The sequence below is a fragment of the Sciurus vulgaris genome, assembly GCF_902686455.1.
Source record: "Sciurus vulgaris genome assembly, chromosome: 1".
Taxonomy (NCBI): Eukaryota; Metazoa; Chordata; class Mammalia; order Rodentia; family Sciuridae; genus Sciurus; species Sciurus vulgaris.
The window spans coordinates 8,048,059-8,167,495 of record NC_136461.1 but is presented as its reverse complement, the minus strand read 5'-3'; the positions used below and the strand labels follow the sequence as shown (position 1 = coordinate 8,167,495).

At 58.6% G+C, this 119,437-nt stretch overlaps 7 protein-coding genes and 1 long non-coding RNA gene across 12 annotated transcripts; 3 read left to right on the top strand and 5 right to left on the bottom strand.

Moving 5' to 3' along the window:
• Window positions 1-1,274: 1,274 nt before the first annotated feature.
• LOC306654549 (uncharacterized protein C1orf167) lies at window positions 1,275-13,178 on the bottom strand (the record flags this gene model as incomplete). Its single annotated transcript, XM_079128306.1, has 11 exons — window positions 1,275-2,399; window positions 2,478-2,664; window positions 4,751-4,919; window positions 5,343-5,518; window positions 7,176-7,350; window positions 7,764-7,891; window positions 8,482-8,603; window positions 9,674-9,881; window positions 10,312-10,355; window positions 10,472-11,650; window positions 13,071-13,178. 11 exons carry the CDS (start codon window positions 13,176-13,178, stop codon window positions 2,241-2,243), a joined length of 2,655 nt encoding a protein of 884 aa, XP_078984432.1. The 3' UTR covers window positions 1,275-2,240.
• An 8,063-nt stretch (window positions 13,179-21,241) lies between these two features.
• On the bottom strand, window positions 21,242-31,494 carry AGTRAP (angiotensin II receptor associated protein). Its single transcript, XM_079106467.1, has 5 exons — window positions 31,366-31,494; window positions 25,131-25,165; window positions 23,877-23,982; window positions 22,597-22,789; window positions 21,242-21,467 (listed from the first exon to the last, which is right to left on the bottom strand). Exons 1-5 carry the CDS (start codon window positions 31,390-31,392, stop codon window positions 21,352-21,354), a joined length of 477 nt encoding a protein of 158 aa, XP_078962593.1. The 5' UTR covers window positions 31,393-31,494; the 3' UTR covers window positions 21,242-21,351.
• An 8,882-nt stretch (window positions 31,495-40,376) lies between these two features.
• On the bottom strand, window positions 40,377-54,465 carry DRAXIN (dorsal inhibitory axon guidance protein). Its single transcript, XM_079152803.1, has 6 exons — window positions 54,002-54,465; window positions 51,771-51,955; window positions 49,712-49,823; window positions 49,268-49,354; window positions 47,774-47,863; window positions 40,377-44,888 (listed from the first exon to the last, which is right to left on the bottom strand). The coding sequence occupies exons 1-6, from the start codon at window positions 54,444-54,446 to the stop codon at window positions 44,776-44,778; spliced, it is 1,032 nt and encodes a 343-aa protein (XP_079008929.1). The 5' UTR covers window positions 54,447-54,465; the 3' UTR covers window positions 40,377-44,775.
• On the top strand, window positions 45,065-50,809 carry LOC306669038. Its single transcript, XR_013766003.1, has 3 exons — window positions 45,065-45,220; window positions 47,117-47,207; window positions 50,107-50,809. It is a non-coding gene; the product is annotated as an uncharacterized lncRNA (long non-coding RNA).
• A 17,839-nt stretch (window positions 54,466-72,304) lies between the features above and the next one.
• Window positions 72,305-77,776, top strand: MAD2L2 (mitotic arrest deficient 2 like 2). Of its 2 annotated transcripts, XM_079143372.1 has the most exons (9): window positions 72,305-72,438; window positions 72,680-72,730; window positions 72,814-72,932; window positions 74,212-74,283; window positions 74,825-74,925; window positions 75,595-75,689; window positions 75,954-76,027; window positions 77,188-77,280; window positions 77,451-77,776. In XM_079143372.1, exons 2-9 carry the CDS (start codon window positions 72,691-72,693, stop codon window positions 77,490-77,492), a joined length of 636 nt encoding a protein of 211 aa, XP_078999498.1. In that variant the 5' UTR covers window positions 72,305-72,438; window positions 72,680-72,690; the 3' UTR covers window positions 77,493-77,776. The 2 variants fall into 2 exon arrangements, with proteins under 2 accessions (XP_078999498.1, XP_078999499.1); XM_079143373.1 differs by having other exon boundaries at window positions 72,337-72,730.
• Window positions 77,777-77,893: 117 nt separating this feature from the next.
• Window positions 77,894-84,410, bottom strand: FBXO6 (F-box protein 6). Of its 2 annotated transcripts, none has more exons than XM_079143211.1 (6): window positions 84,091-84,410; window positions 81,633-81,910; window positions 79,909-80,065; window positions 79,309-79,404; window positions 78,450-78,585; window positions 77,894-78,317 (listed from the first exon to the last, which is right to left on the bottom strand). In XM_079143211.1, the coding sequence occupies exons 1-6, from the start codon at window positions 84,279-84,281 to the stop codon at window positions 78,114-78,116; spliced, it is 1,062 nt and encodes a 353-aa protein (XP_078999337.1). In that variant the 5' UTR covers window positions 84,282-84,410; the 3' UTR covers window positions 77,894-78,113. The 2 variants fall into 2 exon arrangements, with proteins under 2 accessions (XP_078999337.1, XP_078999338.1); XM_079143212.1 differs by having other exon boundaries at window positions 79,909-80,035.
• A 9-nt stretch (window positions 84,411-84,419) lies between these two features.
• On the bottom strand, window positions 84,420-89,968 carry FBXO44 (F-box protein 44). 3 transcript variants are annotated; one of them, XM_079143337.1, is made up of 6 exons: window positions 89,839-89,968; window positions 88,177-88,464; window positions 86,727-86,853; window positions 86,516-86,611; window positions 86,274-86,409; window positions 84,420-85,456 (listed from the first exon to the last, which is right to left on the bottom strand). In XM_079143337.1, exons 2-6 carry the CDS (start codon window positions 88,439-88,441, stop codon window positions 85,313-85,315), a joined length of 768 nt encoding a protein of 255 aa, XP_078999463.1. In that variant the 5' UTR covers window positions 88,442-88,464; window positions 89,839-89,968; the 3' UTR covers window positions 84,420-85,312. The 3 variants fall into 3 exon arrangements, with proteins under 3 accessions (XP_078999463.1, XP_078999462.1, XP_078999464.1); XM_079143336.1 differs by lacking the exon at window positions 89,839-89,968 and adding an exon at window positions 89,372-89,482; XM_079143338.1 differs by lacking the exons at window positions 86,516-86,611; window positions 89,839-89,968 and adding an exon at window positions 89,372-89,482 and having other exon boundaries at window positions 86,756-86,853.
• On the top strand, window positions 89,943-94,989 carry FBXO2 (F-box protein 2). The gene is made up of 6 exons (XM_079143323.1): window positions 89,943-90,084; window positions 92,824-93,180; window positions 93,549-93,678; window positions 93,745-93,840; window positions 94,229-94,367; window positions 94,559-94,989. The coding sequence occupies exons 1-6, from the start codon at window positions 90,063-90,065 to the stop codon at window positions 94,691-94,693; spliced, it is 879 nt and encodes a 292-aa protein (XP_078999449.1). The 5' UTR covers window positions 89,943-90,062; the 3' UTR covers window positions 94,694-94,989.
• Window positions 94,990-119,437: the final 24,448 nt, after the last annotated feature.

Here is a 119,437-nt window from a genome sequence, read left to right as displayed (position 1 = left end):
AGGTGGCCCTGCACCCACCTCTGGTGCTTTTCCTGCAGGAACCGCTTCCCTGGGACAGAGAAGGCTGAGGTGCCACTCGGTTCGTCCTGGCTGCTCCCGGCCCTGCTCGGCCAGCCCCTTGCCCTACCCACGAGGAGCGGAGGTGGCCCCCGGGCTGTCTGGGTTAGTACGCTTCTGCGACAGCTGGCCGTCTGCTGGTCACCAGACCAGCCAGACCCAGGGAGTCCTTGGGTGGTTTTGGTCTTATTTCCAGTACTGGGAATGGAAGCCAGGTGGCCTCATGCCAAGCGCACACTCTGCCCCCGAGCGGCCCTCCCAGCCCCTGGCTTTCCAAAACCAGTTTTGACAATGTTCAGATAGTGGGAGAATTCAGATTTTAAAAACGGAGAGTTCTAGTTTCTCTTCAGTGAGGAGGTCCTGCAAACGCTGGGTTGGCCTTCCTGATGCAGGAATTGGGCGGAGAAGCCACTGTCTCCAGAGGACAGGCTGCGAGCTGCCCTGATCACCTCCTGCCCTCCGGCCTATACGACATGTCACTGTAGCGGGCGACCCCAGGATGGGTCCCAGGATCCCTCCTGGTGTCCACGTCCTGTGTAATGCCCCCACACACCTGAAGTGCAGGCTGGACTGACTGGCCTGCTTCCAGCCAACAGAGTCCAGCAGAGGTGAAGGGACGCTGATTAGGTTATGCCGGCCTGGCTTCCGGCTGGGCACTCTCACTTCCTCTTGGATCACTCACCTGTAGGCCGTGGGGTGGGGGTGGGGGCGGCTGCCACTCATGTGGGGACCCTGCTGAGAGGCCCATGTGGCAAGGTCAGGCTACAGGGGTGTGGGCTTGGATGTACACCCCTGCCTTCGGATGGCTCTGCAGCCGTGGGTGGCCTGGACTCAGCGCATGGACGCTGAGACACTAAGTGTCTGGGGCGCAGCCGCGGCAGAGCACTTGCCTGGCCCGAGCGAGGCCCTGTGCTCCATCCCCACCACTGAATAAATAACACACCAGTGTTGGGGCCAGTTGTCACACAGCAGTGGCTCAGAGGCCCCTGGAGCTGTGGCAGTGACTTGGCTGGGTTCAACAGTGCCGAGGGCAGAGCCAGGACCTGGGAAGTCTGTCTCGGGCCACGCCGCTCCCTGCCCGGGCACACTTCCTTCTAAGGAGTTCACAGCCTCGGCCGACTCAGCAAGCCCACTCCTTCCCACCCACTGCCCTGGCCTCTGCAGACCCCGCCTCACTGCCCTCTCCGCGGTGGAGCCGCCCTCCCCACCAGGCCAGGGACCCTCCCAACACCCCTGCTGGGCTCTAGGGCACCGTGATTCTGCCCACCTCTCCCCACCTGAGAGCTCCGACCAGTGACTCCGGGAGGCCAGGTGAGAGGGTCAGGAGGGGAAGGTGGTCACAGTGGTGCTGGGTAGGAACTGGGTTGTGGGCCAAGCTGTGCGGACTGTCCCATAGGTGCCCACAATCACCCCACGTGCTGGGTCCTGCGTTTGTACCCATTTTACAGATGGCTGAGCTGAGGCCCAGAGGCCCAGCAGCTTGGTTAAGTCCCGGCCAGCCCAGGGAGGAAGGGCAGGGCCCGCCCCCACCCTGCTCTGCCGCCTGTCCCGCAGGTGCCCTGCCAGGCTCCGTCCACAGACTCCGCTGCAGATTGGAACCCTGGGTCTCACTGGTGGACCCAGGCCCGCCCGGACTCACTCTGCCAGCAGGAGTGCCAGCAGCACAGGGCCTTCCTCGCCAGTCCCCGGTCCCGCTCCTGGGCCCGCTGCTCTGCCTCCTGCCGCTGCGCCAGCCGCCGCCGCCACAGACCCAGTGTAGCCCTGCAGCTCCGGTCCCAGGCCCAGCGGGCAGCTGACTCTCTCCGGGCCCCTTGGGCTGTTGTCCAGTGGCTCCAGCTGAGGAGGACGCTGGGAAGGGGAGTGTCCACCCCGGGGATAGTCACTGGTCACTGCCACCCTGGGCCAGGCCAGTCCCCTTTCTCCTCCCTTCAGCAGCAGGAAGGGCTTGGGTGACTGTTTCCATCAAGGGGTGGGTGGCCTCCTGGGGCCAGGAGAGGGTCATTTGGCAGGTGATAGGGATAGGAATCGCCAAGTCCCATGCTGAGTCGCAATCATAAACAGGTATAAGAGGGGTCCCCTGGGGGGATGTGGCTGTGGAGGCCAAGGGCAGGTGGGAGAAGGGGCCAGGGAACAGCACGTCCCCAGCGTGGCGGGCAGCACAGCCCGCTGACGGGGCAAGGTCCCTACCGCCTCTGCAGGCTGCGCTGGCACCACCACACTGCACCCCGTGTCTGCCTCGCCTGTGCCACCCAGAGCAGAAGGCTCTGCCTCTGCCGTCGCTGCTTGGCTGCCCCCTGGAAGCTCACCTGGAGGGGCTCCGGGAGGATGGGGGTCCTGGGAGCCTGGGGAGGGATGCAGGAGCCCTGGGTCCCCCACCTGTCCCCCCTCCTTCCCCTGCCCATCTCCCACCCCACCCTCACCTGCTCCAGGGAAGCTGGGGGGCTGCTGCGGCCCAGCCAGGCCTCCCCTCTCGGGCCACTGCCCAGTGGCTCCAGGGCCAAGGTGGTCTTGCTGCTGCCGGACAGGGTGTCTGGACGGCACGCCCTCAGGCGCCACCAGCTCAGGATGCACCTCAGGGTCCACTCACGCAGGCCCTGGGAGCAGGAGCTGAGGAGAGGCGGCTGGGTCAGTGAGCCCGGCCTCCCCCTCCTGCCAGGGCAGGGCCGCCAAGCTGAGTGGCGTCCTGGCTGCTGTGAGGGCCAGCAGGAAGGGGCCCGAGCCCTGCCCCTGTCTCCATGGCTGCATGCTAGGGTCATGGGGGCTTCAGGAAACAGCAGCCCCAGGGGGGTCCCACCCCAGACGTGGACCTGTGGTCAGGGGTGCAGGCTTTTCCACATCTCCCCCGCACCCTGGTCTGCCTCATGCTCTGCTGCCTCTCCTGGGGGAGCCTCACCCACTCCCAGGGCAGGCTGGGACCCTGACGCTGGGCAGGGCCAAGCGAGGCCTGGGCCCAGGGACCCCACTCCAGAGCCCACACTCAACCGCAGGACTTCTGCCCTGCCAGGTTGGGGAGCCAGTAAGACTGAGGCCTGAGAGGCTCATTCCACAGCCTGCAGGAGCAGCAGCCCTGGCCGCAGGGCAGCGCCGGAGCCTGAAGGCCCAGGATGGGTGGGCACGGAGGGCGGCATCTGAAGGATGGTGGGAACTGAGCTCCAGGGAGGCCCTGAGCGACTGGGGCCCACAGAGCCAGGGCCAGCGTGTCCCCAACACCACACACACCGCAAGAGCCGGCTGCAATGAACACTGGTTGATTCGATGGAACCGCACATCAAGGAATTGGGTTACGATCCCACCCTTCCTCCTCCCCTGTCCGTCCCCTCGCCGGGGACTTCATCTCTGTCTTCCACATGCACACAGATGGGGTTCCCTTGGGTACTTTTCCTGTGAATTCGGCATGCTTTTGTTGCTTCCCCTCCTGGGCTCCCTTCTACTCTCCTCTGATCTTCCCTGTGTCTTTATGACGCCGATCCCTCCCCCACCGCCTTCTTCCCTTTGTTTTGCTCTAGTTTCCACAGCAGAGAAAACGTTCCATCCTTGATTTTCTGAGTCCGACTTATTTCACTTAGCAAGATTTCCCCATGTCCACGTCACCCCTGGCACCACAGAAAATAACTTTTTTTTTGAGGTGCAGGGGATTGAACCCAGGGCCTTGTGCTTATGAGGCAAGCACTCTACCAACTGAGCTGTATCCCCAGCCCACAAAAAATATTTTTTTAAAAAATTAAATTAAAAGGAGGCTGAGGGTCCAAATGGGCCAAGTATGGGGGAAGATGATTGATACCAGGTATGTGGCTTTCAAAGGCAGATTTTTCTTTTCTTTTTTTTTTTTTTTGAGATGGGGGTCTCTCTAAAGCTGCCCAGGTTCACGATCCTTGGCCTTGACTTCCTGAATAGCTGGGATCACGGGCAGGTGCCGCTGGGGCCAGTTAAGGCCGTGTGGTGCGGGGACAGACCTAGAGCCCTGCACAGGCTAGGTAATGGATATGGAGAATGAGAAATTCCCCAAATAATGAAACCTGGGGACAGGAAAAGGGAGTAAAACTGAAGGCCGGGCATTGACAGCTTTCATCTCCCAAGACAAATGTTCCCCAGAGGGCGGCTGCAGGCTGCAGAGATGTTTTATCATCCTCAAGAGACAGTCTCTAGGAGGCGTTATCTCCCCAAAGCAAAGTCCTTTCAGGCTGTGCACTGACCTTGACCGAAAGGCCCACGTTCCTGGCGGTCTTAGCAAAACTGACACGCTCACTAGACCGCCCCTCACAGTGACCTGTGTGACTCAGTCCTTTCCTTTGTTCGGTGGCTCATCATCCCCCTGAATAAAGAGCTGAGATGATGAGTTTGCATCCTGCCCGGGCTTTTCGGGCCGACACCAGGCAGGCTCTCCCTCTGAGCCGACTCCGTCCCCGGTTTATGTTCCTTCTGACATGCCCGTGGGCATGAGTCCCTCCTGACCACCTGCCCCTCTTTCAACTGTCAGTCTGGGATCTGACCCCTGCCTCCCGCTGTGCTGGGAAGGTCTCTCCAGGGCCCCAGCAGCTCCCTGCTGTGTCGCTTGGCCACCTCTGGGGCCTGGGACCGTGGGGCCACGCGGAGGAGCGTGCACTTCCCGAGGGTGCACAGGGAGGAGGGATACTGCCCTCCTGTGCCCACCCTGTGCCCAGGCCAACCGTAGGCCTCACTGCTGGACACCTACGCGGCTTGCTGGTGCTGACATAGCCGCGTCCTCCAGAGCCGCAGCACCCAGGACAGGGTGAGTCTCCGGCGGGCCTCCTGGAGGGAGCTCTGGCCTGGCTCCCGGGCCACTGTCTCCAGGCCATGGGCGGTGGTGGCTCCAGAGGTGGAGCCGTGGAGGGTCATGTCACCTGCGAGGCAGGGGAGCCGAGTGAGCCCCCTCCCCGTGGACCTCCTCCTCTGCCCGCAGGGACACGCCCCTCCCGCTGCCGCCAAACCCTCCCCTGCAGCGTCCCTCAAAGACCAGGGGCTCCCTGACACCCGGGATCGCATCCCTTCCAGGAGGGACGTGGGACAACCCAGCACCAAGTGAGCTTGTGGGGAGAAAGTGGAAGAAAGTCCCTCTCACGTCAGCCTAGCTCATGATGGGGACGTGGGTGTGACCCACGCTGGGGACGCCCACCCAGAGCGCCCCCGGGCCCAGCAGGGCACCCCCAGAAGCCCGCGCTTCTATCCTGTTCCACCGTGAGAGTTCACACTCCCCCTGGCCCCACCGAAGAGGGAGGCGGAGTGACAGTGGCTGGGGACCCTGCTCCCATCTGCCACTGGCTCACCTGCCTTCTTCAGACAGAGGGACAGCCGGGCCGCCACCGTGGCCTCCAAGGCTCGCAGTTGCTTCATCCGCACCCACCGTCCTAGGCACATCCTCAGGGTCCCCACCCTGTGGTCAGCCAGGTGGCTCCGGTACTGGGCTCCTCTTTGCGCCAGCTGTCGCCAGGCCCCAAAGCACCTAGGACAGCCATGACAGTGGTCCAGCCCGCCCCGTGCCTGGGGGGCGGACGGCGAGCCCCTCGCCCTCCTGAGCTTCCATTTTCTCACCCGAAGGAAACGGGAACGGTGAAACCCTGTGTCCCTGAAAGCCCCCTCTGTTCCCCAAACCCCCAGCCACATCGAGGGAGCAGCGAGGGCTGGCCAGGGCCGGGAAGTCCAGACGAGATCCGCCTGCGACACTGGCTCCTCCCAGGCCCTGGGAGCAGGGCGATCCGGTGCCACCACTGAGAGCAGCTTCCTCGCTCGGACTCGGGGACAGCGCTCCTTGGGGCGCTGGCCAGACAAGCGAGCAAGCTAACGCTTCTGCCGCCTAAAGTCCAAACCCCTCTTGGGACAGGCGTGGACCTGAGCGCTGGACAGGCGTGGGGAGGGCGAGGAGCCGCTGCTCAGGGAAGCTGGAGTGCTGTCCGTCGGCCCGTCGGTCGGCCCGTGGCCACAGAACCCTGGGAGCAGCTGGGGATCTCCTGCGAGCTCTCCCTCCACTCACGGCTCCCGGGCTGGCTCCTGGCCGCCTGCCCCCATCTGGGCATGACCGAGCTGTGCACCTGCTAAGGCTGCCCAGGACCTGAGCCTGCCCAGCTCAGCCAGCCCACGGTCGCCTCTGGGATCCTGGGTGGCTGCTTCTGCCGCTCTAGTCAGTTCTCCCATCTCAAACGGCACTGTCTCACGCTCCTGCTAATCCCTCCGTGGGCGCCACCTTGCTCTTAGGATAAAATGTCACTTCTTCCTGTGGCCGAGAGGACCTGGGTGATCTGGCCCCAGACGCCTTCCCATCCCCACACCTTGCGGCCCAGCCACGCAGCGAGGCCCGCTGGACGCTGCTCCTTGAGGTCTGTGCGTCTCTCTGAGGCTCTGCACACTTTGTCCCCTGGCCTGGCAAAGGCCCTGTTCTCTCTCTCCATTCCGCTGGTCACTGGCCAGCCACCCTCACACCCTGCTGGACCTGGGTGTAGGTCACCTCCTGTGTTTAAAGATGGGAGGGGAATCTACACCGGGGATCACACAGCAAAAGCGGCCTGCTTCCTTCCACAAGGGAACTGGGAGGAAACGAACGGAAGGCGAGAAGGCGCAGATTAGAAGGCCTTAGCCACGTCCCAGCTCCAAGGCACACACTGTGTGCGTCCTTGCAAATCGAGTGCACATTTGAATACCCATCAGGTTCCTGTTGGGATGATTTTTTGTTGGTAATCGGAATCATTGCTCAACTTTTTAGGTGGGAGAATAGAATTGTAAGATGCCCCACAGGCTGGGTGTGGTGGCCCCAGCTACTGAGGAGGCTGAGGCAGGAGGACCGCTTGAGGCCAGGAGTTCAAGACCAGCCCGGGCAACAAAGCGAGAGGGTCAAAAAAGAGCTCCATAATAAAATGTTACCCCCGAGGGAAAAAAGAAGCCCAAAGCTCTGTGACCCTCTCCTCAGCTGGGTGGTGCTCACGTATGCCTGGTGACGGCTCCTTCCCCACCTGCCCCAGCAGCCACGGTGCTGCTGGGGTATCTCGGGCTGCTGGTCAGTGGCGGCTGTTTTAATGTCTGATTTGCTTCCAATCTCTCGGCACTTGAAGGCGTCAAGAGCTGAGTAGAGGCAAGTGTCCCCACTCCCCCTCCTCCACGTCCCCTACCTGCACAGCCAGGCTCTCTGCGGCTGGGGGGCCTCTGGGGCACCTGCAGGATGCGGGTGCCAGGCCTGTGGGGGGCTGGCCATCCTCCCAGTCCTCTGGGGGGTCTGAGGTGCCTCCTCCAGGACCTCCCTGCCCTGCCTGGCCCTGTCCTTCTGGTGGCACTGCAGGAGGAAGACTGGAGAGAAGCAAGAGAGAGTGAGTGGAGGGAGGCTAGGGCCGGGAGGGAGGCTCCTCCTCTCTGAGCTGGCTCCACGCTCTGGGCCTCCCCGGCTCTGACCACCAGTGAGTAACAATCCCGTGTTCAGGCCTCCAGACTTAGCCCGCATCCGCACCAGAAGCACAAAACTGTAGTTTGTGCCTCTCATGCTGTGTGCCCTCAGACTGATTACTTCACTTCTCTGGGCCTCAGTTCTCCTTGAGTACAAGAGGCACATAAATGCCCCGAGGGAGCTCACTGTGAGAACCAAATGAGATCACACCAGAGAAGGTGCCTAAGCAAACAACCAACATTCACAGCCAGGACCCACGGGCCTCAGGCCTGCTGGGTGGCCTGTCCCCCACCCCCCTTTCCGCACCGGCCCATCTCACCTGCCCGTGGCTGCAGGGCCTGCAGGAGTCGCACCTGCCTCTCTCTATCGTCTGCCCTCTGCACCGGCGGCAGGGGACTTGGTCCGGCTGGCTCCTCCTGCCTCGGCCTCCCTGGGCTGAGAGTGGAGCTGGAGAAACAGAGGGGCCCGTGGGGGAGGCCGCCCGTTCCCGGCCTCCCCAGCGGGAGACAGCAGCTGCTGCCTCTGGAGCAGAGGCTCGCCACCAGCCCTCCTGACTGTGGAGGCTCTGCGGGAGGCCGTCCTGCCTTCGCTTTATTCTGCACTGTGAGCCCGTCCCCCGGGGCGGGCGGACATGGAAGCCGGGCCTGGCCTGAGAGGCGCGCGCTCCACACTGAGCTGCTGTCCCAGCCCTGGACTTCCTTTAATCAAGCACGCGTGACCGTCACGGTCAGAGATAACACCGACGAAGACACCGGCAGGAAGAAATAAGGGAAAGAGGAGGAGGGACGGCTTTAAAGTCCTCGTGAGCGTCCCGCCAGGCAATGGCCCCACTGTGCCCGCCCCAGGCAGGGAGGCCGGATGCGCTTGCCCACGGCCTCCGAGTCTGCACGACCACCAGCGGTGCGCAATGACGGCTTTGTGTGCGATTCTCTGTCCACATCTGCTGGTTCACCCTCCTCATGTTGGGGTGGGGAGGACTAGGGGACAGCAGGAGGCAGGGGTGGAGCCACCCGGACCGACCCCGGGCTCCAGCCTACCTGCTCCTGCAGGCTGGGTCCACCACTGCCACTCTCCCCAAGGAGGGGCCGTGGCAAGGGAGTCTGGGCTCAGACTGGACGTGGGGTGGCTCCTGCTCCCGCCGCAGAGCCAGGCATCTCCACTGGATCAAGAGAGAAGGGACAGAGGGTGTCAGCCGAGGCCTTGAAGGCACCTCCCAAGGAGCTCTCTCCTACCAGACTCCAAAGCCTCTGGTCTTAACCACTAGGCTTCCCAGCCTCCTGGGAATAAATAAATGAACGAGTAAAGGAATGGAGAGCTGGGTCCAGCTCCCTTGGAAGGGGCATACTGTCCTCCCTTGCTTTTATCTTCCTTGGGAGAAGACACCTGGGACTGGCTTCCCAGAGCAGCCCTTTCCCAAGGAGGGAAGGACTCAGGTACCCCACAATCCTGGCTAGTGACCCACTGCTGAAAAACAGCTACTACGTGTATGAGCTCAGCAGGGATCCGAGTCCTCTGTATTTATTAATTTCATCTCTTGGCAACCCTGAGAGGCATAGATTGTTACCATTCCACCTTAGAGATCAAGAGATCAAGGCCCAGAAAGGGTGACTTGCCCAAGGTCACAGAGTTAGAAAGTGGAAGACAGAACTGGAACTCGGGCAGGGCTGGTTCTTGTGTCTGGACTCTCAACTCCTGGCTCCACGCCCATCAGGCATGAGGAGCAACCTGGGCCCAGAGAGCACCCACTCAGGAGAGGGGGTCTCTTCCTCCTCGCTATGGTTTAGATACGAGGTGTCCCCCAGAAGCTCATGTGTGAGACAAGGCAAGTCAGCTGAGGTGACATGACTGGTTGAGGGCCTTCCCCTGGTCAGGGCACCGGTCCTCTGATAGGGACTGGCTGGGTAGCGAGGCGGGCGGGGGAGGAGCCGGGTCACGCAGGGCGTGCCTTTGGGGTTTCTATTTTTTCTGTGTAAGGGGTTCTCTCTCTCTCTCTCCCTCCCTCTCCCTCTTTCTCGGCCATGTCCTGAGCCACTTGCCTCTACCACCCTCTTCCGCCATCATGTTCTGCCTCATCTTGGGTTCAGAGCAATGGAGCCGGCTGTCCCTGGACTGAGACCTCTGAAACCATCAGCCCCAAATAAACCCTCCTCTAAAACTGTTCTTTTAACTAAACCACGCAGACACACCCAGGCTTCCTCACCTCCCCGGCCCAACTCGGAGACCCCTGACCTCTTGGAAGCTCCGGGCTAGCAGGGCCTTGGTGTGTCGCCCCCAGGCAGCCTCCAGCTGTGCCTCCCGGAGCCACAGGGCCCAGCGCAATGCCCGGAGGCCCTTGCGCAACAGGCGCCTGCGGCTCAGAGCCACCGCCGTGGTCATGGCCCCGTGCCTCCACGCCAAGCGCCTCCAGGCTCTGAAACATCTGGACAGCAGCTGCCAGCTGAGGACAGACCAGGGCTGGCTGGGGAAGGACCTGGCCCTCCTCCCCCAGGCAGCAGTGGGCAGCTGGGGCCTTTCCGTGTGGCCTTTCCAGCAGTCGCGTGCGAGGGGGTCATCCTGGCTGCGGCAGGAGAACCTCCCTCTTGCTGAGAGCTGGACAGGAAGTCCCAGCAAGGGAGCTCTGGGGACAGAGAACAGTGCACGTGACTCTGCGGGTCCTCGCAGCCCAGGATGTCTGCATTCCCCGTGACCCAAACCAGGAGCAGCAGTGCCCACGCTCTCGTCCCTGGGGACCAGGAGCCACCCCACTCCCCAGCAGGAACAGTGTGGCAGGCAGTCCTCCGTAAGTCCCTCCACCGAGCTCTTATCTCCAGGGAGAGGAACGTCCCTGAGCGTGTCCCTGCCCCACCCACACATAGCCAAGGCCTCACCGGGCTGCCTGGGGCTCCGGGCTCACCACCTTCTGGGCCTTGCTCTGGGGGAAGCAAGAGGACAGACACCACACAGCGCTCAGGCAAGGGGCAGGAGGGGCACTGGCTGCCAAGCCTGCCTGCTGGGAGCCTGGCCCACCCAGCCTCCTCCAGCCTCCACCTGCCGGGTGTGCCTCCTCGTGGGGCTGGCCTCTGGTGAATGGGAAGCCTTTCTCTCTGTCCCCTCCTCCTTCCTGTGGGCCTGCTCCTGCAGGGCCTGTTTTCCTCCTTCCTGCCCAGGTAGGGCGTCCCCAGCTGCGATGGTGAAGGCTGCAGAAGCGAGTCTGGCCTCCGTGCTGCCTGTCCCTTGAGGGAGACTGGGGATCTCCCTGGCCTCCCTGCTGTACGCAGGCTCTGGGGGCTGGGCAGGAAGAACCCCCTGCTCAGAGTCAAGGAAACTCCCAGTAAACATCCCCAAAGTGGTCGGGAAGGACTCCAGCTTGCCCTGTGCTCCAGGTTCTGAGAGGCCAGCCTGGAGCCCCCGAGTCTCTAGGAGGCCTGGGGGGTGTCTCCTCTCATCCCAGGAAGCAAGCGCAGGCTGGCTGGGCTGGGGACGGGCAGGGAATGCCTGGCCGCTGCTGGTGCGGGGGCCCCACCACGCACTGCCAGGGGGCTCCCGGGACATCCTGCACCTGAGGCCAGCTGCCTCCTGCTCCAGGCGCTTCAGGGAGGCCAGCAGCAGGTGGGTGGCAGTGTGGGGCGGGGCCCAAGCCTGGCTCTGGGCAGGGACAGCCAAGTCCTCCAGGGTGAGGGGCTCCCCCACAAGCCTGGCAGTCCGGGTCCTCAGGTGACACCAGGCTCTGGGGCCTCGCCGTGGGCGTCCATCAAGGGGAGCGAAGCCTGTGTCAGGCCTGAAGTTGGGGCAGGGGCCCGCTGCGGCCCGGGGCACCTGCCTCGTGCAGAGGGGCAGGGGAGCCAGGCGCCTGTGGCTTTCCCGGAGTGGGGTGCTGGCGGCCCCACCCAGACGCAGGTTCTGCTGCTGCACAGCAGACTCCTGGGCCTTCCCCTGGGGCCTCCGAGCCGGGGACCACAAGTTGCTCTGTTGCTGGAAGCCTGAAGTGACCAGTCGGCCAGTTGTGTCCTTCGGGGCCAGGCCCAGGCGGGGATGAGGGCTGGCCAGGTTGGTCTGGACTCGGCAGGGCTCCTGGGGCAGTGCTGTCCCTGGAGAAGGTATGGCAGCTGGCCCTCCCCTTGTGACCTGGCATGCAGGCACCGACTGGCCATGTCCACGGCCCAGGCCAACTCCTGGGCTCCTCAGAAATCTCTGCTGCTCTACAGAGAAGAGACAGTCATGGGAGAACTCAGGTGGTCAGTGGCCAGGTGGCCAAGCCTCAGCAGGGGCGGGGCAAGGCCTTAGCAGGGGCGGGGCAGGGCCCCAGGTGGGAGGGAGCTCTGTGTCCCTGGGTGGACAGTGGGGTCTTAGAGCCAAGAAGTGACATGGTCTGACATGAAGCCTGATTGCATGGAGCATGGACAGGGGAGGGGACAGAGGGACACAGGCAGACACGGAGGTGGCTGGGACCAGGGACTGGTACAGGGAAGAATCAGATACCCTGTGGAGGTGGAGCTTAGAAGAGGGGCAAAGAAAGAAAATGGAGGGTCCCCTCAGCGTCCAGCTCAAACGGAAGCAATGGGTGCCACAGCAGGAGTCACAGGCTGAGGGACAGTGGCTGAAGGCGAGCTGCTGGGGGCATATGACTGCGGGTTTGGGCCCCTCCCCAGCCCCCAAGGCCCCTCCTCAGCATGCAGAGCATCCCGGCTTTCGCACAGCCCCCAAGCCAGGTCCCCTGCCCCACCCTGGTGTGACTGACCCACGGAGCCTGTCTCACCAGGGCACCAGCCAGTCACACTCCTGGTCCTGCCAGACGCCTCCCCCAGGCCCCAGGCCGGGGAGACTCTGTCACAGGCCCAGCCAACCCTGGGAAGTCGACCTCTAGGGTGAGGGAGCCCTGGGCAGGCCGCCTGGAGAAACCCAGAGTCCGTGTCTAGCAGGGACCCTGCCCAGGCCCACCACAGCCTCTTGCCTGGCCTCCAGTGGGTCGCAGGCCCTGGGGGCACATTCTCCTTATGGCCGGTGACTTGTCTGGGCTCCATGGGCTGTGGGGACAGCTCTGTGTCCTCAGTTCACACCACAATGGACGTCTGGTTTGTTCAATGAGATGGGACGGGCTGGGGGGGACGCTCAGTGGTACAGACTTGCCGGGTGCGCACAGGCCCTGGTTCCCCAGCACCCCAACAGGCACAGACGAATCGATGGGCAAACCCCTAGGGACGGAACAAGGTGCGGTGGCATGTGTGAGCTCTGGCCCTGCTTCACCCCGCGGCAGCTCTCCCTGCCCGTCACCTTCTCCAGCTCGCACCTGTCTGAGTTCCTGGCAATGTCACCATCCACCCAGAGTCCCTGACCTTTTCCTCTCCCACCATCCTGTCCTTCACCTGATCTGTCACCTGCCCCCAGATCCCCCAGCCTTTCCCATCTTTCCAGCCCACTCCCTCCAGCATCCCAATCCCAACAGTCCTTCCGGCCATGAGACCCAACCCTCTGACCCCACCGCCCTCCCTGGGACATTCCCTTGTCCCTTTGCTGTCTTTCTTTCCCTCCCAGCGAGTGATCCAGCATATAATTCCCCTCCAGCCCCTCCCTCCTACTGCCCCTGTCTTTTGGCAGAATTTTGAGACTGAGTAAAGCTGCCCTCCCATCCCCCCGGCCCTGGCTGCACCTGAGCAGGTGAAAGTGAACAAAGACTGATGGCATCGCTCAGGGTCCCGGCCTCCAGCCTCCAGCCTTGTTTGGGATCCAACACCTGCTGGACGATCAGACTGTTCATCCAGGACCCTGGTCCTCACTCCTCGTCCCCAGCCCTCCCATCAGCACACAGTCCCAGCCTCTGTCCTGCAAGCAAGGACCAGCCAGCTCCAGGTCTTCCTGTCTCATCCACCCAGGGCAGCACCCCGCCTCCAGGGGCCCCACTGAGTCAGGAAAAGCACCCCAGGGCACCCATGGGCCCCGGCAGACTCAGCCCAGCACCAGGGCACAGAGCTCAGGGGCAGGGGGTAGGGCTGGAGCCAGGCTGCCCACCCTCCTGCACTTGCCCCTTCCTTACTGAGTCATTTCTATCAGCATACACGGACGGTTACCTCTATCTCACAAAAAAAAAAAAAAAAAAAAAAAAAAAAAAAAAAACTAAAATAGTGCAAGGCCCTGGGTTCAAGCCCCCGCACCAATAAAGAAACAAATACAAATAAGTAAATAAAGCACATACACAAACACCCCTGTAGCGCCTCCGGGTCCTGGGCCATCTCTCGCCTTCCCATCACACCCAAATCCCCTCGCTCACTGACCTCCTTTCCATCTGGCCTCCCCTCACCTCCCTGACCAAGCTGGGTTCCGCCAGGTGACCACCAAGACCTCAGCTCTCAGCCCTTGTTTCTTGAGGCCTCAGGGGCATGGGGCAGGGTGGGCACATGGTCCTTTCTGGAGCCCTCCCCATGCTGACCCCAGGACGCCTCCTCTCTGGTTCCCCTCCCTCGTCCCTGCAGGCTCTTCCCAGGCTCCTCTGCTGGTGCTTCCTCTTCTCCAGTTCCTGGTGGTGGTGGAGACCAGGGCCCAGTCCTTGGGCACCACCCTGGCTCAGCTTTTTTTTTGCTAGATGGCTCTGTGGTCTCAGCTTCAGTGCTCAGGTGGCCTCTCCTGGCCCTAGGCTTCTCCGCTGGCCAGCAGACCAAACCAGTGCAGAACCAGCACCTCCTCCACTGCTCCACCTGATATTGAGTGGGTATCTCCAAATCAGGAGGTCCACAACCCAATTCCTGGATGCCCCCAAACAAGCTCTTGCCTGGAGCCACCTGGCTCCCCTCTCCCTCATGCCCTGAGATAATCCAATGCATTCCACTTTCTGGAACCATCCAGAACCTGAGCCTGGGCATGGCCTCCACCTGCACTTCCCTGGGTTAAGCCACCAGCATCTCTTGCCTCCCAACTGGTCTCCCTGCCTCAGCCCCTGCTTTCTCCCCACACAGCAGCCAGAGGGATCCTGGAACTTGCAGATCAGATCTACCCTGCCTCAACTCAACAGCCCCACGGCTCCCAGCCCACTCCATGCACTGCCAAGGCCTTGAGATCCCGTGGCAGAAGCTGGCAAACCAGAGCGTGACTTGTATTACAAATAAAGTTACACTGCAACAAAGCCATGTCCATTTGCTTATGGATGGTCAGCTTTTGGGCTGGAATGGCAGAGTTGAATAGTCGCCACAGAAACTTTAAGGCCCACAAAGACTTAAAACATTTCCTCTCTTAGCTGGGTGCATGCCTGTGATCCCAGCAGCTCCGGAGGCTGAGGTAGGAGGATCGCAAGTTTAAAGCCAGCCTCAGCAACTTAGTGAGGCCCTAAACAACTTAGCAAGACCCTGTTTCAAAATAAAAATAAAAAGGGCTGGGATGTAGCTCAGTGGGTAAGCGCCCCTGGGTTCAATCAATGGTACCAAAAACCCCCCAAACAAAACAAAACAAAACAACTTACTGTCTGACATTTAAGAAGCCTGCTGGCCCCTGCTGGGCTGACTCTTACCTTCCCCCCCTCAGCCCTGCTCCTCTCTCCTGCTCACTCTGCTCCGACACACGGCTCCTGACTATTTCTCCAAGATGCCACATGTGCTCCCACACAGGGACTCTGCACATGCTGTTCCCTCTTTCTGGAACTCTCTTTCCCTCACCTTTTCAAGCCCTTCCTCCACGGCTCTCTCCCCAGCCGCAGCACGGGAGCCCCTCCTACCCTCTTTACCTGGCCTTATCTTCCTCCAAGGCAGGTACCACTGCCCACAGGACTGAACAAATGATTGCTTTTCTCCTTCCAGTGCCCGGAGCCACACGAGAACAGCCATGTGTCTTTCTGCCTGCTGGATCTGCAGCACCAACGATGGGCTGGCTCGTGGGTTAAGCGAATGAACCATGCTGAGCACGCACACCTTCTGCGGGCACTGAAGCCCAAAGACTTAGGTTCCGGGCTTTAGAAATGACCACACTGAACTCCGAAGGCCTGCCTGCCCTGCACAAGGCCCTCCAGCTAGCTGGTCAGCCCTGCAGAAGGGCCAGACCAGGGCTGACCTCTAACCATCCCTGCCGCTTGCCAAAGCTGACTGGAGACAACTCAAACCGCAGGATCCCTTCTTCCCGTCCGCTGGCCTGGGTCCACCTGCCATCTCTGCTCCCCCTCACCACGCCCTCTCCACTTAAGGGCACTCGAAGCCTCCTCTTCACACCAAACGACAGCAGCCAGTTTCCTGCCCTTCTGGACCTTCCCTCACGTGCAGCGATCCTCCTCGTGTCCTTGGCCCAGTAGGGTTTGAACCCGAAGCCGGCCTCGCACCGGACCGCTAACGACCGACTGGACAGGTGTTGCGTGCAGGAGAACTCGGACCACGGGTCGCCCGGCCCCGCCCCCGCCTCGCTCCGCCCTCGCTCCGCCCCACACCGGTCTCCCCGCCTCACTCCTCCTCGCTCCGCCCCCACTCCGCCCCGCACCCGCCCTCGCCCCGCCCTCGCTCTGCCCCGTGCCGCCACCGCCCCTGCTCGCCCCGCCCCCACCGAGCTCCTCCCCTGCTCGCCCCGCCCCCGCCGAGTTCTGCCCTCGCCCCGCCCTCGCCACGCCCCGCGCTGGCCCTGCCCACAGGGATCCTCGGTTCCACGGAGGATCCGGGCGCGGGCTTGGCCGCTGGCGTCAGGGGGCGCGTGGGTCCGGGTTCGGGAGGGCAAGGCATCTGCTCACCTCGCAGTCCTGGCACCAGGCTCTGCGCGTCCCGTTGCGAGGCACGTGACTCGGAACAATTCTTGCTCTCTGCCTGAGATCCCTCCAAAACGGGCCGGGATCCCCCCAGTCCCCACCTCCTCGTGTGGTGAGCGTGGCGCAGTCCCACTCCTCTCAGGCCTCCACACCTTCCTCCCCTTTTCCACCTGCCAAGCCTCTGCCCACGCTGTTGCCCACCGCGCCCTCCTTCCGTGCAGATTGTATGCTTTCTCCCTTAAAACACCGCGGGGAGAGTAAAGAACACTGGGACCGGAGTCTAAAGACTTGCGCAGCAGAGTCTTGGGCTGCTGGGTGGATTTAGGCAAGTCCCTAAACCTCTCTGAACCCAAGGGTCCTCCTCTGTAAAAAGGCGGTGGTAATACCTACCTCACCAGCCTCCTCGGTATCATCTGGGAGTCAGATGCTTAGCAAATAAATGTCAAAGAACTTTTACACTCCAAGGCAAGTTTGGAAGGAAGTATAATTATTTTTCTTCTTTTAAACTTCTTTTTGGCACTGGGGATTGAACCCAGGGACTTGCACAAGCTGGACAGGGACTGGTTTACATCCTCATCCCTTTTTATTTGGAGACAGGGTCTCACTAAATTGCCCAGGCCAGCCTCCCAACTTGTGATCCTCCTGCCTCAGCCTACTGAGTCACCTGGATTACAGGTGTGGATAGACCAGTGCGCCTGGCCACAGCTTCCTTGTTAAGTCTTTGTGTCTAACCTCTCTTCCTAAACCTGGTGAGTGGGACCTTTTGTTATTTAGGTTTTGTCCTTCTTGTACCTCTACAATACTTTTTGCCTTAAAGTTTGATGTTATTTTAGCTACACCAGCTCTGTTTGGGTCTTCATTTGCCTGGTATAACTTTTCATACTTTTTGGCCTTCCTGCGTTCATATATTATAGAGGTGTCCGTTATAAGTGCAATATATCTGGAATTTTTAAAAAAAAATATGTTGACAATAGTATATTTTAAGCAGAAGGTTTAACTCACAAATGTATGATTAGAACTTATTAATTTATCTGGTACTGGGGGTTGAACCTAAGGGGCGCTTTACCACCTAAGTCATGTCTCCAGACCTTTTTATTATTTCGAGCCAGGGCCTCGCTAAGTTGCTGAGGCTGGCCTTGAACCTGCAATCCTCCCGCCTTAGATTCCTGGGTCACTAGGATTACAGGTGTGCACCGTTCACCCGGACACATATAGTTTAACTGTCTTGTTTTGTGGTTGCTAATATCAAATTTCTTTTTCCTTTTCTTTCTTTTTTCTTTTTTTTTTTTCTTTTTTTTTTGCATTTTAAAGAATTTAAAGGTTTTCTTTCTTGTTTCCTCATCCCCACCCCCACTGGGCTTGGAAACTGCAAGTGAGAGAAAACCTGAGTAAACCCTCTAGACGTCACCTGCTCCTAGTTACTTGGTTCGAGTCAACTCTAGCTGTGTGGGTCAGGATGGTAACAGTTGGTCCCCAAGTGACCCCTCTGGCCTGCTTTACCTGCTCTTAGTGCTTCAGCCCAAGATTCCAGACCCCAGCCTTGGGCAGCCAGACGAAGAGCCGGCTGCCGTCTGCATGCTGGGCTGCCTCCTGAGCTTGCTCTTCTGCAAGGCTCCTTGATTTAGTGATTGGCATCCTGCATGGTGGGCCAAGTGAGCCTGGTTTGGCACCAACTGCACGTCCCACAGTCCTTCATCCCACAGCTTTTACGAGGCATTTCCTGAGCCCTTTACCCCTCTGTTGACGTTATAGCAGGGGAGGAACGAGGTCCACTATGAGCAGTGTCCCATTGTGGTGGCTGTAAATGTGGACTTTTCATTCTTTGGAAACCGTTCGGCTCCCTGATCCCGAGGTTTGCTGTCTCCACTTCGGAAATCTTCTGTCATTGTCTCGTAATGCTGCTCTCTCCAGCCGTCCCTCCCTCCAGCCTGGCTCTGGGCCTCCCTCTCGTAGGTTCTGAGTCTGTGCTGCATCTGAGTGGTTCCTTCACATCTTCCGGGCCACCGAGTCTCTCCTCAGGTGTATCTATGAATGAACCTGTGTCTGATTTCAACCAGTTTTTCATTTTTAGAAGTTCTGGTCCCTTCTTTTTAAATTCCACCTGGCTTTCCAAGCTCCATATCACCACATTCCAGCTCTGAGAGCAAAGCTGCTCTTCCTGGGCCCGTCCCCAGCAAGGACCTGGGAGATGGGTTTTCTCGGTGTGAGCTGGGAGCCTAGGTCCCCTGGTAGCGAGGAGGGTGCTGTCAGACGGGCTGCTTTTACTTTCTGGATAATAGGTATCCTTTTGAACAAAGTGTAAAATAAAAAAATTAAAAAAAAAAAATCACTGATCTCGGGAGCGCTAAGCTCTCTTCAAACTCAAACCCGTGATTCTGAGTTTGGAGCTGAGATTCTGCAGACAGCCTCTGGGCTTCCAGCTGCGCACACAGCACCCGAGCGCCTGGAGACCTGTCCTCAGCTCTGCAGCTGCCAGTGAGGATAACCTGTGTTACTTCCTCAAAATGTCCCTACCTTCTGGGAGCTTGTGGAAAGCACTCAGCAGATGTTTGTAATTCATAAATGATGTTTGGATAAGCAGACGGACTGGGCGCCCCTTCCTCAGGTTGAATCATTACATGGCGACACAGGCGATGAGCTCTGACATTTATTGAACATCTGTACTACACCATTCCCAAGCCTCCCAAATCCCTGAGTTAGGCACATTATCCCCATTTTGTTTTCAACCAGGAAACTAAGGCACAGTGAGGTTCAGACTGTCATCTCTTACATAGCTGGCCCCGGGGACATTTGGGATTGCACTCCAGGCTGTGAGTTGGGATTTCTGAGCCATTCTCCAGAGGCTCAGGACAGCCTGTGGTGAGGCTTGGTCCGGTTCTGTCCAGCAGGAACAGGCAGTGACCTCCTCTGAGGCAACTTCTTTGGCTTCGTCCAGTGGAAGCTCAGCTTTATGAAAGCAGGATCTGCAAACTGGACAAAGGGCTTCGGCTCTCCAGGAGTGTGTCATCTCTGCATTGCTGTGACCAAAATGCCCGATAGGTACAGCCTAGAGGAGGAAGTTTAGTTTGTGCCCATGGAGTTAGAGGTGCAGGCCTTGGTCAGCTGACTCCACTGCTCTGGGCCCAAGGTGATGCAGAACCTCACGGGGAAGAGTGTGGCAGAGCAAATGGCTCAGCTCCACAGCTGGGAAGCAAAGGGAGGGAGAGGAGGCGCCAGGGACACCCTTGTGACTGCTTCCTGCTGCCATGCCTCCCTGCCTGCAGTTGCCACCAAGTGTCCATCCTGTTAATCCATCACACACTACCCACCTCGCCTCCCAGCAAGCCTGCACGCAAGTGCTTCCAGGAGACCCTGATGTCTGAACCCTAAGACCAGGGCTGAGGTGGGGTGGTCAGAGGCAGGAGGGTTTGCTATGGTGGACACGGGGCTGGGGCTGGGGCTCAGGGGGAGAGTGCTTGCCTAGCATGCGGAAAGCCCTGGGTTCAACCCCCAGCACCTAAACAAACCAAAAAAGAACGCCAGTTACCCTCCCCACCCGGGGCAAGCCTTGGCATGACCGAGAAGGTCCAGCTCCTGGCTCTTGCAGTCTGCTTCTGGGGAGCCCTCCTGGGACAGGAGTCCTCAGGCCCCTTCCTCCAAGCCTGGGGGACTGAGACAAGGAGCCAAGGCCTGACAGCATGGTCACTGCAGGCCCTCCTTGTGCCAGGGACCCAGAAGACAAGAGGCATGGCCAGGCCTTCTAGTCCTAGTCCCCTTGGGTCACAGGCGTCCTCCTCGAGGCCATTGCAGCCATGAACCCGACCTGATTTCTCGCTCGTGTTTTACACATTTCCTGTGCACGTGCCCAAGAGCAGGGGCACACGAGTGCTCTCCTTTGCACACGCCTTCTGCAGCCTGTCACACCTGGGGGCAGGCTCGTTGGCTGTACCTGCTGGGCACAATCCCACACAGTGAATGGACGCGGCTTCCCTGTTCCCTTCCGACAGGCTCTTCCTGCCCGCAGCCATGCACGGTCGGCACCGTCTGCCAGGGGCCCCTCTTCCAGGGCTCCTGCCTCAGTCGGCATCCTCCTGATGAAGACTGTGCATCTCCTTCCCCGGAGAGCAGGCGCCCAGGGCCCCAGGGTGGCCCCAAGCCCTTGCCAGGACCCTGGCAGCTACTGAGCCTCTTTTGATTGGCAGAGGGCGACAGGCTGGCAGGGAAGCCCAGGCACCTGGGCCCAGGAGACAGGAGAGCAAGCTGCGATGGCCAGTCAGTGAGAAGGGCCTGGGCCCTGGCCCTGGTCCAAGGACCTCTTGGACATGTGTCAGCTCTGGGGTCAGGACACAGGGGCTGCAGGACAGGCCACCCTTGCCTCCTGACCCAACATCACCAGCTCGAGGAGCAAGTCCACTGGGAACAGCGCTGCTGTCACAGGCGCCCTGCCTGGGCCTCACTTCACACTGAACTTCACGGCTGGCACTGGGCAGGCATTATCGACCCTTCCCTGGAAGACGCTGAAGGTGCTAAGTTACTAAGTGGCACAGGATTCAGGCCCACATCAGGTCCTCTGGTCCAGAGAACCGATGGCCCTGAGCACTGCCCAGTGCCTCCTCTGCTGTGGCCTTGCTAGGCCAGAGCCGGCTCCATCTGGGTTCAAGGGAGAAACTGCCCAGCTGGGCCAGGAGACTAAGCAGACCACAGCCTGGTGACTACGGAATTCCTCAAGTTTCCACACTGGCTGGGAGCAGGCAGTGGGGCTGGGCGGGTGCTGGGCGCTGCAGACACTTGCCTCCAGACCGGGGGGCCCAGGCACCAATGACTGAGCAGAGGGACTCAGCCCTGTGCCAGATGAAGTCTGGAGCTGAGCGTGACCTGAAGTGCTCAGCAGGCTGCAGAAGAGCAACACAGACTCGGGGAGGCCTGGGGAGGCCACCATCCCTGGTCCTGAGGGGCCTGACCGGCCACACCCACAGTCCGCATGGTACAGTTGAGGGTGGGAGGTAAAGACAGCCATCATTCCAGCCTGGGACCAGGGGAGCCTTGGAGGTTAGGACAAGCGTGTTCATGGGCGGGAAGCCACAGGGCTCCTGGCCTCTCGGGGCACTTGATTCCAGCAGCCTGGGACAGAATGGGGGAGACACACTCCACGTTAGTCCAAGGGAGGGAGGTGGGAAGCGCCCTAGGAGGATGCCCGGGCACCAGGAGAGCAACGTGGCGGGGCTGGTGCAGGTGGCTGGCTTCAGTACCCTCGGGCAGCTTGACCTCTGCCCTCTGGGACCGCAAAGGGGTCTGCAGGTGGCTCCGAGGAGTCGATCGTCTGGTAGGCGCTATGTTCCTGAGAAGGTCCGAGGAAATCTGGTGGGGGGGCAGCAAAGAAAAAAATGAGGGTGAACAATTGGGTTCTGTTGAGCTCAGACCGAGGTCCAGCCCCATCCAAGGCCAGTGCTGGGCGTCCTGAGGCCAAGGGCAGTGGGCAGTGGCAGAACCCGGAGCCCCCGGTTCGCTGCAGTCCAGTCATTCCTCCCACATGCCCACAGAGCAGGCAAACCCCTCTCCTTGCCAAGGAGCTGAGAGTCAAAGAGGCCACCCGACTGGCCCCAGGGGGTACAGCCTGAAGCCCAGACGCTGGCCTCGGTCTCAGCAGCACGGCCCGGGCCAGTGCTCAGGACCCGAGGGACTCCCAGCCCTGGGCCTGCGGACTTCTTCCCAGTTCCCGGCCCGGACACAGGGACACCACAGCACTGTACCCAAAGGCCCTGGAGCTGGTCAGTTGCTGCACCCAGGGCTGGGCCCAGGCAGGGCAGCCTCCAGAGCCCGCACACCTCACTCGCCCGCTGCACCTTTGTCCTAAAGGCTGTGGGCCCCAGTCTCCTTGTCTGCCCAACGGGATGGCTCCTGGCTCCCCTCTCCCTAGGGCAGGTCTGGGTAGTGCAGAGGTCAGCCAGGGCGGTCGCCACAGGCCACTCCAGCTTGCCTAGTGCCCCCAGGCCACCTGCACCTTCTTCTCTAAGCAAAGGACAGAAGCCTCGCCTGCCTCCACCAGCTCAGAGGGCAGAGAAGAGTGTAGAGGGGACAGGAAGGGCTCGGCCCCCATGGAGTCAAGGGGTGCAGGATTTCTGGAGCTGTGGGGCTGGGCGGGAGGTGAAAGGGCTGCTCATGGGAAGCGCCTGCCATCTGGGGCTGCTTCCCTGAGGCCCCCAGGCCAAGCACCTGGAGCTCTCCCTGGAGACTAGCGCTGTGTCTGCCCAGAAGAGTCCCGCGTGGCAGGAGCAGAGCGGAGAAGCCTCAGGCTGCTGCCCCGAGCCTGTGTTCAGCCCGATAGCGGGGAGAGACCACCCCAGACTAGGACAGCGGGGCCACAGCTCTGGCAGCAGTGACCAGGAGCGTGCTCACCCAGCCTGGTGGGGAGGCCATGCCACGCTCCTATGTCTGGGGCCCCAGGTCCACCGGGCAGAGGGTTGGGCTGGCCAGAGGGCAGGCTCACCGTGGGACAGGAGGTCACCCCCGCGCTCCCGGTACATGTGGTAGACCAGGAAGCAGGAGAGGGGCTTGAGCAGCAGGCTGAGGATGGCCATACCAGCGCCGAAGCGGCTTGTGTCTGAGGTGGCAGCCACAGGGTAGAAGATGCTGATGTAGATGATGTCCAGGAGGACGGTGGCCAGCAAGCCCCCCAGAAACTGCAAGACACACGCCACAGGTTTGTGGGCACTCTGGCTCCTCCTCCGCAGACACCAGCCCAGAAGCGTGGCTTCTGCCCTGCTGGGTCCTTATGGTTTGCTAGCAGAGTGGTCGAGCCGGCAGGCAGGACCTGGAGGACGGGCTGAGGCTCCTAGTGAAGCTACGAAAGGGACCCTGGGGCCTGGGCCCAGCCTGCAGGGTCCACCTGTGCCACCCCCACCTCCCAAGGTCATGACAGGGTCCGCTTGGTTCTAGAATCTCCAAGGTGGAAGATCCCATGGAGTCCATCGGACACGTGCATCTCCACCACCAAGGAAACCGCTCCTCAATCACTGAGAGGCTGCAGCCGGGCGGGAAGAGCTGGGCTGGGAAGCCCCCTGGGCAGCATCAATTGGGACTTCAGTAAAGGAGTGGAGCGCCCTACCGTCCAGGTCTCCCAGCCACCTGCCCCCAACTCCCCGAATAAGAGATCCCCCAGGGAGGGTGTTATGGAGTACATGTGAGGTGTCCCCCAAAGCCCGCATGAGACAGCGCAAGAAGGCTTAGGTGAAACGGCTGGGTTACGAGAGCCTCAAGCAGTCGGTGCGTGAACCCCTGATGGTACTAACTCAGCGGTCACTGGCTGGAGGAGCAGGGTGCTGGGGGCGTGCCTTTGGGGCATACGTTTTGTCCCTGGTGAGTGAAGTCTGTCTCTGCTTCCTGGTGTGATGCCCTGAGCGGCTTCCCTCCACCACACCCTCCTGCCATCAAGTCTCGCCTCACCTCCAGCCCCAGGGGTGGAGCTGGCTGTCTGCGGACTGAGACGGCACAAACCATGAGCCTCCAGACAAGCTCTTCCTCCTCAACTGTTCTTGTCAGGTGTCTTGATCACAGCGCTGAAAGGCTGACTTAAACAGAGGGCCAGACGCACTGGGGGAGTGGCCTGCTGGGTCCCACCCAGGACCGTCTCGGGAAAAACAGCAGGGAGCAGGATGGCTGGTTAGGAGACCTTGGAGGACTGAAAATGGGGGTACAGGGGAGAGAGACGGCTGGGCAGGTGAGAGGACGGCAGAGCGCGATGCCCACCCCACGGCTCTCCGTACTCACCATGCTGATGGCATCCACAGAGTCCCGCTGAGCCACGGCCCACACGCCCAAGGCCAGGATGGTGAAGTTGGCCCAGGCATAGGGGCCAGAGAACGCGATGCAGCCCCTGTGGGAGAGACACCTCCATCTCTCAGATGGCCACCCCCTGCAGTGCCTGCCCTCCTGCTCCAGAGTCCCAGGCCCCCTCCGAGAACAGGCCCCAGTCTGCAAGGCCAGCTGGCTGCCCTCGGAAATGTCGGCAAGACACCTCCCCGCTTCCTGGGCCCCACTCCTGCCCCCTGCAGGCTGTTCTCGGAAACACAGAAAGCATGTGAACCAGATGGTCACTCTGCTAAAACACTCCAACAGCTTTCTATGCCATTTGAAATAAAACAGACCCTTTACCAGGCCTGCAGGGTGGGGCAAGCGCCCCAGGGCATTCAGCCAGCACCACCACCCTTCCCGAGGCCAGGCTGCGCGGCTCCCTGGACACTGCCCTGGTCATCTTTTCACTGAGGCCCCTCCCTCACTGCCAGTGGTGAGTACCCTTCCCTGACAGGACATCGCTTTATTCTTTAGGGAACTGCTGCTGACGCTGGGTATGTACTGGTTTGCTTGTTGATCCAGGGGAAACCTGCTAACGCTGGTACCCTGAGCGGTTGCAGGCTCCCTCAGTCCCCACACTGGGTCTTGACAGCCCAGCAAGCTGTGAGGTGCGTCATAGACTTAGATGATATCGAGTGTAACACGCAGAAGACCCGTGCAGAGCCTGGGGCCGCCGTGGCCTAAACCACCGCATCCCAGGGCATCAGGGGAGCGAGTGCCGGGCCTCTGCCCAGGCTCGCTGCTCAGAATCCCCGGAGACGGACAGGGATCTGCACCAGCCCCTCGTGTCTGTGACTCACAGCTGCTGGCATGTGCAATGTGCTTCAAAGTTGGCAAGGTGTGCACGTGAGATCCGGTTTCCGTCTTGGATTGGCAGAGATCTCCCCAGAAGCTCCACAGATACAACAGAGGTGTCAACCAGTGCCAAGGCTGCCCCACGGCAGCCTGGCGTCCCTGCAAGCCCTGGGGTGCCTGAGGAGCTGCGTTCTGCTCCTGTGGGGCACTGTCCTTACCCCTCTGTGTAGGTGGAAAGCAGGCTCCGTGAGCACCCTGACTTGCCCCAGGTGGCCTGGCTAAGAGACAGCAGAACAGAACCCGACCAGGCTGACGCGGACTTGGGGACAAGGACATAGCCTCTAGGACGCGTTGGCACACACTGCAGTCACTCACCAGGTTGTCAGCAGCCAGTGAACCAGGAGAATCACCTGTGGCACAAGAGGGGCAGGGAGCAGGTCTGAGAACGTGATGTCACCACCACAGGGGCAAGGAAGCTTCTGAAGCCGGAACAGGAGTCCCCGCCCGGCACCCGCGAGGGCTCGTGACTGTCTCAAGGAACAGCAGGAGCCAGGTGGGAGGCCGCGGTGGACACCCAGACCTGCCACTTCGAAGGGAATCGGCTCTGGAACCAGAAGAGCTCCCAGGCACAGTGGGGACCACAGAGGACTCAGGAGGGCAACCTCTCGGGACACAGGGTTGGGGTACTGTGGAGGACAGAGGGGAGGCCACTACGGTGACCAGGAGAAAGAACAAGAGGGGAGGAGACTGGAGTTCAAGCCCAGGGCAGGGAGACATCATGGCGTGACATCTGACAAAGTAAACAAAATCCCTGTGTTTTTCCTGGATTTCTGCACAGCACTGGGGACTAAACCCAGCGTGCTCTACCACTGAGCTACCGCCCAGCCCTCTGGAGTTATCTTTTTGAGACAAGGTCTTGCTAAGCTGCCCAGGCTGGCCGTGAACTTGCGATCCTCCTGCTCCTGCCTCCTGAGTCACTGGGATTATAGGCCTGCGCCCCTGCACCCAGAAATCCCACCTTCTCACCGCCCTCTGCGTCCCACCACACTGGCCTCTACTCCTTCATCCGTAGGCCCTTCCTGGACAGAGTGCAGAAAGGAGGGGCGGTGTCATGGGAGGGTGGGGGCGGCTGAGTGCTGGAGGGGTCCCGACTGTGGGGACGGTGTGGCCACATTGGGGACAACGTGGCACAGGACTTCAGGAGGACGGAAGCCCTGAGCTGGGAGCTTCAGGGGCGCTCAGTGGGGGCACAGGTCAGGCTGTGAGGGAGAGATGCCCGCCTGGGACCAGCCTGCTGGAGGCACGGCAGGAAGAGTTCCTCCTTACTACACACCTACTACGTGCCAGGCCCTGTGCTGGGCACCTCACATGCCTTATCTGGGCCTCCTCCCGACAGCCTCTGGAACACGTACTATCATTATTCCTTTACAGACTAGAGCTAGGCCCAGAGGTGAATTAAGCTGATAGAGATCCCACAGATACTGAGGCGCAAAACCAGAATTCAGTTCAAATCTGGCTCCTGGACCAACCAGCGCTGCCTTTGGTCAAGAGGGCTGTCTGGGCTTTTGAGCCATGTGGACGTCCTCCACCCAGGGCACAGGTGACATCCGGAGCAGAGGCTGGGACACTTCGCCTTCACCTCCAAGGCCCAGTGCAGGGTGAACCCAAGGGGTCCTGGCTCCATCCCAACAGAAACTCCTCCCAGTTACAGACCAGGAAGACGACTCTGGAAGGATCAGCGGCCCACATCATGGAGGTGGCAGGTCTGAACCACGGGATGGGGTATCACAGCGGGGCTCTAGGAGGAATCCCCCCATGTCTCTAAGCGCTGTCAGCACAGGAGCGCCCTGGAGCCCGAGCCTCCCCGGAGGCACTAACATCCCCATTTTACAGTGGAAAAACTGAGGCTCCGCCATGCTGGCCAGCGCAGAACCAGTGCCACTCCAGGCTGCGCTGCCCGCCCGCCTGCCCACATGGCCTCTCCCATCACGAAGCTGGGAAACAGCGGGGCAGGCTGAGCTCTGGTGGCGTCTCTTCCCAGGGGCTTTAGAAAAGCGACCACATGGTGCTGCTCTTCCTCAGCATCTGCCGTTTGCCTTGGCACCACTGGTACCTGCTGTGTCTACCTGGGGTGGAAGGCACAAGGACGTGAGCTGCTGGACGAGGACCGACGTCCAGCAAAGCCCATGCGTAAGTAGTAATGGGCCCTCAGTGTGTGGGGTCCACTGGGACCCCTGCTCTGCGAAACAAGGAACCTCACTGGACCACAGCTGGGGGTGATAGGGAGCAGGGGTGGTCACAGGAGGCTTCTCCAAGGAAGTGACGTTTAAGCCAAATGAAGGCAGTGATGGGTGGCTAGCCAGGGCAGAGAGCAAAGAACACGTGGACAGGTCAGCTCCTGCAGAGGGCAAGGCAGAAGGGAGCATGGAACCTTCTGGAAACTATTTCTGGAAAACCTTGCCGGAGTAGAAGTCCAGAGGAGAGTGGAAGAGGGCGGGTCAGGGGCTGGGGGCAGGGAGGATTCCAATCCTTATCTTAAGAGCTAACATGGTCCCTTGCATCCCACAGGAATCCCCATCCAAAGAGGGAAGGCCCTGCCCAAGGCCACATGGAGGCCTTATGGTTGGGCTTTGGACTGTGAGGAGACACTGAGGGAGGAGGCCCGGTGAAGGCAGGTCACACCACCACTGTCCTCCCCTACCCCACCTGACCCTCTCACTCTGGTTCTGAGAACTGACTTGTTCCCAAGGCTCTCCTCCCGGGCCAGACTGCACACCGGGAGGTCTGGCAAAGCAGTGCTTCTTGGCCCTGCAAATCTTGCTGGGGAGGGAGCCTGTGGCCTCACACGTGCCAAGCACACAATCGGCCACCAGGCTCTACCTGCGGCCGGCAAGTCCTGGCTTAGTATGGAGAGTGGCGATGGGACCAGAGGCTGAGGCTGGACAGCTGCCAGGCTGCAAGGGCCGCAGGCAGGTCACTGAACAATTGTGGGAGACTCTGCCTCCAGCTGAGGGCTGTGGGCAGGAGCGCCGGCTAAAGCCAAGCCCCTGCAGAGGAGGATGAGAACAAACTGAAGACCGAGGACCCTCAAATGGCATAGGCCCCCCTCGGGCATGGCTGTTGTTCCCAAGTATTGAAGGAACTCAGTGCTATCTGTCACTCCTCTTAAGCCCCCAGGAACAGAAGCCCATGAAGACTAAGCCTCTGCTGCCCGGCTTCTCCATCTCCGTAACGGGAGGGCACCCCAACCCACTGCACAGAGACCTAGCATCCAGGAATGCTCCGGGGAAACCCAGCCAAGCCAGCCCTGCCCTTCCTGGCACCCTGCAGCAGGAGGAGCCAGTGACTCACTGTGGACACGGAAGAACTGTCCACTGGCTGGCTCTGGGGGCAGCTTCTGAAAAAGAAGCAGGAAGCGTGGGAGGGATCTGAGCTATGTGGGACCAGGGCTGGGATGCGAGGTCAGCAGGACCTTTCCTGGAAAAAGGGAGAAGGCAGGGCCTGAGCCCTGAACCCTCACTACAGTGCTCAGCCAGGGGGCTCTTCCCTGGACGGAGGCCAATGGACCAGGGCAATGAGGGTCGCAGGATGCTGGAGGGACAGGAGATAGGGTGTGGGTTCAGGAGCCGCACCTGAGGTATGGTGGGGGCAGCCTGTGTTGTGGTAGGACCCATCTGTCCCAAGGGCTGCCTCAACTACCAGGGAAACAGCCCTACCCATTTAGCACCCATAGGTCCCTGCATGGCCCAGTGTCCTGGAATAGCAGCAAGCAGGGGACTCCCGCTACTGACCAGCACCTTCCTGCTGAGGTGCTCTGCGTCCACACTGCCCAGGTCAGTGTGGACGCTACCTGCATGGGGCAGAACTGAGGTTAAGGAACTGTCCCAGTGGTAGAGATCACGAATGGCAGAGCCAAAGGCACATCTCGGAACCGGACCTCGGCCAGAGTTCGACCTAATGCTGTGCCACTCCTGGACCGTAGGATCTTCCTTGTCTCACCCTAGAAGGTAGGATCTATTTTTATCCTTTTAGAGGAAATGGATATTCAGAGAGGTCAAGAAACCCACTTGAAGACATACGGCTAACAAGTGGCAAGACCTGGCCTTGAACTCTCTCTGTCCACAGGCCGGTGCCCCAGCCACTGTGCCACAATGTCAGAGAAGGCTGGCTGGGTAGAAAGGAGGAAGTCTGACCCACAGAAGGGAAGGCCAAGAAGCCAAGGGGCCATGTGGACCAAGACCTAAACCTCTGCCACCAGAGGACCCAAGGGAGGAGGCAGGTGGGACTTCCCAGGCAGACCTCAGATGAGCGTGCAGCTCAGAACCCCGAACGCATTCCTGTATGTCCTGTGCAAACACTTGTTGGCCTGTCTCCTACGACAGTGAGCGCTCTCTCCCAGGGTGGCTGAGGCTAAGGGACACGTCAGGGCTGCCCTGGAGGGGAGGCGAGGTCATGCAGTGGCTAACTGCTGGGTTCCTGGAGTTTGAGATGTGGATGTGATCCTGGCTGCATGTCCTAAGAGGCGATGTGGCCTTGGAAAGTCGCCTAACCGCCCAGAACTGCTGCCTGCTCTTCTGTCACTCCCATTTCACAGTGCTGTTGTGGGATCTAGAGGGCAGGGGAGGGCAGCACATGGAGGTACTCCTTCTGAGAGGAAGTGGGCTTCCCTGGGCTACATCACCTTCTGGGCCACTAGTCCTCCTCCCAAGACCTCAGGTTCAGTTCTTTCTAAGCAGGTCACAATGCCATTCCTCCAACTCAGGGCTTGCTTCAGGAAGGCATGCATGGGACTCAGTTAGGGACTTATGCAAAGGGCCTGGGGCAGCCAGTCTCACCTGGCCCCAGACCACACCAGCGAATTGCACACAGGCAGGCACTTAACTTGCGTCCAAGGGAGGGAGGGTTTGGGGTGGGGGTGCAGGCCCAAGGTACAGTCCCCAGCTCCAAGGGATATCCCACCTAAGTGCTTAAGAGCAAGGAGTCAACGCCACCCTCCATAGGGTAGCTAGATGTGGCAAACAAAACCACAGAACACCCACTTAATTCTGAATTTCACATCATGAATAATTTAATATGTCACCAATACTGCCTAAGACATACTCATAATAAAACCTGTTGTTCTGAAACCCAAATTCAACTGGATGTCTTGTAAGTTACCTGGCAACCTGGCCCCTCAGTCCTCTGGCACTCACTGGTCTCTGTAGCAGTTAAGACCCTGGGAGACATCGGTTCTTGCTGCCCAGGCAAGGAAAGGACCAGCCTTTTCATTCTGAGCACCAGAGCATAGCTCACACCTGTGGATGCTCTTGACCTGTCAGGCCCATAAAACTGGCATAAGCAGTCAAGGCCAAGGTCAGCCTTAACTAAAGTGGTACCCAGGAAAAGCCACAGCTCTAGAGTCTGTTCTGTGGGTTCAAATCCTGAGTCTGCCATTCACTCCCTGACGATTTGCTGCCTTGATCTGAGCTGAAGTCCACTCCTTTGTAAAAAGATGGCCTGTTTCTCAGAAGGAGGCTGTGATCAAGTTGACAACCTGGCCTGCAAAAAAGTCCCCCACACTAGAGTTCCCTTCCCTTCCAATTTCTGCAACTCTGTCGCTCACCTGGTCCTCTCTTAGCTACCATCTTAGGCAAATCTCGAGTAGCAGAAAAGGCATTTGTCCTTAACCCCACGGGCCTGAAGTATTGATACCAACCTCAGTTTACCCTCATGTAAACTTCTCCTCATGTAAAATTCCCTTATTTCAGCCTTCTCCCCAGGCTGTTGACTGGAAGCTTCAGGAAGGCTGGCAGTAGCAAGCGCTGTGGGATGAAGAAGGGAAACCTGCCCCGGCCAAGTCACAGCCCAGACCGTGTGTAATGATCCAAAGACGGATCACACTGTGGCTTTGTAGCCCTCTCTTAGATTCCTTTAGTCCCAGACACCAACGGGGTGCTAAATGCTTTGTCACTCGGGAGTAAGGGGGATAGAGTCTCAAGGAAACCGCACCAAGACCCAAAATGGCCGGTTTAGTCCAAGGTCCACACCTCGCTGCCCAAAGCTAAGTCGCGGACCTCTTGCAAACGGAGCTCAGGCGCCAGACGGCTGCGGGTGGGCGGAGAGAAAAGGAAGAGCGCCGGCCCAGGAAATGAAGACACCCCGGGAGGCCCCGCACGTTGGCCCGAGGGCCCGGAGTCGGGGTTTTCTGCTTGGAAGTAACTTCTGCAGCTTGTGCTTCTTACTTATGCAATAAGGCCGCCGGGTTTGGGGAACCTCTGACTTTCCTCATCTGACTGCACCAGGGCCGCACGGGGGCTCGGGGAAGGGTCGGGCCCCTCTCGGGCCCTCCCCGTGCTCCAGGGGCATGCTGGGCGCGAAGGCCAGCGCCGTCCTGGGGACCCGGCGCCGCCACCGGAGGGTCTGGCTCCGCGGAGGGGCGGCCCTCTCCCGCCCGGCGGCCCGGGCCTTCCCCGCTGGCCCCGCCGCGGCCCGCGCACCTCCTCACCTCGGGGCTGAGCGATGCCCGCGACCCTGCTACTCCTCTTTCCCGACTCGGTCCCCCCACCCTGCTTCGAAACCCGGCTGCCAGCACCCTCCCGCACAGGAGTCCCGCCCGCCCCGCCGCGGCCACCTTCAGGTTCACGACCGGCAGCTCCATCCCGGCCCAGGCGGTGGGCACCTGCGCGACGGCCGCGGGGGCTCCTGGGCCCCGAACTCCAACAAACTTCTCCGGCCCCGCCCGCCCGCTGCGCCCGAGCCAACCCCGGCTCGCTTCCCGGTCACGTGAGGCAGTCGGGGGCGGGGCGTAGGGCCGCTGCGCGGTTGCCGGGAGACGGCGTCCTGCCGCTCGCGCCTCCCGCGAGGCTGCAGAGGCTGCGGGGCTGAGAACCTGGAAGCTGGGCCGGGGGGGACCACCTGCAGCCACGGTGCGAGCTCCCGACGTGGCAGCAGTGGGCGTCTCCCCGAGGGCGCTCCCTCTCCTTCCCCATGAAAATAGGTTATTTACAGTACCCACCTCCTTGGAGCCTTGGGAGGATCGAGTGGTTAATTTATGTCGTTGAAGAAAAATTTATTTCAGCACTTGTTACAACAGGAGGCCGTTCAAAAATAGAACTGCAATAGGGAGGGAGATGGCGCTCTGCTCCAAACAAGGGTGAGTGGGGACTTTCGCCACAAACCATTGAGGGGCCAGTGGATGGAAAATTGATGAGGGGACACCAAGAGCAGAATGATTCTTGTATAATCAGGTCTTGCAGGCAGGGCCAGTACAGGAAGACAGAAGGCCGAGGTCATTCCTAGCTCTGGAGCCAGCACCATTTCTGGAGTCTGAGGCAGGAGGATTCCCTGCACCCTGGAGTTCAAAACCAGCCTAGGCAGCCTTGTCTCAAAAAACAAACAAACAAAAAACAAACAAAAACAGACTGGGCATGGAGCTCAGTGGTAGAGTCCATTTGCACACACGCAAAGAAAAAAAAAAAATCAAAAACAAAACCCAGGGCTCAGTAGAGCCCAGCTAAAGCTTAGTCAAGAAGAGAGTGCCTGGCACCTAGTAAATGGGCAACACACATAAGCTATTGTTACCATCAACACACAAGGAACCAACTGGTTGGAACCCATTTAAGTCAACATATCAAAAGTTTTAGAAAGCTCTAGCTCGAGAACCAGCAGAAATTCTTCCCTGCATAAACCCTCAATTGTACTGGGAGGAAATGAGGAGAAAGCAGTTGTCTCCCTGTGATCTTAGGTGTGGACCCTCTTGGGGTATATCAGAGTGCTTGCTCTTGTTTCCAGGAGGTTAAAAAACAAGTGGGAATCCACAAAACTGCCTGAGTAGGTCCTGAGACAATGTCCAGACCCACAGTCTCCCCACATACAAAGAAAGGATTCTCTGATAGGTGAAAAGAGTTTTGCAGCCTGGGAGGCAGAGTCTCTCTGACCTTCTCCTGCCCTCCTGTCTCCTTCCCCTCCCTCTCCCCAGAAGTGAGTCCTAGAAACCCTCACAGAAACCCACATTCCTTTCTCCCAGATGGGTCCTAGAAACTAGGATTCCTCCCTACAAAGCAAGCGGTAAAATCTAGAAAGTTCTTTCCCTTTTTCCTTCTCCCTTGAGGACGCTCATTCCAGAGGGCATCCTAAAAAATCTACCCTAATTTTAAGGGTTGAGGATGTAGCTCAGTGGTAGACCGTTTGCCTACTATGTGCAAGGCTGTGGATTTCATCCCCAGTATAGGGAGGATATAAAGTACCGGAAGAGTCCTGCCCCATAGAGGAGGAGGAAAGATACACAGGCTAAGAAGAATCTGAACAGACAGGCCTTGCTGGTCCTACCCGCTTTCTGTCACCCTCAGATCATCCCATTTCTGCCGTTTTTTTTTTTTTTTTTTTTTTTTTAATTGCATCTAAGCATAAAAACAGCCAGTTTTCCTTAAGATTTGGGTCTTCCTTGCTGAAGGCTCCCTTGTCGCATAGAACCTCAATGAAATAAATCTGCTATGATTTTCTCATGCTAAACTCTCTTTTGTTATAGGAGTATTGACTGCCCCCTTAGGGAAGGGAAGGAAAGGAATAACCATGGTCACTTTGTAAGAAGAAGGTGCGGGATTAGAAGGGACAATACGTGCTTCTTTTGTGGCAGACATAAACAACCCAAGGGCAGGTGCAGTTCTTACCCCTGTTCACAAGTTAGGAGAAGTTAAGCTGCTGGCTCAAAGACCCACCGCACCCCGGAGGTCTGGCTGCAGGACCCTGGCATCTAACCACTGAGCTCCACAGCCTATGGAGCAGGCGATACAGGCTGGGCTGGGATGAAGAGGACGGAGCCAGGCGAGGAGGGCCTGCAGAAGCACAAGGCAGGTCTGTGGAGTGTCCCTGCCACTTACACACTGATGCTGTGTTCATCCCCGCCAGCTGGCGTGGGAGGCGGGGGAGAGTGCACAGGAAGATCCAGCTGGCGGGTAGGCCTGGGGGAGGCATCGAAGGCACAGAGGAACAAAGGAGCACAAAATAGTTTTCTCCGAGGAGCCAGAGCCCTTGCCATGACCCACGTGGGCTGTAGAAGGACAAATGACCTCGGCATTCCACAGGGCTTCCGTGTCACACCTTCAGTGAGTACACTTCTGGAATAGGAGGAATTTGTAATGCCCCTCACCGCCTGTGTGTCTCTGATTTCTGTATCTTCAACAAGAAATCGACAGGATTGAACCCAGGGGCCCTTGACCAAGGCGCTCCATCCCCAGTCCTTTTTTAATTTCTTATTTTGAGAAAGGGTCTTGCTAAGGTGCTACGGCTGGCCTTGAGCTTTCCATCCTCCCGCCTCAGCCTCCTGGGTCTCTGGGATGGTAGGTGTGCCTCACCGCGCCCGGCGTGCACACCTTCTTGGGTAAATGCCTGGAAGTGAAAGGGCCGATCCTACGGCAGGCGTGTGTTTAACTTTTTAAGAAACCGTAAGACGGTTCTCCTAGACAGTTGTACCATCCTATCTTATATCAGAAAGGATTGCCTGATCTATTTGTACCCACCACCACCTAGACTGTAAGCCCCGGGAGGGTCTCGCGTCCTGAGTGCCTCGTCCTGTGCCTGGCACATAGTAGGTGCTCAGGGAATTAACTGATCTACACCAACTGACCAGATACACGTGTGCTGCTTCCTCCGATCAGGAGCACCTGCCGCCCAACTTGCTGTTTGTCCTCAAGTTGCTTCTCAGTCTAGGCTCTGCCCAGGAAGACTCCCCATCAGTGCGGCCAGTTAAGCCAGTAGCTGATAAAAATGACTACAGCCATTTCTTTCTCATGGTTTCTCGTCTCTTTCAGATAAAGTGTTTTTTGGACTCCTGCCTGGCCTCCTCTTGTGAGAGTGATCTTGGGCAAGTTATGTAGCCACTTTGAGCCTCAGGATGTGGTGGGGATGACGTGGAGGTAGGATAGGAGAAGCAAAAGACAGGCAGAAAGGAGACAAAAGGGAGGAAGAGAGACTGTGGCTTTAACCGAAAGCCTCGTGCTGCAGTTCCTTATACCTTCGCTCCTGGGCCAGTCATTCCTCCCAGGCTGCACCCTCGGCTCCCTGGGAAATCTACGGATCTTCATGCACAGTCTCACAGACCCTGGGAGTTCACCTGCTTCTGGAAGTCGCCCTGCGCACTTTTAATTAGCCCACGGCTATGGCTGCGTGTATTTTAGAATAGCCTGAGCAAAGAGCAATTCAAAACCTATAACACAGGGACTTTTCCATATGATCTATCGATCAGATAATGGAGGAGACGTCAACCTGAGAATACAGAGCCACCAGACCACCACACACCATCTGGGGATGGTGGGTCTGTTGTCATGCCTGCACGCCTTCCCAGGCCCTCCCCTCATAAATTTTCTTCTAAAAGAAGAGTCCAAGGTCTGGCACAGTGACACACATCTGTAATCCGGGCAGCTACGGAGGCTGAGGCAGAAGGATCATGAGTTCAAAGCCAGCCTCAGCAAAAGTGAGGTGCTAAGCAACTCAGTGAGACCCTGTCTTGAAATAAAATACAAAATAGGGCTGGGGATGTGGCTCATTGGGTGAGTGCCCACGAGTTCAATCCCAGGTACCCCCAAAAAAGAAGAACCCAAGACCCCCAAAGCATCTCTCACCCTTGAGATGGCCCACATTCTCCCTTGAATGTGTGCTCCTGGATTTCTTGGTATCTCTGATGGTGCCTCTATCTGACATTTCTTGACATTCTTTTTTAATGACATTTGTCAAGGTTGCCATTGTCCTGAGATGAGTCCTCTCTGGGACCTCTTCAGATCCCCCTCCAGGGATGATGTGGGGTCATTTGCATAGGATGCCCGGCACCGCTCCTGGCACCTGGGTGGCACTTGATAAGCAGGGCCCCTTTTGCTGCTGCATTAAAAACACTGTGCCTCAGCATCTCTTGGCATCTTCTGACCTTCAGGCACGCTGTGAACTGAAGTGGCAGGGAAAGCCCTGTTGGATGGAGGGGTGAGGCACAGACATTTTCCTACTAGCAAAGTCCGGGAGATAGACCTCAGTGTACTGTGGAGAAGCTAGGAATTTAAGGCCAGGATTCCTGCTGAACTTCCCAGCATTCTGCTGCTGGGTACCTGTGGCCTTGAATATGTCACTGAGTCTGAATTTTTTTCTGCATCCAGAAAATGGGGCAGTGAGGCATTGATTAAGCCAAGACTTTGAACCAATTTTCCAACTGTTCCTTGACCTTCGAGGTAGTGGACACCAATTCTGATGCAGATTCCAGCCACTTCCTTTCCAAAGTGGGCAAATAAAACTGGAAGAAACAGAACAGAGAAAATAAACCCAAACCCTTTCTGACAGTCACACTGGCCTGTGAGAAAGCAGGACCTGTCACAAAATGCGCAGGGAGAAGGGCCTGGCAGGGAGTCCTGGTCCCTTTGTGGGTGGGGCTTTTCCTGGGGTTCCCTCTGGAGCCCTTTCCTGGGATGTTCATGAGCACGCTGGCTCCGTGTTTCTTGGCCTGAGGTCTGGCAGGCCTAGGGACGGTCAGAGCCACCTTGAAGCAGAGGTCAGCTACCCTGAGCAGCAAGGCAGTGGAAGATGGGGCAGGAGAAGGTGAAAGAACCCACGGGAACCACAGAGGATTGTGGGCGTGGCTGGGCTCCCGGGCCTCACTCTCTGTCCTTCTGCCCAGTCCTCCGCCCCTACCATTAGACTCGGCAGTGGACACTACGGCTCACAGCCAGGAAGATGGCTTCCTATGTGGTGGCACCTCCACTTTCCTCTTCCAGTGCTTTCTGGAGGATCCTGACATCGTGTGCCAGGGGCTGAGAGTCACCTCGGGGAGGAACTTTTGTTTTTGTGACTTATCAAAAGCAAGGGGAGGGGTGTGATTCTGAAATATTTGTCCCAAAGGCCCAGAATTCAAACTTGCAGTCGCTTCCATGGCTGACTTTATAGACCCAGCCGGGCTCTATGAATGTTCCGGCAGAGCTGTGAAGTCCAGGAAATTACTCCTAATGTCCCTGCTGCTTCACTGCCTCACCCAGGTCCTATGAAATGACTGCTAGGTGAGGGTCGTCCTGGCAAAGCCTCCCCACTTAGACATGTCGCCCTGTCCCTCCAGAGACCCGTGTGCTCATGTCAGGCATCAGAGAGCCCATCAAGATGCCCCAGGGAGCCCTTGGTGCTCACAGAAAAGGCAGAAAGGAAATCACCTGTGCCCTGCTGTATTCCAGGAACCCAGCTGCAGAGAGGGCACAACAGTGTATTGCCCCAGAGGAAGCCAGGCTGCTAGCCTCTAGTTCTCTGCTCTACGGCATTTTTCAAACACTTATCCACGTATAATGACCCTCGTTATTTCATTGTGTGTGCATGTATGAGCACGTGTGAACATCTCCGCATGTGACGACATACGTGTGCATGTATGAGCACGTGAATGTCTCTGCATGTGAATACATGCGTGTGTGCACAGGCTCCTGCTGACTCTGAGCGTGTCATTAGGAGCTTCTCTGCAGCCCCCGGACCTGGTCCAGCCTGGAGCTGGCCTTCCCCAAGTGCGCGCTGCTCCTGCCGCCTCCATGGCCTGTCCAGGTTCTGCTCCTTCCCCGTCAGGCCTCCCGTCTTTCCACGTGGACGGTGCTGGCGTTTCAGGGCAGGCATCTGAGGGCTCAGATGCACACACACGTGCAGCTGTGGCTGCGGCCCTGTGCCCCATGCCTATCTGTGTGGGCTTATCTGGGGATTGCTTTCACTGCTGACGGCTTTCATGTCCGACTCGGGCAGGCCCTGGGAGGCCTCGCTTTCCTTGCAGGAGGGCGGCCATGGAGCCTGAGACTGTGCCTGTGTAGCCAGCCAGGAGATAAGAGAAGAATGAGGACATGGATATGGTGGCAGGGGCCTCCTCAGGCTCTGCCAGTTAGAAGCGCCCCTGGGAGGAATCCCTACCACTCCTCCCTGAGAGGCAGCCTGAGGTGAAGGTTCTGGTAGCACCTCTGGCCCTGACAGCAGCCTTGGTGTGCTGGGTGAGCTGCATAGCTCCTGGGGACTGGGAAGCGGGGCAGGGGCATCAGGGACCCAGTAGGTGCTCAGTAAATGTGTGCCATGGGGTCATGGACATATATTCAGGTTTGGGAGCTGGACAGACTTTGGCAGGGCCTCTAGCTCTGCCATCAACTAGCCTCACACCACTGGACAAGTGGCCTTACTTTCTCTGTGCCTTCCTTTTCCTTCTCTGCAAAAGTGGGCCTAACAATTTCCATTTTGTAAGTGGATGGAAGCCTCATGCAGTCCTCAGAGGCCAGGGCTGGATGTGCGGGGACATTTTCTCTCTCTAAACATGTGCTGCTCTGAGGCAGCCACTGATCCAAGGTCAAGGTCGAGGATGCAGAGTTGGTTCAGGACCACGGTACACAAAGCTGCACTGACCAGTCACCAGGATGGAAGGAGCCGGGTTTCTAGCTTCTGGTCTCCTGGGCACACACCTGGGTATTTCGGGACATGCCAAAGTGCGTGGAGTCTCCTGGCATATCCTGGGGGTGGGTGTGAAGAAGGGTGAGGGGAACCGCTGTTTAGTCATCTGCTTACCCACTCACCCTCCTCATCCCCATCCCACCCCAACCCCGGTCTCGTGTCTTGACACTGGCTGGACGTTTGCCTGGGCACCCCAGGCACAGGAAGTTGGTGCAGGTCATGCTGTCACCTGAAGTTCAAGATGACCAACCAATGGAACTTCCCTCCAGAATTTCACAGCCCATAAAGACAATTCCGCTTCCTGCCCTGGCACTGTGATCCAGGGCTTGGAAACTGAGCTCCTGAAGCCTCCATGATGGTCCATTTTCTGTGTTGAAGGCCTTAAGAACAAAAATGGCACCCGTCATCCCAGCAGCTTGGGAGGCTGAGGCAGGAAAATCAGGAGGTCAAAGGTAGCCTCAGCAACTTAGCAAGGCCCTAAGCAACTTAGTGAGATCCTGTCTCTAAAGAAAATACAAAAAAAGGCTGGGGATGTGGCTCAGTGGTTAAACGCCCCTGGGCCAAAAAAGAACAGTACCAAATCCCCAGAACCAAAAAAGAACAAGAACAGAGGTGAAATCTGGCCTCAAGACTGCAACATCAGCTCTGCCTGAGTTTCTGGCCTGCCAGCCTGCTCTACAGATTGCATACAGACTTGCTAGCCCCTACAATCATGGAACCAGTCCTTTAAAATAAATCTACCACATATGTATATACGTCATACATTAACAGATTTATATGTATGTGCATATATATACAGTTATTTTAAGATATATAAATATAAATATCCGATTGGCTGTGTTCCTCTGACTAATCGCCCCAGTGCAGCCATCTGACCCCCTGAAGGCTGCACTCAGGCTGCCAGCACAGAGAGCCAGCTTCCCTGTGGCCTTGCATTTGAAGGACTTGACCCTTGATTTCAGCACTGTTCTGACCTGTATGAGTAGAAATGGGTTCAAGTTGACATCCCAGGACAGAAGAGGCTTTCAGAGCCCAGTGCCTTTCTGCAGCCATTGACCCGAGGTCAGCAGAATAGGTTAGGGGTCAGCAAACTACAACCAAAGGGCCAAATCCAGCCTGCTGTCCTTTTGTGTAAATAAAGTTTTATTAGCCTGTGGCTGTGCTCATTCCTTTGTAGTCCTGCATTTCTGTTACCTCCTTACTGAGCCGAGTAGTTGGACGGGAAGGGTATGATTTAGAAGACCTACAGGAAGGAGAAATTCTGGCCTGGATTCTCAAAAGCATCCTTGGCAGTGGTTCATCAGGCCACCTGGGGCCTGAGCAGCCACCTGGGGACAGTGAGTTCTCAGGAAGGACTGGGGTGGCAGTTCTCAGCCTGGGGTTACCCAACAGGCAGAGTCCTGAGTCCACACTTGGAGCTGCTGAGTTGGAGGTCCAAGTGGGGCTTAGAAACCTGGGTTTGCTCCCCAGATTATTCTCATGCTGGCTGTCTGAGGCCCCATCTTTTAGGAAACCCTGGTTTGGGGAGACCTGCTTCCCTCATCTAGGCAGGGCAGGGAGATCTCTGTAGGCACAACAGGCCCCTAAGCTGAGGGTCCCCGTCCGGAGTTAACCCAGCCATCAGTGTGTCTGGGTCCAGGCAGGCTGGGCTTGGGGATGCAGGGACACAGTGCCACTGGGAGTGGTCACACAGCTTGCTCTGGTGAGCTAGGGACAGCCTGGTCTGCAGAATGTCCTCCCTGGCACCAAGCCTGGCCTCTCCCTGGCCAGTTCACATGCTTCCCCCAGATGGCACCTGAGCCCACCCAGGCCTGGCCTTGTTACTGTGGGATCTTCCTCCTCCTGCTGAAGATGGCGCCTGCTCTTGTCTCCACTGGCCACCCAGGCCCGGAACGAAGCCTCTGGAGGCCAGGCTGCAGTGACCAGCCTTGTAAACTGAGACCTCAGCTGCCCCAACCCTAAAATGGGCAGGAAAATAAAAACATGAGAATCTGGCCCAAGAGGTCGGGCTCAGGGACCACAAGGAAGTCTAGGGGAAGGCAGGGACCCGCCTGCCTTGCTGCCTGGCTCAGAGCCGATGCTCAGTGCGATGTGTGGGAAGTGGCAGGGGAAACACTGGGCGTCGGGTCCCCTCCAAGGGCCCTGGCGATGCTCTGCCAGCAGAGACAGACCATCAGCTGGGGAAACAGAAGGAAGCGAGGCAGCGCAGCGACCACCATCTCTTTATTTACAGCTCGCGGCACACATGCAACGGGACGTCATAGGGCTGTAAGGGTGCAGCCCACCTGCTGCTCCCAGGCTTTAAACAGGAGCCACGCCCCCCCAAGGAACTTCCTAAATCAGAAAACCCCATGACTGAGGGTCCTAGGCCCAGTGCCCCATTTCCTTTCCTCTAACAGAGGGCCAGTGCCAGCCCAGGAGGCAGCGCCAGAGCCTGCAAGTCTGAGTGGCACAGCGAAGCGGATCTCGGATTTGCCAACACACATTTGAATGCAAATGCCCTGAACTACCCCAGTGTCCCCAACCATCCCACATCCCTGTTTTCCACTCTGCATCCCAGACCTGGGATTCTCAAACTTCATGGTGCAAAAGGATGACCTGGAGAACTTGCCAAAAGCCAGGTGGCTGGGTCGCCCCCCGACACACACCAAGATTCGGGTTCAGTAGGTATGGGGTGGAGGCTAAGGTTCTGTGCTGCTACCAGGCTCCCGGGCGATGCTGCAGGCCTGGGCCACACTGAGGGGTGAGGACCAGACAGCCTCTCGCAGCCAGAAGTGTCCCCCAGGGATCCTGCATCAGACCACCTGTTCTGCCTTAGAATCCAGAAAACATTCTCCCTGAAATATAAACCCCTGGTTCTGCAACTGCCCACCCCTGCCCACAGCCCCCGGGCACACACACACACACACACACACACACACACACACACACACACTGGCTAGTGCCTGTGAGCATCACGTGATCTTGGAGGGACGGAGCCCAACCCAGCCCTGTGAAGCTCTCAGCGGCTCCCTTCCTGGGCCGCTCCAGTCTCTCCCAGGTTTCCTGGCTGTCCTGTTGCTTCTAAACATGTTCTTTGCAGGTTACGTAAATGTCTACTGTATCCAGCTGCAAAGTTGAACCTCATGGTAAGGTCATGGCCCCGCTGTCTCCAGGGCTTATTCTAAAGATCCACCTTGCAGCGTCTCAGTGGTACATGTGGGTTGTGGCTTTGGGATTTGACTTGCCCTCAGTCACTTTTCGAGGATCAAATTAAGCCGTCATTTTTCCCAGGAGATTTGTCTCTCATGTCATCAGACCCTCAGCTCATTACCAGCAGACATAGAAACCACCCTTGGAGTCACCAGTCCAAGCACCGAAAGGCAGCCCCTTGGTCACGGTGGGGATCGCTGGGAATGGCAGCGAGGTTTCAGCTGGAGGATCCACAGGTGGGCTCGGTGACCATCCCAGCAGCTGCTGGTTTCCTCTTGGACCCAGCTCAGCTCTCCCTGTGGCACATTCTTACACTTGGGGAAAGTCACTTGCTCCTCCAGCTCTGCAGCAGTGCCTGGAATCTACACCTGCTGCTCAGGGGGGTGTCCAGAACAATCTTCCACACTCCACAGAACCCCACCCCTTTTTCCTGATGGAGCATCTCATGGCCCAGCATTGGAAGAACATACTGTGAAGTCTGCGTGGTGACAGAAGTCGTCTCTAAGTACGTGATGAGTCACTGAGACCAGAAGGCCTACTAAGACTCTCCCAGAATGATTGATTAGGTGGCACCGCGGGTTTGTCATGTGTCTGTGCTGTTCCAAACACCTCTTAAGGATTAGGCATTTCTTCTTCACAACACCTCTATGAAGGAAGAGGCATTATCCCTGTTTTATTTCATTTCTATTTTCTGTAATGCCGGGGATTGAACCCAGGGCCTCACACATGCTAGGCAAACGTTCTACCATGAGACATACCTGTAGCCCCAGGCCCCATTTTACAGGTGAAAAACCGGAGCACAGAGACCTTAAGTAACTTTCCAAAGGTCAGCAAGGTGGTGAGAGGTAGAACCTGCTATTTTCATCACAGGCTGGACTGCAAGAGATGGGAGGCCAGAGGAGAGGTTCTCTAGAGCCACCTGGGAAATATGAAGCCTGGACCACAACTCAGACCAAGCAGGATGTAGCTCCGTGGTACAGCAGCTACCCAGCCTGTGCAAGGCCCTGGGTTCGAACCCTAGCATTGCAAAAAACAAAACAAGTCAAAGTCTATATCAAAACCGTCTTGGCGCCTGGACTGCAGGCCTTTGGAAGTTCCTGGATTATTCAATGTTTGCTAAGAACGAACAGATTGGGGCAAGGGCTGACGGAATATGGACAAATCTGACCCACTGCCTGTTTGGGGGTAGCCTGCAAGGTAAGCATGGTTTTACATTTTAAGTGGTTTTTAGAAAATCAAAAGAAGAAGAATATTTTGTGACCTGGGAAAATCATACGAATCTCAAACCTGTCCATGAGTGTTTCCTGGGTACATAGCCAAGAGGCTTCATTTCTACCTTGTCCATGGCTGCTTTGAGTTATGGCTGTCGTGTAGTTTGGCACGAGAGTATATGGTCTGCAAAGTCTAAAATATTTATTTGGCCCTTCATGGTAAAAGTTTGCTGAACTCTGGATTAGAGGAAATCAGCTTCTGTGCCAGCAAAAGAAATTTAAGATAGACTCAAGGAAGAACCTCCTGGCAGGGAGGTGGATGGAACACTTGAGGGGCTTTGGAATCCCCAACTCTGAAGTTAAATGGATTCCACCTTCCCACCCACTCCCCCACCAATGCAAAATGGAGGTATTTAGGGCAGAGACGTGTCCTGGGATTTCCACTGTGGTAGGCAGTGATAATTCTGCAGCCTTTCAAGCTTTGCTCTCCACTGCTGATGTCCTGGGCCTTCCTAACTGCGGGTCCCAGCCTTAGCAAGGCTGGATTCTCTGCCCGGAGGCACCCTTGAGGATTCTCCCCCACAGAGCCAGCACAATCCAGAATCCTCCACGCCATGGGAGGCTCTCGGCATGCGGCTTGTCTGGTCTTAGACACAAAACTGCTGGCAGATTCACTTTCCAACCAGCTGGCTTTGATCTGTTTCAGTTCTCCTGCCCTCCCTTCTGCCCCCAAGATTCCTGTGCCAATCAAACTTGAAGAGGGAGGGAAGAACAGGCATAATGGATTTCTTCTAGATCTACCTGCTTTCCTTGGTGCCTGACCCTTGACCTCAACTGATTTGCCCAAAGCTGTAAACAGTCCTGGCATCCCAGGGCTGTGGTCCAGGCCAGTGAGGGGTTCGCATAAGGAAAACTTTTGTCATTTGCAGCCTGGTTTGCCCTGAACCAGACAGTGGCCAGGAGTGACATGCCACGTGAGAGGATTTAAATGGTTGTCCCAACCCTGGAGCCAGATCTGCTGGTGGGTATCACGGGTCTTGCTCTCTGAAGCACCCCAATCTCAGAGGTACCTCCACTTTCCAATGGGGTCTGCTGCAGAAGTATAGGTGGGGTCCAGGGATGGTCTCCAGGGGGACCTGGGAATCACTAAACAGTGTGCAGAGTGGGTATACACAGGTGACCAGTGTCCGTGTGTCTCTATGCTCGTGTCAGAACTGCTGGGGTAGGCACTCTCAGGACACCTCGGAAGTGCATGTTTCCAGGCTGGTGAGTAAGACCACAGGAACATCCGGAGCAGGGTAATTGCTCCCCACCCCCACAACACTTCACGTCTCAGAACATGGACACCAGAGGACAGGGACTAATTTGTCCAGATCAGTCCTTGCACACACACAGATGCTTACTGTCCATGCTGTCTTATTTTTAAAGATAATCCACCTATGTCCAGGGAAGGTGGAGAACAGACAAGTTATTCCAGCCAAAAGGAACTGCATCTCTCTTGCAGAAAGCCGTGGAGAACCTGGAATAAGTTCTGGCTGTGAAGGGCAAGAACTTGGTCCTTGGTGCTTCAGAGTCCTGGCCCAGGCTCAGATCCTCCCCTCCCATTGCCATCTGCTGAGCTGGAATCTGCATGTCAACTAGACCCCGGGGGATTCTTACCTATGTTAAGATTGAGGATCTGATCCGAGACCCTGGACAAGCCACGCAACCAAGCGAGCCTCAGTGTCCTCACCTGCAGAACGGTGCCGGTGCCGGCTAGAAGAGGTCATTATGAAAATCCCAAGAGATAACGCATTCCACGCTCTGAGCGCGGCGCCTGGTACACAAGAGAGTTCCAGATTCGTCCTGGGGGCCACCAGCTTTGTTTCACGCTCCAAAACGGCGTTATGAACGTGAAGCGGCTGCAGTGCTGCTGCCGGACAGTAGAGGGCGCTCTCGCCGTGGCCATCGCGGAGAGCTGGACACGCGGGCTGCGGGCTGCACGGGTCCGCCGGGCAGGTGCAGGTGGGCTGCGGTGTGTCTCCTGGGAGGGGGCGGCTCGGCTGCCCAGCGGGCCCGCTCTGGGGCTGAGTGTCCTGAGTCTGCAATGGCAGCCTAAGCCATCGGTCCCTACTGATGTCCCACTGCTAGTTACAAATCGCCCGGCTTCTCCAAACCTCCGGCCTCGGTCCCGGGGCCACTGGGGAGGCGCCTCCCTTGGGTCGCTAGACGTTGATGAAGGATCCCTGGTCGCCGTTGGCCGTCTCGGGCTCCACGCAGCGCCCCTTCCTCCGCGTGACCCTGCGGTTCCGGTGGAACTTGGCGTAGCAGCGCAGCCCTGGGCCGAGGGAGGCAAGGGTCAGGCCTGCGACCCCTGTCCCCTCCCCTGCCGGGCCCTGCTCCCCTGCTGCCTTCCTCCCCATTCTGCCCTGCAGCCCGCACAGCGCCTGCGTGAGCTCGGGGCTGAGGTGTAGCTCAGCCGCAGAGGCCGCCCGGGTGCCATCCCCTGAGTGCGGGCTGGGCGCTAGCGGGTGGAGCACAGGGGACTTTTAGGGCGGCGAAAATATTCGGTGTCATACCGTGATGGTGGGTGCGTGTCACGCTCAGGGCAAAGCCCACAGAATGGACAGCACACGGGGCCTCGAGTCAACTACGGACGCTAAAACTAAGGTGGGTCTCCGCGGAACAAATGCCCCCGGTCGGTGCAGACGGCTGTTAGGGAAGACTTGCAAGGGAGGAAGGGAGTAGAACCCCGCCCTGCGCGTTTCCTCTGAAAATAAAGCTGGCGATTTAAAAATTGGAAGGAAAATTATATAGATAGATATAGATATAATTTATATATACATAAATTTTTCTCCCAATTTTTAAATATATATATATATTTATTTTTTCCTAATGTATTGAACCCAGGATCCCTCACATACTAAGTAGGCACTGTACCTCCAAACTACACCATCTCCTAAAACTTTTTAAAAAAATGACTCAAATTCTGCCCTTCCCTATAAATTCTCCCATGGCTTCCGTCATACTTAAAATGAAATCTAGACTTCATATGTTTGCTTACAAGGCCGTTCAGGACCTGGACCTGTCCACCTGTCCGATGTGGTTACCTCCCACCCTCCTGGCTAGGTGCCAGGAGGTACTATAATCTACATCTGTAATCCCAGTGGCTCGGAGGCTGAGGCAGGAGGATTGCAAGTTCACAGCCAGCCTCAACAACTTAGCAAGGCCCTAAGCAACTCAGTGAGACCCTGTTTCTAAATGAAAAATAAAAAGGGCTGAGGACATGGCTCAGCGGTTGAGTGTCCCTGGGTTCAATCCCTGGTACCAATAACGAAAACAACAACAACAAAAAAACCAAACCCACCTCCCACCCTCCTAACTGCAGCCACACTCTGTGCCTCAAGGCCGGAGCCCTGGCTGGATCCCAGGGCATCATAACCCTTGGTCTCTGGTCCAGCCCAGCCCTGGTGAGGGGGCTGCAGGTGCTCAGAGTGGTTTCAAACTCGGAGGTCAGACCAGCATACTCCCCTGCTTAAAACCTGCCCCCAACTTCCAAATTACAATCAAAACAAGATCCAAACAAGGCCGAGACCTGTGCCATCCTTCTGGAAGCTTCTCTCACCTCCCCTGTCCCACCTTCGCCATGGGTCACCACACCAGGCCCTACACCCTGTCCCTCGCCCCCCCCACCTTCGGGTAGCTGGCTGTACCAGCTGAAGTGATGTGCTTTCTCTGGTCTCACTGGCGGGTAATCCAACGGGTGCAGAATCTGCAGGTCCTTTTCCCTGCTGGATCTCCCGTGTCCAGTACTTACCAGTACCCCACACCCAGTAGGCACTCAAATGTGTTTCTTACCTGACTAGATGAATGGTCGGAAACAAGTACCTTTACTGCCTCCCCAGAAGATGATTTTTGAAGATAATGTGAGCACCATTGGACTCAGGTAACTCAGGTTCATAGAGGGACTGGGTCCGAATTCTCCCACTCAGGAGAGGGCAATGCAGATTGGGTATCAGATGGTACTGGGTAATTATTGTTCAGTTGTGGTATCTTGGTTATAAGAGGGTACTTATCTCCTGCCCCTGCCCTCTGGTACAGGGGATTGAACCCAGGGATGCTTTCCCACTGAGTTACGTCCCCAGCTCATAATTTATTTACTTATTTTTGAGATGGGGTTTCCCTAAGTTGCTTAGGTCTCCATAAGTTGCTGAGACTGGCCTCAAACTTGCAATCCTCCTTCCTCAGCCTCCCAAGTCACAGGTATTACAGGTGTGAACAAGAAGGTACTTATTCCTTAGAGATATGTGCTAAAATATTTCTGAAATATCTGTATACTCTCAGGAGTTGCTTAAAAATCATATTGGAACGAGGGAAGTGGGTGTGGGGGAGACAGCGAGATTGCTATAAACTGGTAATTATTGAACTGGTAATTATTAATTATAAACTGGTAATTATTGATGGGAAATGGAGGTTCATCATAATATTCTGGCTACTTTAGTATATATTTGAAAATTTCCAGAGCATCCAATTGGAAATATTCTTTTCTTTCCTTCTTTCTTTCAGCTGTGCTGGGGATGGAACCCAGGGCCTCACACATGCTGGGCAAGTGCTCTACCACTGAGCTGCACCCGGCCTCCCCTCCCCCTGGAAACGTGTAAGTTTGGACAAGTGCCAGTTTTGTGAGTGGGGACCCTACTAGCTGCTCCCTTCTAGGGCTGGCTGTGAGGACCTCAGGAGATGAAGCGCAGAGCCTGGGACTTCTGGGTGCGTGTCTCTATAAGTTGCTGAGGCTGGCCCCAAATTTGCAATCCTCCTGCCTCAGCCTCCCGAGTCGTCACACAGCTAAGGTGGGAGCTGGAGGGGCTAACCCCGCATCCTCCCGCCTCCCTACCACGGGTGCGGGGAAACCCCCCAACCTGCTAGCGCACTGGGAGGCCTCCCCTGGGGGAGAATGTTGGAGCTCATTTAAAGAGGCTGCTCCTTCCCCTACTGCCACCTCCTGATGTGGGACGGCAGCCGGCTTGTGTTTCAAGAGATGGGAAAAGCGAGTGGGAGAAGGCACGCCAGGAGCAAGCCGCTGCGACCCAGATCTGCAGCGCCCCTGGGATTCTCCCACCCGCTCCTGCCCACCGGCCCTCCCCCCGTGGGCCAGGACGTCTTGTCATCCACTCGTCGCATGACCAGCCTGAGAAGCAGGCTGTGCCCGCGGGCGGGACTCACCTTCCACGCACATGCAGTCGTCGAAGCATTTGTTGTTGAGGCCGCGGTTGTGGGGGGTGCAGAGATGCTCCCGCAGGTCGCAGCAGGTCCCTGCCCACACGGCGAGAGCAGGCGGTCAGCCAGGTGGGGCAGCCCTCCCCGCCACCCAGCTCCCATCCCCCGAGAGGACATCCATCATCCCGCGGCAGCGCGGACCATCTGGTGTGCAAGCCTCCCTGGCCGGAACCACCCATGGATGTCAAGGCTGAGACCCCTGGGGGCGGGTGGCAGAGGCCCCCACCTGCCCCCCGGTGACTGATGGATTAGGGGCAGAGGGAAGGTGGTGTGGGGTCACCTCCCTGGGAGGTGGGTGAACAGCTGGGGGCTGCCAGGTGTGGAGTCAGCTCGGAGCAGGGAGGGGCCTCAGGGGTCAGCGACAGCAATGCCTCTTCCGACAGATGGGGAACCCCAGGCAGGCCCAGGCATGGCTCTCCACGCTGCCCGCTCTCAAGGACCGTCCAGTTGACAGGCACAAGCTGGACCTTCCCTTTGTGCCCAGGGCGCACCCAGGGGCTGGGGAGGAAACGGCCTGTGGGAGGGTGGGTGGCCTGACGCAGTGCCCAGCAGCTGGTTTGGTTCCAGTCTTGCAGAATGTTCTGGCCACCGGTGCAACTGTCCAGAGGTGCACGGCTCAGCGCTCTCCCCAGGCACTTAGGTTCAGTGGCAATTAGCCGATGGCCTCCAGCTGTCGGCAGCTTCAGGGGCCACCTGGCCCATGACAGGTGGCTCCTCAGCAGCCCCAGGCCTTGAGAGCAGGCCAGGGCTGGGGACAGGGCCTGTGGGCTCCACCCGGCGTTCGCTGGGGCCCCTGCACAGCTCGAGACTTTGCATCCGTCTGAGGGTTTTTCTGTCCACCTTGGCCTCCTCTCATGTCACAGACCCCTCCCTCCATAAGCCTCCTGCTCCTCCCACCCCCCCAGTGTCTGCGTCTGGAAGGCCTGTCCGACTCCACCGGATCAGTAGTTCGGGGCATTACTCAAAACATTAGGCCCTTGTTTTACTCCATCTTGGTGGGGACAGATGCTAATGGGCGAGGATGTCATCCTGGGAAAGGCTGGCAGTGTCTTGATGGGACAAGGACAGAATCAAAACCTGCTGGATGCTCGGAGGAAGAGGTAGGAGAGGATCTCCCGACCCGGGGCAGTGTGGGCTTGGAACCAGGTTGACCCAGGTTCGAGTCACCGCCTGGCCGTGTGACCTTGGGCCGGAGCCGGCCTCTCTGAGGCCCAGCTGCCTGCCTGAGGGTGACAGTGACCCTCTCTCTGGGTGGTGAGAGTCACGCAGCGAGTGAAGTGAGTACGACAGACACTCTCAGGAAATGGGTGGCTGCCGTCGACATTAGTCATTGTCCGCAGGGGACATGGAGCCTGAGGTCTTGCTCGTGTGCCTGGGACCCCTTCCCACCCTGACCCGGCTTCCTCCCAGCCTGGGCCCAGAGCGTGGACGCCGGCGAACCTGGCAGGCAGTCCTGGTGATGGTCGCACGGCTCCCCTTCGGCTGGCGATGTCTCGTTGCTGTCTCTGAACTGAGCCCAGGGCTTCTCTGGAACGAGAAGACACGGTGTCAGAGCTGAGGCCCCGCAGAGCAGAGAGCAGGGTGTCACCCTGGCTGGGCCGTCGCTGCCACCGCGTGACTTGGACAAGGTGCTGTCCTCTGAGCCTCAGCTTTTTTTTCTCTAAAATGGGTCAGCAGCAGCGCGGCCCCACAGCGTTCCTGCCCTGGGCTGAGGCACGGCAGCGCTGGGCCTGACTAACGCCCACTGGGATGCTCCGTGTTCAGTCAGCTCTGCTTCAGACTCACGCACCCAGCCCACCTCGCGCAGGCAGATCCGGCTGGGCTCACTGCCCCCGGCGGGCGGTGGGGAGCCGGGCCTGGCGGAGGGTGGGGAGGCCACGGTACCTTTCTTCTTTGTAGAGGGCCAGACTTCGGGTTTTAAATCTTCATAATCCGTCCAGTCGAACAAGGCCATGTCCAGCGTGGGCATCACCTCAGCGTCAGACCTGGGCTGCGACTACAGAAGAGGAACGGGGGGGGGGGGGGGGGGACCCTGAAGCTTCCCACAAGTCAGGGAGAAACATGGGGCAAACGAGAGGCTGGCAGAGGTCACCTTGATCTCCACCGGGTAGTCTGAATCCCAGTCGAGGACATCGGGGGAGCTGCCCACAGGACCCTCTGAGCAGAGCGGACACCACCCCTGGGCTGAGGGAGCTCTTGCTTGCTCAGGGTCTCGAAGCCCAGGAGGAGGGACTGGAAGAAGTGCAGCCGCTGACTTCTCTGTCCTCTCCTCTCCTCAGCTCTCCGAGGCACGGTGGAGGCCGGGGACGAGGGCTCTGTCCACTCAAAGCTCCCACCAATGGCCTCAAAACTGCTGAAGACCAGAGCCATGGCTGGAACTGCACGTGGTCACTGTGCACAGTAGGACACAGCTATAACTACTCCCAGAGCTGGGTTCTCAACTGGTGGCCTTCAGGGGACCTCCAGTGACACAGCTAACCATGGACTCCCCAGCTTTCATCCAGAATCTCAAAAGGGTACAGGACCCAAAAAGAGGACAAGCAGTGTCCCCCTTCACTCATGGCGGACACGTTCCAGGACCGCCGTGGGTGCTTGAAGCGTGGGCGATGCTGAGCCTGATTCGCTGGGTTCTCCCTACACACACAGGCCTGCGAGGGAGCGCAGTGTCTACACTAGGCTCAGCTGGACGTAAACAACAGTGACTAATAATAAGACAATCAGCAACATGCTAGAATAAAATTCTGTGAATATGGTTTTTCTCTCTCTCTGCACGGCAATCTCTGAGACAATACATAAAAGAAGCACCTTACGGCCCGTATTCATCATCTCCGAGACGCCAGCAGCCCTGTTCTTGTGCTTTGGGGCCGTTATTAAGTAAAATAAGGGTTTCTGGAACACAGCACAGCTGTGCCACACAACCAATTTGATTCAACTAGTAGAGCTGCTAAGAGACTAAGGGGCAGGTAGCATGCACAGCATGGACACGGTGTATCTGATCATGTCCTGGGTGAGACGGAGTGGGGTTCCTTCTATTGCTACTCCAAACAGCAAAACCTATGAAGTGAGTTGGGCACAGTGGCGCACACCTGTAATCCCAGAGACTCAGGAGGCTGAGGCGGGAGGATCGAAAGTTTGAGAACAGCCTCAGCAACTTAGCGAGATCCTCAGCAAATTACTGAGACTGTCTCAAAAAAAAAAAAAGCACCCTTGGGTTCAATCCCCAGTGCATCCCCCCCCCAAAAAAAACTCCTATGAATTTTTTATTTCTGGAATTTTCAATTAATGTTTTGGGACTCTAATGGATTGAAATTGTAGAAAGTAGATTATGGATAAGGGGGACTACTATACTGACAAAATATCTATCTTTATTTACTATTTCTTATACAATATGTCAGATGAATCATGTGTCTTATGGATCCTTTTTATTTTTAAAAAGATCTCGAAGCCACGGCGGAGGGCCAGAGTGGCTGGGTCACTCCTACACGCCCTCCTGGAACTGCCCGTGGGTGGCGCTTTCCTGCACTCCCTGGCTTGGTCTCTCTTGGGTCTGTCTCGAGAATCAGGAAGAGTGGGTCACCTGCTCACTGATGCTAGATAATTCCGGGTCACGAGGACGTGGTGTTCACGCCGCTGTGACCAACCTCCATCCTCTTCTGGACTCTAAAGCTCTTTCCTAAGGGCCTTACCACTGCACAGAGGCCAGTGCGCCAAGCCGTGCTGCTTCCTCGGCCGTCCCCAGAGGGAGCCCCAGGCCACCTTCTCCTGGGCAGTGGTGCCGGTCCCCAGGAGGAGGGCAGCTGGGCCCAACTGCACTGGCCTCAGGAGGCTGGGTGTCCACCCGGGCCTGTGACCCCCACCAGCACCCTCCTGCCAGGCCTCGGTCCCCCTTAGTGTTTGTGTGACATGGTTTGAAGTTCCACCTGGATGGTTTGGGGCGCCTTACCTGAGGCCGCAGAGAGGTGACAGGCAGGATTAGGGACTCTTCGGTGACAGGGGCGGCCTCCAGAGTGGTCAGGGAGAGCATGGCGGGTGCCAGGCTGGTGGAGGGCTCCTCCGTGGCGGCCGCCAGTGTCCGGGTTTCGGGGTGCTCCACCTTCTTCCTCAGGGAGCTGGGGACCAAGGCGCGGCCTGGGGGCCAGGGCAGGAGGCAGGGTCTTGACTCACTGCCACCGGGTCACCTGCAGCACTACCTACCTCTTCCGCAGCAGGGACCCGGGACAGCCCTTGGCTCAGCCGCCGTCCCTGCGACCTGCCCCCGGGAGGGTGCACAGTGCCGCTGGGGAGACGACCCAGGCTCCTCCCTGCGAGGCCGCATCTGGCAGTCCATGTCAGGGCTGGCTGGGGGCGGGCGGGGACTCGGCGTGACAAGTGGGAACTGGTGGACTGACTGTGGAGGGCTTCCTGGAGCAGATGAAGTTGGACAGGGGAGCGTCCTGGTGGGGCTGAGGGACGGGGCAGGGTGAGAGGTCTCTGAGGAGGCTGGGAGTGAGTGCCACAGCTTGCCACACACCGTGGCGGTGCTTCCTCTGTGGCGATAACTAGTCACCGCCTGACTTATTGAGCACCTGCTCTCCTGGGTCCCAGAGGAGCCGCTTCACAAGCATTAGTCCATCTGACCACTGCAGCAGCTCTGGGAAGTGGGCACTCCTACAGCCTCATTTATAGGGGAGGAAACTGAAGCACAGAGATGCTAGGTAACTTGCCTAAGGACACACAGCTCATTAGTAGCCTTGGGCCCAGGTTCATCTGAGGGCAAGCCAGTGCATTTAACCACTGGTGTCACCTGCCAAGACACACGGATGTAGGGGGGTATGAGTGTGAGGGGAAGAGCGCGCAGGGCCATGAGGGGGTCATGGACGATGGGACTGGAGAGGGGCCAGGGGGCCACGGTTTGTCCTTGCCTCTTTTGCTGAGGCAAGACCTGGCTGGAAGCTCGGCTGGGCCCGCTGGGGTCACCCTGCCCTGCAGAAGTGAATCTCAGAGTCGACGGGGTCTTGGGAACCATTCATTTTTGCAGACAAGGAAACCAAGGCCCCGTCAGCTTCGGAGCTGGCGGTCAGCAGAGCTGGGCCCGGCGGCAGACCTTTGTCCCCGCCCTCTGCCCACTGTGCCAGCCCTCCTAGGAGTCCCCTGCTCCTCTGAAGCTGGGGAGCTGCAGTGGAGCTGGGAGGAGGCCCACGTGCGCCTCCTGTCGTCCTCCAGGGCACCAGGAGCCCCCGCAGCCCCACACAGGTGGCCTCTGGGGAGGGAGGCCGGAAGCCAAGCTGGCCTGTGTGTGGGTTCCCTGCCCTGGGGCCTCGGGAGCCTGGCGGGGCAGAGAGCCCAGCTGCTTGCAGAAGCGCCCGAGGCGCCACGCCTTCCTCCCTAGCACCCCCTCCCCTGTCTGCGGCGCTCATATGTCCCCTAGAGGCAGCTGGTCACACAGAGAGATCTGGAAGCCCAGGTCCCTGTGGGGGCCCAGGGTGGGTGCAGCTGCCCAGCCAGGTTTGTTCAGAGACGGAGTGACCAGCAGGAGGCTGGGCCGGCTGGAAGCTGGCTGAGGATGTAGGCAACGTGGGGAAAGCCAGGGAAGGTGAGCGGGGAGGGAGCAGCCCTAACACCGGCCTCCCTGCCTCAGCGTCCCAAGCAGCTGGGATCACAGGGTCGAACCTCCCTCCCAGCGAAACCTTCCTCCTTGACCTTTTCACAGGCACAGAAAGCTACAGGACACATGGGTCACTTGTGTCCAGGTCGGAGGACACTGATTTAGGGATCTGAAGGTCAACCAGCAGGGACTGCGCGTGGCTCCCAACACCGAGTCCCAAGCACTCTGTGAATCAGAGCTCGGACCTACACTGAGGGTGGGCGGGGCCGCAGCCTCGCTGTGCAGAGGGGCTGATGAGTGCTGGAGCCAGGACCTCAGACAGAGCTGGGTTCAGAGCCTGCACTCCTGCCCTCGCTCAGTTCCAGAGTTGATTAACGATGTGCTTGGAGGGCGTGGAACGATTGCACCTCAGGACTTGGAGTAGGTAAACTTAGGTCAGATATAAGGTAGAACTTCCCGACTTGAGGATGATCTATTGAGAAGACTGGGCTTCTATGGCTACCTACCCTCTCTTCCTCCCACGTCCCTCCCGCAGGCCGGCCCCGCCCTCCCGCCTGCCGCAGGACCCCACCCTCCCAGATCTCGGCTACCTCGGTGAGGCTTCCGCCTATCCCTGCGCCTCTTGTGCTCCCTGCTGCGTTTCTTCACCCTATCCCACCCTGGAGACCGGTTCTCCTTCTCAGCGTAGGGCACGGCCAGCCCCAGGAGCAGGTCGGTGTCCAGCAGCAGGCCTGCAGGACCTTGCCCCGGCGGCAGCCCCCCAGCCCCTGGCAGCCTAGAGGCCTGCCTGGAGGCAGTGACCCCAGCCCCATCCTGGGCCGGGCCGGGCAGGCCTGGGCCCCGCTCCCTCTTGCCCAGGCCCCGGTGGTGGTGGTGGCTGGCCTGGGGTGTCCAGGGGACAGGGAGGTCGCTGTGGTTCTCAGGCAGGTTCCGGGCGGGTGTTCCAGGTGCAAGGGAGTCTGCCGCGCTCCGCTCCAGGAGCCCCAGGAGCGCCAGGAACAGCACGGGGGCTTTGCGGAGGGCAGGCCCCGCCATTGGCTCCTCCCTGCAAGAAAAGCAGCGCTCTGGGCGGCCGGGCACCCCTCCTCGGGACGCCCCCAGATCCCAGGTGCACCAGCGGCTGGGAGTGGATCTGGGCGCTCGGTCCTCCCAGCAGCTCTGGAAATGGCTCCTGTTACTTACTTTTCTGAAGCAGCAATTAAGGAGCAGAGAGGGTAAGTGACACTTTCTAAGTGGCCTTTCTCCTGTGCTCTGGAGCCTCTGTGGCTGTCCCAGGACAGCTCGGCTCTGCCCTGGCCCCTGTTTTCTTGCCACCATGAGCGCTGAGGTCCCCAGAAGTTCTGACACCAAGGGAATTTGGGGATGGCTTCGTAGGCTTGGCACTGACCCCTGCAGTGTGGAGTGGCCGACCCCCCTGGAAGCAGAGCCACCTGGGGACCCAGTACCCTCCCTCCATGCTGAGCAGGAGCTGACCTCTGGTGGGTCCCGGGGATATGCAGGCTACGGCTCAGAAGGCCTGCAGCTGGGGGTACCGTGGGGTGTCTGTGGACTCCTGAGACACCCCACCTCACCCCACCCCAGCCTGTCTGCATCCAGCCAGGCTCTGCTGGTCAGCAGCTGATTGAATTTTTATGGCCTCGCCAGTGTTCCATTAGGCTCCCAAAGGTGCTTACGCCACTGTTTCTTTGTGATTTGTAGCCATATAATTGCCCAGGGCTGAGGAAAGGCTGGTGGCCTGTACCGATTCCTGGGTTTCCAGCATCCCTCCCTCCAGCAGGTCAGTGCCTGTGGCTCCCCACCCCAGCCAGCTCACCTCCAGCCCACTGAGGAGGGCAGGACCCAGGGGCTGCCACGGCCTGGGGAGCCCTGACCAGGCTGCTCACCCCCAGGCTGGGAGCTGGCACCTCCTCCCAGCCTCACGCGTGCTCTCCATGGTCCCGGGAACCTGGCCTCCACCACCCGTGGGTCTGCTTTTCCAGAGCCATGTGCTGAGCACAAAATGGTCCCATCATTTTCTGTCTTGTCCCCTATCCTGCTGCCTGAAGACCCTGAGGGAGGCTGGGAGAGGGGCTCCACCCGGGCCAGGCTTATGCCAACGTCTCTCATCACATGTCAGTCTATGCCTGAGGCCACAGGCCCAGTCCTCACTCGCTGACCTGGCCACCTTGCAGGCGGCAGAGGCTCCTGGCCCAGGCCTCGCCTCCTGTCCTTCCCTAATGAGAACCTGGAGGCCAGCGCTCCTGAAGCCCCAGGCTGCGCCCGGCTCACTAAAGGCCTGTCAGTCAAGCACGGCTGGGCTCAGAGGAACGCCTCGACCCGCCTCAGGGCCACAGCAGAGCCAGGGCTACAGTCCAGGCAGCCATTAAACCTGACCAGGCCAGCCTGGCCCTCTGCTCTCCCTGCCATGGGAGAGACTTGGCCTATGTTGGATGCCATCCAGGTTTAAGACCCAGCCCCGCCCTTCAGTCCTGCAGGGACATTGAGAGCCCGGGAGCAGCCCGCCGGACTCCTCCAATGAATGGAATCACCGCCCGCTCTCGTCCTGGAGGGTGGCAAGAGACCCAGAAACTCCAGGCAGGAGGCAAGAGGAGGCCTGGCAGAGAGGAGGCAGGCCCGCGGGCACTTACGGCAGCTTGCTGTCCCTGGGCACGCACGAGGCCAGCCAATGGTTCTCTGAGCATGGTGACCAGCCTGGGGGCTGGTCTTGGGGGACAGGAGATAAAGCCATCCCTGCCCCAGCTTCAGTACCCCAAACTTGCCATCCTTCCTGTCCCCCCACTCCCGTGCCCTGCCCCTATCTGGCTGGTTCATTCAGGATACCAGAAATCCCCACCTCAGCGCCATCTCTGTTCCCGACTGCCCTTTGTACCCCAGAATCACGCGCAGTCTGGGCAGAAGAGGGACTCGTTGCGGGGGCCTGCCCTCTCCCAGACCTCCTCAGCTCGGTCCTGCCCCGCCAGCCCGTGCGGCTGCTGGTTCCCGAGCATGACTTTCACCTGCTGGAAACCCACCGTGGCTCCCTATTGCCGTCCCATTTGACAACTGTCCCTGGTACGATGTGGTCCTGAACTAGTTTGCATCCTGGTTTCAATTTCCTCCCTCCGTGACAACAGAGACTGTTTCCTGGGCCCCTAACTCACCCCATCCTTACTGTCTCTCTGGTCTGCCCAGGACAACCGGCCCCACTCCCAGCTCTCTCTGCCAAATCCCACCCATCCTACAGGACCCATCCCAAGGGCCCCTTCCTCCAGGAAGCCTGTTCAGTCCCTTCCCTCAGGGTCCTGCCCAGGTGTACCACGTGGCTTTGCCCAGCTCTTAAAGACCTCATGTGCCATTCTGTGCTGGGATTATGGGCTTTCTCCTGCCCCTGACTAAGGGCCAGCTCCTGTGGCAATACAGGACCCTCCAGGTCGAGGCACAGATGAGCTGGGACCAGGATGGAAGAGGATTCCCCAGGATGTGTGTCCGTGAACTGGGGCGAGGAGGCGGGAAGACCGTCGGGCCCCTCTCCTCAGCTCACAGGATTTGTACGAAGATCTTGGCACAGCCCGGCGGCCGCCATGCCAGCCTGGCAGAGAGCCACTCGGGAAACATGGGCTGCTGCAGAAGCCGCGCCAAGGATCCCCAGTGGCGATGGGCTCCAATCCATTTCTGTCACTCTGGAAGCCAGTTGGAGGCTGTGCCACGAGCCCCAAGCATCCAGGCGAGGGGGAGGCAGGTGCTCCCCCATCCCCGCCCCCACCCCTGCCTGGTTCTGCTGCCCCTGGCTCACAAAGCCTGTCCGCTGGGCCTGGGTCTGATCTTCTCCAGCCTGGGGATGGTCGACAGCCAGGAGATGCCCTGAATAAGAGACGGCTCTGACTCACCAAAACCCAAATGAAATAAGCCATCCAGGTGACAGGATGAGGCTGCTGGCTCTCCCGGCCTAACGGCCTTCCCCACGAATGCGCCTCAGCTTGTTCCACACTTTATTTTGTTTTTTGGTACCAGGGACTGAACTCAGGGACCCCTGAGCCACACCCCCAGCCCTATTTTGTATTTTATTTAGAGACAGGGTCTCACTCAGTTGCTTAGGACCTCCCTCTTGCTGAGGCTGGTTTTGAACTCACGATCCTCCTGCCTCAGCCTCCCGAGCTGCTGGGATTACAGGTGTGTGCCACTGGGGCTGGCTAGTTTTCCCCATTTTAAAAATGGGGAAGGGACATCACAAATCCAAGATGACAACAGAGGCCTGGTGGGTGCAGAGGGGACCTGGTCCTTGTACCTGTGGCAGTGCAGCGCTTCACCGCGGTCACGTGCCTCTCCCAGTCGGTGCCTGTCATTGCTGGGAGAACATCCTTGTGGCCCAATGCTGTCAAGACTGGCAGCCAGGAAAGGAAACCAGGGGCTTATCTCCTGCCCCCAGACTGCCCCCTCCCTGCTGTGGGGGGGGGGCTGTCTCCATCCCAGAGGCTCCAGGGAAGAGTGGCATATGCAAATGGAGGCCATTAATCAAGTGCTGAGCGGGTTTTGACTCCTGAGCCCCTCCCCACCAACAGTCTTTCCTTTGGGGGCCACAAGACGGGGGACTCCTGCCCCACCTGCCTGGAAGACAACTGTGGAGCTGGCCACCTGGCTTCCTGGGAGAGCTGGATACCAGCATTCCTGCCCTGCGCATCTGCCCACTGGTTGCATGGGGGCTGGGGTGGGGACCCGGGCCGAGGGGTTCCTATGGGAATGTGGGGTCAGGGGCACCAGAGAGGCTCAGTGGGAGCTGAGGGATGCTGCCTATCCAGGCTTGGGCAGGAGGAGCCCCGACTCGGAGGACTTGGACCCATTCACCTCCTCCCCGACCCGATTGCCTCCTCATGTGGAAAGTGGAAAATTCGAGCTGCCTTATTTGGCACAGATGTTTCGGGGGTTCTGAAGCATGAGCCTAATTCATTTTTAAAAATATATATTTGAGGGGCTGGGGAGGTATACTCTGTGCTTGTCTGGCAGGCGTCAGGCCCTGGATTCAATCCCAGAACCACATAAAAAAGAAAATTAAAACTACATGTATTTTAAAAATTATTTTGAAGCTTAGCAAAAATAACACTCTGGTAACAGTCTCAAATGTATACTCTACCCCCCTTTTTTTTGTTGGCCTTTAACTTGCAATTCCCCTGCCTCAGCCTCCAAGTAGCTGGGATTACAGGAGCGCAACACCATGCGCAGCGTCTTTACCCCATGTTTACACGGGCATAGCCCCATCATAACCCGGGCTGCTTCTATTCACTAAAGAGAATGCCAGGGGTGAAAGGTGAACTGTTTAAGAAAAAAACTGCTGCCGGTTGTGGTGGCACACACCTGTAACCCCAGCGGCTCGGGAGGCTGAGGCAGGAGGATCACAAGTTCAATGCTAGCTTCAGCAATCTAGCAAGGCCCTAAGCAACTGAGTGAGACCCTGTCTCTAAATAAAATATAAAAAAGGGCTGGGGATGTGGCTCAGAGGTCGAGTGCCCCTGAGTTCAGTCCCTGGTACAAAAAAAAAAAAAAAAAAAAAAGGAGGAAAGCTGCTCCCATGTTCAGCTACTCCAGGGCTGCTCCAGGGCTGCTCCAGGGCTGCTCCAGGGTTTTCTGCACGTGAACCACCAAAGCCAGTTAGTGGCTCAGCCTCACGTCGAGTGTAACCGACATGGATTGAATTATTTTATGTCCCTGAGAAAAACTCCCTTTGCCCCTAAGTGATTTATTTTAAATGAGCACATACTATAAAGTGGGGCAGCACAGCAGCCGCAGAATCTCCATGGAAGAGGCCGGAGAGAGTCCACCGGATGAAATGCCGGACTGGACAGACTAGACGTGGTGTCCGCCTGAATCAGAGGTTTTAACCCTGGGAAAGGGATGCCTGGCGGGGGTGCTGCACTGCTCAGAAAGCACGGCTTTGATTGGTTTGCTGTACGGCGTGGGGACTGTGGATTAGATTTCATTTGGGAAAAGATTTGTTTTTGGTGGGAAGCAGGGGAGGGTGGGGTACACGGTCCCAATGGCCCCGTCTGTAAGGGAGCCTGGGAATTCATCATCTGCACTGACAAGTCTCCTCCATCTGTCTGTCCAACTGCCAGTCCCCGTGGGGAGGGGTGACAGACAATATGCCCCAGGACCTGAATGAGCCTCCAGGGACTGGGGACGTGCCCTGAGCCGGCTTGGGTTCAGAGGACATGTTTGTGAAAATACAAGGCAGGAATCAGGAGGCTGGCCCCAGGCTGGCCCTGGGGGTGCCCCTCTCTGACTGTTCCTGACCCCTGGGTGCAGGAGAGGCCCAGACTGACTTGGCTGCTGGGCTGGGCACCCTGAGACCAGCACTGGGCCTCTCCTTAGGGGGTGCTGCTATCCTTCTGGGGCTCCTCGGAAAGGAGTACAGTTGGGGGGCAGAGGACTGGAAGGGTGGGTGTCACATCCAGCTGCTCTCCCGGCTGCAGCTCCTGTGCTTCTCCCCACTGGAAGTCCAAACCCTCCTGACTTGCGGGAAATTGAAGGCAGCCGTCCTCGGCCACACCTGAGCAGGAAAGGACTCTGACCCCTCGAGGGCCAAGAAATGTCTCCAAGGGAACTTGCTCTGAGAGCGCCCAGCCAGGGGAGGACGTGCAGAACCCACCCCAACACGCTGCCTCCCTTTGGGGCTCCGTGGGAGCAGGGGCCCAGGTGACGCACTCGCCGGGCTGATGGGAAACTGTCTGGGGTCTCTGGGCCTGTGGACCCCAGCGAGACACCCCGCAACTTCTCCTACAGGGACCTGGGACTAAGGGCTGGATTTTGTCCTCCAAACAGCAGACAAGAGGGATCTCTGTGCGGTGCCCTCTGGTCACAGAACCCTCTCCGCTGTCCCTGCGCTGTTTCCAGAGAGTGAACGCATCTGCACAGCTCTCTGCCCTGCGCTTGATTTTTGTTAGAACGGTCTCTGCTCCATGACACCAGTCTGGGATCCCTGGGGACAGTGCCCAGCCAGGACTCAGGGGTGCTTAAGGACAAGTCTTGTTGGATGCGGGAATGGTCCCATTTTATTTCCGTACCTCCAGGAGATCCTCAGAATGTCTTAATGTGGGGCTGAGCTGCCTGACTCCCCTCGGGGTCTCCGGCCCCCCACCTGTCCCCCCCACCCTCTGCTGCTCACCCTCCTCAGGGGTTGGAGGCTGCACTTCCTGGAAAGGCTGGTTAGAGGGTGGAGATGGCCCTGCCTGCTCTGAGGGCGGGGTGGCCACCCTGCGGTAAGCTCTGCAAACCTGGGGCACCAGCTGGGGAGTCTTAGGCTCCAGGCGTAGGCTTCGTGTCTTCTTTAGAGGGAGCTGACTCCCCCTGGCCTGGGACATGTGCGATTCTACTTATTTGATAAAAGTACTTATATTCTGCCTGGGGTGGAGGGGGGCAGGGTAATGATCCCCATCTCCTCCCTTCCTGTGACCCCGAACCCCCAAGAGAGCCACCTTCCTAAGAGGAAGGGCCGCCCAGCTCCCCCTGGGGCCAGAGCAGCCAGAACCCCACCGAGGGCTCCTCAGGCCCTCCTCAGGAAGCCAGGTGGCGCCCCCTGGGGACAGGCCCCAGTGCCACACAAGGGAATCTGCTCCAGTCTGAAGGGGCAAACCTGGTTCCTGCGCCTGGAAATGGCCAAGGTGGTGGGAACACAGAGCCCTGGCCCACGGGGACAGGAAAGCTCCCTGGAGGACCCTGCGACTGACAGAGGCACGGTTCCTGCCCTCAGGGTGCTCCCAGTGTAAGCAGGAGGAGGCAGCCCCTGCCCGCAGGCAGCCTCCAGTCTAAGGGGAGGCCCAGGGCTGTCCTCAGGGGTTTCCCAGCCTGACAGGAGGCTCTGGCCGTGGGGAGTTCCCAGAACACAGTTTCTGATCCACCAGCAAAGACGGTCCCTGCCTCCAGGGTTTCTCCCACAGCTCCAGCAGAAGGGCCAGCGAAAAGTGGAGGCCCGGGCAGCTACGATGGATCAGAACACACAGAGGTCGCTCAGACCCGTCAAGGCATGTCGTGGGCGAGCCCCGCCCACCGAGCGAGTCTCCTGATCTAACCCCAGTCCCTGAAGGTCAGGGAAGGTCCAGGTGTCTCAGCGAGAGGGACCCAGAGCAAGGCTGGAAAGAGTGGCCGCTGTTCCCATGGGAACGGGGAGGAGGGGTGGAAGGAGGCCAGGGGTGGGTCCTGAGAGCACCGTGCAGTGTGCAGGGGGCAGGCACACTGCCCCCTCAGTGTGCCTCCTCAGTCGGGTGACGGATGGCAGGGCACCACAGGCCCCTTGTCTTGGCAAGTGAGGCTCAGCCTCCCTGCAGGGCGGCTCCATCTGTTTACACTGTTCCCAACGGCAGCCCTGGGACTCCACCGGGCAGGGCCTCAAAACCTCCGGAAACCTGGATGAGACTCGGAGGCGTCCCAGAGGCCTGGACGCCCCAGGGCCTTCCAGCTCTGTGCTCCTCATCCTCCGTCCTCCCCACCTCCTGAGGTTGGGTCTCAGCTCCTGCAGGACTGGGTACTCAACACCCCCCTAAGCAGGTAGGTGAGTTGGTGGGGGATGCCCATCCCTTGCCTTCCCCAAATGTCACTACTGGGCTGCCTGGACAATTTAACATCATTTGCCATTTGGTCAGACTAATCACTTAATCTTCAAGTGACAAAATGCCTGCTGTCTGGTTTCTGGCAGAGGCCATTATGGAGTGGGAAAATACCTGGAGTCAGACAAACCTGGCTCCAGATGTAAATCCTGACTCCAACACTTAATAGCTGTGTGACCTTGGACAAGCCAATTAACCTCTCTGGGCTTCAGTTCCAAGTCTGAACAACGAATATCTTTGGGTAGCATTTATTGGGTATGCTATTTTAGGCCTAAAGCTTTATATATTTTCTAATTTAGACTTTTGAAGTTGATAGTATTTTTCAGATATCAGTCCCAATGGCTCCATGGTGATATCAGGACAAAGATTTGAGGGACTAGCCCGATATCACATGGTAGAGCTGCGAGGCCCTGAGCACCACATAAAAATAAAATAAAGGTATTGTGTCCACCTACAACTAAAACAAAATATTAAAAAAAAAAATGCACACATCGGTCTCCTGCTCTGACTGCTCCTCACGCCAGTAACTAATCCCAGGGCAGCTGCTGTGATTCTCAGGCACTTGTGACATGTGCTGGGGGCTTAACCCAGAGCCTGGCACAGACAGGACACCTAAAAACCTTAGGTGCGACAGTTCAGCCATCCACCTGTTGGGATTCCAGCAGGAGCCTCATATCCACCGCTCTGTCCCCACCCATCAAGCAGGTCAATGCCAGAGTGGGATTGCCAAAGCTGCAACCCGGGTGGGGGACCTCTAGTGGCAAGCATTCAGCCACCATCCCGTGACCTCCCCAGGGAGAGCCTGTTGCCCTACTGGCCACAGAGCCCTGAGGAAGGGCTGGAGTGGGAAAAGCAGAGAGGGCTGGGAGCAGAAAGTGGGGACAGGTCTCAACCCAATGGGCCAGAGCAGACAGTCCCATGACATGCAATGTGCCTAGGCCTCCTCTCTGGAGGGAGCCCTGCTCTTCCCAAGCTTCAGAGTTGGGGGGACTGGGTGCACATCCCTGCTTCACATTCCTGGCAGAGATCAGTTTTGAAGTCATATCACTGCTTAGTGACCCACTGGGATGTAAACCCAGGGAGTCACTTCCCTCCCGATCATCAGGCATAGAGGTCATCCGCATCTTCCAAAATGATGCACAGCCCCAGAAACGCAAAAGTTTTCAGGCAGCTTGCTCCCCATCCAGCCTGCTCAGTCAGAGTCCTTTGCCCTGGGGCTGACTCTACCCCTGACCTGGCCTGCAGGACACAGAAGGGCCCAGGAAGAAGCTGCAGCTTGCAATAGTCTATTCATTCCTGCCCTCTTGGCCACAGGTGCCATTTAAGATAACAAATGTGTGCAGACAGGGGCCACAGGGAGGAGACCTTGCCTCCACCGAGGGAAGAGCAGTTTCCAGAGACAGATCAGGGGATCATGTCATGCGGAGCCCCAGACAGGGAGGCAAGGAGAGCAAGATGTTCTCCACAGGAGGGGCCATCTGCCCTGGCGAGCAAGAATGGGCACGCTCGGGCTGAACACAGGGAAGAGGAGACAGTTCAGATGGAGGGAAGAGCCCGAGCAGAATCGCAGAGGAAGCCAGGGCCTGGGGGCCACCTGCCCTCCGGCACTGCTGACACCTGGATGTAGATGGGGGAATGAGAGAGGCAGGCCCGATAGAGCCACAGAAAGCCACTGAAGGTTCCGGTTGTGGAGAGAGATGGGTTGAATCCGGAAGGCAGAGGAGGCGCCATCGGTTCCCTATGAGTCAAGAGTCCTGGAGGGTCCCCACGAGCTTCCTCGGGGTTGCAGGAACCGCTGACCTGGCTTTCCTGAGCAAGGCTGTGGCCTCAGCAGGCCGGGGCAGGGATGACCTGAGGGGCCAACGTTGCTACAGCTGGATCATGAGCAGGAGTCTGGATGGGTGTGTGCCTGTGCGTGAGTGGGTGTGTGTGTGGGGGGTGTCCCCAGCCCCTTCTTGCCTCTCTAGAAGGAAAGCTCCAGTTGTCAGCCTGGCTGAGGCTGAAACAAAAACACAGCCAGGGCAGCCCAGAACCTGCCAGCTGGGAGTCTCCCTCTTCTGAAGCCACTCTCTTTGGACTACTTGTCCCACATCAGTGCGGGACTCAGGGTGGTGTCACTTGTTCTGATGACACAGATGATGATCAGGGGGTTTGAGCAATTAAAAAGCTGGTTCAGGATCCAGAAAGACAATTCCCCCAGGGGAAGAGAAATGGCCTGTGGGCTAGCATCATTAAAAAAGAAATCGGTGCTAGACAGGGGTTGGGAATGGGGCTGAACCACATGGATGCCTCCTGATGGACGGCCAGCTGCCGGCAGCAGCGACGCAGCCACACTGACCTCATTTGGAAAGCAGGGACCCCTTTCACTCTGATTTTAAACTCTGGATTTAGGAAAGCAGACAGGAGGAGGCAAAGATGGTACAGTGTGGCTGCAGGTATGGGCAGGAGGTGGTGTGATGGGCGGGTGCTGAGGTCAGGGTTTCTCTGAAGCCTCTCTCAGCCTGGAATTTGTGACGGTTTCTATGGAGTCCATATCCCCACCCCACCCAAGGGCTGTAGCCCCCTCTCCCTTCTCCAGCACCGTGTGGGCATGTGAGGGCTTTCCTCGCTATTTCTGCACACGTCCCCACAGGTAGGTCCTATTATCCCCGTTTGGTGACTGGGACACTGAGGCTCAGAGAGATGCATTCCTTTGTCCTAGATCACTCCCAGAGTCCCTGACTACCCGACACCAGAGGGATGGTTCTGAACCGGCTGGGGACACCTGTCGCCAGACTGGGAGGTGGGTAGCCTGGCGAAGCAAGGTGGGCAAGGGCGACCACCAAGGGAGGGGAAGGCCGAGGAAGCACAAGCAGAGGTGGGCACGGAAGACTTGGCGGGAAATCTCGGCGAGCACACGTCTCCAACCTCGGCTTCCGAAGGCAGCTGAGACCCCAGGCACCGACGGAGACCCGGCGGCAGAGGGGAGGGAGGGAGAGAGCCCCCAGAGGAAGGAGCCCTGCGTCGTCTAGGTGCTGGGGTGCAGCACGGGCCCGGGCGGATGGGACCGCGCGGGCTCACTTGGCGCTCCCTAAGCACACCCCAGTGCCCCCGGCCTCGAAAGGGACAGCAGCCACCTCTGCTGCGACTTAGGGAGCCTTCGAGTCTTCTTCCAATGGTCGCGGTGCGGTCCCCAGCCCGAGAGACCACCCAGAGATGCAGAGACAGAGAGACAAAGAGATACTGGCTCGCGGCGGGAGAAGTCTAGCGCCGCGGAGGCGGGTGGGCGACATCGGGCCCCGAGAGGGCGGCGAGGAAGGGTCAGAACGCGGAAAAGTGAGCGTCGGGTGGCAGGTGGGCGGACGAGGGGCCCGGAGCAGAGCCAAGAACCGAGGGGACACGCGGCGAGGCGCAGCGGCGGCAGCCGGAGTGGCCGTGGGACGGACCGACGGTCCGAGCGCAGGGGAGACGCGGCACCCTCACCTCCAGCCTCCAGCCCTGCGCCCCGCCCCTGGGCGCGCCAGGTAGCCCACCTTTGTCCGGGCGCGCAGCCAGTTGAGGCGGGAGGGCGGGGCGAGGGGCGGGCCGGGCCGTGCCTTACCTGTCCGGCCAGCGGGGAGGGGGCCGAGGGGCGCGGGGCCGAGCGCCTGCGGGAGCCGAGCGCCGCCGAGGGCCGAGCGGCGGAGCCAGGACGGCGCGGAGAGGTGCGCGGGCGGCAGGAGGCTGTGCCCAGGCGGAGCGGGGCTGCGAGGAAGGGGCGGGGGCGAGCGCGCGGGAGGGGACGGGGAGGGGACGGGGAGGGGACAGGGGATGGGCGCCGGCCGCGGGCTCCACTGCCCCCCGCCGAGGGGCAGCCCTGGCCAGGCCGGTCCCCGCGCGCTCCCGGCCGGCGCGCCCTCGCCAGCTGCGCTCGGCGTTCGGGACCCGCTCCCTAGAGGCCTAGGCGCCGCCGCCGCGAGGGCGCGGGGCAGACAAAGGAGTAAGACAAAGGCAGGCGCAGCCCGGCGGTCGTGCGGGCACCGGGCGAGGCGGGCCCACTCCTCCCGGTGCGTAAGAGCCGCCTCGGTGCGGGCCCGGGGTGCGTGGGACGGGAGGGGCGCGGGCAGTGGCGGCGCATCTGTAGCGGCCCCGCGGGGAGCGGGCGACAAAGGGCCGCTGCAGGGGGTCCCTGGCGGACCCCAACAATGGATCGAGGTGGCGCGCTCAGCTGCGGCCGCGTCTGGCCGGGCAGGGGCCGGCGGGTCCCCAAAAGGATTATTCCGCCTAGGCTGTCAAATGGGACGGAAGGAATGCCCCGGGCGGGGGAGGCGGGACCGGAGCGGCGGGCCTTTGTAGCCTCGGAAAGTGCGCCGAGTGGGGGTTCTCGGCGAAGTCTCCTCCATGTGGACGCACAGGGTCGTCCAAGCGCTGCCACCTCACCTGGGGAGCCGACAGCGCACCTGCGGCACCCGCCCCCGCCCTAGTAGGGAAGGGAGGACACCCCACACACACACACACACACACACACACACACACACACACACACACACACACACACACACGGTCTGCCTCTCGCCATCTCGTCCAAAGCCTCTGAAGCTCCTCAGTTCGACCCAATCAATCGGGACAAAGCCAGTGCTTGGAGCCGGCTCATCTATCACCGCGCGGGGCGCCAAGTCCTGCAGACCCTGGGAGTCCGGGAATGCTGGATTATGGGTCCCACGGCCCCCATAACTCACAACGGGGTCAGTGGGGGTCTCCGGCACTGCAGAGATCAAAGAGCAGTGGGGCGGGACCCGGCACGTGGAAAGCGGCGGCATCGCTGAGCGCACAGAGCTTGCCAAGCGGCTTCCATTTCTCCCGAGCGTGACAAATTCCAGCTTAGAGGTTTAAGAACACTGCTCTGCGGTCAGCCTAGATGCCGGGTTCCTCTTCTGGGGCCATCCTGGGCAAGTTGCCTAACTTCTCTGAGCCCATCAAATTGCCGGTCTTGGGGTTCAGGACTGGTCGTAGTGGCCTGTGGAAGAAGATAATATTCCTAAGGCCTTGGCCCACAGGAAGCCTCCAGAAAAATTAGCTGCCATTGTTATTGTAAGATTATTAACACGATGCGCACCAGAAGGGTTTGGGGAAAAGAATACTGTTATTCACTGCAAGGTGTGAGTCATTCATTCCCCAAGGACCTATTGAACACCTACTGGGTGCTGGCCAGCACAGAGGTGCGGTAGTAAAGGAGGTGGACAAGAATCAATGCTTGCTCTGTGGGGCTTAAGTTCTAGTGAAGGAGACAGAATATAAGCAAGTTAACAAATAATAAGATGGTGATTAGTGCTAGGAGGACAAATTAAAGCACATTTAGGAAAGAAAGCATAAAAGGGTTCCAAGAGGTGTGGTTTTGCATAAAAGGAAAGGCAATTTGGCAGGTGGGCTTTTTTTGGTTTTGGGTTTTTGGTAAAGAAAATGAGGTTATGGGTCATGTGACTGTGGGAAGAAGAATGCAGTTCAAAGGAAGAGCCAGTGCAAAGGCCCTGAGGCAGGAGAATGCTTCCTCTGTTTGAGGAAGGAATCTTGTGCATTAAAGTCAGAGAGGAAGCTGGCACAGGACAATGTGTTTCAATCTGAATTGGGAACCACTGGGGGGCTGTGAGCAGAACAGACATGCTCTGACTCCTAAGCTTGAGACTAGATTTCAGTGGGGAGAAGGTAAAGCAGAGAGGACAGTTAGGAAGTGTGGCAGAGAAGAGGTGATGGCAGCTTGGGCCTGGGAGTGGGCAGGATTCTTCTCTTAAGGAGAAAGCTGGGGCAGGGCATTCATGTGCCAGATGGTGAACCTTGGGGACTCCAGCTCCAGTGCTGCTGTGGCTGTTTGGTGATCTTTCAACAAGTGTGAACTTGGTTCTCTGGTTCTTCCAAAGTGATGCCATGGGAAAGGTGATGATAGGAGAGACCCAGACTCCTTCCCCAGCCAGGCTATGGTGACTTTGGGCCTCCGTTTTCCCATCTATAAATTGGGGCAGTCCAATGGCCAAAGTGGATTCGAATACCATCAACTGAGGAGAGGGTAAGGAAAAGGCAGTGGATCCAGACAAGGGAATAGTATTTGGCCATAAAGAAGAACAGAGCACCAATATACGACACACCTGGATGAACCTGGGAACCTGTGCTAAGACCTAAAAGGCCACATGTTGTATGATTCTATTTATAAGAACTGTTCAGAACAGGTGAGTCCACAGAGGCAGCAGGTAGGTTGGTGGTAGTCAGGGCTGGGCGAAGGGCGATTTTCTTTTTCAGTAGTGAATTAGATGGTGGTGGTGGCGGATGCACAACTCTGTGCCTGCATTAAAACCACGGAATTGCCCGCAGTGAACTCTGAACTTTATGACATGAAATATATCTCAAGAAGTTATTCTTTTGAAAGAGGTAGTTGAGCTGGATCAGCGGTTCTTGTGGCCCAGAGTGGCAACACAGGTTCTGAAAACTCCTAAAATCGGCAAGATATTTAGTTTCCTGGTGCATTTGAGAAGAGGGCAAAGTTTAAGAATAGATGATCATAAGTTCCCCTGACCAACAGAACCCTGCCGAGGGCCTGGCACATGTGGGCTTTGGTCTGGCTGAAGTGTTGGAAGCTGTCCAGGGTAGCTGGCTGAAGATCAGTCAGCAGTGGACTCCAGGAGCAGGGGCAGTTGTGCAGGCCAGCCTCGCTCCAGAGGGCCAGATGAGGGAGGAGAGGAGCTTCTGTTGGTCCCTGCCCTTCATCTTTAGGCTTCTCATGCCACAGGGATACGTGTCCTTCCCTGGGGCACCAGGGTGGGAAATGGAAATGGGAGGGGGTGCAGCAATGGATGGTTAGGATGTTGGCTTGTCCAAAGTGGTTGTTCTGGGGGATTAAATAGTGAGTGTGGGTCTCAATATTGTTGACATAAAGGCCAGCAATTGAGCGTTTATATACCAGGCACTATGCATTTTATATTTTAGCAAAGATTATCTCCTTAACTCATCCCCATGGAATTGGCCTTTTATCCCATTTTTCAGAGGAGAAAACTGAGGTTCAGAGAGAGAAGGGCCTTGCAGTTGGTTAAGGATCAGTACTGGGGACAGAAGCAGGCCTGCTGGGCATAGGGAGAGCTGTAGGGAACATGGCAAAACCTGCTTTGTTTTTGAAAACAGCGCTTCTCTCCACACCACAGCCCCAGCTCCGAAATCAGAGGTCTTTGCTCCTTATCCAGACCTAGCTGGGATTCAAGTCAGGCAGGTGGTAATGAGCCCCTCTGCCATGATTTCCTCCTCCATCATTCTTTTGTCCACTCATTTAACGCACACTCACTGAGCACCTGAGTTGGGTCAGGCATTGGGTGTGGTGCTCAATGCAAAAGAACAAGGAGGCCGGGTCACTGTTCAGGAGCTATCCCAACTGGTGAGACCCCTGAGCGTCAGTGGGATTGTCCCAGGCTCTGTGGCTCACTCTGTGTGTCAGACTCCTTCTCCCACCCCCGTGTGTTTGGTGTCCCGGGAAGCTCAGGCAAGGTGGGATGAGACTCCAGCCTGGGATCAGCCTGGGGGCTATGGGAGTGAGCTTAGGAAGCATCTTGGGGGTCTGGACACTTCATTGCATCTTGTTTCACCCAGTTTGCTTACAGTGTGATTCTTCAGCCACCCCAGCGCTCTGCTGCTGCCTGGGTGAGCCCTAGTCCCTGCTGGCCTGGTGCTTACCCTGCCTTGCCCCTCATCTTCTCTCTGCTTCCATTTTGATGTCTCTCGGGAGAGTTTCTCCTTCATCCTCAGGGGCCTGCTCCAGTGGGCAAATAAGCTCTTTCTCCTCCTTCGCATCCACCCTTCCCTCCCAGCCACATTTCATTACAGTGAAAAACACGCAAGTAACTTTGAAAAACAGTCTCCCAGCAAATGGGTATTTGGAAATGTAATAAATTAACCCCATAATGTAATCTGAGTCCTGTGACCATCCATCATGCTGACACGATTAAGATATGAAAGACCAGATGGCACAGAGACCCATGCAGAGGTCCCCTGATGGTCCCATGGTCCCAGCCTCCAGAGAGGGGTAAAGAGGGACCCTCACTTTCTGGTGCAGTCAAACCCTGGTAAGGATGAAATCTGAAGGAGCCCCGGGTTACGCGCACCAGAGCTGCTGGTTCTGTGTGGAACTGGTCCTTTCCTACATGATGTCATATGGGTAGAGTCCCAACACTGCTGTGCCCAAAATGTGCTGCCAGGTGTATCAGTTCCTGAAGCAAAATCACCTCTCTTTTGGGTTAAACATTGATATTTTAGCCAGGTGCTGGGGAACATGCCTGTAATCCTAGCGGCTCAAGAGGCTAAGGCAGGAGGATTGAGGGTTCAAAGCCAGGCTGAGCAACAGTGAGGGGTTAAGCAACTCAGTGAGACCCTGTCTCTAAATAAAATACAAAATAGGGCTGGGGATGTGGCTCAGTGGTCGAGTGCCCCTAAGCTAAAAAAAAAAAAAAAAAAAAAAAAAAAAAAAAGATATTTAAAAAAATGCGAATGAACTACAGTAGCAATTTCCATACTTTCTTGGGTATCCAGGCCCCTGGGGAGCTTGTTAAAGGGCCAGTGCCCTGCTGTGCGTCCTGATCAGGTAGGTCAGGGTATCTGGATGGCCTTCTGTTTAATAGGTTCCCTGGGGATTTGGATGCAGATTTCCTAAGACTGCATATTGAGAATACTCTGCTGCCATGCCTGGCTTAGTCAGCCAGGTTACTTACCCCTTCGCAGTAGAAGCAACTAGCTGCACGTTGAAGGCACCTGGGTGGAGCCATCCAGTCATGAGCTGCACAGGGTCAACCTTCCTGGCTAGATCTGTGTGCCAACACAGGGATGGGACTCCTAACAAGCTCTTACATCCTTGAGGTCAAGACCAAATCCTCCTGGCTTGTGTTGCCTGTAACTCCACAGCAGCTTCTTTGATCTTAGACCACCCATCTGTAAAACAAAGGGGTATATTAGTCAGTTTTTGTGTCCCTGTGACTAAAATACCCCACAAGAACAACTTAGAGGAGGAAAAGCTTATTCTGGCTCATGGTTACAGAGGTTCAGTCCACGGTAGGCTGAGTATATTGCTCTTCCACGGTGAGGCAGAACATTCTAGTGGAAGGACAAGGGGAAGAAAGCTGCTCAGGTCTTGGCAGCCAGGAAGCACAGCAAGGGACAGGGACTGCAGGGAAGGTGAACCCTTTCAGACTTCGCCCGTCTATCTATAGTCACTACCCAGTCACTCAGTCCACTCAAACTAGGATGGACTGATGAGGTTACATCACTCAATCTAATCATTTCACCCTGGAATATTCCTGTATTCACAGAGGAGCTTTTGGGAAACAGCTCACATCCAAATCCTAAGAGGGGAGATGGAAATTAGTTGAAGCTCTAGTGTCCAAATAGGCATCAGAGCACTTTGGTGAATTGAAGGAACATCTCTGGGCCTGTTTGCCATTCACAAAGTGGGATTGTAAAATGGAGACTTAGCTCCTAGGGCTAATGAGGGAATTAAAGAAATCAGGGGTTGACACATACGGAGTGCTCAATCCACAGTGGTGTTTATTTTAATATTACCATGATCTCTGAAGGCCTTTTCAGCTCTTCCAGACTGCAACCATGCCTCTGGGGGACTCCAGAGCAGTAAAGTGTAATGGCAGAAGGTACCTCCCCTCAGCTGTGTGATGGATAGCTTTTTTCTCCCCTGCTGAACCTCACTGGGCTCATCTTCAGAAAGGGGAGGATCCTAGCAAGCCACGTGGAGTTATTCTGAGGATTCAGTGAGACAGCCCAGGAACCCAGTGCCCAGTGTTGGAACAGAGGCCAGCTACTGTTACAAAGTGGGGAAGTTTTTCTCTTGGGCGGTCAAGCCAGGCTGCACTTAGGTTCCAGGTAGTAGTGGGGCGGGGCATTCGGGGTGTACCTCAGTGGTCCCCTGTCTCTGCCCCCAAGCCAGAGGATTCTCTGTCAGTTGGGTGTCTGAGGGTCTTGGGGATGGTGACTCTGGGGCTGGCAGCAGATGTTGCTGTCCTGTTTCCACCTGTGTCCTGTACCTGGCTCTCACCAGCAACTCCTTCCTCCTCCTTTCTGCCCCTCCCAAAGCAAGACATACCCTGGAGGGGAAAATACCTAGCGAGCGGAAGTGGCGACTAGTTCTCTTTCGTCGCACCCACCTGAAGTCGAAGGGAGGTCTCAGCTTCCCTCGGGGCCAGTACCACAGCGGCCGCCCGGGTTGGGCCCGCCCCTTCCCTCTCTAGCCCCGCCCATCTCAGGCCCCGCCCCTGCGGTCGGACCCGCCCAGCGAGGCCCGGGTTGGCCAGCGCCGGGGTGGGCGTGGCCGACGGCGGCGCTAGGACCCTCCCGAGCGCCGCGGACGTCACCGAGCGGCGCCTAAGCCGCGGGCGGAGCGGGAGGCGCGAACCGCAGGGCCGGTGGCTCCCGCGCTGGGACTCGGACCCGAGCCGGGGCGGGAGCCGAGGCCGCAGCCGGTACCGGGGAGGGGCGAGGGCGGGATCCCCGGCGGGGCGGACTGGCCCGGACCCGCCGCCTTTTCCGCGGGCCGCACTTTCCGCCCCGGCCCTGCGCGGCGGGCAGGCTCCCTCTGCGTCCGCGGCCCTGCCCTCTGGCGGGCGCCGCCTGGGCTTCTGTCCCCGAGGCAGCGGGCGAGGGCGGATCGGGGCCCGGGGCCGGGGGCGAGCCGGTTCCTTGGACTACCCCCTGCGCCCCCAGGCAGCGGAAGGATGACCACGCTCACGCGACAGGACCTGAACTTCGGCCAAGGTAGGGAGCCGGACCTGCGGGCCCAGAGGGAGGGTCTGGGCCGCGGGCTTCCCCGAGAGCACCGCCACTGTCCCCTTGTGCAGTGGTGGCCGACGTGCTCTGCGAGTTCCTGGAGGTGGCCGTGCACCTGATCCTCTACGTGCGCGAGGTCTACCCGGTGGGCATCTTCCAGAAGCGCAAGAAGTACAACGTACCGGTCCAGGTGAGCGCCCACCCAGGGTTGGGTCACTCGTCGCCCCAGAATCTCAGAGCGGGTAAAGGTAGATTTTTTTTTCCTTCAATTTTTCCACCATCAGGTCCCCGCTTTTCCTAGCATCTCTTGGTCGCCCTGCAGTGACTGTAGGGCTTTCCCTCACCTTCCCTCGGGAAGGGAATTCCCCTTGCCAGAAGTTAGAGACCACCCCACCCCTATTAGAGTTGCCCTGGGGACATAGTGGTATTCTAAATGAGCTCCTGCAACCAGCATGGTGGCGAGCAGCTACTGGGGTGGCTGAGGCAGGAGGATTGCAAGTTCAAAGTCAGCCTGGACAACTTAGTGAGACCCTGCTTCAAAAAATAAAAAAGGGCTGGGGATGTGACTCAGTGATAGAGTGCTTGCCTAGTATGTGCAGGGCCACGGGTTCAATCCCCAGTAGGGGGAGAGGGGGCTAGCTCCTGAGCCAGCCAGCCAGCCAGCCAGAGGGGAACCTAGGTGTGGGGAGAGGATTCCCAGAAGTTTCCAGTACCTTGTTCCTCCATTCATTGGCTCTCTAATGAATTGTTGGGTTAAAAGGCAGACAAAGCAATAAACATGCTGTGCTATATCCAGTCCTTAGAAGTGCCTGTTCCATAGAAGGCACATTAGAATACATGACCACTGAATATTGAAAGTGATACAAACTTAAAGGCTACCCAGGGAAAGGAAAAAAAAAAAAAAAAAAAGCCAAATAGCAACCAGTGTGTCCTAGGTACATACTTATGAGATCTTCACAGATGAAATAATTAAAGTTCAGAAAAGTTATTTTCCCAAAGCCAGACAGCTCCTTAGTGCTTAATTTTCAAACTCTGCTTAATTTCTTTGGACCTTGTATTCATTTATTTATATTGTGGGGCTGAGAATCGAACCCAGTGCTTCACACATGTGAGGCAAGTGCTCTACCACTAAGCCACAACCCCAGCTCTCCGATTAAATTTGTTGGGATTCTTTCTCTGAGAAAATGTGCACAAATATAAATTGGTGCACAATTTTAGGGACTTTTCAGACTCCAGAGAATTCCATGCAGGAATTCCTAATGTTATATTAAATGCTTTGAACTTTCCTTCACCATGGATAAACTCACAGTTATTGGCCTCATGATGGGGAAGCCAAATCTCTTGGGCAGGGAGCCCTGGGGAGCTGCTGTGTCTGTTCAAAGGCAAGTGGTGTGTTGTGTGTGGGGGGGGTCACGTCAGTTTTCCCACCCATGCTTCTGGCCTCAGCAGCCATGTGGGGTTGTATGCAGATGTCCTGCCACCCGGAGCTGAATCAGTATATCCAGGACACACTGCACTGCGTCAAGCCACTCCTGGAGAAGGTGAGGGGACGCAGGCCCTTCCAACCACTTCACCCTCGTCTGTTCTCTGGAATGGGCTGATGCTGGGACCATGTGAGCCCCCATAGCTCTAACACCCAGAAGCCTGTTCCCTGCACTCCAGAGACCACCCCCTACCCAGTGACAGGCCCCAGGGCATGTGGGCCACATTTTGGGAGCCTGGGGACCTGGTCTAGATGGGCTGGCTGAGTGGGGGCTGCCCCAGCGGGTCTGAGTTCTTGTCATGTCTGGCCCCTCACCAGCAACTTCTATCTGGACTGGGCCCCTCAGGTGTCCTCTCCTTTCTTGTCCTGGTCTTGGAATTCCCTTGTACTGCCATGGTGGCTTCCTCTCTTCCCAGCCTGTACCTCTCATGTCCTGGGGTGCCAACTTGAACTTCACAAACCCAACATGGGCTCTTAGGGGCCTCAAGCTAATGGCAGAGGCCGCCAGGGAGTGCCTTTCCCACCCTTCCTTGGGCAGGGAGGGGGCGAGGGGGTGGGACAGGATGCCAGCTCTGGAGCAGGGGTTCCTGCCCTTGCAGAATGAAGTGGAGAAAGTGGTGGTGGTGATTTTGGATAAAGAACACCGCCCAGTGGAGAAGTTCGTCTTCGAGATCACTCAGCCTCCGCTGCTGTCCATCAGGTGGGCTGCCATCCCTGCCATCTGCGCTGGCTGTGGTCTCTAGCAGCGACCCCTCTGCCCCCACTTAAGGCCGCCCCTGACTACCTTGGTAAATGCCTGAGAGGAGAAATTGTTAAGCATGCCATTTCTTGAGACAGGGGTGGCCACATCTTTGTGGACAGTACACAGCTGTCACGGACACCCTCCTGTATCACACCTGAAAAAATCCTAGCATTGCTGACAGCTAGCCCTAACCTCACTTTATAGATGGAGAAACCAAGGTCCAGAGAGGTGACACAGCTGCTCAGGGTTGCCCAGTTTCCCAACTTCTTAGTCTAGGGTCCAGTCCATAGTGAACCACAAGTTGACCTTGGGCACATGCATGCTTCCTGGGGATGTCAGGGTGCTGGCCCTGGCACCAACCTGTTCCCACTGGCCACATGGCCTCAGGGAAGCCCTGTCCCCTCCTGTCCTGGTGTCCTTCTCTTGGTATGGAGGGACCTGGTTCTTCTGCCTGACTCCACACTAGAACCACTAGGGAGGCCTCTGCTCTTTCTCCATGTGTCTGGGTTGGGGCCGGGCTGGCACCCTCCAAGGCAGTGCAGGGGCTCTGGGCCCCAGTTCTGCTTCCAGGTAGCTTGCCTGCTGGTGGGAGGGGCACCTGTGTGACCAGAGACCTCTCACTCTCAGCTCAGACTCCCTGCTGTCCCATGTGGAACAGCTGCTCCGAGCCTTCATCCTGAAGATCAGCGTGTGTGATGCTGTCCTGGACCACAACCCCCCAGGTTGCTACTACCCCTTGGTGTAGTTAGGCTCTGTGTTCCCTATTTGGCTGTGCTGACCCTGGCTTGACCTTCCTGCCCATCTCCTCTGGGAGGCTTCCCTGAGAGACTCCCCCTGGCTTGTCTTCCAGTGACTGAGCCTCTTAGCATTTAATTTACACTCTGTACCACAGGGTTGCTGCCAAGCCATCGTGGGGGGGTGGGATGAGACTGGGCCCAGGACAGGCACGGGGCGGCCCAGTCTTGACCAAATTCTCGCCTCTCCAGGCTGCACCTTCACAGTCCTGGTGCACACGAGAGAAGCTGCCACCCGCAACATGGAGAAGATCCAAGTCATTAAGGTAAGATGAGACCGGTCTGTGGGGTGGGCAGGATGGCAGCTGGGGGATTCTTTTTTTTTTTTTTTTTTTTTTTAATTTATTTTTATTGTAAACACATGGGATACATGTTGTTTCTGTTTGTACATGGAGTAAAAGCATACCATTTGCGTAGTCATACATTTACATAGGGTAATGATGTTTGATTCATTCTGTTATTTTTTCCTTCCCCCCACCCCTCCCACCCCTTTTCCCTCTATACAGTCCCTCCTTCCTCCATTCTTGCCCCCCTCCCACCCCCCATTATGTGTCATCATCCATTTATCAGTGAGAGCATTCGTCTTTTGGATTTTTGAGATTGGCTTATTTCACTTAGCATGATATTCTCCAATTTCATCCATTTGCCTGCAAATGCCATAATTTTATTATTCTTTATAGCTGAGTAATATTCCATTGTGTGTGTGTGTGTGTGTGTGTGTGTGTGTGTGTGTGTGTATATATACATATACCACAGTTTCTTTATTCATTCATCAATTGAAGGACATCTAGGTTGGTTCCACAGTCTGGCTATTGTGAATTGAGCAGCTATGAACATTGATGTGGCTGTGTCTCTGTAGTATGCTGATTTTAAGTCCTTTGGGTATAGGCCAAGGAGTGGGATAGCTGGGTCAAATGGTGGGTCCATTCAAGGTTTTCTAAGGAATCTCCACACTGCTTTCCAGAGTGGCTGCACTAATTTGCAGCCCCACCGAGCTGGGGGATTCTGAAAGCATGATGCCACAGTTGCAGGCACAGGGTGTTGTGGTTGATGTACTCAGGGTGCTGACGGCAGTGCCTGGCACCTGGCAGGTTCCCATGTGTTCACTGTATGGCCACGTGCCTGGCCCTGCTCCATCTGGGCACCCAGAGCTGAGAGGAGCCCAGATGGAGCCACGTGCTGGGGCTGCCAGCTCATCCTGCCTCTTCTGAAGTGGGGTTCCTGAGGGAGGGGTCCTTACCCACCGTTTCAGAATCAGTGCTTGGGGCTTGGAAGTCACGTGGGGTTCCAGCCTCCCTGGTGGAGAAGGCTGCGAATCCACATTGCCAGCAGCTGCCCAGGGATTCTGAGGACCCCAGCTCTGGAGGGGAGGGTTTGCAAAGTGAGGGCAGGCCGGGGTCCCACCCTCTCTGGGTCACCCTCCTAGGACTTCCCCTGGATCCTGGCAGATGAGCAGGATGTCCACATGCATGACCCCCGGCTGATCCCCTTGAAGACCATGACGTCAGACATCTTAAAGGTGAGCTGGGCAGGGAAGCCAGAGGAAGCTTCACCTCAGGAGGTTCTGGAGGCCTGGCAGCCCAAGGCTTGGGGCGGGGCTGAGGGAGGCTCCTCCCATCCCCCCTCCACCTCTGGCGGAGATCACCTGCCGGGTGGTCCTCACTGGGGCTGCCTGCCTCTTCTCATTAGATGCAGCTCTACGTGGAAGAACGAGCTCATAAAAGCAGCTGAGGTGCACCTGCCACCCCAGTGATGCCACGTCAGACTGGGGTCCCCAGCCTAGGGCAGCACTGCAGGGCGACCCTGACTCCAAGTGCTCTTACTGCCACTGTGTACGGACGCCACCCTCCAGCCTGGGGCTGCTCAGGTCTGGTGGCCTTCATGGAGGAAGCCTCCGCAGGAGGACAGCTGGGACACTGCAACTGAGATGTCTCGGTCTTCTGGCTTCAGCTGGCCAACACTGCCTGTCTCAAATACTGTGCTGTGAGTTATTTCAATAAAGGGGCCCCAAGGGCTGACTGGGCTGTCACTAAGCACAGCAGGAGGGACAGATGCAGCAGGCCAACCCGAGGAGGGCTGCTTCTCTACCAGAGTGCCAGGCACCCCGCCCCACCTGTACACTCCACCCCAGGCTGGTTTTACTGAAAACATTTATTTTGACAAAACGTCGGCACTGTCTGACAGTCAGTTAACACTAACGGGGGCTGGAGTTGCGGGCAGAGACCTCACTGCCCGCCACAGGCTCAGCTCTTGTCTGGAGGGAACCTCTGGCTGTCCCAGGCAGGATGGACGGATGGCTGCAGATGACAATGGACTGTCCTCAGGCCCGTGGAGATGAAGTGGGAAGGGCCACTAGGAAGTTTCCTCCTGCCCCTGCAGTGTCTCAGGCGGAGCCCTGGAGGGAGCCGGGCTCCTGCTGGTCTTGGGGCTGATGATGATGCTGCTGTTGGTGACACGGGGACCATACCAGCCTGCCCAGAACTGGGTGTCCTTGCCCCCGTGCTGGAAGAGGATGTGGCGGACGCCTGGAGGGTAGTCTGAGAAGGTGTGGGAGACCTGGGGAGGGGAAGCAACCACGGCAACTGGGGATGGGGATGAAGTGAGCAACCCCTCCTCCAGCCGGGTCCTGCCCCTTGTTTGCTGCCATCCTGGCCCTGGGAGAAGGGTGGGCAGCAGGTGAGGCCTCACCTCGGTCCACGTGGCATCGTTCCACTGATGGATAGTCACGGGTGGGGGCTCGAAGGAGGCCAAGACGATGTAGTCAGCGGAGGCCAGCTGCACTCGGATGTGGTAGGAACAGCCACAGTCTGCCCTGGCCGCGTACCTGGGGAGCAGGGAGCTCTGAGCTGTGGCTGGAAGCCACGGAAGGCTGGCCCTGGGGCAGGGGCAGGCCAACTTCATGCCCCAGGCTTGCACCCTCTGCCGCTGCTCTGCCCAAGAGGCCCGGCAGGCCCATCTGAGGAAAGGGGCAACTTTTGAGCATTCCACTAGAGATCTGACCTCAAGAAATAAAAGGTCCTCTACAGAGACAAAGGCCCCTCTGTCCACGCCATGTTATCTGTGTGCCTCAGTGGTCCAGCATTCAAGCTGGGGGCCTCCTCAACTAGCCACCCTTCAAACGTCACCCCTCCACTCAGTGTGGCCGGGCTCCCGCATGACCCGAGCCAGCCCCCAGGTCTGTGCAGAGCAGGAGCTTGGTGAACGCTGCAGGGTGGGCGGGTGCAGCCAAGACAGCAGGTGAGGAGCAGCGCCTGGGACGCAAGGGCAGCGAGTCCACGGAATCCAGAGGGCCGGGGTCCTCTGCTGCTTCCAGGCCTGTTAGTGACAACTCATTGGTAGGCTCCAGTCTCCCATCTGCAAATGGGCTGAGGGATCCTACTGACCACATTGTGGGGAGGTAGCGGGACTGGGTGCTACTGGACAAGTGCTGGATCCCTTTGCAAGCAGCCCTAGCCCCAGGATGCTGCTGGGACAGAGGGCTCTGAACCAGTGGCTGTGGCAGGAGAGAGAAGGCACAGAGGGAACACTGGCCATGGGCCCCACTCACCAGTCCTTCACCACAATCTCAGGCCGGAACGTGTCCATTAGCTCCTCCCAGTAGCCCTCAGCTTTGAGGTCCACCAGCTGGGACTTGAGGCACATGCTGGGGGCAAAGGGCAAGGCTGTCACCCAGGTGTGCTAAGCAGAACCCTCCCTTGCTGGGCTGTGGCAGCCCCTGTGGGCCCACGAGGTGGCCCAGGGGCCCAGGGCTGCTCTCTACTGTTGCAGGACTCCAGCTTCTACTCCAGTGCAAACCCATGGGGAAACTATTGGTGGGCTGAGCCACATGGGCCTGGGCAGTATTTAATCCCAGTTGAAAGGCCGGTCTCCCAGGGGCCATGGAAGGCCCTCTGTGACTCCATTCCTAAATCAGGGATGCCCTGACCTATCTTACTGCCTGGTGGACTCCTGGCTGCCTGAAACTCACCTCCCCCCTGCCTGGCAACCTGGCCATCAAGTTCGCTGGTTACAGGAAGCTGTGGGCGCTGAGTGTATCTGGGAACGGCCTCCCCTGAGCTTCCAGAGGCCCTCGGGTAGGCCTGAGGTTTGCAAAGGTGTGCTGGTCCTCTGCCCGTAACACAAGCCTGCTGGCTTCGGCCTGTCTTACCCGTAGGAAGTGACAAAGTACTTCTTGACTTGGGGGTCAGGAAAATCTGTGCCATGCTCTCCAGGGAGGCTCTCCACCTTCCAGTGGTCCCCCCCGTTGGAGTCGATTCGCCAAGACCCCATATCCTCTAGAAGAAATGGAAGCTGAGGTGAGATCCCTGTGGAAAGATGAGGCCCGCCTTCCCCAGCTACTGTGGGGAGACGGAGGTTAGCCAGCTTCTCTGAGGCAGGGCCTGCTTGTGCCGATTTCTGGGGCTTTTGGGCCAAAGGGCCACCTAGCCTATTCCCTCTCAAGGACACTGCAGCCACGGTCAGGACCCACCACGTGAAGAGCATCTCGCCTGTGCCTGGGACTCATTCCCTCCACTCGGCTCTGCTCTGGCTTGACTCCTAAGGTGCGGTTTCAGTTCTTAAAAAATAAATTTCACAGAGCCTGCAACAGTACCGATCTTGAGGGCTGATGTGAGTTCCATTAATGCAGGCCACTTACTTGACCACTGGCCTCCCCTGATGTCCAGGAGGGAGAGGACCTCAATTAGCTACATGACCACAATCCGAGAGGACTGACAGGAGGGTTTGTGGGAAGCTATGATTCCAATACGACTCTACCTGTGGCAAGAGTGCCCAGTGTGAGTCAGATGTCCTGGGCTAGTGACCATCGGAAGGACACCTATCAAGTGGGCTGGGCAGGTGCAGAGCGCCTCCCCTGCAGACTGAGCCTGGAGGAGCTGAGAAGACCACAGTGCTCCGGGCTGTCCAGAGCCATGACCAGGGCCGCTTTTCCACACTGCTCACCCTACTGGAGCCCCCACCCATCCCCCACGTGTTCTGGGGGCTCCCAGCAGAGAACCAAGATTGATGCAGAATCGAGGGTCTGTGCCGGCACTCAGCGTAGGCCCAGGGAGGTCCAAGCAAGCCTGGGGGGACCACTGCCAGATGCAGGTCCAGCCCAGGCTCTGGGAGGCCCTGCCGGCTGAGCTGGCAGCTGGGTTGGGCAGCTTCTGGATGGAATCTGGGGCAGGCAGGAAAATTGAGTGGGCATTGCCACTGGGCCTGAGGGCCCGAGCCTTCACCAGTTAGGACCAGCCCTCAGAGCTGTCAGTTCCAGATCCCAGGGCCTACATTGAGCAAACGGAGCTGCCCTAATGGGCAACTCCCAAGATCCTAACCAGGACACACAGAAAATCAATGATGAAAATGACTAAGTGCTGAAACTAGGCCTCTTAATTGCCACCGTGGCCTGCAAGGAGCCTGGTGCTCTGGACATGGTAGGTGCTGAATGAAGGAAGGATTAAGAAAATCAAGAATCACCCCCGGGAAACACAAGAGAGTACTACTTCTCTGTGCCTGGCACAGAGGAGGCCCTGGCAAAGCATCAGGGGGCTTGGACCAAGCTCAGAACAGGTAGATCTGCAGTGTGTTCATCCAGTGAGCATCTGCTGAGCACCTGCCACGTGAAGGCGTCCTTGTGGGCGCTGTAGAGTGGCACACAACGCCCACTAGGCCTCTGCAACTCAAGGTTTGTGGTAGAGGGGGATAAAGTAGCTGTAGTGTGAACAGTGCTGCTACGGGGCAGTAAGGACAGGTGGGAGGCACTGAGTTTAGATGGGAGGTCAGGGCAGGTCTCTGAAGAAGAGAGAGGAACCAAGGTGTTCCAGGACCAGAATAGCAAGTGCAGTGGCCCTGAGGTTCAGAAAAGGGATGGAAGTGGCAGCCTCAGCCCACCTTCGGCACATGGGTTGCGCAGGAGGTTCCTGCGGAGGCTGCACAGAAAGTAGAAGATCTTCCAGTCAGCCACGGGCTGGTCCCAATCCTTTGTGACAAAGCCATCGCGCAGGCACTTGCGCTTCCAGAGGGTCACAAGGTCGATGAGGTCTCTCCAGAGGCTGCAGACAGGCCGGCAGTGCAGCAGCAGCTGGCGGGCAGGCACATGGGTGAAGAGCTCCAGCAGGATACTCTCGGGCAGCTCGTTGATGCTGACCAGGGCCATGGTGGCGGGTGGCCTGCGGGGACAGCAGTAATGAGCAGGGAGCCCTGAGAGCGACAGGACTGGCTCTTCTCCTGTTTCCTCTTCTGTGACAGGGTTTGGCGGCATTCCCCAGGGCTCCCCATGGCATAGGCCTGGCTGTGTGTCACCCCTGCAAGAGGGCAACAGGGACAGCAGGGTGCCGCTGCACACACTTGTGGTCCCAGCTACTTGGCTTGGAGGCAGAGGCAGGAGGATAACTTTGAGATCAGGAGTTCAAGAGCTGCCTGGGCAACACAGTGACTCATATCTCCAAAAGAAAAAGAAAAAAAAAAAAGATTCTTTTCAAAGCCTCTGCCCAAATAAAAATTAATTGCTTAATTTTGAAGCCAGGTGCCTGGGTGACTCGTAAGTTTTCTAGGGCCACCTGTTGTATGCAGGTTCTGTGCTGCTGTGAATTCAGTCAATATAAAATCTTGTTTACTGCCTAATATTCACTCGGCGGAGGGGCAGTGCTGGAAAACAGCTTCCGTTCCCCAGACTGCTCACTTTGGCCTGGAATTCGGATGAGGTAACACACCCGGAGGGCCCGGCCCGCAGCTGTGGCCAGGCCCTTGGAAATCTGTAGCCCGCGGGCTCCTGGGGACTTGCTCCGGTGGGTGGGGGTGGGCTCTGCACTGTGGCTCTGGTCGGCCTGGTGCGCTTGCATCCGGGGAGAGCTCTCCGCACGACCAGGAGGAACTCGCCGGCCTGCGCTGACTTCCCAGAGACGAGGCCACAGGAGCCACCGGTCTTGTGAAACTCCCACCCGGGTTCCAAGCGGGTCGCGCGCCCTGGCTCCCGGGGAGCAGCGTTTCCGCAGGCGGGGTACCAACTACAGAAGACGGGGCGCCCGTCCTGGGTGCGAGCGAGAAGCCCTGGCAGAAAATCGCCACCACCCCCGGCAGTGTGGCCGGCTCTTCCCACCCGTCTTCAAACGACCAACGTCAACTTTAAAGGCCCCCAACTTCTGAAAGCGCGCTCTCCACCAAACGAGCGCTGGGCCGGAGGCGCCGTAGCGCGCGGCACCGGTCGGGTCCTCGGCGCCGGCCCGCAAGGCTGCTGCGCGGGGCGCGTCCGAGGCCACCGCGGCGTAGTCCGCGCGCAGTCGCGCCGGTCAGGACACAGCCTCCGGCCGGGCTCCACGTGCCCCGCGGCGCCCGAGCCCCTCACCCCTCTCCCGCGGAGCCGCGGCGGGCAGGCCGGGTCCAGCTGCCGTCCGCGCGTCGCCGTGCGACCCGCCGACAACCGCCCGGGAGCGGCCCGCCCGCGCTCCCTCCCCGGCCAGCGCCCGCCGGCTCGGTGAACCGACCCGGCGCCCTCCGGCGCGCGCCGCCCCTTCCCGTCCCGTCCCCCCCTGGGCTGCGACCCTGGGCGCCGGGCCGAGCCCCGGCGGCGGCAAGCTTCGGTCAGCCTGGGGCCTGCGCCTCGCCGGCGCCGTCCGCGCTCGCCCCGCCCAGTCCGTCCGCGTCACGCGCCGCGCTCGGGCCGCCGCCCGCGCCCCCACCCTGTCCGCCCGCCCGCCCGAAGAGGAGCCTGGGGTCCTCGGGGCCCGCCGCGCCACCCGGCGGCGCTCGGCGAAGACCATCCCGGCGTCCTCGGGGCCGGGTCGGCGCCGCGCCTCCCGGATTTGGCGGCAGCCGGCGCTTCCGGAGCCTTAGCTTCCCTCTGCAGGCGGCGGGCGACTCGGCAGCCAGCACCCACCTCTTCCCCGCTTCCTCCTTCTGCAGGGGAAGCCCAGCCGCCTGGAACTCCGTCCTGTCCCGCACTGGCCACGCCTTAGACTGCTTTCCACCTGTTTACCGCACACGGATGGAGGTGGGGCCAGCTCTCCGCCCTGGATTCGTGGGCCCCTCCCTGGAGGGCCAGAGCTGACATTTTGGGTTTGGGCTGGGTACTTCCTAGGCCTCAGTTGACGCGAAGGTGAAAACCGCTTGGGATTTTGTTGTCGTTGTTGTTGGAATTACGTTCATTAATTCCTCATTCCACAAGCGCCCGTTTCGTACAACAGCCAAGGGCTGCGCAGGTTGAGCACTGCACAAGGGCTGGCCCCGCAGCACTGCTACAGGCTGGGCTGCGCCTTCTCCATTGAAACATGTCTTTTTCCACTCTGGTCCCCACCTGCCATGGCCCTAATCTAACTCACAGTGGAGTGACATAAATTGAACGAGTACTTACCTGAGTACCTCCCTGTGTGCAGGCACAATTTTAAATGCTTTGACCCCATCCAGTGTCAATAGTGGCAATGTTCCCAGCACAGGTACGCAGAGGGCTGCCCAGAGAAACCCACCCATCGGCCCCCAGTCCCGTGGACAGTGGTGATACCCGAAAGCTGTGGAAATGCAGTCTGTTGAGGGGTCTCGCCCCATGATCTGGTCCTGTGATGGTCTGATTCCAGAAATGTCGACTTCTCTCCACCTTGGACAGAAGCCACTATGCGGCTTCTGCAGGTCCAGGCAGGACACCCACGAAGTCCGTCTTTCCCTCCAGAAGCCACAGAGCACAGGTTGGGCTGAAGCACCCTTTATTTGGCAGCATGCAGTAGGCAAGGTCAGAACACTGCTGTCCTTCAGGAGGACGCAGGGGCACGTGTGTGGCCGGGTGGGTGGGTTTTATTTTCTGAGGGGGGGCAAATTTAAATTCAAATCATTTTCAAGCCATAAGGAGCCTGGACAGGGCTTGGAGGTGGACAGCTGGTCCCTGAAAACCATCTACCCTACTCATCCAGGGTTCACATGTCCTAATCTTGCCCCCACCTACCCTGAGCTACCCTGTCCCCAGGTACCCACCTGGCTGCAGGCTTTGGTGATGGTAAGGGCAGCCCACACCCAACCCACAGCCACCCCACCTGGGGCCTGGCCTGTCATCCCAGACCAGGTCTGAGCCTCAGGCCAAGCCACCTCTGGTGAGCGGGCAGGCAGTGAGGGTCAGGGTGGCCACAGGGCAGGTGGCTGGCGAGCCTTCCTCTGCTTCTCAGATCTGTCGTTATTAAAGGCTGTCACAAATTTGACAGATGTCTTACCTGCCCCTGCTCCAAAGGCCCCCAAAGGACACAGGGAGAAAGGGCCCAGGGAGAGAGGCACAGAGGTGGACTGGTCCGAGCTGGAGACCCACTCTCCAGGAAGCCGGAGTTGCCCTGCCCCTCCCTGCCCCGGGCTCCATCTCTTGGAGGGGTGGGGTCAGGCCGCCCCTGCAGTTCAGGTTGAGGCCTCAGTGGAGAGCTGGCCCCACAGCACGTGACAGCTGCCCAGACCGAGGGCTCCACAGAGAAGAGGTGACCGGGGCAGGGACGCACTCGGAGGTCGGGGGACATCTGGCTTCCACCTCCCTTTCCCAAGCTCAACCCTTCTCTGACAGCAGTTTACCAGTCAGGGTTCAGCTGACGGGGGGTCGGGGGGCGTCAGGGCAGTGGGGGCCCGATGGTGATGCTGCTGTTGGTGACCCTCGGGCCGTACCAGCCGGCCCAGTAGTGAGTGTCCACGCCGCCGTGCTGAAACCAGATGTAGCGGACGCCGGGCGGGTAGTTGGAGAAGGTGTGGGAGACCTGGGGGTGGGGCAGGCACAGCGGTCAGGCAGACGCTGGGGCACACCATGGGGGGCTGGGGAGCGGGCAGTGGGCCACCTTCTCCGGGATGGACCTGGAGCTCTCGTCCTTGCTATGATTTGGGGCAGACCATCTCCCCTCTCTGGGCCTCAGTCTCCTCATCTGTAAAAGGGAGCAAAATCCTGCCCGTCCACTGGGCCCAAAGGAACTAAAACTGTCAGCTTCCAAAGGGTTTTTCAATATAGTTACGGCCGGATATGTGGTTATTTAAGTCAAAAAGAATGAGAATGAGATAGAATTAAAAATCCGGCTCTTACTAAGGGGCTAGTGGTCTGGTGGCCACTGCCTGCCCCACCGGACGGTGAAGACACGGCCTCTAGCACTGCAGCGAGTTCTGTGGGAGGCACTGCCTAGATGGGGTCCCAGCGACAGCCTGAAGGACCACCGCCTGTTGGTGTAAGTGAAGTGTGACTGTCAGCCCTGCCTGTGTGTCTGCAGGCTTCCTAAAGCTCTTTCACACGATGATGGCTGGGTGGAAGGCTGAGTGGCGGAGACAGACAAGGAATCAAAAAGACCTTAAGTCAAACTGCTGGGAGCGGGGACCCTCTAGCCACAGCAGGGACTCTGTAGCAGCCTCTCTGGGCCTCTCTGGTCTCCTGTCTCTTCTCCCCCCAGTGCTGGGGTGGGCCCGGCTGCACAGGAGCTGCGCGGCCCAGCCTTCTGAAGACATCCTGGGCCGCTCTGCCAGCTCCTAGGCTCCACCCCCTTCCTTTTCCGGGATGGAGCCCAGGACTTCCCCTGCCCCCAGACCACGCACCTCCCTCCACCGAGCGTCGCTCTTCTGCTGGATCATCACTGGGTCTGGCTGGAAGGTCCCCAGAGGGGCGTGCGCAGAGGACAGGAGCTGAACGCACAGCTGGTACTTGGACCCGCAGTCTGGCCTGGCAGCGAACCTGTGGGCAGAGGAGGGCCCGTGAGGGCCTGGGAGAAGGGGGGCAGGGTGGGGGTGGGGCGCCAGAGCGGCAGGCCCCACCCCAGACCCTCGCCCCAGGCACTCACCAGTCCTTGACCTCGATGTCCGGCCGGGTGGTGTCCATCAGTTCCTCCCAATACCCTTCAGCCTTGAGGTCCACCACCTGGGACTTGAGGCAGGTGCTGGGGGTGGGTGGAGGGTTGGGACAGGGCTGGGACTGTCCCTCCCAGGGGCAGGAGAGACCCCCAGAGTGAAGTGACTCAGGCTTCCCCCCGCCTTGAGACCCCCAGATCTTACTAATAAGAAGTCACGAAGTATTTCTTGACCTGGTCATTGGGGAACTCCTTCCTCTGGTCCCTAGAAAGGTCTTCCACCTTCCATTCATCACCTCCATTCACATCCAGGCTCCAGAACTCGAATCCCTCTGATGGGAAAGCAAGGTTTACCATGAAGGGAAGACAGTCAGTGGCCACCCTCTCTCAAGTGCCCTTTCCTGCCCACTGCTCTCCCTGGGTCTTGGCAGCCACCTCCAGCCCCTGGGTCACTGCAGGTGGATACTGCTCAATGCATCGCTGCTTCCTGTGTCCCAAGCCTAGGTAAGTGATTTCCATTGAGAGTCCTGGACAAAACCCACCAGACCTCTTCTCTGTCATGGGCCACCCAGACTCTAGTCTCAAGCAAGCTCTACTAATACTGGGCTGTGTGATCTTAGACAAGTTACTTTCACTCTCTGAGTTTTAGTCTTCTCTGTAAACTGGAGTCAAGACCAGAATGGGAAATGCTTCCTGCAAAGTGCCACAGTATTTTAGCTTTTGTGGGCCACATACTATTTTGATCACATTTTTCCCCTTTTTTATATAACCCTTGAAAAACATAAGATTAGCTGGGCATGGTGGTGCATTCCTATAATCCCAGCACTTGGGAGGCTGAGGCAGGTGGATCACAAGTTCATACCCAGCTTTAGCGATTTAGTGAGACCCTAAGCAACTTAGCAAGGCCTGTCTCTAAAAAAATAAAAATAAAAAGGGCTGGGGATGTTGCTCAGTGGTTAGTGCCCTGGGTTCAATCCATGGTACTAAAAACAAAACAAAACAAAACAAAACAAAACAAAAAAACACCCAAAAAGCAACAAAGCAAAACAAAACCAAAAAGCCATAAGGTTATTCTCTCCTTGGCCAGATCTGGCTCCTGGGCCATGTTTGCCAAATGCTGTGGGGAGGTGAGGGAGGCAGGCACCTGGAGGCTGTGCTCAGCACCAGAACGTGACCATGGAACAGAGAACAAGGTTGCCACCCCACCTCAGGGTCCACATGACAAGTTACAACATGGTGAGGGAAAGAGGGGTGGTGGTCAAAGCCTCGTTTTGCCTGTGGCATCACCACACTGGAGAGACTGGACGTCCCCTCTTCCATAAGCAGAAGCCCGTGTCCTTCAGGACTGTCCCAACAGTCCCAGCCTAGAATCTGCAAATGAGGCCAACAACACATGCCTCCAACTTGTGTCTTGGGCACAATGAGTCCCAACTGGACAACAGTTCCTTTCCTAGGGAAGGTGACCGGAGAAGCAATTTGAGTTGATTAAGAAACCCCACCCTTGGCCTCAGTCTGTGCACCTGAAAAATGGGTGCCCAGACCGTACGTACCCACCTCCAAGGGTTAAGGTGAGGGCATTGAAGGACTTGGCCAGTGGTCAGTACGTGACAGCGCTTTCATGTTTGTTGGGCTTGTGCAGACCCCCTCTCACCCACCTTCAGCGCACGGGTTGTGCAGCAGGTTCCTGTGGAGGCTGCGCAGGAAGTAGAAGATCTTCCAGTCGGCCACGGGCTGGTCCCAGTCCTCGGTGATGAAGCCCTCTCGCAGGCACTTGCGCTTCCAGAGGGTCACGAGGTCGATGAGGTCACGCCAGAGGCTGCAGACCAGGCGGCAGCGCAGCAGCAGCTGGCGGGCAGGCACATGGGTGAAGAGCTCCAGCAGGATGCTCTCAGGCAGCTCGTTGATGTTCCCCACGGCCATGGCGGCAGCTTCCGGACACCCCGCTGTGGTGTTTGAAAAGTCGCACTACAGACCCGAACCATTATTGGCAGCACCCCTTGTGGTGGAGGTTCCCATCCCAGCTGCCATTGACCATGTCAGAAAAGTCACTGTGCCTGTCTGAACTACAGTCTCCTCCTCTAAATGTGGCCAAGACTTGTCTTTCCTTCCAGGGATCATGGGGCATCCAAGGAGCATGGGACACAGCAGATGCTCAATACAAGGTGAGCTGTACCCCCTCTCCCCCACTGGCTCCTCAGGACAGCCTCTAGGGAGACTAGGGAGGGCCAGAAGGGTTGAAGGAACAGCCCAAGGTCACACAGACAGGGGCAGAGGAGAGAAGGAGCCCAGTCCTCTTCCATTCTGGGGCCAGCCTTTTTCAACAGGCCCATATTTAGAGAGAAATAACAGTACATGGCTGCAGACCTCCTGGGCCTGTCCTTCGTCCTCTCCCACCCTCCAGAGGAGAGGAGCGGAGAGACTGGAAGGCGCTGGGGACAATAATCACTGTGTCCACGGAGGTCCAAAGGGCTCAGCGGCTTTCTCAAGATCACAGAGAAAATGGCCTGTCTAGCTGGAGAGGGTGGGCGACCGGCCAGGGCCCTTTCTATCTCCCCGCCCCCACCCCCATGGGGAGGCTCAGCCCCAGACACCCAGCGCGCCTGCAGCCCCCCATTCCCAAAGTCGGAGCTCGGACCCCTGCGCATCCATGGCGACCCCAGCTCGGGTTCCCGACCCTGTCGCGGTTGGGGACCGCGCCGCGGCGCCGGGACAAACCCCGCGGCCTGGGCCTGGTTGGTGCCCGGCCTCCCCCGGCGCACTGCGGCGCGGCGGGAGCCACGGAGCTCGCCGCCAGGCGCCCCCGGCTGCGCCCCCTCCCCACGGCTCGTTGCGTCCCCACCCGCGGGTCACCTGCGCTTGTCCGCCGCGGCGCGATCTCGCTCGTCCGCCTGGGATGCGCAGCCTAGGCCTGCGATTGCCAAGGATGCGGCCGGGCCCCGCCCCGCCGCCAGGCCCCGCCCCGGCCCGGCAGGCCCCGCCCCGGCCCGGCAGGCCCCGCCGCCCGCTCCCCTCCCCGCCGCCCGGCCCCGCCCCGGCCTGCCAGGCCCCGCCCCGCCCCGCCGCCAGGCCCCGCCCCGCCGCCCGCCTCCCCTCCCTGCGCCGCTCCCGCGGGGGACGCGCGGCGTAGGAAAATTACCTGCGCTGGGCCTAAGGAGCCTCCCGCCCCCAGCTCCGCCCGGGCCGCGCGCCCCGCAGGACCCAGACTAGCCCTGCCCCCCTTGCCACCGCCTCCCGCTGCCACCGCAGGGGCGAGCTGCGCGACACCCCCCCTCGGACCCCCATCCCCTCAATTAAAAAAAAAAAAAAACGACCCTGACCTTTGCCGGCCTCCCGGGTCCACCCAGGACCCGGCAGCCTCAGGCCTCGGCCCGACGCGGGGACTGCGGGGCGGCAGGGCGCCGGGCCAAAGGCGGGGCGGGGCGGGCGCGGGGACCTTTAAGAGGCGCTGCCGCCCGGGCGCCCCAGACGCGAGCAGCGCCGCCGCGGGACTCGGCAGCCCGCAGCGCTCCGGCTCCTCCTCCCGCGACCGCGCTCCGCAGCGATGGACGGAGACGGTGACCCAGGTAGCTGCCGCCTGGACCCACTCGCTGCAGCCCGGGAGGGTAGACAGGGCAGGCGGGCGAGTGCCCCCGAGAGGGTCCTCGGAGAGCGAGGGGTCCCCGAGAGCCGGCGCACAAACTTTCACGCAAGCAAATCCCTTGGGACAGTGTCAAGGCGGGAGGCCTTGAGAGGCGATAGGCAGGGAGGGAGGACTGCTGGGTTCCAAAATGGCATTGGACTCCTACAGGCCCTCCTGCTTCCTGAGGGCTTGTGGGGCTGGGGGCTGGGGTGGAGGAGCCCGCGGGCCTTTTTCTTCCATCAACTTCTTCCATTTGCCAGCTCTGGCTCGTCAGCTGCCTGAACCCCTCGGGTTTCTTGGGGTTACCAGCCTCTCCCCGCATTTCAGTCTTTACCCCCTCTGGAGGGGCTGCCCCCAACCTGGGTGACAGGATGCCCCGTGGGGACTAGATCAACCTTGAGGAAAAATTGGGGACCACTCTGGGCCATCCTCAGGTCCTCCAGACTGCCCAGTCATCTTTCCTGGCACCAAAGACCCTCCCCCATTCCTCCAATTTCCTGCTGGGCCTGTAGGGGTTGCCTGCTGAGTCAGGATGGGGACAAGACCTGTCTGCAGCTTGCCCTCACCCCTTCCTCACCGGGCCCAGTTTTGGCAGGCTACCCTGCACACCCAGGTTGCCAGGCCCCCTCTCCTGGCCCTGAAATTCTGGCTCCTGCACCCGCCTCCCAGTCTGTGGTCCCCCCACGCCACACCCTTTATCAGGCCCAGAACTGGCTCCTGATTTTTCCCAGGGTCCAGTTATTCCCTGGGACTCCAGGGCCCAATCCAGGTGAGTGAATCAGCCTGGAGGCAGCTTCCAGGGCCCAGATAACTTTCCTACCAAACAATGTGAGGAGTTGTGTGAGCGAGAGTGGGGGTGGGGGGCTGAAATCAGATCTGGGGCCTCAGTGCCAGGCCTGGGGGCCAGGAGAGAGGACTGAGCAAGGTGCACCTTTCGGGGGAGCATCAGGTGTCCACTGGGGCCGGGGCAGGGCAGGTGTGTGGAGAGGCGAGGACACTGGACCCAGCTCCCCAGAGAGCTGTGGTCAGCAGAATGGCCAGGCATTTTCCTCTCTGCAATGTGACCTGGAGAAGCTGCTTAGCCTCTCTGGGCCTCAGTTTCCTTTTTGCCAAAGGGAAGGGGTGAATCCCTACATCATTAAAATGTGACCCCAAAATGCTAATTACAAAGAAGGGAAAGTGCAGCATTTAGTGAGGTTCACGGAGTTGCTGAGGCCTCACTGTGTGCTCTGAGCTCTGAGAAAGGGGTCAACCCCGATTCAACTTCTCCAGGGCCTCACTGTGTGTGTGCTTGCGCACTGCACATGAGGAGGTGCAGAGCTGGAGATGCTGGTGACATCCAGACTTGGGTCTAGGCTGTGCCACCTGTCCCTTTCCTCAGTGCCAGGTCTACGGCCACCACCACTTTGGCTTTCCAGGGCCCAACCTTCAGGAACTCTCCATCCAAGGTCTGAGAGTGGTGGCCTCCCATCACCCAGAGTGGCTCCTGCCTTCCCCACAACTGGCTCTCCCTCCTCCAGAGCTCCTGGGCACTGCATCTGCTTACTCAAGGCTTCCGTGCCCCAGCAGAGGTGGCTGGGATCCAAGAGATGGTGCAGCGGCTGCTGCTGACATCTGCCTTCTGCCTTCCAGTTCACAGCGTCCTCCCCTGCTCCTTGGGGGATTTGAACATCAGCACCATCTGGATGGACAGGCCCAGTGATTACCCCATTTCACAGACGAGGAAACCGAGGGCCAGGGATAGAAAAAGAAGGGGTGAAGAAACCTTCCTTTCCCAAGTCCCTAGTACATCTCATTTGATATAGTGTTTCCCATCCCCAAGTCACAAAGCTGGTTGGGCTGGTTGGGAACAGCCAGGTCTCCAGCCCCTAGTCTTCAGATCTCCATGTCCTCTAACTTAATATTACCTTTAGCAAGTCACATCACATCTCTGAGCCTGATCATTTTCACCTGGAAAATCGAAACCACAACTGGGCCTACAAAACAATCCAACACATTATTTTGGAACCATGATGATAAAAGCTGGCTCTAGAGTCAGATTGGGCTCCGGTGTAGGTTCCAGCTACTTATTAGCTGTGTGATTCTGGGCAGGTTCACCTCTCTGTCACTCATCAATGAAATAGGGACAGCCACAGGCTCAAGATTCTGTGTACTTGGAATGCTTAAAAACAGCGCCTGACACTTGCTAAGTGCCTGATAAACACAAGCTCCTGAGAGCCCCAGGTGGGGTCCTGATGCAGGCCACAGGAGGAAGCTGTTTCCCAGGCCTGATTCTGGCCCTCACAAGTCTAAGGCAGAAAAAGGAGTTTATCAAGTCATCATCCCCCAAAGCTAGGCAGCCTGGGAGGACTCTGCACTTGGGCTGAGTGGATGTCCTAAGGGGAAGTTTGGGAAGGCTTCCGGGAGGAAGTGAGGGGCGCAGGGGTCCTGGAGGGGTTGCCATCAGTTACCACAGGATGGTTGCTGTCATTTTTTTTAGGGATGGAGCTTCGGGCCAGGCAGGGGAAACAGAGGGAGGAGGCAATTCTTCAGACTTAGGGGACCCGTCTGGTTGTGCCACCTTGGGCTTCCTCCCTACGTGCTGGTCTGGAGTCACAGAAACTCTGTCCCCAGCTGTGGTTGCCTCGGGGTGGGTGGGGGACGGTCTGGGGGTCACAGCCACCTTTCCCCCTGCTGCCCACAGAGAGCGTGGGCCAGCCGGAGGAGGCCAGCCCTGAGGAGCAGCCGGAGGAGGCGTGCGTGGAGGCTGAGGAGGAGCAGCCTGGGGAGGAGGCGGCAGCCGCGTACCTGGCGGAGCTGCCCGAGCCGCTGCTGCTGCGCGTGCTGGCGGCGCTGCCGGCCACCGAGCTGGTGCAGGCCTGCCGCCTGGTGTGCCTGCGCTGGAAGGAGCTAGTGGACGGCGCCCCCCTGTGGCTGCTCAAGTGCCAGCAGGAGGGGCTGGTGCCCGAGGACGGCGCCGACGACGAGCGCGACCATTGGCAGCAGTTCTACTTCCTGAGCAAGCGGCGGCGCAACCTGCTGCGCAACCCGTGCGGGGAAGGTGAGGTCCCCGGGTCGCGCCTGGGGAACGGGCAGCAGTGCCAGCCCCTCAGGGTCACGGAGATGAAGTGCTTGGCCCAGTGCCCGGCACCGAGCAACCCCCATCAACATTATTACTAAGAGCTCCCCGGCCACCTGCTCCTAGGGGCCTCTTCCCCAGGGCCAGCCCCCTCAGTGGCCCTCTGGACAGCCCTCCAGGGGGAGAATCAGGAAGTGCCCACCATTCCACCCCCCATTGTCTGCCTACCCCCGACGCTGTGGAAGTACCACGTCCGCCCTGTCCCCCACTGTAATGGCGAGAGCCAGCCCTGCCGCAGCTTCAGCAGGCACTGGGGGACCAGAGTGGGGCTATCGTGTCCCTCCCTACAGAGGACTTGGAGGGCTGGTGCGACGTGGAGCACGGTGGGGACGGCTGGAGGGTGGAGGAGCTGCCCGGAGACAGTGGGGTGGAATTCACCCACGACGCGAGCGTCACGAAGTACTTCGCCTCCTCCTTTGAGTAAGGAGACGGGGTGTGCGGGAGGGGGAGGGGAGCCCCTCTGCGCCCTAACTCCAGTTCTGCCAGGTGGTGTCGCAAAGCCCAAGTCATTGACCTGCAGGCGGAGGGGTACTGGGAGGAGCTGCTGGACACCACCCAGCCGGCCATCGTGGTGAAGGACTGGTGAGAGGCCTGCGGACCCGCTGGACCGGGATGGGGAGGGGAAAGTCGAGGGGGCAGAGCTCGGACACCCCCTCTAGTGTTGTGATCACGTGGGCCCCAGCTGCAAGCGCTGACAGCTTCCAAGTTCGTGGGACAGCGTGGAACTCCGCCTCCGCCTGAGTTTCAAACGTTGGCACAGGCGTGTAGTCGGTCACCGTCGGAACCAAACTTGACTCTGAGCTGGCTTTGGCCGACCTGGGCTTTAGTCCTTGCGTTTGGATCTTGGGGGCCAGTTCCTTTCTCTGTCTGGCCTCGGTTTCCTGATCTGTGAAGCGGGCCACTGGTCGCACACCCGCGGGGCAGGGATCCTGGGCGTAAGGCGGTTCCCCAGCTGCGCTCTGTCTGGCAGGTACTCGAGCCGCACCGACGCGGGCTGCTTGTACGAGCTCACGGTGAGGCTGCTGTCGGAGCACGAGGACGTGCTGGCCGAGTTCAACAGCGGGCAGGTGGCGGTTCCCCAGGACAGCGAGGGCGGCGGCTGGGTAGAGGTGAATCGCGAGGGGCGGCGCCTGGGCCTTGGGGGCGGAGCCTTGGAAGCCCCGCCCTCGGCACTCGGGGCTGGGCGAGGTGGTCGCGGGCTGGTGGAAGGCGCGCGCTCCTGCAGAGCACCGGAACTCGGCTGCCCGCAGGTCACCGCGCGGGACAGGGCCCTCGAGGCTGACGTCCTCCCCCTCCCTAGATCTCCCACACCTTCACCGACTACGGACCAGGCGTCCGCTTCGTCCGCTTCGAGCACGGGGGCCAGGACTCCGTCTACTGGAAGGGCTGGTTCGGGGCCCGAGTGACCAACAGCGGCGTGTGGGTGGAGCCCTGAGTGCGCCCTCCGGCTCCCCCGGCCACCCTGGGGCCGGGCCGGGTGGACAGGCCTTAACTTAGTCGTAGCACCCTCGCCTAGCCCATGCCTGACACCCGCCGCTCTGCCGCCCGTGCACAAGTCCAGCCCCGACGGCGGGGGGACTTTGCTGGCTTGCGTTTGCTTCTGTCGGCGCCTCGTCGTCGCCGGCCGCTTCTAGAGTGTGAGATCCGAGGGGGCGCGGGCCCGCTGCTGAATCCCCGCACCCAGCACCGTGCCTGCCACAAAGTGGGTGCAAAATAAATATTATTTGTCCAAGGAAGGAAAGAATGGACAACGGCTGAATGGACACTCCCCCTTCCCATCCTTCTCTGTCTCCGGAGGGCCCCTGGCCCAGCTTGGAAAAATACTTGGTGGGGCTCCAGCTGCTCCGGTTTCCAGGGGCCCCTGGGCTGGTATGGAGCCAGCCTGGCCCAGGCAGAGTGGCCGGACAAAGACTGGAATTGTGAGGCGAAGGGGGTGGCCAGTGGGGCCTGGCGCCTGACTGACACCCAAGCTGCCCAGAGGCCAGAACCGGGCGGGGCTGGGCCTTGCTGCTGACTGCAACTCCATTTGCAAGACAGGGTGGTGTGGTGGCTGCACCTGGTCTGGGTGGGTTCCCATGCGCCCAGGGATGGAGGAGAGTGAGATGGGGGGTGGGTGGGTTGGGATTTGGGGTCCCTGCTCCTTCATGGCTGCTTCAAGCTGTCCTTCGGGCCCAGTGTTGGACTGGACAGGAGTCACTCATCTCTGGTCTCATGGTCATTTTCCAAGCCCTGTCCAGGGGCTGACCCCTGCCACTGGTTTGGGGGAGGAGTGGGACGAGGGCGTGCCAGGCTGTGTGCCCAGCCTCTGGATTCCTGGCCTCTTGAACCAGTGGCTCTTGAACCCACTGCCTTCCAAGGACCGTGGGTGACTGGCTGGGGCCAGGGTGGGAATTCTTGAAACCTCTGCCTCATGGCTCTGCAATGTAGCCCAATAGCATCTTCTAGACCCCAAAGCTGGATGGGGGATTGGTTTCAGCTCTGCCTTGACCCTGAGCCCGGCACCACCTGCCGGTCTGGGTCATGGCAGGGCTCAGGCCGGGCCTGGCAGCCACTGGCCCTTGATTCAGCTTTCTCCCTCACAATCCTGGTGCCCCAGGGGCCAGCCCTGAGAACCAGGCAGTCTGTTCCAGGAAGAACCCACAACCTGGCTACATGGGGGGCTGTGTCCTGGGCCATTCCTGCTGTGGGAGCAACCTCACACTGGTGGGGAGACAGACCTCAACCTCAGGGGGAAGCAGAGCCCTTGGAGGGAAACTCCGTCCTTTCTAGAGGATGCCCAGGGTGGAAGGGAAGGCCCAGGCCACACCCTCCCAAGTTGCCAGTCACAAGGGACGGGAGTGGATGAAGGAAGAAGCTCCTGGGTTTAAATAAACAGCAGCCGGCCAGGCGGAGCTTGGGGTGAGGTGCAGGATGGGCATGTGCCATCGCTGGGGCTGCGCGGGGAGAGGGCTGGAGCCCACCTGGGCTGTGAAGGAGGCTGCAAGTGGGCGCGAGGCCAGGCGTAGGGGCGGTACCTGGGAGGACTGGGGCGTGGGAGGTGCTGTGGGGGAGCTCTCTGAGCTCCAGGGCCCTGAGCATTCGGGAGAGAGGCCCCGCGGTCTGTGGCTCTGGCCGGAGAGGCCGCTGTATTAGTTGGGCATGTGACCTGCAACCAAAGCCAAGTGCACCAGGGGCAACAGGGAAACGAGGCAGGACCAGCCTCTGGGGCAGAGACGGATGATGGGCAGGAGAGGCAGAGCCATCAGGGAGGCTGGCTGGGGTGGGCACGAGGGGGCGGGTCCAGCTGGGCCACCTCCAGCCAACCGCTTGGTCTCAGAGGAAGGAGCAGAAGTCCAGAGGCTGCTGGACATGACCCCCACAGAAGAGGCCTGCCGGGCCCGGATGATGGGCTGTAGGTCCACTGTCCACGAGTGTCGGCCACTGGAGGGACAGGTGGGTTCATGGGGCATTGAGTTCAGGGAGACCGGATGGCTGGGGCTGCTGTGGAGCTGTCCAGGGGCTGGTGCTGCAGGGGAGGCGACCACACAGCTCAGAGTGCACGGAGCACTTCCTGACATGCCACGCTCCATCCTGTCACAGATGGGGACAGGAGACAGTGCTGCCACTTTCTTCTACATAAGAGGAGACTGAGCACCAGAAGTGACCCCTCGAGTCACTGGAGTAGCACAAGCCCAACCCAGGAGCACCAGGTTCCAAGTGCTCAGTTGTCCTGTCCCCACCCTAGAGGGCGGAGCTGGCCCCACATGTGAATGTCATTGGGAATCGGAGATCAGCCTGCTGTAAGAAAAACCTATGTGCTGTTCAGTGGGACACGGAGGCTCTCCCTGGACAGTGGGGTCGGTTGGAGCTGGAGATAGCACACAGGCCTGCACCTTCGCGCCATCTTTTTTGAGCACTTATAAGTATCAGGCAATGCCTCTGCTCTCCTGGGATCTATGGTCTAGATGGAGAAGTGAAGGCGACAACTGAATAAAAGAAGCGGACACTTACCAACTCGCGCCCACGACGTGCACACCAGGCACTACTCTAAGAGCTTTATCTATGCAGATTTATCATCATAATCTTATGAAGTGGAAACATTATGATTTCCACTTTTTACAGATGAAAAAATTGAAGCAGAGAGGTTAAGTAACTTACCTGAGGCTACACAGCTGAAGCTTGGTGTCTCCTCAGCCACTTGACCTCTACAGTATAGTAAACGAAGTAAAGAGTGAGTGAACAAAGTGGAGAGTGCTACTTTGACCAAGGTGATCAGGAAGGACCTCTCTAAAAACAGTGGCGTTTGAATCAAATGGTGAAGAGGATCAGCTGTGCACATTTCCCTGAGGAAGAATGTTATAGAAGCAGAAGTGCAAAGGCCCTGGGGTGGGAAGGAGCTTATTCATGGGTCAGAAAGGCAGCCAGCCTGGCTGGAGCAGTGGGTGAGTAGGGAAGTGACTTGACATGAGCAGAGAGGCAGGCAGGTAACCCAGAGGGTCTCCTGAGGACCTACTGTGTGCTCTGCCCAATAAGCTGTAAATGCTGTCCAAAGCAGTTACGATATCAGTTTCCTTTCGGGATGAACCTTTGCTCTGCCCATCAGAAGCCAGGTGTGGCGGGGGTCAGATATCAGTAGCTTAGGGCGTGAAGCGACTTCCCAAGAGCGGCAGGTCGCTACTGACAGTGACTGTGGCAATGACGACGGGCCTTCGCTGGGGACTCCTGGCTGCCAGCTCACGGCTGGCATGGCTCATACTGTCTGGTAGACATGACGTCCCCACTTCACAGAGAGAGAGCTGGCCTTCCCAGGTGTAGGAACCTGCCTGGGTCAGATGACCAGTGAGCGGGTGGGGCGGGACCTCCAGCTTGGCCTGAACCAGGTCACCACCGTGGCAGGATGGACAGAGCGAGGGATGATGCCAGGGCCCGAGGGGAGGGGGTAGGTGGAGATGACAAGGACGGTGGCTCCAGGGCTTCTCTGATGACATTATCCCCCGGCAGCAGGAGGGGTACTGGGGTCTCTGAGCCATTTTGGTTAAGGGACCAGAGGAGGTTGAATGGATTTCCTCTTAGGTTTCTTGGCGGACACCTCGAGTTAACGTTTCTGGGTTGGGGAAAGTCCCTCCTCCCTTCTGATTCATTTCCTGTGCAAGGTGAGGCTAGAGGAGTTTTTGGTGCCAGGGAGATTGAACTCAGGGACACTCAACCACTGAGCCACATCCTCAGCCCTATTTTGTATTTTGTTTAGAGACAGGGTCTCACTGAGTAGCTTAGGGCCTTGCTTTTGCTGAGGCTGGCTTTGAACTCATGATCCTCCTGCCTCAGCCTCCCGAGCCACTGGGATCGCAGGCGTGCGCCACTGCTACGCCTGTCAGGGAGGAGAGGCAGACTCCGTTCCTCTGAGCGCCACTGGGTGTCAGCATTGTCAAGGCAGTCCCCGGGCTGGGCTCCTCCGCCCTGCGGAGGAGGCAGCTCCTGCTGGCCGGGATTTGAAACCAAAGCTCCCTGTCTCTCCATTGCTTGGGGGCTGAGGCTGGGTCCTGGCGGCTGGATTTGGGAAGTGCTCTTACCACAAGGACTGCAGAAAAAACTTTTAGGAGGCTGTGTCCTCCGTGGCCTGGGTCCTCCAAGACTAGGAAGGGGCTGGTGCCCCTTGGGGCCCAGGAGCTAGACCCCCGTCCCTCTCTGCAGGCCCTGGGCCTTCCCCGAGCCCCCCTCGCCTACAGTGAACACAGAACACTCAGGCAGATCGGATCCTGATCTCCTGGTGACTAATGACTTTGCTATTTTTTTCTCCATAAATTAAACCTAATCTTGTGTTGACTCTGCTGAACAAGGAGAATAATGAAGAAGATTAAGATGAGATGGTATTCATTCTCCTCCAACAAAAGCCAATTAATTGTCAGCAGGATTACCGCCCTGAGCCAGAGCCGCTATGGGCTCTGCAGACAGGGTACGGTAGGGCTGGGGTGCTTCTAGCGCTTCAGCCTGGTGGTGGCGCAGCAGGAAAGATTTCAGTAAGACATAAGGAAGAACTGCCTGGCTGGGGATGGGGGCTGGAGCCAAGGAAAGGGATGTGAAGAGCATGGAGTGATCCACACACAGGATGCTCCTAAGTCATGCGGGGAGACTCCAAGGGGTCCTGTGTTTGCTTCCTGAGGCTCTGGACCACCTGGTAACATCATCGTGGGCCACCTGGGGCCCTTCTGTGCCTTTCTGGGGTCACTTTTGGCCAACAAAACTTATGCCCTGGTCTCTGGCCCCCTCCCTGCTCTGCTTTCCCCTTTCCCTGCCTCTCCCGGGAGTCCAGGAGTCAGGGAGGCTGAGTGGCCACCTGCCCGGCCTGCAGCTGCCTCCCGGGGCCTTCACTCTGCCTCCCAGTCTATCCAGGAGGAGGTGGAGGCTCAGCGGGGCCGTGTCTGGGTCCAGCTCCTGCCCGTCATGCTCCTGGCCGTGGAGGGCATGGGTGCCGCTGGGACCGAGGAAGCCTCGGCCAGTGCTGTGGCTGGCCAGGAGGCCCCTGCGTCAGTCGCCCGCACTCCTGGCCAGTCCTGGAAGGAAGGGGCTGAGCGCCGTCTGCGGGGCTGCTTCCTGTCCAGGCCGCCGCACTCGCTGCATTTGCCTGGATCAGTGAGGTCGCCTTGTTTTCTGAGCACAGTGAAAGCATCACACAGTCCCACGTCACAGTCTATAAAACGTCACGGCGACATGCCAGGTGTGTTCAGAGTGTCGCTCGGGTGTGGCCTTATCTACTCCTCTGTGCACACCAGGTGCCTGTCATTCCCTCTTAGAGGCTGAGCTGCTCAGAGAGGCGCGCCCTTGACCTGGGTCACACAGCGAGGGCTTTGCAGAGCTGGATCCAGCCGAGGTCTGTGTCACCCTGGGCCTCTCCCCACGCAAGGGGCTGCCCCTCGACGCTCCCAGCCCTGGGGGAGCCTGGGGGAGGGCTGGGTGGAGCTGGTGGGGTTTTCTGTGTCCCACAAACCATACTGTCTTGGCCTCAGGGCTGGCGCTCTATGCGAAGGCATTTATTCAGGCACTTATTGAGCACCTTCTGTGTGCCGGACCCCTTGTTATGGACAGGGAGCCCCTGGTCCGTCCCCATGCGAGCTCACGTACTGGCAGGGAGGCCGGGTTCCTGGTTTGGGGCTGAGCCAAGTCCCTTAGCCACTGGCGCCTGGTTCCCTCACGTGAAGTGCAGACAGTCTGGGTTCCTGCCTCCCAGGCTCTGACGAAGCTCACAGGAACGGAGAGTCAGAGGCTGGTCACCGAATGGGCCAGACACGTTTGTCCAGTAGAAGGAAGATGTCCGACCTCTGCAGGGACAGCCAAGGCTTGCGGGGGACACTCTGTTTTGGGAGCCCTGGGCCTTGGTCAGGAAAGGCTTCCTGGAAGAGGCGGCCAGTGGGCTTCGGCCCGAGGGAGAGCGAGGGGGCTCACAGCAGCTGCTCGGGAGGGGCGGCCCTGCCTGGTCTTCTCCTGGGCTGCTGAGCCCCACGGTGACTTGAGCAGAAGTGTCCGTCCTCGGGGACCTGGACATGCTGGGCAGAGCGTGGAGGTTGTGGAGAGGCCTCAAAGCTGCGAGGAGACAAAGACGCCTTCGAAAAAAAGAAGAAGAGGAGGAGGAGGAAGGAAAAAGCAGCAGCCGGGAGAGCGATTTTCTCGCTGGCGTTTCTAGGGGATTAGATCTTGTTTGTCACCACCGAGTGGAATAATCCAGTATATTAGGGCAGAAGCCCCCTCCTGCCCGTCGCTGTGCCGCTGACCTAACAGTCGGGTCTGCCTTTGAGATCAGACTGTCCCCGGGAGGGAGGAGGCGGAGGAGCCGTCTGCCCCCCCGGATCAATCACTCTTCTCTGACGCTGGGAGAAACGAATCATCCCGAAACGCAGGCTCCCGTCCGATGGACCCTGCACTGCGGAGCTGGTGGAGGTCTACAAATTGAATTTGGTCTTTGAGAGACCAAACCAGGTGGAGCGTGCGTGTTGGTGGGGGTGTCTGACGGCCTCCGGGGCTTTCTGTTGGCCTGGCTGGGAAGCTGGGGCTCAGGGAAGAGGTCTGGGGAGCAAGAGGTAGCCATCCTGCTGCCCAGGGTCCCCTGCACTCTGCAAAAAGGAGATGGTGTGGTCCCAGACAGAGACTCAGAGAGGTGAGGTTGCTTCTCTGAGGTCACACTGTGAGCTGGTAACCATGGCAATCTGTTACCTACACGTCCCTGTCTTTTGGGTCCTACTAAAAATGCCCCAGCATCCTTCCACCCACCTCAGGGAAACCCAGATTGAACAAGTTAGGGTTGGGGGCTTTCTGCTCTGGAGCTGCTGCCTATCTACAGCTGTGTGACCTGGAGCAAGTAACTTAACCTCTCTGGACCTCTTATTCCTGATCTAAAAAATGAGGCTAATTATCATCCTTGTACTGGCTGCCACTCTGTTAGCTACAACAACAGAAGTGCAGATCGAAGTGGCTTAGTGAAGCAAAGGTTGGGATTCACATAGCAAAGAAGCCCACTATAGGTTTCTTTCAGTGTTCTTTCAGGTACAGCTGGATCCAGAGGCTCTGCCAAGTGTGCTGAGAACTCAGGTTTCCCCTGTCTCTCAGTTCTCTGTGGGACTGAGTTACCCCCAGGCTGCACCTTCCCACAGGGAGTCCGAGGGTTCACAATTCCACCTCGGAGCTGGTTCCCGTGGTGACGGAGGAGGTGCCCTGAGGGGCAGGGCCAGGTGGGAGTCCCCCAGTGAGGGCCATGAGACTGAGAGAAGGGGAAGACACTGCGGTGCTCACAGAAGAGGGACTGATCCTGGTGGGGACCCTGACGTGGAGTCCACCTCTCACCGTCCTGGCCTGGTTGTGGCGACAGCTACTCCCGGCTTCACTGAGGGGGACGCAGCGTCCTCCTGGCAGGAGGGAGGGGTGTTCCCTGGCACCCCGGCTCATCCCAGGCCAGCGCTCTTTGGCCAGGCCCCGTGAGGGGCGTGCCTCCCCCACCAGCCCCTGCAGGGGCGGCAGTTCCAGGGGGGAGTGGGGAGGAGAGGGGAGCCAGCCCCAGGGGAAGCCCTGCAGCAGAAGCTCCTCCCTGGGTTCCAGCAGGGCTTCAGGGCTGACGAGGGTCAGGGGCTTCTGGGAGGGAGAGGGCTGCATCCCTCGCCTGTGGCTTTGCAGAGCTGGAGGCTGGCTGGGCAGAGAGGCGTGGGAGCTGTGTGCTCACCCCTTGATGCGCTCACCCTCAGGCACCCCTGCCTCCTTGCACCCTGCCCCGCCCTGAGTCCCTCATACAGGGAACGTTCGGATGGTCAAGATGACCTGGCCAAGCTCTGTGATCTCCAGCACACTGGGTGTCCACTTGCTGTTCCCCAATATGAAGTCCTGTTATAATATCGCAGTTGCCCTTGTGTGTTGTAACCCGTCCAGAGAGCTCAGATCCCTCACTCCAGGAGCCAAGGGGGGAGGGTAAGGGGGGAGGGGGAGGAGGAGAGGAATGGGGGGAGGTGTTGAAGGAGGGAGAGCAGGAGGAGGGGGTGGAGGGGAAGCAGGAGGAGGAGGAGTGTGGAGGAGGGGGAGTGGGAGGAGGAGGAGGGGGAGTGGGAGGAGGAGGGGGAGCGGGAGGAGGAGGGAGAGGAGGGGGAGGAGGGAAAAGAGGGGGGAGCGGGAGGAGGGAGAGGAGGGGGAGGAGAGGAGACCTTGGGCTGCCTCCTGGGGTTCTCATGAACACACCCCTGCCCTGCCCCTCCCAGGTGCAGACGGGCAGACTAGCTGAGTTGGAGGCGAGAATCCAGGGTCTCCTGAGAGTTTCTCGGGGGTCTTCCCGCCTTGCCCCTGGGTGATGTGTTTGGGGAGCAGAGTAGTCTCCACCCTGTGTCCTTTGGATGGAGGTGGGGCAGGGAGGAGAACCCTGGTGGGGAGGGGGGCTGGCATAGAAGGCACTGGAGCCAGGGCTGACCAGCATATGGCCTCTATCTATGGGTCCTCGGGTGCCTCATCTGACTGCAGGGCCCCTGCCCACCAGGGAACCCCCCTGGAGCCAGAGGGACTAAGAGTTGGGATTCTCAGAGGTGGACAAGCACCCAAGTCCCCAGCTCAGGCTTGGAAACCAGGGCCCTGCTCCACCCCTCCTGGCTGTGTGACTATGGGTGAGGCTTCAGACCTCTCTGAACTTTGGGTGTCTGTGCAGTAGGCACCACAGGGCTCTTCTGAGTCACGGGCTGGCTGGGACGTGTACACGCGCCAATAGCCTGTTGGAATCCAGCCTGCGTCCCCATGGCTGCAGCTTTGGCCCCTTTGCTTGGGCCCTGAGAGGGCACTGGTCCTACCTATCCAGAAGGCTGGCTCTTCTGCCTTCTGGATCAAGGGGGCCTGGGGCCTGGGGTGCACTAAGCCCAGAGTTCAGATCCACCTGCTGCTGCCTTCTCTGGGGCACGTGGCCACCTCTCTGAGCAGCGCTTCCTTCCCCATGGAAGGGCTCGCTTTGGCTGGGAAGTGTCTTGTGAATTACAAACGTTCTGCCCAAGTTGCCGGGTTCAGAATCTCCCCACCTAGGAAGCCCTGCCCTGGAGCGCTGGGTGCACCCTAACATTTAGACTTAGAGGTGGTGTTTTCCCAGAGGTGGGGCTGAGCCTCTCGTCCCACCCATTCCCCCCTTGCTGAAGTCTTTGGTTGCATGTCTGCCCAGCCTGCTAGACTTGGGTGCTCAGGCCTGACTTGACACACCGGGGCTTTCTGGTTTGCTCTGGGCCTTCACTGCTGGGACCATCGTGTGGGGCACCAACCCTGCCCTCCCCTTCCTCAGCCTAAGTGCCCCTGGGTGGAGGTGCACAGCACACACATCCACACCCCCACCCCCACCCCAAGGGACCACAGATGCTTCTCCAGGGCCGGTCCCTGGATCCCAGGAGCCAGTGTACCCTGGCCAGGACAGAGCTCCTCTACCCCATGGCTAGCCCCCAGAAGGAACGGGATCAACCTCATCCGACCAAAGCCCCAGAGACACTCCTGCCAGAGCCCAGCGGCTGCACTTGGCTTAGCCGAAGGGTGTGAGGGTTTTCCTGGGCCGTCGTGGGCTGCCGGCAGAAAAGGGACCTGACCCTTTTCCTTTGGGTGCTTCTGTGCCCTACCCCGGGCCTTAGACACTTTGAGAAATGGGGAGGCAGAGCCTTGGGGGAGATTTGGGCTCCTTAGGTTATCTGCCGCGGCCGCTGTGGGGTGAAGACTTCAGAGCCAGTTGACCGGGAACAGAGACCAGGGGACAGGTGTGCTTCAGCACCGCGGACAGCACCCGCCAGCGTAGTGACCTGATGAGCAGAATCCCTGGAGGGAGGGCTCCAAATTGGCAGGTGTGACAGTCCCTGTCCCCAGGGAAGGTGAGAGGGAGGCCCGTAGATTGTCAGCATTTGTACCAGCCAGGGCAGTGCCGGGCATGGACACAGGCTGGCCCCCGGCCCTGTCTCCATTCTCACAGTTGAGAGACAAAGTCTCAGCAGGCTGGTTAGCAGGCTGCCCAGGTGACACCTCTGGTGGGTGACAGAAAGGACCGCCATGCGAGCTGGCCTGGCTCCAGGATCTCCATTGACTGCTTTTTCTAATCGGCTGGGAGAGGCACGGCCCTTGCTCTCTGTCACAGCGCCCACCCCTGGCTGCTGCCTGCGTCTGAAGCTGGGAGTCAGGCGGGCGTCGGTTCCTGAGCGCCACTGGGCACGCCCGGGAGAAGACCGTGCAGTGTCTGGTTGGCCGGAGGCTGTGCGGTCCCGTGGGAGTTGGAAGGTGGGAGTGGTACTCGTCTTGGGGACCCTACTCCTGACTTCTCCAGTGAGACCTAGAATTTGCCGCTGGCTTTTTTTTTTTTTTAAAGCACTTAAAGAACAGACCAGAACTGATAGCTAAATTAAACCTGCTGAGAGGGCCTGTTTAATTGAAAATGCCATCTGTAATTTAAATGTCAGAATCAGGATGGTTATTGTGGCCGTCTTGAAGACTGGGGCTCATTTCACAGTTTCAAAAACAGACCAGGACAGGCAGCAAATGGACTACGGCCTGCCGTGTCCGGGAGCGACTAATAACGTCTCTGGTCCCTCTGGGGGACTCTGGCTGGGAGCTGGGAGCTCGGCTGGGCTCCCGACTCGGCCTCCTGTCTTGGCCCCTCTGCTCCTCTGCCAGCTGTGGGACAGCCTTTCCAAACGCACGGCAGGTCTTGTGTCTCGCAGGGTCTCCCTCTGGGTGAAATCCCAGCCTCTTGGCCAGCGTTCAGGGCCTCTGGAAGGCAAGGCCACGCCTGCCATGTCCCCAGGCCTCAGCACAGTGAACCCTGTGCCAGGGGAAGCCATGTCTTACTGGCCACTACTTACCAGTAATGACCCAGCCCATGGTCACCATCTCCAGGGGGTCTTCCAGGAGTGTCCAGGCTGCGCCTCAGCACCCACCAGGCCAGCTCCCCATGCTCCCGAAGTCCCTTGCTCACCCCCACCATAGGTCTACCAGGGCTTGTCTCCACGGCCCAGGGGCTCCTCACGGACATCTTGGACCTCATTCCCTCTTGTCCAGGACTCAGAGGCCACGCCCACTCTACATTCCTGGGTTCCCCGTTCCGGCTTCAGCAGCTTGGTGGAAGGACCGCCGAGAACCCGGGTTTGTCCTGTGCCGGGTGCTGCACCCTGCACGACCTCAGCCTACGCCCTATCTTTGTGAACTCCTGTCCACCCCATTGCCCTGTGCTGTCCCCTGACCTTCTCTTCTCTGGGGTTTTCATGCTGCCCGTTATTCCCTCGGCCCAGAGAAAAACAGAGAAACACGCTCCTAATTAGGTGGGTTTCCATCTCCCCAGGACTCACTCCTTGCATGTTCTCAACTTGTTAGAGGAAATCGTCTATCGACATTGGTATTGATTTGCATAATTCAGATATAATTAGGAGAGAGACTTGCTGGAGTGGCAGGTAGTGGGGCTGGCTGCACTGTAGCCCGCTGACCTTGAAGAGTTTGGAACTGGGACTTTCACGGTCACCAAGTGCATGGCTCCTGTCCCCCACCAAGCCCTGCAGACATTGGTCGGTGGAACTTTATCCCTCAGGGGGTCTCCAGGCAACAGGAAGCCTTCCCACCCAGGGCATCTCCTTGGCGTCCCGCATCTGCAATGCCGACCACGAGCTACCCAGGGGCCTGGTGAGATAAAGGACAGTACGCTGTCCTGGAGGCCAGCGGACACAGGGATCATGCTGTGCCTGAGGCCCACCCTCTGAAGCAGGGAAAGGACTTCAGGGGGTGTCATTTTGACAATAGGAGAAAAGAGAGAAAAACGAAGCAGTGCTCAAAGCAAGAGACTAGAAATTAGTGTGGCCGGTGAATTACATTCCTGCCGTGGTGGAAAGTGGTGGTGAGGCCTCGGGAAGATCAGGAGCAAAACGAGGCTGAGAAATAGGTGAGAGGTGCGTGCGAGCCCGGCCTGGTCTGCAGACTCTTCCTCACGACCTTTATTTATGCATCTAGTCATTCGACAAATATTTATTGATGGGCTATTATGTTCCAGGATAATAGGAAGGAATCAGGTGTTGAAGCTGTGAAAACAGAGGTGGTTCATTATCACTGTTATGGGCAAATTTGTTTCCTACCCACCTCAGCCTGGGAGGCTGGATTTGAACCCAGGATTTGGGACCTGAGGGGTAGTGTGCAGGCTCTGGGAAGGACGAGGGCCCAGAAGGCCATCTGAAAAGTGCCTCCTTTGAATGGTGCCTCTGTGTGTTTCTCCTGGGAGCTGGTTCTGTCCCAGGGAGGCTACTGATGGTACAGGGGGCTGGGGACATTGCCATTCACGATAACCACATGGGGGGCAGTGTGGGGCACCCCCAATCAGGAGAGCTGTATGGAATCAGACAAGCTTCATGGGAAGCAGGGAAGATGGACGTTTCCTCCCATGCCCACCCTGGTCCCCCCCCCTTGTGACCCTTCCACTCTCACACAGCCCCTGAAGAGTGGCCATCACCAGAAGCCACCTCCAATTTCCCCAGGGAGCAATCTCCAGCCTCCTGATTTACTCGCTCGCTGTCACCATGGGTTCTGAATAATAAGGCTCTTCCTGCGGGAAGGATATTAGAGGCTGGACGGGATGCGCCAGGGCAGCGCGATATTTATTTCCCGGGCATTTGCCACCATGAATCACGGGCCTGTCTCTAACCTGCTCTCACTCAGCTCTGCAGGCCCGCGTGTGGGTCCCAAGACACTGTCCCTGTGTCCCAGGGGGTGGCTTGCCTGGCGCTGTGTTCCAGGGCCCGGCCGTGATTCAGGCTGCCTGTCAGGGACGTGCGGGGACAAGTTTGTGTCCTGGGGATGCTGAGCGTGGGGAGGAGCAGCCACTGCGTCTGGGGAGGCCTCCGCATTCACTCCTTCACCCACGTGGCAAACACGGCACCTCTGCTCTCGGCCGTGCCTGCGGCTGGCGGCTGGCACAAGGGCTGAGCCAGCCCCACCTGGTCCTGGTCCTCGGGAGCTCCCCGTAGGTGATGGCAGTTCTGAGCACTGACCAGGGCGGGAACAGATTCCTAGGTCTCTGTCCCGCCCTGTCCCCCATCCCCGCCCAGCCAGGCCGGGCCAGGTGATTAAGTAGGTCCAATCCCTCCCGCTCTGGCATTTCCCCAGCTTCCTTCCAGGGCCTGATCCTCTCTCCCGGCTGCCGGCAGCCCTCGCCTTCCATCACCAGCCTCGGCAGGCCCTCCCCGCCGTGACTCCTGTCATCTCATTTAACCCCCACTTCACGGAGAAGGGCACTTGCCCAGGGTGCTCCCGAGCTGGGTCACAGGCAGGGTCGCATCAGGGTTCGCGTGTCCCCAGCTCAGCTCTCAGTGACACCAGTGGTGGCCCGAAGCTGGCCATGGCAGGAATGTTTACACCACGGAAATTGGCAGAGGCCACCCATCAGGCGGCCCTGGAGGCCAGCCCCTGGCTGCTGTGACCAGGCTTTCCCCCAGAGCAGCTGCCAAGAACCCAGGAAGGGCAAGCTGACTTTCCCGGGAGTCCGCGTCACCAGCCTCCGGCACTTCACCGTCACTGTCACAGGGCGTTTGGAAACTCAGATGTGGCTCCCGCCACACTCCCCTCCCACGTCCAGGTTAATGATGGAGATAAGACCTTGCTGCTAATTGAGGTCTCGCTCAAGGTTAACGGGCGCTTTTAATGGTGTGAGTAACGGCTTCTCGCTGGACTCTGAGCACCCGCGGGGCTCTGGCCAGGGCGGTGCAGAGTCCCTCCTGGGGATGCAGCTGTGTCTTCTAGGACACACTCTTTGTGTGGCTGGGGTCTTCTTCTTCCCTCATCCTTTGGGTCTCATTTAGATGTCACCCCTTGGAGGACCCTGACCATCCTATCTACAGTATGCTTCTCTGTCCCCATTGTTCTCTCAAGCTCCGTGGGGCGGGAGACTGAGGCAAGAGGAGCAGTTTGCAACCTCTGATGCTTCTCTGTGCTTCCTGGTCCCTGCTGTGGTTTAGCTGTGCTTTGTCCATGAACGGTACTGAGAGCTTGGTCCCCCGTGTGGTGGCCTCGGGTGATCGACATTTAAGAGGCAGAGGGTAATAAGGTCCTGTGGCCTCTCTTAAAATAAAAAATTACTTTCCATATTATAAAAATAATGTTTTTCATTGGAGAAATTTGGAGAAAGAACGGTATTAAGACAAACGCCAAAGTCATCTTTCAGACTTGAGAGCTGTGCTCAGTCCCCTTTCCATTTCTAGAAGGAGCCCTGCCCACCTGGGCCCAGGACCAGCCTCCTCTGGTAATTATAACTAACATTAAAACTGCCTCTGGACCAAGTTATTACTTCCAAGAATAATAGTCTCTGTTAGTACAAGAAACTAATTAACAGCATGCAATGAGGGGGAAAAATTCAATTAATTAGTGGCTTAATAAGCACTAGTAACGACTCTGGGCCTGGCCTGGGCCTTGGGGTAAGAGGGATGGGGATCCCCCAGAAGACTGGGGGAGGGGGCTTCAGAGGCTGGGTGAGCAGGGGGCTGGAAAGGTGTCGTCCTGCAGGCTCAGAGTGGCTGAGAGGAAAGATCAGGGTCCTATTTCACAGAGGTTTTGGGGGCCCTTCTGGGCTGGGCTCCTGGTCCCCCCGTAACATTTGGGGTGTGTTCTCAGTCTCAGTGCCCGGTGTGAGGGTTGGGCAGCTGCAGGAGGCGGGGAACGACCTGCTTTCCTCTGTTCTGGGGCTGGGTTCTGGGGAGGACCTGGCACACGGGGGCCCTCCTCCCCCTCGAGTCCTCCAGACCCCCAGCCAGAAGCTCGGTCATCCCTGAGTTGTCCCTTCCTGAGCCCCACCTCCAGCGTGGCACCAGGTCTGGTGGCTGCCACCTTCAAGGTGGTCCCTACCTTCCTCGCCCTCGATGCCACCCACTCTCGCCCCCATGTCCTCCCTGCCCCTGCCCACTCCTTCTCCTCTCACCAGTCACCTCCTGCCACCTGACCCTCACTGACCTGCTCCCCGCTGGGAACTGGACCAAGGCAAGGCCTTGCAGGGAGCTGCAGGGCCCCTGGGGGTCTGGCCCAGCCCCCCAGGCTCAGGTGCCTGGCCCCTCCAGCTCTCTGTGCCCAGGAGCCACTCCTGGTTGGGCTTTTGGGGTCAGGCCAGCGTAGACTTGTCCCACACTGATGGCTGCAGGCTCAGGGCCTTGCATTGCCCAGGTGGCGCCCAAAGCATCCAGAGAGGTCCTCTGGGGGCCCACACTGTCACCTGTGCTTGTAAGATTTGTGAATGCAGGTGATACGGACCGCAGCCCGTCCAGATCCTCGTCCTTCTGCTCAGACTCTTTGCTGCCCTTGGGTCAGGGATGCTGGAGTGGCCACAGCACGTTTAGAATCCCTGTCAGGCAAAGCAGAGGGGGAGGATCCATGTGTCCGCTCATCAGGACACACGGGTGCAGGTCGCATCCCTGAGTCTAAGGAAGGAGCACTCCTGCTGTGCAGCCAGGCCTCGCCTGAGGTCAGGACACGAGGAGGGGGGCCAGGGTCACAGCGCAAAGCAGGCGCATCCTACAGTGCTGGCCCGGAGGTCTGAGGTGCCGAACAGGAAGCCAGCAGCCCACTGGGGACATTTCTGAGTGCAGGCTTTGGTTCTGGTCACAGGTCCTCAAAGCAGGAGTTCTCTCCTGCCTGGAACATCCTGGAGGGACATCGTGTATAAATGCATGTGTGCGCACGTGCGTGTGCGCGCGTGCTTCTGTGCGTGTGGGCGTGTGTGCAGACTCCTTTCCCAAGGGTCATCGTGTGCAACGGAGTTGGTCTGAGTTCCTATTTGTACTGCCTTAGTTTCCTGTTGCTGCTGAAATAAATTACATAAACACAGTGGTTTTAACAGTGGACGTCTAGCAACTTGCAGCCCTGAAGTCAGGAGTCCAAAATGGATCTCTCCAGGCTGGCATCAGGGTGACAGCAGGCTGCACTCCTGTCTGGGGGCTTTAAGGGGAATATTTTCCTCTTTCTGCCTCCTCCGGCCTCTAGAGGCTGCGGCCTCCGTGTGGGACTGAGTCCTTCCCGCCGCAGTCTCCCTGCCTCCCCCTTTTCTTCTCTTTCTCCTCCCGCTCAGCTGGGGCAATCTCCCCATCTTCAGGTCTGTGGATTGGCCGCCTGCGTTCGCGCTTGTCACGTGACCCAAGACGCTCAGGGTCCGGGGATCAGTGCGCACCCATCTTTGGTGCGGTGATTCTGCAGCAACGTGTGTGTGTGGACATGCATTCATGCGTGTGCAAATGCACTTGTGTTTATTTCACTCAGTGGTTCTGCAGGAATTGTCTCTCTTCTTTCTAGAAAGCCGAGGTCTTGACTTAAAAAGGAGTCCCAAAGGGCGCAGCAGAACCCGAACAGGCCAGAGGGGACTTTACAGAAGGGTATTAGGCAGCTAATAAAAAAATATCCTCGCCCTGTATTTTGTGATTTTGTGGTATTCGTGAACTTTTTAAACTGTGTGATTTGGAGAACGTTTTCATTCTTCAGGAAGACCGACTTTCAAGCCTGGTTCTGCATTGATGAAAAGCCCCGCCCTCGGCCCCGCCCCGGCCCCGCCCACGAGTCACATAAACTCCAGGTCCCACTGACCTGGGATCCTTGCGCAGCGCAGGACGCAGGGCGGCGTGCAGCTCTTCCCCAGGTCCACCGATGTCCACCCTCGCCACCTGCTGGTGGAAGCCAGCCCCACTGAGCCTCCTGGATTTCTCGGTGGCCCTCTGCAGGGGTGGTCAGTCACTCAGGAAATGGCCTGTTCTCTCCTGGCCCAGCAGGGGAAGGTTAGCTCCATGACTTCGCCTGTTTCGCACTTGATGTTCCTGTGGCTGATTAACCCAGAGTCTGGCACACAGAATGAGAAGGCAAACGGAGGGGGCTGGACGGTGGCCCCGGGGAAGGGGAGAGGGCTCCTGAATGGGACACCTGTCCCAGGTCGCCTTGCCCACAGGTGCCGGAGCTGGTTCAGACCCAGAACTTTCTTTTGGTCAATGTCCCTTCCCCCTGCCACACCACCCCAGGCATTTGAGGCCAAAGGCCATTGAATGGGCGCCAGTTAGTGGATGGCAGGGTGTGTGTCAGCAGATTCTGAGACAGGAAGTTGGTGAAGAGCGAGGCTGGGTTAACTGGCGGGGTGAGAGGGAGCCACTGCTGGTTCTAGAACACCACAGGCTGACAGGGCCTATCCTTGTGGAGGAGGACTCTTGGCTGCGACTTGCCCTGGTGGAAGTGTCCTGGGGATAAGGGGTTCCTGACCTGGGCCAGGTCGACTTGGGCCAGCAGGGAACCTGTGGCCTGTGTGATTCTGGGGCCTGTCTTCCCACGGCCTCTCTGTGCTGCCTGGTGAGGCAGCTGCTATGGGCCAGGGGGTTCCAGAGGGAGGCCCCCAGAGCACTTGCTGAATTTATGACCTTAATTTATGACAGTCCCAATCCCATTATGGCTTCCCTTTTGTCTGCAGCCTGTACCATGGCGAGTTTAATTACGGCTGTCGGTTCGAGTTTTCCCCACCCAGAGGACCTTTCCTGCTCATCCCCGGGGGGCCCTCCCCAGTTGCTGGAGGGATTTGGTGACCTTGTGGGGGGCACAGCAGAGGGGAAGGGGCGGCTCCTGGTCCCCCAGGCATGAGCTGCTTCAGCCTGTCCACACTGGCAGCTGCACTGTGTGGCACACGGGCCATGTGCCGTGAGTGACAGTTAGGGCTGTGGCATCTGGCCATGCTGGGCAAGCAGTGTGCAACCTGCTCAGCTGTTCCGACAGCCCTGGGTGTCCTGGGACACAGGCCCTGAGCCAGGAGGAGGGAAGGGAAACCAGGAAACCAGGGCTCTGGCTATCGAAGGCTCTGGGAGGTGGGGTCTCCCAGGCGGTGACACCCTGAGGCAGGCCCACGCAGGGGATGGCAGAGTGGTGTTAATGGCCCTGTTTTGCCTCCGTGGGGGGCAATGCAGAGGGGAGGTAGTAGAGACACCCCTGGCAACAGAAGTCCCCGTGGGACCTTGGGTTGTGCTTAGTCTCTCTGGGACGCTCCTTTTCCTGCGGGTGAGTTAGGGCAGAATCTGGCCCTGACTGGGCCTGGAGAGAGATCTCAGCCAGAAGGACCTGAGGTGGAGGAGGGACAGTGCAGGCTGGGATGGGGCACCAGCAAGCCCTGCTGAGGCCTGTGCCCAGGCAGGGGGTCAGACCTGGCCTGTGCTAAGCGAGACCCTGGGAGGAGAACAGCCTTCAGGCTTGGAAGAGAGGACCCAGTGTCTGGTCTCAGTTCCTTCATCTGTAAAATGAGCACAAGAGGCCACCAGCCTGACTTCCCCTGCAGCTGGGAATGGGAACTGAGGCCGTGTTGGCGGCCAGGGATCCATGACTGTGAGTTGTGAGGGCCACCAGGGAGCAGCAATCCTAGCTCTGGGCCTTGGGCTCTCATTTGTAATCGACAGGTTAGAACCAGATGTCTCCAAGGATTCTTTGCAGCTCAGGCACTTAGAGTTGATTAGGCAAGAAGGCTTCCTGGATCTGAAGGAAGTGGAAGGGTGGAGGTTTTGCAGATCTGCAGACCCCAATCCTGCTTCCTTAAGCACAGATGAGAGTGGGGGAGGTTGCAGAGGAAGAGGCAGATGGGGGTGGGACAATAGGAGTGGTGGGGACTGTGGCAAAGTAGAGCCCGCAAAGGAGCAGCCGCTTCTTTGGTACAAGGCTCGCTGCCATGTGAGGGTGCTGATTCTGGGTGGTCGGATGGGCTCAGCCTTTGCAAGCGTGCCCTCCTGTCAGTGGTCCTAGTCTCTCTGATTCGGAGTGAGGACCAAACAAGCTGATAAGCAAAGAGCTCCGAACGGTGCCTAGCACACAGCAGGCCGCAGTTACTTGTGCTGACGATACTGTGACTCTTGTTATTCTCCATCCGCACAAGAGACCCTGTGTCTTCCTTCCCTGCCTCCACACGCTGCCCACTGGAGTGGGTGTCTGATTGCCGTGGTGAGGTGCAATGGGGGTCCTTGGGGCAGTGAGCACCCCAGTCCAGGCTGGGCCCCAGGCCGTCGCAAATGAGAAGCGGTTTGATCTAGGGAGAAAGCGAGGCCAGAGGAGCAGCCGTGGACTTCTTTATCTGGGAGGCCATTCCGAGCCACAGACGCACGTCCATAGGGAGGATTTGTCAGGCTTCGCTGGGCTGAGACTGGAGAGCTGGGGATGGGGAGAGTCACGTGGGGAGGCGGACAGCCATGGCAGTAGGAGGAGGAGCCCAAGGAGAACCTGAGCCAGGTTCTGGGCTGTGCCCAGGACAGGGAGGGAGGACTAGGAGCAGAGCTGGGAGATTGCCTGCCGCAGGCCTGCTCAGTGCTCCAGGCTGGGGACAGAGGCACGTGTGCACGTGTGTGTGTAAGGTGTGTGCATGTGTGTAAGGTGTGTGTGTGCATGTGTGTGAGGTGCACGTGTGTGTGCACGCGTGTAAGGTGCATGTGTGTGTAAGGTGTGCATGTAAGGTGCATGTGTGTGTGTAAGGTGCACGTGTGTGAGGTGCACATGTGTGTAAGGTGCGTGGGTGTAAGGTGTGCATGTGTGTAAGGTGCATGGTGTGCATGTGTGTGTGTGAGGTGTGTGCATGTGTGTAAGGTGTGTGTGTGTGCCGTCCACCTGCCACTCCCCCTCCTCGGTGGACCCCAGCGGCCAGGATGACGCCTCCTCCGGATCCTCGAGTCCAGTCCGGGTCCCTGGACCAGCCGTCCTCAGTCGGGTGCTTGCCTGGCCAACGGTTTCCCCACCTGGGGGGCCGTGGTCGCTGTGGCCCCAACGGCTCCCGGCCTGTCTGAGGGCGGCCTCCTTGGGGGCTGATGGAGCCCGGCCTCCCTGGCTGGGCCCTGGGGAGGTTCAAGGATCCCCAGACACGATCACGTCCCGTTCCTGCCAAGCCACAGGCAGGTGTGCAGCCCTCGCTCTGGAGGGGACACTGAGGTCCCCGGGGTGCTTCAGAGTTGAGGTTGGTTATTGATGGGTACGGCAAGGCCCCAGAGCTGCAGGCATCTGCCCCCAGAGAGACAGCGTGGTGCTCAGGTCATTTGTCTTCATGGGCTTCTCCCAAGTTCCTGTTTCTACCTCCCACTTTCTGCCTCCAAATGGTTCTGTCGTGGGACCTCTGTAGCAAGCTTAGTTACAAGTATAGAACCCCCACCTAAAACTAGCTTAAGCCAAAGAGCAAGTTTATTGACTCTCTTAACTGGGCACTCAGGATTGCCAGCTTCAGGCAGGATTAGATCCAGGGACCCACATGCTACTGTCAGGACACCATCTGTTTTTCACACTGTGGGTCTGTCTCCGGCCATCGAACAGCACACCTTAAGACAGGCAATTTATAAAGCGCTAAGATTTCTTTCTTACAGTTCCAGAGGCCCGGAAGGCCAAGGTCAAGGGGCCGGCATCTGGCGAGGTCCTTCTTGCTGTTATCCCATGGTGGAAGGTGGACGGGCACTGGAAGGGGGCCCAACTCATCCTTCAGGAGGGACGCCCGCGTGCGATTGCTCACCCGCCCTGTGACAGCAGCATGAATCCCCGCAGGCGGGCGGGGCACCCAGGCGCTACCTCCTAAGCTGCCAACTCGCGACCCCACTGCCCCGGGACTTTGCGGGACGGTTCCCTGGGTCGAATTCCACTTCCAGCAGGTTTTCTCCCTTGGAGGCCCAGAGTCTCCGCTGCAGCCCGCTGCCTGCAGGGAGCCAGTGCCTCCCTTGTAGGCTCTGGTCAGGGCTCAGAATGCCCGGCCGCCTGGCCCAGGCACACAGGCACACCGCGCATGCGCAGAGCACCCTGGGACCCGGCGGCATCGGGGAGCCAGGCGGAAGCGCGGCGCACCTGCCTGCAGCTTGGCGCCTCCTCCCGCCACGGCTCTCCTCCAGGTCTGAGCCGACCTCCTGCCTGGAGCAGATGGTCTTGCCGCCTGCGCCTGCTACGGTGGCTGAACCTGCCGGGCAGGCGTCCCAGCCGGGCAGTCTGACCCCTGGGTTTGGGGAGAGCATCGTCACAGAGACGCCCGTGAGCCCCAGGGCGCCTGTGCGGCGGGCGAGCGGGGCCAGCAAGCCCTCCACACGCCCCAGGCTTGCCCTCTGGGCCAGGTGCTGGGCAGAGGTCCCCAAGCCTGCTGCCAGTGCCGATGGGCAGGGGCTGGGAAAGGGCAGGTTTGGCCTGACCCTCGGCTGCTGGCCCCACAGGGTCCTGGAGCCGGCCAGGGAGCCGTTTCAGCCCCCAGCGGCTATTGTGAGATAGCTGGTTGCACTTGGTAGCTGGGAAACGGGAAGCCAGTCCCTCGAAAGGGGTAGTGCCCAGGCTCCTGGCCGGGCACCTGTGCTTGCCCCTCTGTCAGCCGGAGCCCACGGAGCATGCGGTGCCTACAGTCTGCCCAAGACCAGACCCGAAACCCAGACTGGACAGCGAGACTCCCTGGGGTGCCCATGGGGGAACGTGTGGCCAACTGGGCAGCCTCTTGAGCCAGGAGCTCTTCCTGGGCACTGGCAGGCGCCCTCCCTCCTCGCCTGTGGGGCAGCAGGTGGCCCGGGTGTCCTCTCTGGGGCCTTGGTCACCCCTGTCTGTTAGAGTGAGCCTGGGAGTGGACGCCTGGCTGGCCAGGCTCAAGCTAGGCTTTCTCGCCTAGTCCAGCCCTAGACGGGGCCCAGCTGGGCAGAGACATGCAGGGGCAGGGGGCGGTGGAGGCCCGGGCAGCTCCTGTTGGAGAGGGAAGGGGCCAGTGAGCAGCTGAGTCCCCACCAACCTGGGGAGGGGAAGGGGCACTGGGCCAAGAGCCGCCCTGGCTGCCTGAGAAAAGCCACCAGTGGCTCCAGGGTCGGTGGTCCCTGGCCTGAGAGTGAAGGAGCTAAAGGCACAGACCCCCAGAGCTGCTCCTTCTGGTTCACATCCCAGCTCTGCCTCCAACTGTGTGACCTTGGGCCAGCCACCCCACCTCTCTGTGCCCGTTTCCTTACCTGTAAAATGGGGAATGGTAACAGCACCTCGCTTGGGTCCGCACGAGGACTGACAGCTGACCACAAGGCCTAGTGTGGGCCAGTGGCACTCGGCTCTGGCTGTCCAGCCGATGCTGGCATCAGCGTGTCAGCCGAGGCCTTGCGTGCTGGGCGCGGGGCTGGAGTGGCCGCTGTCCTAGTGACTGGCTGCCTGGCCCCACCTCAGCCTCCCCACTCTAACAGGAGGGGCGTGGCGCCAGCCACCAGGGAGCACCAGACCCCCGGGCAGCTGTGGGGCAGGGTTGTGAGGGAGAGACCGAGGGCCTTGGGGACAGAGGACCCATGGGCCCAGGGCCAGAGGCCACCCCAGGGCTCAGCTGAACCCGTGTTTTGGTTTAGCCATCAACCCCCCCGAGGCTCCTGTCCTGCCGTGGGGCAAGTGCTGGCCTTCGGATCCAGAGGCCTGTGTCCAGATCCCAGCCAGAACTTTGGCCATCTGAGGCTCAGTTTCCAAACCTGGGAGGTGTGTGGGACGTGGCCACTCCACCAGGCTAGAGGGCCAGAGAGGGGAGGAGGAGCCCAGCAGAGCCAGCTGCACCTGTGGAAGGGACTGGTGGCTGACAGCTCAGGGCCGCATGCAATCAGTGGGACCCGAGTTTGTGTCTCAACTCAGTTGCTGAGTGGCCCAGGGAAAAGTTCCTCAACCTCTCTGAGCATCATTGCCTCACCTGTACCAAAGCATGGGTTTCTGTGAGGCTCAGAATATCACAGCAGCGTCCAGCACGAGGACGAGGTAGCCGGGTGGTGAGCCACTGGAGGGGGCACTTGGTTCTCTCCTCTTCTCCCTTCCTGCCTCAGCCTCCCTTCCTCCCAAGCCTCCGACCTCTCCTCTGCCTCTCCACTCCCTGCCACTGTTCTCTCCCTCCCAGCTTCCTTGTGCTTTAAGATCAGACCTTACCGCTTGCATCATAAGGACACTGATGTGACACACTGGTGTCTGCAACCTCCCCTGCCAGCCTCCACCCACATGCCTGTGAGCATTGTGACTGTCACCCCAGAGGGCGCTGGACTCTGGGTCCTTCTCCAGGGCTGCGTGCGGACCCTGGTGACACGGGAGGAGACTTTCCTTTTGCTTCCTGTCTAGGCCCCCGGGGTGCTGGGCCTGGCCCCGCGCCCTGCAGTGCTCAAGATTCTAATTAAGTGGAAAAGGCTGGCCTCCCTCTGCATCCTCCAGTTGTGAATAAGGACACAGCCCCGTAAATGAAAATTGCTTTTCTATTCAAATTCTCTGTTTTTTTTTTTTTTTTTTTGTTGTTGTTGCTGTTAAAAAAATAAAAAAGCAGGCATGAAAGCAGGGCTCTTGGGTCATTTGCAAGTTATTAATTTGAGCGGAGCCCTTGGCGAGGGTGTTAACAGGAGCCTGTCACAGCGAGTTCGAAGGCTGAATGCTCCTTACCTGGCCGCTCTCCTCCTGGTGGGGTGGTCCCGGTGGGAAACCAGACTCCCCTTTGGAAGGCACCCCCTGCTGAGGGGCTCTGTGGACAGATGGGGGCCCCAGGAACCGGTGCTGGGGTCTCCTGCAGCCCCAGACCCAGAGGCAGGGGCTGGCCAGGCCACGTGCCTGACCAGGTGTCCTTGGCAGGGAGGAGGGACCTGGGCAGGCAGATGGGCTGATCCCACTGGATCGCCTCCTGATGGACCCGCGTCCCTGGCCCCCAGATCTGCACAACGAGTGGGTCTCAGGAAATAAGTGCCCCAGGACGGACCCCGGGGTGGGGTCAGCAGGGCCTGGCGGCGAGTGTGGCACCTCCACCAGCGTCGTGGGCGGTCCGCCAGGTCACCCGCTCCGTTCTATTATTTACTTACTATTTGTTATTCCCATTGACTCACTTTTAAAAAACTGAAATTTAAAGGGAAACTTTATAGCAGAGCCCAGGAGTGGGAGACCAGAACCCTCGTCATAAATTCAAGGCAACATAAAAATGAATGCGCGACTATTAAAATAAAAAAGCGCCTCCTGAGAGCGACTGCCCCGGGCAGAGCCGCGCCCACTGCCCTGAGCTCCCGGGGTCAGAGCCCGGCTTCTTGACCTTGTGGCCCAGCAGTGGGCGGGGCGGGGCTGGCAACCGGCCTGGGGACCCATCCTCTCTTGGGTCCTTCGAAACAGATGCAGCTGAAACTAGGAGGCTACAGGGGAAAAAGCAGGACTGGGGGATTTCTGTGTGTTTTAAACTTTCGAGAACAACATTTAAATGATATGCAAATTCCAGGCCAGCCGGTGTTGTTCTCTAGGGCTGCTAGGTAGCTCAGGTGGGATACTTTTCTTCCATCCTCACCAGGTCCCTGGGATCCCAGGAGTCACAGCAAGAGAGCTATGACCTCGGAATCAGGAGGGAGGCAACCAGGTCTGTTGCCACATTGCTGTGTGGCCTTGGACAGGCCAGTGGGCCTCGCTGGACCTCTGTTTCTTTGTCTCTACATGAGAGAAGTTGAATAGATGAATCTAAATCCAGTGATGGCTAATTTTGTGACAACTCAGCTGGTCCATGGTGCTTACGTATGTGGCTAAATATTATTCTGGATTTTTCTGTGAAGTGATTTTAAGATGAGATTAACATTTAAATCTGCCAGCTTTGAGTAAAGCACATTGCCCTCTGTTGTGTGGGTGGGCTGCATCTAATCAGCTGAAGTCCTGAAGAGAAAGAAAGACTGACCTGAGCAAGCAGGTCAGATGACCCCAACGGCAGTGCTGCCTCTTCTCTGGGCCTCCCGTCTGCTGGTCCACCCTG

What these genes read in the sequence shown, in the direction of transcription:
- AGTRAP (XM_079106467.1), bottom strand. Translation starts at nt 31,392, where the DNA reads ATGGAGCTGCCGGTCGTGAACCTGAAG. An exon ending in CACTGGCTGCTGACAACCTG is followed by an intron (nt 23,983 to 25,130) that starts GTGAGTGACTGC and finishes TCTCTCCCACAG; the next exon opens with GGGCTGCATCGCGTTCTCTG. An exon ending in CTGTGGATGCCATCAGCATG is followed by an intron (nt 22,790 to 23,876) that starts GTGAGTACGGAG and finishes TGTGTCTTGCAG; the next exon opens with TTTCTGGGGGGCTTGCTGGC.
- MAD2L2 (XM_079143372.1), top strand. Translation starts at nt 72,691, where the DNA reads ATGACCACGCTCACGCGACAGGACCTGAACTTCGGCCAAG. An exon ending in CCTGGACCACAACCCCCCAG is followed by an intron (nt 75,690 to 75,953) that starts GTTGCTACTACC and finishes TCGCCTCTCCAG; the next exon opens with GCTGCACCTTCACAGTCCTG. An exon ending in AGAAGATCCAAGTCATTAAG is followed by an intron (nt 76,028 to 77,187) that starts GTAAGATGAGAC and finishes TCACCCTCCTAG; the next exon opens with GACTTCCCCTGGATCCTGGC.
- FBXO6 (XM_079143211.1), bottom strand. Translation starts at nt 84,281, where the DNA reads ATGGGGCGAGACCCCTCAACAGACTGCATTTCCACAGCTTTCGGGTAT. An exon ending in GAGATTGTGGTGAAGGACTG is followed by an intron (nt 78,586 to 79,308) that starts GTGAGTGGGGCC and finishes CCTGCTCCCCAG; the next exon opens with GTACGCGGCCAGGGCAGACT. An exon ending in ACGATGCCACGTGGACCGAG is followed by an intron (nt 78,318 to 78,449) that starts GTGAGGCCTCAC and finishes TCCCCTCCCCAG; the next exon opens with GTCTCCCACACCTTCTCAGA.
- FBXO44 (XM_079143337.1), bottom strand. Translation starts at nt 88,441, where the DNA reads ATGGCCGTGGGGAACATCAACGAGCTGCCTGAGAGCATCCTGCTGGAG. An exon ending in GACATCGAGGTCAAGGACTG is followed by an intron (nt 86,410 to 86,515) that starts GTGAGTGCCTGG and finishes CTCTGCCCACAG; the next exon opens with GTTCGCTGCCAGGCCAGACT. An exon ending in GCGACGCTCGGTGGAGGGAG is followed by an intron (nt 85,457 to 86,273) that starts GTGCGTGGTCTG and finishes CCCCACCCCCAG; the next exon opens with GTCTCCCACACCTTCTCCAA.
- FBXO2 (XM_079143323.1), top strand. Translation starts at nt 90,063, where the DNA reads ATGGACGGAGACGGTGACCCAG. An exon ending in GGACGGAGACGGTGACCCAG is followed by an intron (nt 90,085 to 92,823) that starts GTAGCTGCCGCC and finishes TGCTGCCCACAG; the next exon opens with AGAGCGTGGGCCAGCCGGAG. An exon ending in TACTTCGCCTCCTCCTTTGA is followed by an intron (nt 93,679 to 93,744) that starts GTAAGGAGACGG and finishes CAGTTCTGCCAG; the next exon opens with GTGGTGTCGCAAAGCCCAAG.
- DRAXIN (XM_079152803.1), bottom strand. Translation starts at nt 54,446, where the DNA reads ATGGCGGGGCCTGCCCTCCGCAAAGCCCCCGTGCTGTTCCTGGCGCTC. An exon ending in TAGGCGGAAGCCTCACCGAG is followed by an intron (nt 51,956 to 54,001) that starts GTAGCCGAGATC and finishes CCTGGCCCCCAG; the next exon opens with GCCGCGCCTTGGTCCCCAGC. An exon ending in TCACCAGGACTGCCTGCCAG is followed by an intron (nt 47,864 to 49,267) that starts GTTCGCCGGCGT and finishes CCGTGTGGGCAG; the next exon opens with GGACCTGCTGCGACCTGCGG.